The sequence below is a fragment of the Akebia trifoliata genome, chromosome 12 (assembly GCF_017979445.1).
Source record: "Akebia trifoliata isolate Shusen 1 chromosome 12, ASM1797944v1, whole genome shotgun sequence".
Lineage (NCBI taxonomy): Eukaryota > Viridiplantae > Streptophyta > Magnoliopsida > Ranunculales > Lardizabalaceae > Akebia > Akebia trifoliata.
Window position 1 is genome coordinate 35,870,170 of NC_141386.1, and position 141,180 is coordinate 36,011,349.

A 141,180-nucleotide genomic window follows, 5' to 3' on the forward strand; every position below is an offset into this window, starting at 1 on the left:
AAGTGTGTATTCATTGACACAATAAGGATAAGTACGCAAGGATTATGACTAGCATGAGCATGGTTTTAAATCTTGTCTGAGACCGAGGGCCTAGACAACTCGTCCGATAAGTCTCGGTATTGTCCACCAACGAGATGGAAATACAAGTCAAATGTATTGAACAAGATCTAAAACTATAGTTCATTTTTCTCATTGTCGAACGAGACAGCTCAAATGTATTGGAAAACTCGTCCAAGATGACTTGGTCTCGTTCATGGACGAGACGTCAAAACAAGTTTTAAAACCATGAGTATGAGTGTAAATAGAGAGGAAATGATTGAGTTATAATTACAATTAGCTTACATCAAGGAACGAACTTGGGATATCTTGGCCCTAATCATAGATAGAATAATTGCTTATATTCAAGAACATGAACTTTGATGTATGTTATTTAGGAATGATGCGGTGTAACTGGATGAGATTAGAGAAGGAGCCAAACCAAACCAACAACTATGGAAAGAGATGTGGAGTTCAACGACCACTTCTGTGCATTGTATATTTAGTACTGACACCTACACCTGGAATGAAGAAATATCCAACAATATTTCCAACAATATTGATGGTCTAGAAAATACCTTGGACCGACTAATTTTTAATAAGAAATCCCCGGAGTTTGATTACGACCCAAATTAAAAGAAATATTCAAAAGAGTCGTGATAATCTGACTTATCCATATGGCATACTCAATCAACATCCCTGACGTGACATGTTCAAAAACCGTAGATCTACACTCCTTGGGACATAGAACTGCATTTTTTTCTTATTCAAATTGGAGAGAGAGAGAGAGAGAGAGAGAGAGAGAGAGAGAGAGAGAACATGGATGGCGGTGGTAAATCCAAATATAATCTTACTTTTAATAACAAAAAAGATAGCCCTAAATAAAGTGGAATAGACGAACATAATTCATTTAATTGATCCCAAAGAGGAACATAACTTAGTAAGATTTCAAATCTTTTTTTTTTTTTTTTGATAAGTGTAATATATTAATAAAAGGAAGAAGAAATACAAGGAGGCCGAGATGGCCTCTAAAAAAGAACAGAACAAGGAAAGGAACAAGTCAATGATCACAAAAAGAGCTCCATCTAAAAACAAAATCTTCAAAAGTGATCCTTGCAAAATCTAAATTTTGTTTAGATCAAAGGTACAACAAGCCCAATATCTCCAAGAAACCTTTGTGAGAACTTCTGCTCTTACTATTGAAGACCTTGTTATTTCTCTCCATCCAAACACCCCAAACAATAGTCGATGGAAGCATCATCCAAAGGAATCTTTTTCTGGAGGAGAAGACTTTACTGTCCTATTCTGCTAACAACGAGGAGAACTTACAAAGAAAGACCCAATTAATTCGAAAAAAATCAAGGAACAACGACTAAATATTATAAGAATATGAACAATGAATCAAATCTTACCAAGCGTTGTTGGATCCAGATGGATTATCACAGTGGAAATCCTTCTAGAAAAATCATAATTAAAAGAAAATCCAGCCATCTTATCTAAGGTGTTGAAAATGGCCAGTTACCAAACTCTCAAATTTAAATTTAAAATTAACATTTAACAACGAAAGTTATTTATTTTTTCAAAACTCTTACAATTTTGTCCTCTACAACCATATGGCATGAGGTAATGTTTTTGGATACTACAAGGTGGTCGTGAAACTTTTCTTAAGGAAATTGTTTTTCTTATTTTTTAATTGATAAATGATTTTTAATGAGGTAATTAATTCAATGATAGAAATTGAACTTGATCAACCATATTATCACCGATAGACTTTACCAAACAAGCTAACATTTTGGTTGTTGACATTTACCCGACAAACCTAACTGTTGCGTTTTAATTACAAAAACTCCCTTAAGAGTTGTGGGGAGCCTTACTTTATGAAGTTTGTCACTCATCTAACCTCACTTTATCACGTTTGTTACCCAACAAACCTTGGAGTGGGGATCCACGTCATAAAATTCAAATTATTGAGATTAATTTATTGCTTAATATGCCTTGGAGTGGATTCCAACCACGTTAATTTGTGGAATTCAAAAATATGATTTGGTGAAACAGGGTTATAAAGGGCAACATTCTAAGAAATTTGAAAAAACAAATTCAAAAAAAATAATTAATAATTAATTTTCATCATTGAATTTTAATTTTAAATTTAAGAGTTTAGTAACCATTCATTTTCAATACCTATGTCAAACTCAAAAAAAATCTTCTTCTTTTTAATTTTAATTTTTTTTTCTTTTAAATATGATTTTTTTCATAAAATCTAAAAAGTCTATGTTAGCTTCTTAGAATTATCCCACATCAAATATATGGGTAAGTTGTCATGGTTTCATGTATCTGTTGGGCCATTCTACTTAACATCAATTGGTTTTGAGATGGATCCTTAACAATTTATGATAAGAGTTTTTGTAATAAAATGGCAATAGATAAGTCTACCTAATGAATCTCTCTTAATTATAAGAATCGTGATAATATGACTAATCCACATGACTCACTTAATCGACTCACCTGAAGTGACAAGTTCAAGAGCCTTAGATTAACTTGTCACGTCAAGAGAGTCGATTGAATGTGCCACGTGGGGTGGTTTGATTATCACGGCTTTAATTATTATTATAATCACCCATCAAATCACTTTAGTGTGTGGGTCCATCAAGAAATAGGTCAAATATTCAAGAGTCAACAAGCCAAAGAATGTACCACGTGCCATTTGTCCACGGTCGAAAAAAATAAGAGTAATGGTCAAGTGATAAAGGACATCTATTGGACTTGGATGCCTTTGTGGGCTCGTCCACCTTTCACGGCGTTGATTAATCATTTAAAGGTGAAGTTTCGAATCACGCTTATCTACTTTCAGAGTGGGGATTTGCTGTTATGGAATGAGTGTGTTTTAACTTTTAACTGTTAAGCGTGCACTTTACATCCACGTGTCTCCAAAATAGTAATATTGTTTGCGAAATATGAACCGTAACGGGCCCCATTTTGAAGCGGGCAGGTGACACTGGTCGCTTCAAATTTTTGTGAATATTTGAGATATTTCCTGATCTATCAAATTGATGATGTACCTTGACTTTGCTCTTTTATTATTGACAAATGAAAAATTGACCTCAATGCCCTCATCGTCATTGTCATGTCATCATACTCAAGATGTTGAAGATGGCTGATTCCCTCCCTTTCCCTTTTGACATACGTTACCTTATGCTCCCATCACAAAATTGTAGATCTTTTGCCTTGGGATACGTAGAATTATAAATCTTTTTCTTGTATATCTCAAGGCAAATGATCTACAATTCTGTGATGGGGGTATATGTCAAAGAGGGGGGGAGATGACTCATTTAAGCATCTTGAATTTTAGTCGTTGGATTCATCTCCTGACATTGAAGAACGTGATCATATATTTCAAGGTTGCAGAACTAATTTGAAAATACATGACTATTTTCCTTAATTCCTTTTGAAATGTGGATGACTCATTTAAGCATCTTGAATTTTAGTCGTTGGGTTCACCTCTTGGCATTGAAGAACGTGATCATATATTTCAAGGTTGTAGAAGATGAAATTCTATGAGTTTTGGAATTTTTTTAAAAAAACTATTTTTTACTATTAAATTTCATCTTTAAATTTAGGAGTTACGTGAAAGTTCGTTAGCCGTCCATTTTCAAAATCTTGGATCTAATTCAATAGAAATTGTTTTGTGAATTATTATTATTTTTTATTTGAATTTTTCGATGAAACTTAAGAGTGTTGTAATGTTGGATTTATATGTGATAATCCATAAGACTCAAAATCTTACTATGTTAGCAAGGAAAGTGTTTCACTAAGTTACTTATGTTTATAACAAGAGCTATTTTCAAATGTGACGACCATTATGAAAGGTAAAACAAACTTATCATCTATCTGTTTAATGGTGGATCTCATCCACTTGGTCTTCTGTTGGAACCGACTAGTTGACTATAAGTTAATTTATCCTCTATGCCAAAATCGACAAGTTGACACTATAGCAATTTGAAATGTGGGAAAATTCTGGTTAGAAAATTATGGGTACATTTCAGAATGTTTAGGTAAAATATTTGACAAATAAAATGCAAATGAGCAAGATATGATACAAGAGTATGTGCGTTGGGGTGGTGGTGACCAGTTAAAAAACCCAGATAAAAATAAAATTACTTTTTACAAACCTAGAAAAGATTTATCTTTTATAGCTAGAGAGGGATCACTATCGAGGCCACCCAAATGGGCGTCCCTCACTTACTTGATGCATGTGATGTGTGGGCGATGGACATGCCTAGGGGAGAATCCCATATGCCTTGGTTCTGGCCTTGATTCATCTGGTCCCCCTAGTCGGACGTAAGTCCAGACACCACCGTAAAAAAACATTATTATGCTTTGAAGATAAAATTATTATTAATTAGTGGGTTAAGGTAAGGTGTATTTTGAAATTAGATAATGGTCTCGACAATAAAAACCATAACTAACTTAATCCAATTTCAAATAACAAAGCATCTAAAATGCCAACTAGTGAATATCAAAAAATAAAATGTGACTTAGAATAAGAGTATTCTCCTTCGATTGTACCTCAAATTCACAATTATATCAACCAATACCTAGATCAGACAAAATTTTGAAGGATTAATCGGCTAGTTAGTTGTTATTATCATCATTTATATCGATGATAGATGACAAATAACCCTAAACGCTAATATGTTTGGGACATAAATGAGAAGAAAATGATTGAAACATCCCAATAAAAGAAAATTGACTAAGTGATGAATATTGTAAATCTGATATTTTGTGTTAATTATTCATTCGATTAGCTTGTCACGCAAATTATCCACGATGTGTTGGTAGGTTTTCGAATTACAGAATTACCACACTAGATGGGAGTATGGGAACGGTGGTATAATATTCGTGGGACAATAATATTATCACACCAGTATAATACCATTATACACCATAAATTTTTTTATTATAATATTATATCATAAGTGCGAAGAAATGATAAAAGTCTCGTAACCTCATTTTATAAGAGAGCTACTATTGGCATCCCAACTTATACTTATCACATCCCAATTTCTTAAATTATTTATCACACCTCAATTAAAAATTAAAACACACCATCCAAGCATTACAAACGTTTGGTTCAAGTTATTACTAAAACATAACAAAGCATTAATGACACGTTCAAGCATCTTTAATAGTTGTTTACTATTAGGATTAGGCTCATATAAAATTTTAAGTCTACAAATAAAACTTTAAACAAGAGAGAGAAAAAGAGTTTCTATTCTCAATCACTGATTATTTTTTTAAATGGGATGTAATAAGTAAAAGTTAGAGGTGCCAATGGCAGCAATATTTTTAAGAGAACTGCTATTAGCACCCCAACTTTTACTTATTACACTTAAATTCTTAAATTATTTCACAACCCAATTAAAGATTAAAACACTCTTTAAAGATTACAAAAGTTTGTCTTAAATTGTATTCTCCATATTACAAAACATAATAACTCTCGTTGAAATAATTTTAGTAGTTGTTTACAATTGTGGTTAAACTAATATAAATTTTTGAATAAAAAAATTAACAAGATCTAGAAAATAAGATGAGAGAGCTTCTATTAGCATCTCGACTTTTACTTATTCTGAACCACTCATTATGAGTCGTGATGAAGTGTTGTGCTAAAACTAAAACATATGTGGTCTGTACGTGACTACGAAAGGAAAAAGATCTACGGTTCTGTGCACTTTCCACATCAAACTCATACAGACTGCCTACATTTTTACACATCATTTTATCATTAGTTTTATTTCTTTAATTTTAATTGGGATGTAATAAATAAAAGTTGGGGTGCCGATAGCAGCTCTATCTCTTTTCTCTTTTTCAATGGTGCAGTAGTATCTCTCTAACAATGAGAAAAGGATACAGTTGGAAAAATGAGAAAACAAAGGGATTATTGGGTCAATCCATTACACAAAATCTGTAGGAAGAAGAAGGAAACAAGAAAATAGGGGGAACAAGGTAGAAACTTGAAATATATTTTGTAGAGGTAATATTTGTGTGGGAGTGGTGACTGGTGAATGGTGATGGTACCCACAATGAGAATATCAATGATGTGGTTGGGACCGATTCTTTTTTAATAAAAAAAAGTCTCCTTTTTTACTCTCAGCTTGAGCTTGAGCTTGCTTCCTCCATCCTTTGATTACCTGCCGACGTGCTCTCTTTAATTGATTTGATATTGTCCTTCCAACCCAACCTTTCATCAACAATCTTTCCCCTTAATTTGTCCAAGTAAATACCCATCTCCTTCACTTTCTCTCTTATTTTCTATGTTCTGCTTTTGTTCAGTCAAAATCCTTTTAACCAATTCATCATTCCTTTGTTTTCTTGTCTTTCTTTAACTTTGCAGCCCCACTTTTGAGGATTCACTCTTGAATGAGAAGTGGGTTTTGGGTTATAGTTACAGAGAAAGAACAACAAGGAAGGAAGACCAGGTTTGGCTTCATCCCTTCCTTCCCATGTTCTTTTGCTCTTTGTTTGGTTGTATTAATGGAGACAAATGGGCTCTTTGTTCTTTTCCTCTTGTCTTTGTTTTCAATGCTGGATTTATCAGTTTAATGCCATTTTTACTTAGAGTGACATGTAGAGATGTTTTGAATTTGAAATGGGTTTTGTTACAGAAATCTAATTGAATTTGTTTTTTTTCCTTTGTGAAGACCATGTCGTCTTCTTCTTCAATAGATATCCCTTGTGAACCATCCAATTATGATGAGCTCTCCATGCAGCAGAGCTTGCTCTTCTCGGACAGTCTCAAGGTGAATTGGTGAACTCTTACCCCTTTTATTTCTTTTTTCTATTTAAAGAGAATTGGGTTTCTGTTATCTAATGAACACTAAGGATATTTTAGATTTATCCCTAAAATGGGTCTCCATAGAAAGCAATGTTTAGTACAATTTCAGCATCAACACTTCATTTACTTGTAATTTTAATATCTCAGAAGGATTTGATGGTTTCGAGGAATTTGATGTTTTCGGAAATGCTGAATTGGCTGTTGTGGATTTGGGTTTGACAGGATTTGAAGAATCTGAGAACACAGTTATACTCCGCGGCGGAGTATTTTGAACTATCTTATACAAATGATGACCAAAAACAAATGTGGGTTCTCTGATTCCCATTCCATCAGATTGGGTGGCTATGGTTTGAGTGATTGGGGAATTTTCTTTTGACATTATTATATGTTTTGTTTTGTAATTTGAATTTTCATTTTGAATTTAGGGTGGTGGACACCTTGAAAGATTATGCCATTAAAGCTCTCATTAATACTGTGGACCATTTGGGCTCCGTCACATATAAGGTGAATGGTCTCTTGGACGAGAAAGTTGAGGAAGTTTCTGGAACGGAGCTTCGAGTCTCTTGCATCGAACAGGTACTTTATGGTCAGTTACTGTTCTATTTTTAGTGGAATATCTGTGGAGTTAGGAATATTGCATTAGAGAATGACTACTTCTGCTAAAAGGAAATTTGAATTAAGATCTAAAGAGTGAAACATCTATGTGTATAGAGTTATAATTCTCTATTGACTTCCGATTGTAGAAGGAAATATGATAAAGAATTGACCAGTGACAACTTAAGAGTAGAAAACTTTGAGAAAGAAACTTTGGAGAAGTTCAAAATAACTGAGGATTGGGAGTGAAGCTTGAAAATCGTCTGATCCATCTTTAAACCGTGTTCTTAACTTAAGAAATGGAAGAATTGAGGCCAAATGTCAGGACCCAGGATTGCAGAATCTATAGTATTCTAATGGTGGATATAAAATTTCATGAAGAAATAGAAATTGAGACCATCAATGATTCTATTTTTTATGTCTAGCTCCGACATCGCTCTAGAAAATGAAGGAAGGCGATTGTTTTGGAAAGCTGATTTAATTGAAAAGCTTTAACTATCTAACTCGGATAGGAAAACTTACAGAACCCAAAATTAGTTCATAAACACTGCCTGACTGTCAATTTTTTTTTTTTTTTGATAAATATAAAAATTTTCAATGAAAAGAAATGAGAAAAGGCGGCTGAGATAGCCCCCAAACAACAAGACAGAAGAAAACAAACGAGGCCAAAAAAAAGAAAGAAATAAAAAGATAAAAAGAAATAAGAAAGCCCACCTCCTCAAAGTCTTTACTCATCTTCGACCAAAAGAAAAGTAACCCCATAATCTCCAAAATCACCGTGTGAGATGAGCTCTCCTTACTCTGGAACACTTTGTTGTTGCGCATGAACCACCATTCATTGGGTCTTCCATAGGTCTGTCTTGGGCTACCAACTGGATCAATTGAGATAAATGTTAGCTTCAGTTTATTACATTCCCATGGAAAACCAGAAAAATCTGTGGAGTTTCCTAGAAAAAGGGTACAAGGCTTTTTCCCTCGTCTCTTTTTGCAAATTTTTGTACAGGTTATTTACTTTAAGGAAACTTCAACATTAGACAGCCTCCTTACTCAAAAAATGGCAAAAAGTTGCTCTCTTGCTATGCTTTATTACTCTGTGCTACACAAATTGGTAATTCTCTTTTGGGTGGGTATTTTAGAGACTGCGGGCGTGCAAAGAGTTTATTGACCATGAGGGACTTTCCCAACAGTCCCTACTGATAACAACTCCCAAATTCCATAAGCGGTACATCTTGCCAGGCAAGTACATTCCTTGCTCTTCTTCTCCCTTACTAGAATTTGTAATCTGCAAAATTGGTCGCAGACTCTATTTTTTTATAAAATCATTTATTTGTTTTTCTGTTTTCTTGAATTTCGTATTCAGTTGGGGAGACCATACACAAGTCTGGCCGTACCGTATCAAAACTTCAATGGTGCAGCCTAGATGACGAAGACGACTGGCATCAATTTAAGAATGGTACATCTTTTTTTTCTCTCCAATACCATTGCATTCATATTGTATGCAAGAAATCAGTATATTTTGATCATTTTATAATGTCTATGTTTTGTTACAGCTATCCGGTCGACAATTAGAGACACCCCATCATCTTCATTCAGGTAAAATGTCAACATTTTTTTATATTGTAGATTGTGATAGTAAAGTCTATGGTGGCACTTGAAGTGTCCTTCACGTAATTCATTATAAAATTTATTGAATTATTCATACAGAAAAGGGTATTCGCCATCACCTTCTCTACGGCCTTCCCTGCGATTCGGAACCTTTTCCTTCACAGGTAGTGTGTCCAACAGAATGAGTTCTACAGATAGACCCCCCCCCCCCCCCCCCCCCCCCCATGACCTCTAATTTGCATTATGGATCTGTTCTTTCCTGAACTGTGTTGAATGGTCTTCTGTCTTGGTTTAAGTATATTGTGCGGAGATGTACTGATGAAGTTTACATTGAAAACCAGAGAAGCAAACAGTCTCAGATAAGCGAGCGCCCTCACCACATCGGATCAAGTTTCCACTTATACGTTCTGGATCTCTCTCGAGTAGGCCGACAACTCCTCTCTCAAGTAGACCAACCACTCCGAATTCTAGTAGGCCTACCACTCCAAACTCTTCTGATACAAGACAGCGGGTAAGCACAGTATGTAAAATTCATCTGCCAACAAAACATTATTGAACCTATATATCCTTTCAAATTGTGCTGTAGTTTCATTATTTCTTAGTTTTCATTGATTTCTGAACAGATGTTCACTATGTATTAGACATAAAATATACATTTAAACACACATATTTACCAAGAATATTTTTCTAGATTTTAACTTGGGAAATTTGCCTCTTCTGTTTGCCTGTAGTACCATTCGGAGCCACGGAAATCAGCTTCAATGCGTCTCCATGCTGAGAGGGACATCTCAAAAGAGACTGAACAACCCACCAGCAAAAGTAAACGTCTTCTCAAGGCCTTACTGAGCCGGCGCAAATCTAAGAAAGATGATTCACTGTATACTTTCTTGGATGAATACTAAGAGAATTAAGCTCCAAATAGAGAGGCAGTAAAGGTTCCCTTATAGTTCAAACCCAATTTGTAGTTTGTACTTTTCAAAGTGCAGATTAGCTTTATAATGTGCCTCATAGAAGAATGTTTATTTGTCCAAATTTTATGTATCTTAGAATTGAAGTTATATATCAAATTGGCCATAGCCTTTACAAACCCTGAAAGTGTTGATTGATATCTCTAGCAAAAAATTATTGACAACACTTGAATCCCATTTGCACGAATTTTATGTATTTTGTTTAGTTTCAAAGAAAATAGTTAGGCTCCAACAATTTAAAGCGTTGTTGGACCCATATGAATTGCCTCAACCCTCTAGAGGTCATGGCCTAGATTAGATCTATAAAATAAAAATAATAATTTTTTTAAATCTGATTCTTGGACTGAAAAAGATATCAATATATTATAAACTGGTGCAACATCAATCAGGAATTGATACAAGTTCATTCCTCAAATAAGATACTGAATCGGAAAGTCAAACTACAACCAAAGCCTTTCTGAAGCTTCCATGAGCATTGAGTTCCAATCAAGTTAAAGCTCTTAACAAGAGGTTCTAAATGTAAACAGATGAACCAATTTCACTGTTCTAGCCCTGGTCCAAATTCTTCGATTGTTTTCGTGGCAAGTGTCAGAATGTCTACAAATGCACTGAAGGATGCACGCAAAAATCTTGCCTCTACTGCCTCAAAATGCCTGTATCAACAGAAAAACATAAATAACAAGAGGAAGACAAGTTAGTAAGAGATTTATACACTAACCCATAAAAAGTTGAAAGATTAGATTATCTACTTTTGGGATAAATATGCCATTTTCACACTATGAAACCTCTTTATATAAAAGATTATATACTTTTGACTATAAAAAAAGGTAGCTCCCACGTCCTGAATATGTACCATGTGTGCAGTAGTGAGGCTCACACACTTGGAAAATTCCTCATAGCTCTTAGCAAACACAGGTACATTTTCGAAAAATACTAGAACAAAGGGAAATAGCCAACCCCAAATCTTTGGGATAAGGCTTCGATGATGATGATGATCACTCTTATGAAGAGAATTCTGAACTCAAGTCCTGGACTGCTGGTAGATGGTCCCTTGAAACTGATCATAGTTGGGATAGCTTTCTTAATTTCTTTTCAAGAAAAATGAAAACAAAATATAAAAGAACCTTTGAAACAAGAATGCCCTTCACATTAATACATTGGGGACACCGCAATAATCTATAAATGGCCACATTTGACATGCGTGCATGCAGTAAACTGGGACCAACCATCGAGGGGTCCTAACTAGGAGACTTTTTATACCCAAAGCAACCCCATTGAATGTTGTAACCATCAACTTATGGATCCACTCCACTGTAATACCACGAGTGTCATTGTAAATGCTATCAAGTTTGCAATCCTAGTGTAAGGCCTACAATACTCTGTCCTATAACACAATCTTCATCATTCCTCTCAAGATTAGCCACCTACTACTATAGCATTCTATCCTTGAAATGATCCCACTGTCTTGAAAGTTAAAAGAGTCTTATTTATATACCAACTTTTCGAAACTTCTAATTGAATTCCCAAAAGATGGCAATTATCAATCCCATCTATACCCCCTTTATTTGGAAAAGGCTTGCAATCATTAAAAATAAATTTTTAACCTTTTTCTCCAAAGAACTGATATTCCCGAGTGCATTTAACATAGAAGGCGTCGAGTGAAAATCAGTATCTATGTTATAGAAGGTATCGAGTGTAATTCAGATGAAGGAAATAAGATTGTTCATGTTGTAGAGAAGAAACTCACACTAAAAGTTTTCCATCAGACACAGACATCCTCCTTTTCACCTTGTCGGGTTGCAACTGCAATTGGAGATGAAAATCAAACAGGAACTAAATTAAGAATTGTAAGTTCTATTCTTAAGTGAAACTCATAGAAAGTTGCATATGCAGGATCATGACAGCCACTAGAGAGCTTTGGGTGAAACAATGTATCACCTCTTTATCAACAGCTAATGCTGAATGGATCATGGATGCGTTCACCTGAGAACCGTAATTTACTTCCAAATCACTGCAGACAGAATTCCAGTTAGACATTAGCGAACACTATGGCTTCCAAATAAATGGATGTGAGGTGAAAAACTTGAAAGTTATTGTGACATTACTTGCACACACATTTCTCTATGATTCCGAACATCTTCTAAGGAGAGAAACAACCTGATTATCGTGGATGGCCAAAAGATGTTTGTATACAGCCAGACAACTGTTGTTCACAAATTCTCTCAGTGGTAGTTTTTTTTCATTTTCTTTTCAACTCTTGACTTTGGACCACATCATTTTTGTGATATTATCTGTGATTTTTTTTTTTTTTTTTGTGTAAAGCGAATTGTAACTTGTGTTTACATGATTTGGTGTCATTTTTCGTCTCTTTTCAAAATCATCTAGTGTTTTCCCTATTCTATATTAGAATTGTTTCAATCATGGCATAATCTGCCTTTCATATCAAGTGAAATGATTCCACAGAGTTTGATTATTTCTCTATTTGTTGGGCCATCTGGAGGGAGATGAATAGCCATGTGTTTGAAGGTAAGTAACACTCAAATCAGGATCTGATTATTAGTGTTTTGAGTTTGTAATTCTTCTGGTGTAAAAGCCTATAAGGAGTTTAAGAGACATTTCTTTGAGGATTTCGTATTCAGGTGGGATATCATTTGTAAAGAGACTTCATAAGGTGGTTTTCGCCTGCATATGCTTGTAGAGCTGCATGTTTTCCCGATAAGAATCATGATGTTAATAAATTGAGCGTAGCAGAAATGAGGATGTTGAGATGGACAAGTGAAAAGACTGAGAAAGGTAAAGGTAGAAACGACCACATCCAAGAAAATAGGTTTGGGCATGTTCAAGAAAGATCGATTACAGCCCTATTTAGAAGAAATATTAAAGTTAAAGGTCCAAAAAGAGTGAGAGGAAGACCTAAAAGAATGTGGTTCAAGATAGTAAAGAAGATATGAACCCACTTTCAATAACAAAAGACGTGGCTATGGACGGAGTGGAATAGAGGAACAAGATTCATTTAGCCGACCCCAAATCATTGGAATTAGGCTTTATTGTTGTTTCTTGCTTTGCTTTAGGGTAAGTCTCTCGACCTCCCTAATAAAATTTGAGTCATGATATTACTACACGAGTCCAGATTGTATGCACCCAGGGTGGAGGATTGAAACCCTCTGCCCACACCTCAACACATGCCACGTAAGTCACAAGCCAAGGAATTAATGCCTAAAATCTCTCTTTTTTCAAAATTTCCTTGAATTGTGGCTTTTGTGGCATGTGTTGAGGTGTGGGAGGAGGGTTTCAATCCTCCACATATGATCCGGACTCATTACTGCACCAAATAAGTCACACCATAAATGAATGGGATTTTGTGTCTGGATGTGATTTTATAACAAAATCACTTATGGGGTTTATTCATCTTTTTATGGTGCAGATAATATCACAGCTCTAAAATTTTATATCAAGTACAAAAAGAAATCCAGAAAATTCAACAAAACATATTTCAATCAAATAGTGTAAACAATTGTACAAGGTTAAGAAGAACAACTACCATGAACCAAAACCCCCAAAAAAATAAAAATAAAACCCATATTAGTTAACCAAACAAAATCCTAAATAAAATAAAATAAAAAAGACTAAAAGATGAAGTCTATTTCAGGTTACCAATCAAAAGCTTGGAAAAAAAGGGAAAAAAATGCAAAGAAAGTAAGAACCTGAATGAAGAAAACTTGACAACCCAAAATTGATTCAAAAGCAAACACAAGTAAAACCCCCAAAACAAAGAAATCCCATATCAGTCAACAAAATCCTAATAATAAAAAAAAGAATAAAAGAGGAAGTCTATGTCGGATTACCAGTCAAAAGTTTGGAAAAATGCAAGAAGGTAAGAAACTGAATGAAGAAAACTTGCCAAATCTCACAAACCCACAACCCAAAAATTGATTCAAAAGCAAACACAAGTAAAACCCCACGCTCATAATGGGTTAAAAGATTAGATATTTCTCATCCCATCCATAAACAAAGCAGAAGAAAAACATTGAGAGAGAGAGAGAGAGAGACTGACCAGCTGAACTCCCATTGAGAAGGAAGAGCTTTGCCATCGGCGGCCTCAGAGACCAACGTATCCATTTCCCAGAACAGAAAACCAATACAGAGAGGCTGAGGACCAATACAGAAACTCAAAAAACAGTAAAGGAGGCTCCTTTCCAAATTCCAACTAGAAGGGTTTTGGGAAGGATTAGTCTAACTTGCGCCGGAAAGCCCATGTAGCAAACTAGTATGTTTTGGGTAAATTACACTTTGATACCCTGTGGTTTGGCATAATTCCATGTTGACCTTAACATTTTGACAATTACATTACCTCCCGTTTCATATTTGGTGTCAACTGTCAAAGTTCAAATGTTATTTTAATAAAAGGAGTTTTGATAATCTGACTTAGGCACATAGCAAACTCAATTGATTTAATAGACTTGAAAATCGTAGATGTGGTCTTCTTGGGGTACAAACTGCATCTTTTTATGAGAAACCGTAGTTTTATATCCCAAGGAGAGCATATCTACATTTTTTAAGTTTTGTCACATCAGGTAAATCGATTGAGTTGTCATGTGACTAAGTTAGATTATCAATATTCTAATAAAAAATAGTCAGGCTGGGAGTGGTTGTAAGAGCAAATCTCATATCACACATCTTAACGGGAAAGTGTATAAGAACCAAATATGCTTTTTGATTGTTATCTCGATGAAAAACATTTATGATTTTTACATACTTTCACATCAAGATGTGCGATATGAGATACAATCTTGAGGTCACTTCAACATTATTAAAAAAAATCGTGCTGAAATGACATTAAATTTATTGTGATTTTTAAATTTTTGATGTGCAGACATAATCATTGATGTGATGCAAGTAAACCCATCTACAGTTATGTACGCACCTCCACGTTAGAAATATAAAAATTACAGTAAATCCAATGTAATTCTAGCATTAATGTTAAAAAAAAAAAAATGATCTTTACTACAAATAAAGTCATTTTTTTAAAGTGATTGGCTGAGGGAGGGCAAGTAGATTGAAAGGGGTAAATGAGTCTCTTCAATAACTAAAAGAGAGGTAAGTGCTGAAAACGTTAGGTGGTAAACATAGAATTATGTGAAACCATAGGGGTGAAAGACTAAATAACCTTGTAGATTGGTAGTTTGGTACTGTGAATTGTGATGTCAGCACGAGTATATTCCAGTGGTATATTATGGTTATGGAATATGAAGATGCCAATGAAGAATCTTCTCTCTCTCTCTCCCCTAATTAAAAGCTTCCTTCTTGCCTCTCTCTCTCTCTCTCTCTCCCCGTTCCTCACAAAAGCAACGACAAAAATGCCAGGCAAGTCTCTCTCTCTCTCTCTCTTTATGTATTGTAGTGCTATTTTCTTGGTATTATTGATATGAGAATTGTTTAATGGATGGTAAGATATGATTTATTATTTGTTCAATGGCAATTTTGGATCAATAAGCGATTAATAGCTGTAAGTCATGAGTTTGATACCCAATATGAGCATTAATTCCTCGGGAGCCACCCGTAAGGGCTCACCCTCACTTACCTAGTGTGTTTGATGTGTGAGTGTTGCATGTGCCATGAGATTAGTCTTTGGACAAAACCATGGTCTATGGACTCGGCAAAGCTCAGATACGGTCCGGTCCTCTCTCTCTCTCTTAGAGCTCTCATGTCTTACATCTCCCTTCACAAGCCATTTTGACGAAATGGTCACTGACTTGATTTAGGAGGAAGGCTTGACACCCTTAGCAAATATGGACGCCACTTGAACAAAGACCTCATCCACCCCCATCAACACCATAATAATAATAATAATAATAATAATAATAATAATAATAAAAAACCTATAGTCGAACACAATTTTCAATCTTTCTCTTACCAAATTTTAATGATAAAAGAGATTGTGAGACAACAATGCAACCGAATTTGTTATTAGAGTGGTCACATTGAGACTTTGAGTCTACCGAAGTTGACATTTGGAATGAGTGAAATGAGTTGATTTGTTGTACTGATATGGCAGATATTATGGTAGGTTGAATTGTATGTATACAAGCTTATAATCCTATTTCTTGATTCCATTGGCAAACTTTTGCAAATTGTGGATTTTAGTGGAAGCTTTATTAACCTCACAGAAACCAAACTCAAACACATACCCGACAATTGACCGTTGATTTGCTTAAATTGAACCAGTTCAGTTGTTTTAAAAAAAATTTAATTACTTTCGTTATTTACTAAATTTTTTGCCATCAAGATGATCGACACTGTCACAATATCTCAGGAAGAACAAAATTTCCACGGGGGAAAAGCAAAGAACTTTCATAATCTTAATTCCCAACGTATGTTCGATACAAAACATTTACTCTGAATCTCTGATGCATAAGTTTTAGGTTCTGGTGCTTCTCTTGTATCTCTTCCAAGCAAACCAATCTTATCTTGACTGCGTCCTGTCATTCTCACTTGTGAACCTATCCAACAGTCTCTACCAAGTCAATATATGACACTTGTCTTGTTTCGAAAAGAGTTGGCGAGACTAGTCTATTGTGTCTCTTTGCTTATTTATATTTTAGATCGAGTACTTGTTACAGGGAGTCGCAATGTTGGCTCCACAAATTAAACCCAGCCTACAAACAGAACACTCTGATTAGATTCGAAGATGCTGGTGATTTAAACAAAGAAACTTGAACCAGACAACAGAGAAAGGTCGTATTATGCGATAAAGATGCTTTATTTATTGTAAGGTTATATACATTATGAGATGGAGGCTCCGACTCTAGCTGGCTTTGAAGTTCTGAAAACTTTCCGTGCGTGCTCAAATGCCATTACAAAGAGACCAAAGAGGTATAAAAGGCCAAAATGTAGTTTTTCTAATATGTCAAACATGAAAGATAAACCGTTTCGTCCCTCAGCATTCCTTGGGCTTAATGACCTCTGAATTCCCTTCAATTGCCATCCTGCAAGAGATCGAGAAATACATGTTAACCTAGGTCAGTAGGTATTTGGAGATGACCCAACAAAAAGGTCTACAGGATCAATCCCGAGTCTCACACCAAACACACATGTGTGCACACACCGAGACAGAAAAAAGAAAATAAGAAGTTTCTTTGATATCTTCTACATACCAGTGCCTTTCTTGGGTAAATTCGACCAATCGTGAGGATTCAACTTCAGTTCTGATGCCTTGATCAGATCTCTAAGAGCTTGATTGACCTTAAAGTTTCACAACAGAATTAAGTTATCGGCTGTAAGTAAATCTAATCCACATAGGATAACTATAAAGTTACTTGACTCCTAGTTGCACTGAGGCAGAATGCTCGGGAAGTGCCCACATGTAATAAAAATTAAAGCTATTTATACCCCAAGAAAGAATCCTTGGAGAACAAAATAAATACCTCTTCAGGTCTTTCATGGCTCACTAAATGCCCTCCATGGAGATCTACCATTCTAGCAGAAGGTTGCAGTTTCTCCGCAAGTTTCCTTGCATGATATATTTGAGCGATGATATCATACCTATAAATGCGCAAAATCGTTGATTAATTAAGAGTGGGTGTGATTATGAAGGATGGTCTGAAAAGGAGATGTGTCCAATGAAGATTGAGTTCTAACCTGCCATGTATGACAGAAATAAGAAATCCAGCAGACCGGATCACTTCAAGTTCTTTTGAGGTCATCTTGTGTTTCCAGCATGCATTAATTTGACCTTCAAAACCGTGGTTAGATTGCATTCCAGTTGATGATATACCTTTCACATATTCCTGCAAAAGATCAGTTTCATATCAAGTTAGCAAAGATGGTTGCTATGAACTTATTTAATATAACAATATATTTAATTATTAGTACAAATCCATTAGAATTAGTCAGGTATCTATGTCATCTTATTATGATGTATTCTAAACATGTTAGTACGTTCATATAAGCATTGATTTTAATTTTCATACTTTATATTATATGATTGTTTATTGTATTTTAATGACTTGTGAATATATTTTAGTGTTGGTTTTATCATTTGCTACAGTTTCAATAAGAAATTCCTCAATATTTCTATCATTTCCATTGTTTGAAATATTTCAATTGCCAAGCTGACCAAAATAAACAACGAAATTGAAATTTAATACTTTGGCAAGAACTATTAAATTGAAATTGACTAAGGTTGTAAGTAATGTTATTGGATTGTGTAATGAGCAGGGAGCTAACAGAACAAGATGGTTTAATACTGGTCCTCACCACTGAAAATATCAAAATATGTTCGAAAAAAACATGTTTCAAAAAGAAAATTGAATTATGAACTTAAAATAATGGTGAGTAATTTCCATTATTAAGTTTGACAAATATTTTTTATTTTTGAAAAAAAAAAATGAAACTGGTAAATATTTCACATAATGTTTAATGACAGTTGTTTAAATAATAGCCATTATGAACAGTAAAAGGGGCCCAAAAAAGAAGGCAATCTTTCCATCTTGAATCTCTTAAAATTGTCCCTTACTTGATATAAAATTGTTCTTCTCGTACTATCTCCAACGTATTCGTCAAGATATTCCTGCACAACAAACATACTGTCAAAACTTTGTGTTTAATTTATGTCTCAGAAAGAAACTTAATTTATAGATAAGCAATGATAGTAGAGAGAATAGAAAAATACTACACCAGCAGACCTTTGTGTAGTGGGTGTCTAAGTCAACCGCTGCCCTTTGCTCAGGAGTCTTTGCTTTTATGAAACGGATTGCAAGGGCTATCATTTTCCGATCAATCTGGAGAAGAAGTATAAATTGAATATCCTTAGTAAAGCCTCCAGAGAGTTAGTAAAATCACCTCTTGATTCATTGTGATCATGGTCTAAAACGAGATGCCTAAATCAGGACATTATGAGACACACATTCAACACCTCGTTTCTGTCACAATCGCAATTTAGATGTCTCAAAAAAGAAATTTTGAGACAATGAGATTTTTGAACCATGATTCTGATTTTCCCACTATATTTTGGATATGATCCCAGATCAATGGGCTTTTCCTAATAGCCTATTAGAACTAATGCATTACTGGGATTTTGATGGCTTTGACAATGAGATGGTGATTGTTTGGAGGATGATATCTTTTCCTTATAGCTAGTGGATTAAAAAGGAATAATCAAATATGTGAAGACAGATGTCATAACAAGTACGTGATTTTGATTAAAGCTACTATTAATGGTCTTAGATAACAACTAATGTTGATTGTTTTTTAACTTATTTGGTCTCCCATTAGTTCCTTCCAATTTTTGGGGATTTCCAGCATATCACTCCTCTTCACTCATTACAGATCAAGATTTAAAATAAAAAATTAAAAAATTTGCTAAAACTGGGAGTCTGAGACGGAACATTCATTTTGACATTTCAATTTAGGTTAGAAGTTGGCTTTAGTTTATGTTTCTCCATTAGAGTCTATATGGAAGAGGCCAGAGTCTATGAGAAGAAATATTTCTACTAGTTTTCCATGTTCTGGATGTTAGGTCATTAGTTAAGTCCACGTCCACGTCCACGAGGGAAGCTTAACTAAAGTACAAGGAAAGACATACTTACAAAACATGAAGAAACATGCAGGCTTCAATTTTTCAAGCTTTTGGTATGTTCCAATCTAATTGTGAAAAATAAATACATAAATCTCAAAAGTAACAGATCAGAATTCAAATTCATTTGTTGCATTGGTGGCTCTTTCCATTTACTATCGTGAATTGTAACTATACGTTTTCCTCAGTGCCTAAAGGTATTGAGTATCCCACGTATTACGCTGTTTCCTCCTTCTGCAGAGTCAAAATGACTAGAAAAGGGAGTAGCTTCAGAGGTTTGGGAAGTTAGATAGCCATGTATCATGCAACCCCAGTTTCCATTCTTCCCGTCTTCCTCACTAGACATAACAATGTTGAATTGACGTGTTTATACAGAAAAAAGTTAAAATCAACTTCAATTTCCTTAAGTGAAAAAAAGCAAGCAAGAATGTGGTAGAATGAGGCGACGAATGAGGATAACTGTCATGTCATCCACTTCAGCTTCAATCTCCTCAAGCTGCATAACTGTAATTTCATCCATTAAGGCGGCGAATGGGGGTAACTGCAGCAATTAATTACTGAGACTGCCACTCTCCTTGCCAAGTTACAGCTACAAATATCTATGTAAAAATCTCAAACTTCTCATTTTGAATTCACCTTAACAAATGCCAATTTGGGTTGGAGCCATAATAAATTATTTGGTTCAAAATTTTCAGCAATGTCCTCTCCACAGAGTAATCTCCCCAAAAGATAACCATTTTGGTCAGACATAATACTTACCCTACTGCTAAAAATGATGCAATAACATATTGTTTAACATGTGATCTGCTCACTCAAGAAACTCCCGGTGATTGGATTGAATGACTACTCTCCCTCACTTAATATTTACATTCATCTAAAAGTTTTCCATTAAGAAGAATGGAACCTAAATTTATAAAATATACAATCAAACAAAATAAGGAAAGAATATCCAAAATCAAGGCACTGTAATACAATCATCTTTTGAGTAACAAATTCATCAAGTAGGTATTTCACACATTTAGAAGAATTTCTGCAACTAGACGCATCCATGTAAAAATAAATAAAAATGGAACCTATAGGGTGCATATGAATTCGTCAAAAGAAGAAAAAAAAAATATCAAATATCATAAGCATACCTTTGGAAAACATTCAAAACCCCCACCAGTCACATTAAGTAAAGCCAATGACAATATCCTATCAGGCACCATTGACGCCAACTTGCAAGCTATCATAGCCCCTATTGAAACAGCAAAGACAAATTTAACAAGCAAAAAAAGTTGAAACTTTAACTTAGCAAGTATTTTTGAAGAAATATGGTAACATTCACTATCTTCAGATCTGTCAAATCTATTGACAAACATCAATTCAGTCAACAAGTGAAACTGGTTGCTTCTAAAATCTTAATTGGTGTCTCACCGAAGGAGACCACATGAATAAGTCAAGACAGGGCTATGAAATGTTTTGAACTTCGTTGAAAATGAAATTTTTATCTGCAATACAGGAAAACTAATTCATAGCTTTGTTACTTGGCAGGCCATGCATGGAGTTTGAAGAATCAAGATAAATTGGTTACTTGCAAGGTGACTTACTCAATCGATTTCTACAAAAAAAAAATTTTTTTTTTTTTTTTGGGAATTGCATAAGAAAAACCAGACATTACTAGGAATTATCGAGGAGGGTCTTCTCTTATCTTGATTGGATAGAACTATTTCCGATCATTCGGCTGAGTTTGACTGGATTTAGCTACCTTTAACAACAATAATAATCCCATATCTTAAGTCATCAAAGTATCTCTAAATAATGCCACAATTGATCATATTTTGGTAAGATGAAGAACAATTTCGAGTATATTGTTAGAACCAATAGAGCAGCTAATGTTTTAGCTTCTTATGGTACAAAAGTTGGTTATGTAATATATAAATAGACACCCAATTCACTTCTTGCTACTTTAATAAAAATCAAAAATCAAAAATTTTAATCTTATTTGAGCTTTATAAAGACGGGTTCTTCTGTTTATGAGTTCTAACTAATAATATAATAGTATTTCAAATAGAAAAAAGAGAATAAATGATCGAGGTCGGACTCACCCATCGAATGCCCGACTACATGAGCTTTTCTCCAACCCAAATGATCCATTAAAGCTATTGCATCTTTTGCCATCAATGTTGTTCTGCCACCAATTAAATCAAACATTAGACTTCAACAATTTTAAACATTTTTATTATGGGGTTTCTCCAATACTCAATTTAGAATCAATTTAGCAGAATTATAATAATAAATTAGAAAAAAATAATAATAATAATTCTCACGTATATTCTGATTTTTTGGTGGGCACAGAGCTACCACCCATCCCACGGTTATCAAAGGCGCACACCTCTATTCCACCATTGTTGTCATCATCATTGTCATTCAGATCGATGATCGTCGACTCAGCATCGTTCGGCGTCTCCGTACCTGTAAGGCCCCTAATTTGGGGACCCCAGGAATCATGGGTTCCTGCCAAACCTGCAGATAATAATGGATATAATAAATATAAATAAATCCAGAAAAATAGAAAATTAAAAATAAAATAAAAAAAACAGAGAGAGAGAGAGAGAGAGAGAGAGGGAGATACCAATGAGGAGAAGAACTTTGGTTGGTCCATGGCCATAAGTTCTATAGAAAATCTTAATTCCATTGTTCCCTCCTCCATTCTGGTTTTTGCTGACGTCACAGAACGGCATCCTTCTTCAATCAATTCTCGAGAGAGACAGAGAGAGAGTTGGGTTTCAGGAATCACGAGACGAGACGAGACGAGAACCACACTTTGTTTTCTTTTGTTTTTCATCTTCGTGAAGGATCGGGTGTGTATTTTAATGGGCGATGAAAAGTTGACTTAGGACACGTGGATGATCATGATTAGTGTGATGCCACGTAGGATGATTGATGGACGATGGAGTCAAAGTCAAACACAACTAGGAAAGATAGAAGAACTGGGAAAACGAAGACCTTTCTTTAAGTAGTTTTTATCTAAATAAGATACAGATTTGTTTCTTTTAAGGGTCTGGGTCTTGTTAAAAGTATAATAAATACACTTTAGAAATTGGAATCTGAGGGTGTTTCGGTAATACGTAATTTTTTAAAGGGTGTTTTCGGTACAAAATTTAATTTCTAAAGTGTATTTAATGTGTGCTCTAACAAGACCCTTCTTTATCCTTATTTTTTCACGTGCAAAACGTGTTTTAAGGTGATAGTATTGAGGGAAGAAAGGTTGGATGATCAAGAACCGTTGATCAGAATTTGTAAAATGGAGTCCTAGGTGGGCCCAATAAATGAAAGGTAACCACCGTTTGCATCCACACAATAGGGATAATAACAAATAAATATTTACGTATTCTAAACAAAAAAGATTATCCTATACATCTTTATCGTCACCAAATCTTGGTGTCTTTGTCAAAGTTACGATGATTGATAGATCCAGACCATTCATCTAATAGACAATCTCTATTGATACAATCCTACCCTCATTAGTTATGACTTACTTCTACGGTGAGTGTATTGTATTTTTTTCCTAATATCATACTCAATCTGCTGCTCCCTCACATAGGCAACTTCAGGAATCATAGATCTGTACGTCTCGGGATACATGGTATCCTTGGATACAATTTTTATGGGGAAGGACAATCGTGTATCCCAAGATGTATAGATTTATAGTTCCTAAACTTGTCCACGTCAAGGAGTTGATTGAGTATGCCACCTGGTGAGTCATATTATCACGGTTCTTTAAAATAATATACCACCTTTTGGTGTAATAGAAAAATCCTTAAATTTTTATTAATTTTTTTTCCTAAAATCAATATCTCCAAGTTTTTCATCCTCTATAGCAAATTAATTTAAATTTAAATGTCATCTCGAATCCATCAATTTAATCCCTTAAAGAAAATCATAGAATTTTCTATTGAAAAAAAATTCTCATAATCTTCTAATTCAAAAAATCCTATTTTTTAAGATTTGAAGAATAAAGTAAATTAATTTAAGGGTTGAAAATTAGAGAAATTTTTTTATCCAAGAGCTAGAAGATGACTAATTTTGAAAAGAGAAATCAAAGACTTCTTGATTTCAAGTTTAAGACCAAGGTCAAGTGGGCATGGAGGAGTTTTGGTGAATATTTGAGATATTTTGTATTTTTAAACTGATGACATTACCCTTTGACTTAGGTCTTCTTTCATAGACTAATAAGAACAATTTACCTAAAATCAATCATCTTCAAGTTCGAGTTTACCATTAATTATAATTTGCCTCTGTACAGAAAATCCTAGCTCCACCCATGTATGTAAAAAAAAAGTTCCATCTACCTTTAACATCTTGGGTAAGGTTTTTTTTTTCCCCCCTCATCTTCAACCTTAAGTTTCTATCTAATTTAACCTTCAAATCTCAAGAACAAATCGAAGTGGGGAAAACAAACCTCAATCTCAATAATAAAATAGGATTTTTGAATAAATAGAAGACGATGGAATATTGAGTACAAAAATAAATGATTTTCTAAAACTAGGATTGAAAGGATTACAAATAATTTACCATATAGGTAAGAGGTTGAAGATGAAGGCATTTAGGTCATTTTTTTATTATTGATAAGTTGGGGTTGAAGGGACCCCACCTCAAAAAATACGATATTAGCGAGCATAATTACATGTAAGAATTTCCTCTAAAATGCATTGAAGCTCTTGAGGGATTAGATTTTGCATTTAAGTCATTTTTCATTAGTCTATAAGAAAATAATGAGATTAATGGGCACATGTACGTTGAGATTTAAATCAACATCTTGACCTCTTCTCTTCCCATTTTATTAATTTTAATGAAAGAGCAGTTGGTGAGTGGCTTAAGATTTTCCCTTAAATAATAATGATTATACATTCCTTCCTCTAGTTCTACCTAACTATTTATTTATTTATGGGAGTGGTGTTTTGATTCTTATTTGATGAGTAACAATATTATATCATATTCTTTCACAAGCTTTATGTTGCTTTTATTTTTTTTTAAGGGAAACTTATTAAAAAAAATCAAAAAATCAAAAAAAAAAAAAAAAGGGCTGAAAAGGATTCGTGTTTATAATTAAAATTTTTTTTTTTAAATTTGATATTTTTTACGAATTAAATTTTTTTTTAATTTTTTTAATAATTTCCCTTTTTTTCAAAGAGCATATGTTCTCTGTTAAATTGCAGCCGTCAAAGAAGTAGAATTATTCAAATGGAAGAAAGCCAAAGCCAAAAAGAATAACGCTTCTCCCATGGAAGAAATATGAAACCAGGTAGTCTAGTTAAACTTTCCTTCTATTTATTTATTTTTTTTTTGAAGACAAGTATAAGGTGTCCTTGAAGATTTACACCCAAAACAACACCAGACCAAGGATACTAAAAATCTGATCTTGAGACAGTTTTCTTTTCCTTCAAAGGTGCATCCATTCCTTTCTTTTCCAAAGACCCCAACAGTAATATATTTGCCGAAAATTTTATTTGGAAAGAAAAATAAAAAAACTCTGGGTGATTTAGATCTGTTTGGTTTTCCATTAGAGACTAGGAGCTAGCTTCAATGCCAACATAACATCATGCATGAGAACACTACCCATGGTTTTCCAAAGCTTTGCTTTGATGGAACCATGAAACACTGGAAACAAGATGGCAGCACAGTTGCAACCATATGAGAGCCAGTAATACTAGTACAAGCTTCAGCTAATAAGAAAACCTATACCGTTTCAGCAGGTTATTAGAATAGAATCATACAGTTTATAAAATTAAGGCAGTTATATTGCTTTATGAACTAATTACACAATAAAAATTCAAGAAAAAAATAAAAAATAAATACCATAGAAGGGGCAACACAAATGCATTTACAATGGAAAAACAAAAATATGATACAGATTCAAACAAAAAAAAAAAATAATAATAATAACTCTCCCGATTAAGGGCTCCTAGCTCTACAAGAAGGCTTTGCTGGTGGATCTTACGGGGGAATCTGTGAAAAGGGGAGACCATATAAGAGCAAAACTGTGTAGTCTTTTTGTAGGTCTTCAAAGGGGGATAGACCCCCAAGTGTAATGTTTTGACTAGGAAAGTTGGTGGAGAACAGCAGGCTTCATGAGGGAAAAAGAGAGCTTGAAAGAGGGTACTAGTTTTCTTGAGGTTCTCCGACAAGATTTGCCAAAAGGAATGGATGTTTTCGAGGTTTCCCCTGGAAATTTGTTCAGAATGGACTGTAGAGAAAGTAATTTAGTTGATAATTAGAATTTCAAGGTAGATGAAAATGATGGGAAGGTGCTGATATGTGATCAGTAATTCAAGCGAAAATATCTGTCAGGACTTGTGTTGTGTACTGCACAATGCATGTTATCAAGAACAACCATGTCCTTACATGGCAAACAAGTAGCAGGTGTAGCTGGAGAAGGCACCTTATGACAACTGCAGAAAGAAGCACGACAGGAGCCAAGTAGTTCTACAATGGCCACACCAGTCTGACATCCCTGCAAGTCAAAATGTGCAATCGGGGCAGTTTTCTGCGGCATCTTGCAAAATCCCACAACCACCAAATTGTTTCGACATTTTGCAGCTCCACCAGAGGTTTTTCACAAGCACCAATGAACTGGTTTTCAAATTTTTTTTTCTTTTCGTCACATTCTACACTAAATCTTTGAACTGTATCTGCTTTACAGTGCCATCTCCACCACATGTAAGAAAACCACGAGAGAGTACTTGGATATCAGTGACGGCTGCCTGCATAATGAAAATGAGATATCGGATTAATGCAGATTAAGGGACAAAAGAAACTTGCTGCTTCCAAGGAACCATCTCCTAATTTTCTTTTCAGAAATATGAAGGTGAACTTTGAACATCAGCTTGAAAAAAATGAAGAGATAACCTGAACCATCCCACCAAAGCCTCGGGAACTTGGCTGCAGAAAAGTATGTCTCTCATGCAGTTTCGGCCAATGAAAAACTAGCTCAGATCTTTTAGCATCCCAAAGTTTAACATCTCCATCTTTACTCCCTGTTAGGAACAAACTGGTGTCTGGGATGGTTGCTATCTTGGTAACACTTCCTTTACTCACCAAATTAAAGCATGTATTAGGGAAATATTATATATATATTCCAAGTTATTATCACATATTGTGTATGTACCTAGATGAGCCTTTGGTATATACCAAAGCATTCCCATTCGGTTCTGTTCCCCAGATTTGTTAGAAATCCCGGGCAGTGTATCATGTGTGGAATTAGAATGCCTGTGCCGCTTAGTCTTTCCAGTTGCGATGAAACGGAAGTCATGCAGTCCAACGTCACCACCTTTTCCCCCAGTGACAATAAGAGGAGAAATAGAACCGCTTCCTATATCATTGTCAAACACAGACACGGAGCGTGCACCACCTTCACAAAAACAGGTGAAAAGGTTGACACTTTTATCCACAGAAAAAGAAGATAACAGTGTACACGATACTGAGACCAACTGCAAAGATGCACAACTAATTTGTGAACTTTGGAAACATATGGTTGAATTTGACAAAAGCGTGTTCTATTCTTTTATGAATAATGAATCAAATCATCTATTGAAAAAGAGAGAAAATATACAACATATATGAGATCGCAGGAATCTACGTAAGTCAGTAAAAGCAAAACAGAATATAGAAAACCAAAAGCATGAAATTGGGACCTAAGCGTCCATCTCTCCCATCTGAAAACAGGATACTTGGATTAAAAAACTGAAACTACTTGAAAGGTTTGACCCGGCGCTAAATAAATAATTTTTTTTTTTTATTGATAAAGATGAATTTATTAAAAACCAAAAAGAGCGGGGGGTTGAGAGGACCCTCCCAGAACAAACAAAGACAGCAAAAACGCTACACAAGAAAATTAACCCGACAAGGAACAAACCCTGTCCCATCTTACAACAAAATCCTCAAAGAAAATCCCCTTAAATTCTCTATAAAGTTTGCTCCAAGTGAAGAGGAGCTCCAAGATTGATAAAACTAATCGATCGAAAGGTGTCCTGAAGTCTTACTCCTACAATCAAACTCCCACCTATTCCCCCTCCTTCCGGAGGCATTTGCACAGAATGAATGGTAACAATCTCCAAAGGATCTGTCTCCTAAATGAAAAAGGGAAGAAATAGACCAGCTACCAAAAAGATCTAAAACATATAGAGGTAAAGTCCAACACAACCCAAATAATAAGAAGAATACTTCACACTTCCCAAGCAAGTGTGAAGTGTAGGAAGAGATGATTAACAAATTTCTCCATTATAAGATTGCGGTAACTATTCAGAAAATACTCTAATGTTACTAATGCTTTCAATTAATCTATAATATTTTTGTTTTTCTATTTTTTTTTTGTAATTCAGTTGCATCAAATTAACATCCTGATCCATAACTAGCCATAACGTTCAATTTTTTGGTCGAAATTTATTGATCATACGAATGCCAATGAAATTACAAACTCTTGGTGACAAGCTAGCGACATATGGTCCCTTGCAACCTGGGTCCTGAAATAAAGAATGAACATTTTTCCTATGTGGTTTATTCCATTATTTTGGCATCTCGATAAGTAAAAAGAATGCAGTCATTTTCACATATTTACTGTTTGATATTTATAAGAGGAGAAGAGGAGAAGAAAACCTTCATGACATATAAGAGAAGCTTGAGAAGTGGTAGGAGGAGCCAATGTATCCCATATAACTACATTAACATCATTAGAGCTATACCCAGCTGCAGCAATGACTGATCCACTCGCAGCCATATAAGTGACATCCCTGCAGCCAAAATTGTGGTCATTTTCAAATTCTGAAAACATCAACTACGAAAAAAACTGTCACATGGGTAACAGGGAGAAATTTTATCTGATGTCAACCTTTGGGATGAGGTATGTGAAAATCTCATACCGTTCAAAATGGTTACATCAGCTACTAGTTGTGAAAATACATGTGGCATTAATCCATAGTCCATAATACTAAACTGATGAGACATCTTTTGAAAGGATAACTGATCAAAATTTACCGCTGATGACCCTTGATGTTAGAAATCATTCCAGTGATAGAAAATGTTGGTGCATATACATACTTGGACCATACATGTGTAACCTTGAGATGGGCACAAGTACCTAAAAAATCGATATAAACCTTCTTATGCGGACCATCCATGTGGCACTATCCGAAGGAAGGCACATGGTACACCAGATAAGGATAGAGTTTAAATTAGAAAGGAAATAGATAATTAAGAATTATCCCTTGATTGAAAGAGAGAACATTTCCCAATCCTTTTCTATTTATGGACCCCAATTCCATTAGAAAGAGGAAAAATACAAGTACCGATGGCCCAGGGATTAAGTTGTGATTGTAAGGAACCTCATAAAAAGATCCTGTCTCATCTTCCTCCTCTGCTCACCAGATTTTTTATTTTTATTTACATGATTTACAATTTACAATCAAGGGTGAGTGCAAATCTCGATGCAAATCACAATTCCAGATTTTTGCCCCCCCCCCCCCCCCCAACCAAAAGAAAAAATAAAAAACAATCCAGTAAGTCGCATATGCAGGATGATACTATAATAGGTAGCAGTAATATTATCAAATGACGTAAGGCTGTATTGTATCATCTTCTAAACATTTTCCTACATAGGATACGTACGATGCATGGCTGTTAAAGCAGAGAGATGATTCTGTAGGCCGGACATTGCTCCTTCCTCCAACCTCAAGTTGCCATGTGCATACAGTTCCATCTAAAGCAGCAGTAGCAAATCTATGTCCACAATGGTCAAACTGCAATGCTGATATTGATGCAAGTGCATATGGTGGGGGGACATTTGCGGCAGGCAGGACACCATAGGTTGCAGTAGCTCTCTCTTTACCAAACTGCAAAGATTACATTTCACTAATAAAGCCATGGTATCTCGTACTTGTGAAACATGGCAGCTTCGAGGAACTTGAAAAGAAATGATGAATTCAAAATGCACCATATTTGAATTGATATTTTATGCCTATGGTTATTTTCCTGTTCTATTCTATAAAATGGGAGTTGCTTGCAACTTGACAATGAGCAGCAACAAAAAAGATCCACTAACATTGCTTAGAAACCAAGAGAATGGTTAATCACATGTCAATGCTATAGAATGTTATCTGGTGAGTGCAAAATCATAAAATTATTGATCTATGGGTTATCTCTATATAACAATGGATATCTGTATTATGTACTATAGTTTTAAAGCTCTAAAAAGCGACTCGACTTGGATGTTCATTGGGTCGAGTCAACTTGATGACTTGCAAGTCGACTGGGGCAAGTCACTATAATAATATTAAAATATGTAAAACAAGTTACAAAATAAAAAAAATTCTAAAACTTCAAAAGGATTGTATGTCAAACTTATAATGTGAAGGGAACAAAAAAGTCCCTGACATTCTTGTTGTTATGCATTCTTACATACTTGTTAAAACATACAAATAAATTAATTATAATAAAATTGAAAATGAAACATTACAAAAATGTTTTTTCTAGTGTTATTGTAATAATTGCAATTTTTCCTCTCTTTTCCCTTTTTTTCCTTAATTTTCCTAAACACACGCAAAAAAAAAAAAAAAAAAAAACAAATAAAAATTGTGCTATGCGCCCAGCATAGGTTGGTTGCACAACATGGCATATTTTACAACATTGATATACATACATACATACATATATACATAAATATATATATATATATATATATATCGTATTTTGTCAAAATTGACAAATAAGTCAGGATTAAATTGCTATTAGAAGTCATGAATAAATCGTGACTTTTTCCAAACAATAGGTGATTTTTGTCAGATTGGGGCATGTGTGTGGTAGAGGGGTTAATTTAGGATTAATCCTGCAAAAATGAAGGATATGCACACTGACCAGTTGAGCTATGGACCAAGACCCAGAAACAAATTTCATTCAAAAGGCAAAGGTGAAGCCAGCATATTCGAAACTCAGAAATGGAAAACCTACAAGAAATACTTCATGATTATTTTCGAAGTTTTCAAATGAATTACCATAATTGTGCCCAATAACTGAATCTGCAAGCAGAACTTACACAGTTATGCTAAACTGAGAATAGGTGTACGTCACATATTTTTCATCTTAAGAATTACATACCTCCCAGAGGTAAATGTGAGTATTGCTAGATCCAGCCAAGAAGAAAGGCCTTGACGGGTGACTGGACAAAGCCCTCGTGCTAATGTTAGCAATTGTGGCCGGTGGATCAACAAACTCCTCAAAATCCTCTTGTGTACCCCAACCTAAGCCAGAGGCGCCAATGCCAGCATATCCAGGGATTCCAAATGCTCCACCACCTGTCAAGTCCCTCCCTGGTCTCGCCAAAGAACCTAGGCCGATAGTTGCTCCACCCAAACCAAGGTGTGTCCCCTTCTTGCTACCAAGACCAATGCCTGGAGAAACAAATGTAGGAATTGGTGTAGATTCTGACTTAGCCCACCCATCCTGTGGCCAATCCGCCACTGACCAGATATAGTCCAACTGATGTTCGGATGGTTCTTCATCTTTACATTTAAAGAACATTATCCCCTGAATCAAACAGAAATGCGACTTCAAGTATTACACATATAAAGCATATTTACAATCACTGGGTAGTGATCAGTATTGACAAGATTCCAGGCCATATTTCCATTTTTTTTTCTTTTGGCAAGTGTAGGAGTTGTATTAAATGGTAAGAACCAAAAAAAAAAAAAAAAGAGTCAACCTTTTCCATAAGATACAATCAAGAATTTATAAAACATGGAAAGCTGAGAGTAAGAATAGTTCTAGAGGCAGAAGAAAAAGATCCCTTTAAACATATAGTTATCAGATGCTTTAGAGTATAGCTAAAAAGTATGCACAAAGACTAACCTTTCGGTTGCTAGCAACTGCAACTTCTTGTTGATCAATGGAGTTTATGCAAATTGACTGCATAAAGGAAAATAAATACAAATAATCAGTAATCAGTAATCAGTTATCCTTGAAGACAGGTACAGAAGATCTGGGAACCAAAGGAAATACCTAGCCACTTGTGGTTAATCTGATGCATAGAACTGAACAATAGTAATATTCAAATGCTTGTAGAAGGCAAGGAGGAAGAGTTTCATAGTGTTTTTCTTAATATTGAAGCTCTCTTCTACTATTGGTCAAATTATTTGTGGTGTCCAATGGGGTGATTATTATTACTTTTAAGGTTGTTGTTAGATGAGAGCCCGGATAACTAACAGGTCATCCTAATGTATTTCTTTTGGGTTTTCTCTCTTGGGTAGGTCTCCCCAACCTACTTTTCTTATATTTCGCTTCTTTGACATCAATAGATATACACTTAAAAAATAGACCACAAATATGTGGGGATTGAAGTAGTACAAAAAGATTGAATTAACAAAAAAAAAAGGCTTAGGATTTTCTAGCAGAACCCAAATTTTTTGGATAAGGCTTTGAAGGAAGTACATTGTTGAAGGCCCTGAGAAAGAAGAAAATAATTACCTCTAAAAGCTCTCCATTTCTCTTAAATCTTTCCTCTGGATTCTGGAAACATGTAAGCTCCTTGATAAGGGTTGACTCTTTTCTTCTGGAGCCTGAAAAAATATGGTTGCCTTGAGATCGTCTCCAACCAGGTGATCCAGTTCCACCATTAGCAGAACTGCTAATCCTACCTTCTTGATCCCCATTTGGAATATCAACATTTTCAGACCCACTCCTGATGCCTTCATGCATATTACTCCAGCCTTTAGAGGGTTTCTGGTCAATAGATTTCGACAAACTAATTTTTTCTTGGGAGAAACCTTCACGTATTTCCTTAGGATCAGCAGAAATTTCCCATAATATTTCAAATAATGATGTCCAATTTTCATTGTTAATCAGTTGCAAGCAACTGATTCCTTGGTTCAGACAATTATACTGCACTCTGGGCTGAGATTGCTTAGATTCTTCCAACCATGAAAGAGTAGGCACAAGTAAACCCTTCTCTACTTTCTGACCCAAGAATGACACAAGCTGTTTTGCATGAGATGAGCAAATGCATGCAAGTGTGCTCTTCAGTAACTTAGCCAAGAACAATGGTACCTGCTTGAATGGTATCAGTGTCCTGTTCTCATCGGATTCGAAACTTCCATAGTAAAATGTTGAGGATGAAGGTCTGCCTAAAGAACTTCTAGTAGAATAACCATCTTCTAGGCTGACTGACACTGCCTTTAGCTGATCTTTTGTGAAATTGGATAAGTGTCTCCACAAACAGACTCCTATGAGTTGCCATCTTTCGTCTTCTGGTACTGATAACATCGTGTCTCCATTTTGTTCTTGTTTCCACTGTTGGCATGTAGCAACTGGGGGGGACCCTACGTCATCACTTGACAAATTGCAAGTCTTTAACTCTGCACTTAGGAATATAAGTTTCTTCAGATCTGACACATCAATTTCTGGATTATGCCCATTGGTATATGGGATCAAGATAGGATGTATCATTAGAATGAGACCTTTCAAATTCCTTTGAATCCATGCTGATGCCAAAAGCAAATAATATTCAAAAAGATCAAGAGAAATAAAGGACGTCATAGTGAGATCATCTGTAACGAAGCCAGAAAGATAAATCTTCAGCATAGTTCTTAAACTCTTTAATGAATGCATGAGGCCCTGCATATAAACATCCCAAGCATGTAACTCGATAGATTTACGAGTGCCAAACATATTAAGCTCAGAGGAACTTGGATTCGGAGGACAGCAAGTAATACCGCAGACCACAATATACCGAGCAAATAAATAAGAGACCTCTTCAGTTGCCTTTATAAACAGCCCGAGAATGGTAGGATATGCAATTAAACTGTCAACTGTGTGGTTCTTATTGTTTGGATGCTCTCGAGAAGTATAGCAATGTAATATATGGTACCCAAGAAACAACAACCCATTATTGCATGAAGAGACTAAGATCTGCAAAATAAGAACAGATCAGCCCCTTGTGGGCACTGGAACTTGGAAACCAAGGTGGAAAAAAAAATTAAAACAAATCAAATTGATGAGACAAGAAGGGTATGTATCAGTGTTAGAGAAGCACAATACCATATTAATTAGATCAACAGAATTCAAGTAATATTTCTGCTCAAAAGTTGTGAGTCCCCTGTATAGCTTATGGTGGAACTTTTCAAGCGACAACTCATATTGATCATTCTCATGCTCCTTATAGCAGACGAGTGGCCCACAAGATGTTAAAATGGTGTCTGGCCAGCTTGGATGCTCCAATATCAATTTTGAAATGTATTGCAATGCCAAATCAAATTTAACATTGGACTCCAAATGCATTGCCACATCACCTGACAGCCAGTTAGAGGTATCACTTGGGAATGCCTTCAGTATTCCGTGAAGAATCCCATGGTTCCCTGTATCTAATATGCTTCCTTCGTCTTTACCCTCAAGACTGCTCAAAGAGGATGAAAGGCAGTCCAAAGCTTCAAGCTAGAAACCAATAGGGCAGTGATCAGTAATGTATTCCTACTGTACAACCAAAATCAAGAGAGGAAGAAAAAGTATTCATACACGATGAAGAATAACGACAAAAATATCAGTAGCATTCCACACACGTTGGCGCAAGTATCTAAGAGCCCTACACCAAAAAAAAAAAAAACCTAATACATCTAACTAATTAGACTATAGACGATTTTATTTGCGCACTTGTACGAAATACAACCTTGAGGTCATGGATTCAAGTCCAACTTACCCTTAAAAAAAGTGCCAATATGATTAGAAGATATCAAATAAAATGATATTAGATGCCTAACAAATCATAATTCTTTTCTACTAACGCATGAATACTAGGTGTAACTTACAAGTCTTTCTAGAAGTAACTTATAATTTCTGTGTATTTTGGAAATTTTATCAATAGTTATTGAATAATTTGCCCAAAAACTATAGTACATAAATTGTCACAACTTATAAATAAAAATGCTAGGGTCCTTGCAACTATTTGTATGATATCAAATAAATTTAGCTTAGGTGCTGATATATGTAGTTTAAATTTTCATATTATTATCAAGTAGGTTTTCCAATCGGCCGCTCTAAAATTTTCTTGCATTTTTGTTTCATTAATACATGCTTCATTTTTAAGTATCAAACAATTTGCATATTTGACTCTTTTTTCTTCTTATATTATGCTTTCTCTAATTTTAAGGGGTTAATAGGTGCTAGGCTAAGCATGACCTCTAAAATAGTTTTTGGATTTAATTCATCTGATTTTCTTTTAATATTTTTTGTACGTCGTTGTTGCCATGTTCGAATTTTCAGTAGTTGGCATACCAAACACTAGTCAACACCTTGACACTAGGCACCCATGCCATGTGTCCAGGTAAATAGGGAGGAGTGCTTTTGGAGTTTAATGTGATAGACATGTACCTATTAAACTAAACAAGACAAGCAATTAGACCAGCCATGCTTTATAGAGTTGAATATTGGGAATTCAAGAACATGTACATAGACTGAGAGCAGCAAAAGTAAGGATGTTGAGATGGTAACAACAGGTGCAACTATTTCCATAAATAGCCAAAGTGATTAGGAAAAGGAGATTTTGCTAGAAACCTAAATCGTCATATTGAAGTGACAACAACAAAGTAAACTTACAGGAAGTCCGCATCTGTCTAAGGCAGTCGAAGTCATCAACGTTGCCCACCTAGCCAGCATTGCAGCTGCAGATTCCCCTACAGAATTCTTCATGGTACTTTTGGTTGCTAGTATTAGGCAGTACTGACCAACCTTTGGATCTGTAAAAGCAGATCGATTGGATGGGAGGACGGATTTCTTGATCAGTGAATCCATTTTGAAACCAAACAGTTCCAGAAAAGATTGAGAGTAATTCCCTAAAGTACACTGCACATTAAGGAAATTTAAAATTAGCGAGTCAAAGTCTTTTCAGATTCCATGTGCATGGCTAAGGACATGAAATTTTGTCCCAAATTTTTTTTACTGTTTATATCTTACACACCTCAAGAAGGCTTGCAAGCCAGTAGTCTCCTTTCTCAGTTGCTGCTGGAAGCAGAAACTTTGAAATAAGATGTCGCTCTAATGGCCCACCATACCCCTCAACAAGTCGACAAATGACAAGAGCAAGTTGTTCATCCCCAAGATTTTTTGCACAGACATTGATAGCAGAAGAAGGATCACCTCCTAGCAGAAAGAAAGCAATAGCAAGCTCTAGCTGATGCCTTCCCATTAAAACATAAGCATTCTTCAAAGCAGCTGCCTTATTTTTTTCTTCCTAACAATGAACTCGTAGATCAATGAAAATGTTTGGATAAATAGAATAAATATTTACCTTTTAGATTCTGATTAGGCCAACATCACATGCATTCTAGCCAGAATATTATGCATAACCCGTTAGAAAATTCTAATTACCTAGGGTTATATTTGTTTCCCAAAAATCAGTAGAACAAGGGAAGAGGGAGCAAAAAGGCATATATAATCCCATCAAGACAAGTTTAAGAGTTCCCTACTATGAATACATGAAGAACAATAATCCTAAGATGGGTGAGCAACTCATGTATGAAATGTTATAAATTAGATCACCTTTGCAAAATCACCACCAAAGAGTGATTGCTTGAGGCCAAGCTGTCCACTCAACATTCTCTTCTTTTTTCTTCTTCTTTCATTAATATTATTTTTGCTTTTACATACTGTGATTAATTATTCCCTAAAACCTCATTCCAATTAGTTGAACTCAAGGACACAGTATCATTTTTTATGCATTTATTTTTTATAGCATAAACTGTTCTCTCAAGACACTCCCTCCCACGGTGGGATTAAGCACAGTATTGGAGGTAGAAGAAAGAGGGTTCTAGCGTAAAAGGGTGAAGGATGACATGCTTGCTTCAATGTTCCAGTTACAAACAAGGACTGAAATTTCTCCTTGCACAGGATGCTCCAGCTCTGGTTTGCGTGTAATTAGCATTGAGATCTTGTCTTATTAGGGAATGGACTTAAGATTCCTCTTGAGGTCCTCTCTTTGAAGCAATGAACCAAAGGTGACCATCTTGTCCTAATCAAGTGGCTGAAAGAGTTTCTCCTCCCAAATTGTTTCTTCTAGATTTCAATACATAACAGAACTGCTTTGGCTTGACCCATGTAACAAGGACACTCAATTGTTAAGAATTTGCAGAATTGGGCACCATGTCATACTCATTGAAAAAATGCCAACATACTTTTCAAACAAATATCAATTCACTTGAGTATTAGGATTTCAGCTATTACTTACAAATTGTTTAGATGATTTATAAACAGAAATACTACAAACCCAAATATTCTAGTTCTTTGACTGAACTATTCCTAGACTAACCAGGACAAATCAAAGCAGTCATCGAAACTTTAATTCCAGGCATATTTCGTATCGGAATGTCTATATGACAGTACGTATTGGCCGATACATTCCAAAATAGAACAACATTTTAAAACATGGGCTTGACAACATATATCAGATGTATGACATCTATTCGCCCTTGTTCTCTATTCTACCCATTTTTTTTAAAATGAAGTTGCTCTTCTCTGACGAAAAAACAGAAAACAATGTGATATAATACCTGGAAGTTGCGTGAAAGAAATCCAACCAAGGGCTTATCCTTTTCATCTTTGCTAATTTTAAAAAGACCAGCCAAAACTTGAAGTCTATTCAGTGCTATATGTAGAAGTGCACAATCCTTTGGATTTTTGTTCTTAAGATACTGTAATCTTGCCAGCTTCTCCATCTACATGGTCAATTATCCTGTGTCAGAAAAGAAAGGGTGGTCCTGTATACAACAAGAGCTCTAAGCAATAATTTCTATTTCAGAAATAGCAGTAAATACATAAAATTTGAACTTGTGATATTAAAGAGCATAAATGGTGACCATAGTAGAACCTAAACAAAATGATAGCTTCCATCACACATCAATGCAGTGTTCCATGAGGAAAACATGTGCATATACACGCATGCACATAAGCACATTCTACAAAATACAGAGAATATTATGCTTGAAACATATCTTCCAAATGCTCTCATATTACAGCATAAGAGATGAAACAGAAAACTGCAAAGTGGTTATTAGTATCAACTTTTTGGAACACGCAATTTCAAGGGAAAGATACTGAGATTTTGATAAATTAGTTCTGTTTATTTACTTTTGAGTTGCATTTCGACAATATGAAGTCCTTCACGAGGATTCAACTGTAACAGAAAATGGTATTGTTGCATTTTGGAACTCTGTTGGGCATGCCGTATGTCTATTCTACTTTTAACTCAAAGAACTACTTCTAACATTCTAATTAGTTAAAGGCATATGATGATTCCAGTTGGGTTCAGAATATCAATTCATTATGAATGTGTTCAGACAAATAAAAGAAGCAGTCCAATGATTGGAATGCAATCAAAGAATATGTTGAATTCATTTTTGCTCGTATCTTGTTGCGGGTCAGTCCCCCTCGACAGCTCGTGTTTTGTTTTTAATTAAATTTTTACTTGTCAAAACCATCTCTGCTTTCTCTTACAGAATTATAGCAATGAAACCTTGATTTCATCCTTGGGTGATAGAGAGATCCCTTATCATGAGTTTGGATGGTTGGCACTTGGCAGATTCTTTCTTAACATTTTGTGAGATTTCAATACTAAGTCCCTAAACCATAAATCATTCTCTTAAAACAATCTGCCTTCGCAAGACAGTAACCTCACAAAATTAATATAAGAAGTAAAATCAAAGTAATGTCATTATTAGAAAACAATATTTAAATCAACAGAAGAAAATAACTAACAGATAGATAATATAGAAAACAAGATCCTAGGATTACCCTTGTTCGCAATTGTGTTGCATTAGTAAACCAAAATCCCACACCCAAAGTCCGCATTTCCTGCCATGATGGTTCTGCAGATAGAAGAGAACTAAACAGATTTTCTTGGCAATCAGAGTGGAAGGCCCATCCAATCAACCCAGAGTCAACAACCAACTCTTCCACGAGTGCCAATCTGCCAAATCTTCGGAGAAAATATAGTTGCTTGAACCTTACTGCAACCCAAAACCTTGGAAGAGAAAAATTACAGAAAATCGATATCAGGAAGAAAGAACATTGATGAGAGAGAGAGAGTTCCAATGCTTCATAGCATCAGTAGAGGATGAAAATAGAAAAAAAAAAAAAAAAAAAAAAAAAAAAGGAAAAAAAAGGAAGAAAACTAACCCTTGACTGACACACAACACAAATATACACTCTCTTATGACATTGTCCAACACTTTACTACTTAAATGGGAACCAAAAGGCACGAGGAAAGTAAACTACTAGCAGAAAATTCCTTCAATTTTCAGCCACATCAGAGTTTATCCCTAATCCCTTCCACAGTGATGGGGTTTTCCCACCATCAAATCAAAATTTTCATGCACTTACTTGAGAATATTTTAAATAAATTTGATACAATGGGCCCATTAAAGCCAAATAATCATTACGTAAACCTTCAAAACACAAAACTACCATAGACCTTCAGGATCTACAATCTATATAATTAACTTAACCCAAAGTACCTTCGACCAGGTTCATCAAGACTTTCGTAGACAGAAGCACAGCGTGAATCACTGATTTCACCGAGAAGATCTATAACTGCAAGCATTTGGATTCTCTCCATGCTGGTTAGAGCTGCTATATCATGGGACTTCTCTAGCGTTTCAACGAAGCCACTGATTTCAGATTTTCCAGAAGTAGAAGTGAATACACTACTGGAATTATTAATATCTGAGTTATTTCCAATAAACTGTATTGAACTTCTCTGGTACTGTGTTGCAGATGTGAACAAAGCAGCATCTCTACCCCATTGCAATCCTTTATCACCTAAACTAGTGGAGGATGGTTCTTCAAAATATGTTGACAAATCGATCTGTGGAATGGCATGGTTAGGTCTTGCAGAGTTATATACCTTCTCACATGTAACAGAAGTATTATCAGAAGTAAGATATCCCACAAGATGCCGCACAGCAACACATGCACGTTTCCAATTCCCTGCAAACAGTTGGGAATTGCATGTTTTAACTTTTAAGTAACATGACATCATAGAAAGGAAAGCACTCTTCAAGAGATTATCAGTAGTATTCTTGGGTGGTTGTTTCATTGGTGCAAGCAGTTCTTTGATTTTAGAGGCGTGTTCTTTGAAGACTTCGTGTTTAGATGGGAGAATGTAATTAGGGAGTAGTTGCTTTTACTTTGCTTTGTTTTGCTTACATCTTGCTTCGCTTTGCCTTGTTTTGCTTGTTGTTTCCTTGAGGACTTCTTGTCCTCTTTTTAATAAATTTTCACTTAACAAAAAAAAAAAAAAAAAAATTTGCTTAAATAGCAACACTAGGACCTCTATTCAGATAAATGCTTAGTATAGATGTATGGATCATGTATATGCAAGTTCAGTAGAAAAAAATATCCGTCATGTCCAAATCATCATTTTTGGAAATGTTTAGTTAAGTTTTATCCATTTTCGTAATGTGAAACACATAACTCATTGATTAACTATTTAATTACTCCAAAACATATTGATCAAGAAAAGTTCTCTGTGTACTTGAAAAGAATAACGGGTGCCAACTAATGGCATCAGATGGATGTTGTCTGTGTGTGAATGTACAGGATCATTTGGGTGAATGGACCAAGGGTAGACTCCTTTAGAAATTTTGCAACTGACTGGCATGATTAGAGAGAACCTCAATTATCATGTGGAGTGTTGTTCCCACGTCCAAGTTCAAAACCCCTTGAATCCAACTTCACCTTGCAAAACACTAACCATTTTACCTATAAAAATTAAAAACAATGACAACAACAATACGAAAAACACAAAAACAAAACAGAAACAAAAAACAAAAATAAAACAAAACAAACAAACTGCTAAGAGAATTTTTTACTAACCCCTCCAGGCAAGGCTGGGACATTGACAAGGAAGAAAGTGTACATGAACACAAAGAGCGCACAGTTTTTTTTTTCCGATAAGTCAAAGAAACATAGATTGCATGGTTAGATCCTGTAGATGAAGTGAAAGAAAAGTTGATCTTTTATAAATAAAATTGATATGCCATCGATCAAAAACATAAATAAAATTGATGTCTTCCTTCTGTAGTAGTGGAATGGGTACAAATTAACAAGGATATTCTTCTTATTTAAATTGGATGAGGGGTAGGGGTGGCAACGCTTTCCCTATAAATAGATTGGCATAAGATACACCGTAAACATACTCATCAGAAGAAGGATTTCTAGGCTTCTTTACTGTACTTGTCAAAATGGTGTCTGCCATTTAAGAATATTAGTCTCTTCTATTTAGATATTGATATAAACATGCTAAGAATAGTATATAATACTATTACATGATTATAAGATACAACCATTCAAAAAAGAAATGATTAATGGTTGACATCCTCTTCTCATTTTGTTACTATCATATGGCTGATAATTCCAACATATTAATGACAGTGGTTTCATGTCACATTTATAAGGTGTGAAGACGACATAAAAATTTCTAAGCACAAAATAGGTAAGTTAAATAGAGATACCTGAATATAGACTCATCAGGAGTGCCTCAGGGTGATAAATGGGTAAAGATCCACGTAATTTTTCAGCTACTTCTAGCATGCTCCAGCAACCCATTTTGGTACCTGAATCATATTGCTCTTGAGACATAGCTGAAAATATATTGTAAATTTGATAATCATTTTTCAAATTGATCCTTGTAGGCAGCATGTGCTTGCATTCTTCACTTTTCTCTTCCATTGAACGTTCTTTGCTGTCCATAAAAATAGAACAAAACATGTCTTTATCTGTTCCATCCAAGCAATGCAGAGGATTACCATTGGTACAATTCGGATAACCAAGTTTCTTATCCATACAAAATGACCACTTATTAAAGAGACAAAAGAACCTCTCATGGACAATCACAGGAGTGGCCCCAGGTCCCCAAAGGAAGTCTTGAGCAGCTGGGGAAGTACGGCCAAATGCGATACAAATCCAAATATGTGTTTCGAATGCTAAACCTGATTCAACTGAAGTCTGACCGCCAAACCTTCTTTGAGCATAAATCCGCAATTCATTTTGCATACAAACCCCAAGTAGTAGCTGACCGTTCCCTATAGCCAACCAATTTAAAGCAATAACAACTCCATCCAAGGATATGTTATCTTCTAACAAAAAGTTTCCACAACCTATAACACGTACAGTTTCCCATATACGAAGATTGCTAGATTTGTTCAAATGATCTTCCATGCTAATGGTTGCAACTTTCCGACCACAACCGGACAAAGATATTGCATTAACTGGGCCTTGATGAGCAGTGAACATACCCACAAGTTCCCATGGTTTTGAAGGGGTGCTTCTCCAGAGTTTCACACTACCATCAGAGCAACCCGTGGCCATGTGATAGAAGGCAGAGGAGCTGCACATACCATTAGAAGAAACCCACTTTCGTTGTACAGATGGAAACCAATTACCTGGACAGATCATGGCAACACTTGTAACCTGATCATGGTTGTGAAGATCTGGCAACTTCGATGAGCAAGGATCGGCAACAACACAATACCTTTCACCTAGAAAAGTACTTTCATATCTCCATGCGCCACAGTTGGCAGATAATTCATCAGAATGCAAGGAAAAATTCCATGATAGGGCCTGAAACTCCGGCATCCATACTCCTAACAACAAAAAATTATTACAAGTAAAGGTTTGCCTACAAGTGGAAGCTAAGGGAATTGCAAATATGTTTGCAGGCCCATCTCCATGACTATGACCAGTGAAAGGCATTGTGCATAACTTGTGACATACTATTTTCTCTTCTTCAATTTCAGAGATTCTAATCAAGAAGCAATCTATTCCACCAGCATGGCCCATAAGAAGAACCCGGTTCTCATTCAAAACTAAAGGTGCCCACGTTAAGCTCGAATATTCAAAACACGACAAATCTAGGGTTGCAATACTGCCTAATAGTTTCCATGTGGGAAGAACCAGTGTTGGCATGCCCAAAATGCAATTGGAAATTGTAGAAAGTGACCAGAATAGAAGAAAACCATTAGAATCCAAAGAAGCAGCAAGTTCAACTTCACAACTATGAGGATGCACTGCAACTCGTAAAATTTTTCCACTATGACCAGCTAGATTTAAAGACCCCTCTTTTGTATTGCTTGAGGCAAGTGTATACAACAGTGACCAGCTCATGATATTATCAGGTAATAACTGAAGAAAAGAGCATATGGTTGGTGGACCAGAAAGATGACTCCTAAAAATAACGTCTTTAATAAAAAAGGATTGGCCTTTAGACTTACCAGTATTCTGAATACAATGGCCTTCAGGACTAATTAAATCTTGTCTCTTCCACAGAGTCACTCGTGGGAATCTCAATGGGGAAATGTCATCAAGACAGTGGACGGCCCAGAAAGAAAGTGATGCATTGGGCCCAAATTCAACTAACCACTCGCATCGGCCTGGTTTGTCGTACTCAGAACCTTCATTCGACAAACATTGATGAACTCCTTCACCTGTATTAACCATACCCTTGATCTCAACTGCCCATGCTACAAATATATCGATGCCCAGACTTCCATTCAATGACTGGTTTATTTCAATTACAGCAGTTACATGGAATGATCGTTTCATGCTTTTTTGATCAAATTTTTTAATTCTCCCACTATCAATCTCACTCCACAACCTTACAGTTCCATCTAAGCAACATGTGAGCAGCACATCCCTTTGCCAACGTGATCCAGTTGATGGTCTCCACTGAATCATTGAAGCAGGTTGAGGATGAAGCAGCTCGGATTTAACAAATCCAGACTTCCCGTCACTTTGACTCACTAAAACACATATACTTGATTCTCTATACAGAGAAGATGATCCATTCGAGTAAGCCACAGTTGCCACAGGTCCTTCAGTAGACCAGGTTGCCGAAACCAAAGTTTGCGGCTGTTCTGCCGTGAACTTCCATGCTATTTCCCAAGTTTTGCTCTTTTGTTTCCACAATACAACCTCAATTCCCGCTGTAATTATCCCGTCCCCGGAGCCTGTCCATTTAATGGCCTCCACATTATAAGATTGTACGAGTACTGCAATCTGAGTCCAATAAAATGAACCTGAAATTGAAGTTAAACAATCAGGTTTAAACAATGTTCCCTGAAAAGTCCGAACTTGAGTTCTCTCAATATTTCACATATCACAGAGATTCAATTATCCACAAGTACCTAATCTCCAGATCAATTAAACAGTTCTATATGACCAAATCAGGAGAACTACAAATATGATTCAATTATCCACAAAAAGTACCAAATTACACATAAAAATCAAATTTTGGGTTGCTTCTAATCAATTAAATAGTTCTAGTGACCAAAAAGAGAAATCAAGCAATCTACAACTACAAGACATCAAATTTAAACATACCGTGTGTACTTCTGGAACTCTCTGAACACAAACAGATACAATTCTCGATCGCCACCGCAATCTCTCCTTCAGAAGGAATCGAAGGAGACCAAGCAACAGCCTTTACGGCCGAAGATTCGTCATCCGAAACCGAAAGTTGTATGGATTGGCGGAAAATGGGACCAATTAGAGTTTCTTCCTGAGAGAGAGGAGAAGGAAAGTGAGAGATCACGAGAAGAGACGAAGCTCCGTACGCGATCCATGAGAAGCTTGCGAAGTCTGGCAACCAATCGATTGTAGATTCAGACCGATTTGGAGATGGAGGGATCGTTTCAGATTTGATGAGTTCGAGAGGTAAGAGATCAGAGATTTCAATGGAGGAGATTGAGCTTTCTTCACTTGGAGTAGCAGTTTGAACACCATCGCTACTTCTCCCAGCCATCTTGTTTAATTTTTTTTTTTTCTTGCTTGTTTTGTTTATAAGAGAAGAAGAAGCTGGTTCAGTTGAAATTACGAAAAAGTCCATGTTTTTCATTGGAATCACGTTAAGGGATAATGTTTTCATGAAAATCGGAGTTACTGAATAAAGGTGATCCCACTTAGTGAAAATGCCACGTGGAAAATTTATTACGCCATGACCATCCTGTCCGTTAAGTTTGAAATGTATGATTGGTGATCCTTATCATTTAATTGAGAGCTTCTATTAGCGCACTAACTTTTACTTATAACAAACCGTCTATATACCAAAGGGTTTGTGTGTTGAAAGTGAAGTTGGTGTGACAATAGAATATCTCTTTCATTTGGATATCTATCGATCAGTGTGCGATTTCCCGGGAAAAAAGAAGTAAGCTCTTAAAAGAGGCGCCTTTGAAGTTTGAAATCTCTCTTCAACAAGGTAGTTTTTTTTTTTTTTTTTTTTTAATTTTCATTTTCCTTTTAGGGTAGATTTACAAATGTGGATTTTCTGATTTGAGTTCTCGTGTTGTTTTTGTAGATCCGAACGAAGATAGATCGGATCACTTGAAAGAGAATATTAGAAAGAAAAAAATGGTTTAAAAAAAAAAAACCTCTCTTTGTTTTGAAGAACTTTTGTTGATTTTTAAACGATAGATATAAGATTTGAAGTGGAATTTGGTGAATTTTAAATGGGGTTTTGGGGATTTTGCAGTCGGCGCTCTTCAATTTCCGTTCTTTTTTTATTGTGGTGCTGTTAGTAATATGTACTTGCACGTATGTCAAGATGTAGTTTCCAACCATCCTAGGACAAAAAACTGGGTATTTTGTCTTTCCCTCTCTATTGGCTTACTATTGTGTTTCCATTTCTAGGGTTTAAAATGTGATTCATGATATGGGGAGAAAAAGAACAATTTTTTTCAAATTTTATGAAATCTAATATCTAAATAAGATTTATGTGTATTTGTTCCTGGACCCTGTATGTGTGTGGTTATTCATGAATGCTTTAGAGCTAGGCAGGCGACCAAATGTTGTGTTTGGATTGGCCCTTGTTTGAAGGTGTGTGAGACAAGACATTAACCAATACACCACAAAAGCCACGACTGATGAGGAGCTTGAGATTAATTCCTTTATCTCATAGTCCAGAGTACCAGTCAAACCTTCCCCGTTAGTGGGTCTCATCGTGCGGGCCATCCCACATCATAGGGTCCTACCTCATGGTTCACCCCACCTCACCCATCATGGAGATGCTCTCACCAATGTTGTTAAATAGCATATGTGACCAGCACATGTTGTTTGCATATGCGATTTTGCACATTGCCGGTGGCATATGCTGCAAGAAAAAAAAATGTCATCACACAAATCGTATATGCCATCGCACACATCACATATGCCATTGCATATTGGTAGATAACAAAATTTGGGGTATGCAACTATAGCATATGCGAATATGCGACCCCATTTGCCAACACCGGCTCCTGCATCAGAGTGCATCTAATGAGTGGATTACATATCGCTAGTTTCCTTTTGGGTGGGGGTGGGGGTGGGGGTGGGGGTGGGGGTGGGGGCTGGTGGGACAAAATCAAGTGCTAGTAAGCTCTGAAACAGACTCTTTAATTCACAGGTAATGCTTGAGGTAACCCAAAAAAAGAAAACCTCAATACCAATCACGCCCATAGATGTTTTGTTACCTTGCACAATACTTGAAGCATGATGGAACCTTGTTTGTGCTATAGTTTTACAGAATAATAACATTAATAATACGCAACATCTGCACACAAAAAAAGGAGTATTGTAGCATATATGGTACACGCTTTAGAGAGCCAAAAACTACTTAGTTCTCATATAGCATTAGTTTTACTTGGGAGGCTGTTAAGGCCCAACTGATATTATTACTGTTCAGATTTGCAAATTCAGTGATTATTATCTCATGTGTCTAATAGCTCCATTTTTGGTGCTGGTGGAAGTATTCATTAATTCTTGTATGGGGACAGTATTTCCTTTTGTGGATTAGAATTCAGTTTTTTTTTTTTTTTTTTAAGTATAATATATTGATCAAAGAGGACAAACAAGATACAAGAAGGCCGAGAAAGCCTCACAAAGAGAAACAAAGAAAAGAAAACTATAGCGTCAGTGATTACATAAAGAGTGTCATCTGAAAACAAAATCATCAAAAGTAGTTCTGTGAACTCTATGCTCTGTTTTGACCAAAGGTATAAAAAACTCAAAATCTCCAAGAAACCTGCATGAGAGCTACTCTTATTATTGAACACTCTATTATTTCTCTCGTTCCAGAACCCCCAAGCAATAGTCAAGGGAAGCATAATCCAAAGGATCCGTTTTCTGATGTGGAAACCATTACTGGTCCATTTTACTAACAACGAAGAAAACTTACGAGAAATGACCCAATTAATATGGAAAAGACTAAGGAAAGTTGACCAAATATTATAAGAAAATGAACAATGGATTAAAATATGATCAACAGATTCCCCATCTCTCAAGCAAAGGGAACAATAATTGGGAGTGATCCTACCCCGCACAATCAAATTATCCAACGTAAGAATCCTTTTAAGGGAAGTCAGCCAAACAAAAAAGGATATTTTAGAGGAAACTAACCTGAACCAAATGATGGTTCCCGAAAGGGTTCGTTTCGCAGTGGGAGTAAGCCACTTATAAAAAGACCTGACAGAGAATTTCAAATCCGTAGCCCTTGTCCATTCCCACTTATCATGTTTGCTGTTGTTGAGGTGAAATGTATGCAGGAGATCAAGAAAAGATGTCACCTCAGCTAGCTCGCAATCATTAAAGTTTCTCTTGAACCCCAAGTCCCAAGTAGAATCGGACTCGTTGCAAATTAAATACTGTTGGATAGAGCGGTTCTTCTTAATAGAACAGGCGTACAAAGACGGAAATTGAGTTGCCAGAGGCGATGTGCCGCACTAGCTGTCCTCCCAAAATCTAATTATGTTTCCTAACCTCCTCTCCCCGTACTTGGCCATACAAATTTTCCTTCACAAACTACCCCTCTCCTCGTCGAATCTTCAAATCTATTTTCCTAAGAGAGCTCTATTGGTTAATCTAAGCCCCCTTATGAGAAGCCCCCCCGTTTTTCTTGGGCGTGCAAATCACTTTCCATCTGACTAAATGATACTTCCTCCTTCCTTTCCTATCATTCCACAAGAAGTCCCTCATAAGCCTTTCCAATCTACTTTCGACGAACCTCAGAAGCGTGAACAACGAGTGAAAGTAAACTGGAATACTCGTTAGAGTGCTTTTGATCAAAGTAACTTTCCCTCCTTTCTTTCCATGTGCTCTCTAACCAAATGTCAAATGACTGTTTACTTGTATCAACAGAATTATTCATTTGTATTTAACGCTTCAACAAAAGATTATTGTGTTTGTTCCATTTCTGGCAGGTTTCAAGGTTTCTTCTGGAAAGCGGCCAGAATAGGTATGTGTTCCTGTTCTTGATGGAATAATTGCTTTCTACGCTTCTACATATTCAGTGAACTCTTCAAACCTTATTTGAACAAACCCATCAGCAAATGTTGCTTTCCATCTTTATTTCATTGCTCTCACTTACCAAATCAGTCGAAATATGAAGATAGAATGAACGTACATCATGGTTTCAAAGCAAGGAAATTTGGTGAAAATAAGGACGACAATGAGAGTCCACTATGTGCACTACAACCACCTACCAACATGCTTACCCTACTCCACTAAAACCTGCAACAAGAAAAATATCATTTCATAATTTAAGTTTTTTCAAGCTTCTTAATCATCTTATCTGCCATTGTGATATTGTGAATTATTGATTAGGTGCTGTATTCAAGTTAGAGATTTCTATGAAGTTTTCATTAATTCAGATGTGTTTATAATTTGACGGACCCTCTTCTTGTTGCCGAAGCAGGTGAACGTGGGTGGCATTGGGATGTTTCACTATGGGTGTGTCGATAATAATTTTCTAAGCATTAGAGCATGTAAGCTTGAAACAGCGTCCTTCATATTTTGAGTCGCAGTGATCACACACATTGAACAGATGCTATCCAGTGGTTTGTGACAGAGAAGTTTTAGTGTGAAAACAAAAAAATCTGTCTACACCTCATTCAAGATTTCACTTATGATGATTCTGGCACTAGTATTTCTGCACTTGCCCATAAAATAGGTATGCAACAGCTAATAATAGTACACAAGTTCCTCATCCTCTGGGACTTCCAGAGGACACTCCTATCTTTTGAGAGAAAATCTGAACAATGGTCAGGTTCCCAATATACGATTGTGTATCCCTCACTAATGTAATTTTACATATTTTTAACAATTGCAGACATGATCACTTCTATTGATTGACTTTTGACATGTGAAGGATGGTAAGTTATTTACTGGTTTTCAGCTCTATTAGTTTGAGATACCCATGTAGTCTCATCTTCCTAATTGTATCACCCAATTATTTATTTATTTGTGTAAATGCATCGAAGCAATGCATGGAAACAATGCAATTATGAGACGGGAGTAAGACCAGCTATGCTTTTCACAATTGAAAGTTGGGCCGTCAAGAATGTTAATAAATAGAATGTATTAGTGGTGATAAATGTCAAGATTGATAATTGAAAAAGGTTAAAAAAGATAAAATTAGAAATGGATGCATTTGAGAAAATATAGAAATAGTTTTGTTGTGTGGAGCGTAACAAGAGAAAGCAAATAAAGATTAAACGAACACACGAAGAATACAAGATTTATTTGGTTCAGCAAATTGCTTACTTTCACGGAGGAGATAGAGAAAAGTCCACAATCAACGATAAAAATTACACTCTCTGTCCTCTAATTGGTACAACTAGAACCCTGATTAGAAAATTCTAGTTTAATATTCTAATTACACAACTTAACATGTTATGATTAGATGGACCGTTATAGTGATTCAATGTGTCTCATGCAACTTTATACAATCCTCCTCTTTGCTCTGATACCATTCTTCAAATACTTGTAGATCAAAGATCTATAGGAGGTTGAAAAAACTTGTAACCTTGAATATCAATTACCTTCATTTTCTAAGATGACTTCTGACAAGTTTTTTTTAAATTCATATAGATCTTTGATCTACATGTATCACTTGAGATTAAGAGGTTTTTTTGGACAATGACATAGTTGGACCCATCCAATTAAGTTTGAGATAAGTGGGACTACTTTTGTGTCAAACTGGTTTCGAGGCTCTTGGGGAGAGAGAGAGAGAGTGTGTGTGTGTGTGTGTGTGTATGGGCTTGGTGGGCATTACTAATCCACCCATCTAACGTAAAAAAATATTGTGGGCCTTAAAGAAGGTCTTGGGCTCAGTCTCCATTAAAACCACCAAATGAACAGCATATGGTGTTTAAAAACACTGGACCTGTTTTTTTTGTTTTTTTTTTCATTCCTTGCATCAGTAGAGGTGTAAATAATGATTTTAAATTTCTTGAACAAAATTCAGCTCTATTATATGATCCACAAGGGGAGGTGCAAGTAATGCTTTGACTTATCTTGAAAATATCATTATTTTTCAATTGGAAGATCGGTGAAGATATAAGAGAGCAATGGCGGGACACAGTGAAGAGTGATCAAGGAATGGTGATCGCCGAGGGCTTTAGTGGGTGCATAATGGGACTTTAGTTTCAAAATATGTGAAATCAAATATGGTTTTAAAATAAAAAGAATGAATTCAATTCAAAGTTTATTTAATGAGTCGTGCTAATATGAACCAACCTCCCCCCCACCCCAACACACACATCCTTTGACACACGCCCCCATCACAGAACCGTAGATCATTTGCTTCGGGATACACAAGAAAAAGATTTATAGTTATGAATATCCCAAGACAAATGATCTACAGTATTGTATGGGGTAGGGTAAGGGGGGGGGGGTTTATTTAATTAAAAGAACCGCTAACGAGGTTAAAATAGAAGATTATATGACTTAATGGAACAACTTTATCATATTATGTGAGAAATTGAGAAGGGGCCGTATAGTGATTCAATGTATTTGATGCAACTTTAGATGATACTCCTCTTGAGTTTCTATTATTTTATGTCAAAATCATATTGTCGCATGTGGAGACATGGAGTACAGGTATGTAAATTTTTATGATTTTGAAAGGTTAGATAGAGTTTATTATTTTACCACCATCAATGATTTAATTTTCAACCAAAGAAGATCCAAAGTAGTACTCAAAGAAAAAGGAGTAAAGGGGACCCACCTTTGAATGCGTCTCGGTCCTTTGATCATCATTGTTTTGGCTCTCTTACAAGTTGAAAGGACGACAAAGATGTTTCGCTTAATTATGCACTCAAGGAAGACATGATGTAGCAACATCAACTTAAAGCTTACTTTTGTGACAATTTATTGATCACGTTTTTATAATGTGATGTACGATGTGCATCTCAGCAGACACCCTTTCGAGATTACAAATAAACATTCAACAAAGTTGTTTGAAAAAGTGGCACATGAAATGATCTTGGAAAATTAACGGGAGAGATTGATCGAAAAAAGTCCGATCTCTCGAATCTAATAATTGCAACTGTAAAATATAAGAATGTGTTAGCACTAGCGGTGCACATTGGATTGGGCCAAACTGAGACTCGAATCAAGGTATTTCGGATTGAATTGATTTGACTTTTGGGCTCTTCGATTCAATTCTAATTTGCAATTTTAAAATCATGTTTTATCATGACTCTATAAATTGTCAACGAGACCCGATAATTGGGTCATTTTATTTTCGAGTAGTTCAATACGTTGAGTTAGGGTTCTCGAACATGTCATGTTAGGGTGTAGCTTGAGTATGCCATGTGGGTAAGTCAGATTATCACGACTCTATAAATTATAATAGAAGAAGTCCTTCAATATGTGCAACTCGGCCATATAGATTTCTCTAGAACAATAACAACTTGGATCAAAATCGAACACTTCTCGTTATAACGAAATCATATATTAAAAAAAATCATTGAATTTCTAGTCTTGTGCCTTGTTAGCAATTTGGAATACAACAAAAATTCAATACATGAAAAATTCGAGTTCTATTCGATTTTAGGTTGCAAAAGTTCAATAAACGAAAAAAAAAAAAAATGCAGTAGATAATTTATATATGTATTATTCATCTCATTTCAAATATACAATAATATGATGGTGATGTTAATAGTGATGGTGATGATTAAATTGGTAATGGTGAAGTTCATGATATAGTGGGTGATGGTATAATAGTGATGGTGGTGATAATGAGAGCATTGAGGATATTGTCTCACTGATTTATAAAAGAAGATAAAAGTCAAGGTACAAATCAATAGTTTAAAAAATTAAGATGATATCTCAAATGAATATAGAGAGGTATATTATTATTTTTTTAAATAATGAAAGAGACATTTATCACATAAAAAAATTGATTTCTTTAAAATTTTGAAGGATAGCCGCTTCAAACCAAACTTTAATTACACATAACAACTTACAAGTTTACACTTTAAACTTTACAACAAGTGACAGTAGTTTTTTTTTTTTATCGAAATTTATAAAAATTCTTAAAAGTCATAAAATTCATCAAAAAAAAATGTGTTTTATTCTTTTTTTTTATTTTATACTTAAAATACATGAATTGTTCAGAATAATTCAATAACCAAAGAATAATATTTTCATTGGGAAAAAATGAAAAATTAGTGATTTTTGGTAAATTAAATGGGAGATTACTAACAAGGGTCTTGTGTGAAAAATACATAATCCTAACTGCTCAAGATCATATCACATTTTTTCCATTTTTTTTTCTTTGGTGCCTAGATTGAAATGACCAATGTTCTTGATTAGTTAGCCATGTGTCTCATGCTGAGACATAATACAATGAATTTGATTAGTTGAAAAAATGAAAAAGAATATAAATCTTTGAATTCTACGACTTTAATGCGATTATTGCATTTGAAAAGTGGACCCGGGAAGACAATAAAATTTCAAAATTAAAAGAATGAGGAACAACCAAAGGAAGTCATTTTCCAATTTTCCAATCTCTCTTTACTCTACCCATGTATCCTTTACATGACTTTTATTTTGATATCGATGCCACCACCACTATATTTGACCCATGACTATGTCGACGTTAACCTGCACGTGCCCAAGAATTGAATTAGTCGAGTGCTCTAAGAGATCGGGACAACTTGTATTAGACCAAAAATATTGTCATATTAAGCAGAAAGTAGAGATTTTCTAGTGACCAGTAATAGTTTCTACTGGTCCATGTTTTTATGAGTCTCTAGGATTACTTTCTTGTCTCCACCTCATGTCTTTGAAGTTTTGTGTGAGATTTGAAGTATGATTCTTTCCTCTTCTAGTTTAAGTCTTTTTAGCATCTAAATTAAAAGTTTTTATTATGAAATCAATAAACCATAGAAAGGGATTGAAAACGACCTGTCATGTGATGATGGATCCCAATCAAAAAAAATTGGGGAAAATTACTTGGAGGCCATGGCTGAGGGATTTCTTTTTCATTAGTCCTTAAGAATTAGGGTTTCTCTTAATAATTCATTTAGTAAAACTTTTATTTATAATCAGTCTATGTGTCCTAGTCATTCAAACTCACCATTTTCATAAATGAAAGGAAAAAAAATTGGATTTTTAGTATCCCAATCAAGTTTCAGAGACTCCATTTCGACATAAAGGATTTGAGAATTAAGAAAAAATCATTTTCAAATATTTTGAAAACATATATTAAAAAAAAAAAAAAGGATTTTTTTAATTTTTTGTTTTTTGGTTTTTTAAAGAATATTGATTAAGGATGGTTCTTTTATTTTGAAATCATCTAGACAAACTGTTATGTCAAGTTTTTAGTCGATCTTACTATGTATTATTATTGAGTTCGACATTATTTGTTATCAAGTTCAACAATAAAAAATGTTGAACTTGACAATAAAAAGTGAAGGCCTCAACAATAAATAAAAAATGGTGAGTTTAACAATAATAAGGGGTCATTAAGAAATACAAAAAATTTACTAAATAGACTATCAAGTTATCACCCAAAATTCAAGGACTATTTAAAAAGAAATCCCTTCCTTAGGGTCCTCCAAGTAATTTTCTTGGCACAAATTTAAATAAGGGGATACTTCAACCAAATTTCTAAGGGACAGTGCTGAAATGCCTAATAAATTTCGCTTTTGTGGCTTGGGTAATCATCTATGGTTGGGATCTCGTACAAGTTAACTGTCCTATAAACGACCCAAACGACACTTTTGTGGTCAAATCTACCATACCGAAGAACAGGAAGCTCTTCTTTTAATTAATTACATGTGCCACACATTTGCATAAATCATTTGGGGTCCACAATTCAGCATTCAATGAAGTTTGTTCAAAAATAATCCAACACAATGTTTCCGGACTAAAAGTATGGTTGAAATTCAAGGGTTAGAAACCCCACAAAGCAATGAATTTCGTGGGGACACCCCCCAGGGTCTGGTTGACTCTCGACTCAACTTGTTGCATGTAGGACTTTTTGAGGGAGTGGTGTGTGTTATCGTGGGGATTAGAAGTTTTGGATTGAGCTGATGTTTTGTAAGGGTGATCTTTATGATAAGTAAATCATCCTCACAAAAAATCAGCGTAATTTGAAATTAACCATAAAGATCACCCTCACAAAAAATCGGCACAATTTGAAACTTCTAACCCATAAAAGACAAACGTTTTGGCTTCATTTTGTCCCCCTAAGATTGTTTGTTGAACGCAACCCTATATATCAAAATATGATTGAAATTCCCTATTGTACCATGGATCAAAATGGTTATGAGATATTATATGTTTTTTGGATTAATTTTATTAAAACAATCTCCATTTTTTTCTTGATTTGAAATATATGTCTGAAGATAGAGATTTTAAATCTTTGATATAATTGTCTAATGTTAAGTAATAATTATTGATAGTTTACCAGCTCTTGTGACGTTTTAAAATTAACGTTAAAATAACAGTGAGACTTATAGTTAATAAACAACAATAAATATTTGTTAAAACAAAGGTAGTAAGAACAACTCCAACGCAGTACCCATCCCCTCCCAACTGTAGTTTTGAGTAGTGGAGTCGAAAAATGGTGTCCCCAATGCAAGACCCATCCCTCATCATTTTTTGTGTCTTGACATTTTCGATACCCAAACTAGGTACTCCCACTTGGATACCTATTGGAGGGAAAAAATTCAGGTAGTAATGTTGAAAATAAGTTAATTTTAGAAAATTTTAAATCTGAATTGAATTAGAGAATTTATAAATAATTTAGGGGTAGCATGGCTGGAGTGCATACTTCAGGATACTCATAATTGTCACTCATAACCACTAAAATGGGTATGGGGTATAGGCAGCACGATTGGAGTTGCCCTAAGTAGTGTACGGTTTCCTTTTTTTTTTTAAATCTTTTTTGTTTATTTTTTTATATTATTAGTAGAAATATTTAATATGAAAGTTCTAAAAGAGAGAGAGGGAAAGACTTAAAAGAATGTAGGTGGAGATGTGAGCTTGCTCTCAATAACCAAAAACACAGTCCTAAACTAAATGAAAGAGAGAAAATATGATAAAGTTTGAGATATTGTTATTCAATACACTTAGAATCAAAACCCTACTTTCATATGTTTTTCGGTCCAAGGGAGAACAGGAGGGGAGGGGGTGAGGGGGAATAGAAGGGTGAAAAAAAAGTTGGAATTAATCCCATGAGCTCATAGTTGTGTTATTAGCGATGGGGTGGGGTGATCGAAGTCCCATTATGCTATTGTTAACATTTTCAAAATTCATGCCTAGAAACTGATGCCTTGGACCATGTATATCTCTTCTTAGGGTTTCATCATCAAGAGTGAGAAAACACACCCTTTCTATTAAGAATAATTTACCAAAACGGTAGAGTTTTCAAAATTAATTCCGAAAACGGTACACTGTAGCAATTAATTCCGAAAACGGTAAATTTACCGTTTTCGGAATTAATATTTTTTACCAAAATGGTAAAAACAGTGAAATATTTTTTTTATACCGAAAATACCCTTTTTTGTTTTACATATATATTTACAATTTTAACCTTAAAAAAATGAAAATCCAACTAAAAAGATTCACTCTCTTTCGGTAATCCATCAATCATATATATTTATAATTTTTTTTTACTGAAATCAATTTTATTTTTGTAATTTCAGTCAAAAAATAAAAAAGGGTATTTTTGGTATAAAAAAATACATTTTACTGTTTTTACCGTTTTGATAAAAAAATTAATTCCGAAAACGGTAAATTTACCGTTTTCGGAATTAATTGCTACAGTGTACTGTTTTTGGGAAATAAATGAAAAGTTGTGCATGTTTTGGTAAATCTGCCTTCTATTAATCTTGTTGGTTGCACTAGATATCATTCAAGTGATGATGTGTAGTGCAAAGTGTACATTAAAAGCACCCCGGCACATTACGCATACAAGGAAACTTTGTTGCCTAGCATCATATTGTACTTTATATCACTTAAATGACTAAAGTAAATAAATATAATATCCAATATATTTTCAAAAAAATTCTCTTGTTCATTTCTTACGATGGACCATCTTATGAGTTATTATCTTATTTAATTAAGAATACATGGGACAAAAACGTTCTTCAACCTACGGAAAAACCAATTAACCAAAGAAGTAAAAAAAATCATTGAATATTTATTTTTATTGAATCTAAAGATTACTTTTATTAATTTAAAAGTTAATTATAAATGCAACTTGAATTTTGTCTGGGTTGAAATTGGTAATTCTTCTCTCTTTCTCAAAATGTAGATAATGGGTTTCATTAGCTGTAGAAAAATGGAAAAAGAAGAAAAATTCCTGAATTATACAACTTTATATGTTTATTGTAGTAGAGAAGTCGGATGGCAAGGAAACAAATTTTCAAAATTCAACAAAATGGGGAACAACCATCCAATCTGCATCATATTCCCTATCCCCAATCCTAAATTACCCAGTTGTGTTCACATGGCTTTGTTCCAATGTTTCATCCAATTAAATTTTGATGTTACACTTCAAAAACACATGCCCATTGACCCAATAAATAAAAGAATTGATCTCTCCTTGGACCCACACATTAAAATCCTACATTATTAGCCCCCTATATGTAAGGATTTTCTTAATCTCTGATGATCTTTGACTCAATTTTTTATGCACAACTCAATGTACAACTTATGAAAAAGCATTGATTTTGAGGAATATTAATTACCAATTACCTAATCATCTATTTTTTAGAAAATCCCTTAAAAAATTGATGTGTTGGGTCTCGGTCATCAAGAAGTTGATCAAGATAGAAGCTAATTGCACTAACTTAGCAATTGAATCCTTCTATTATGAGTGGCAGTCTTGTTGTGAAACCTCGCTTTAAGCAGTGTTGAATTTAGCGTCGAATGAAGTCCATGTAGCACGACTCAATAAAAATGGCTAACAGATTGTACTGCCTTTGGCTTTAGTAATAGGAAAATTCTATGGTCTGGATCTTTAACAAGTTGACTGTCTTTTAGTTGGTCTAACTAGGGACAAAATGATGGAAAGAAGTGCCACACATGTAAATCATTTGGGACTCATTCACAGTTTTTTTTTTTTTTTACGAAAAGAATGTTACAAATCATGGCTGTAATTTCGCCCCATTTCAAAATGTCTCAATCTACTTCAGAGTCAATAACTGATATGCTAGATTCAATGTTCTATGATTAATTATGTTGAAAGAGTCTCGATTTTTCTTGTACTGAAACAAATGAATCAAGACAAAATTGTCCAATGGCAAGTAATTTTTTACTTAGATGCTCACATTTTTTATATAGTTTCTTAGAAATCATAAAAGAGTCGCTCTAAATTGACTTCATTGGACCCTGCGAACAGAACATAGAATTTTTTTCAGTGTTGAGAGCACTGAAGAAACCAAATCAGTTCAGCATTTTTCATAATAAACATTTTTGGAGAGAAAGAAAACAAGGCATGTTAAAGGCACCCCAATTATTATCTAGGGCACCCCGAACAATTGACCAATTTTTTTTTTTATATCTTATATGGGTAAAAAGTTTCAAAATTAGTTGATTGGTGCAAATTATCTATATCTTGAGGAAATCATCCTCACCAAAAATCAGCCCATTCCAAAACTTCTAACCCCAAAATAAGTTGAAGAATCCCGGATGGTTCATTTATTTTTGTTTTGTAAGTCACTTTTGATGGGGTTAGAAGTTTTGAAATGGGCTGTTTTTCTATGACAGTAATATCCTCACCATAGAGATCATCCTCACCAAAATTCAATTGTGAAACTTTGAACCCATATAAGACAAAAAAAAATTGGCTATGGGATGAGGTGCCCTAGGTAATAGTTCGGGTGCCTTTAACACATCCCAAAGAAAACTAACCATTCTTCTCTTCTCTCCCCCACTTAAAGATCCAAACAAGAGAAATAGAGAGAAAATCATTTATAGAAAATCATTTTAAGCATTGTTTTTTTTTCCTTGATTGGTAGAAATATTTTTTCTAAAAGAAAGAGGAAAAGATATGTATAAAAAGAGAAAGAAAGAATCTAAATTGTGATAAAAGTAAGAGCGGATATGAACTTTCTTCTAATAATATAATGGGAAAGTTGAATAACTGAATATGATTATTTAATCAACCCCAAATCTTCGAGATAAGTCTTTATGTTTGTTTTGTTACCTCGGTGATGAGGTAAAGTGTGGGGTAGTTATACAACATATCTAGGATCAAAATCTCGATCGACTTCACACCTACCTATATCTAAAGAAAGGTGTAAAAAAGAACAAGGTCGAGAGCTATGGGTCGAAGCCCAATATATAAGGTTCTTCGTCGTTGGCATTTATTTCTGAAATCATGAATTTTTGCTAGCTGTTGGGAAACATAAAAAGCCAAGCTTTCTAAAACTAGATACATCTTCACAATTTATTGGACAATTCCGTGGGGTAGTAGCTCATCAAGTCGTCCTCGGCACGTTCAAACAACACATAGTCAATGGAAGAGATTTGGAGAAGAGGGTGAATATCAATTAGAATCCTTAATAGATTATCTCTTTGTTGTTGTGCCTCCACAACTTGGGCTCTTGCCAGCTCCAATTGCACCATAAGATCTTGAATTTGCTTCTGCAAATGAAAAACAGTGCCTGCACTCCCATAAACTTTATCTCTTAGCCTTGCATTTGCCTCATACACTATGCTCTTCACAGCATCCTCTCTCTCACTTTCCTCCACCATCTGATGAGACCACAACAAGACACCCAATATATTAGAAATTTCATTTTTTTTATAATAAAAGAAAAAATCATACTTAATTCAATCTTTTGATACTTCATTATATCGAAGAACAAAAAGATGTCATAATTTAGCATTAAAATCTTACAAACATGGACAGAAGGACATGAAGATCATCAAATCAATAGATCATGAGTACACACCTGAAGCATTTTGACAACATTGCTAGCACCAAACACTTTGTGCACGCTTACAAAATTTTCAGGTTCACTAGTTGGAAAATACGGTGCCAATTGGCACGTATCGTTACATTTCCTTCGAAGCATCCTGCACGCTGCACATGGTTGATTGAACTTTGATCTAGCTTGCATTCCCAGATCCATATTCTGTGTGTATACGTTTGTGTGTGTTTTTTTTTTTGCAAGGAAAGTGTAGGGGGGTGTGTGTGTGTCTCATGTGGGGTTTATATAAGAGAAGAAGTCGTGTCTGCTAAGGATGCTTATTTACACTCTGTGGGGTCCAACTTATCAAATTGAAATTGTGACTAAGATCCATGCTCATGTGTTGAAAAATATGGTAAGATAAAGAAGGTCTGAATCACACTTGGAATCCAAAGAGCTAATAAAATGATGAATTGTGACGAAAATTAATTGAAGATCATCTATGTAAGAAATTATGACTTTTCCTTGTGTGTTCAATTCATCTAAAGAAACTGTTGTTTGTCTTGATATCCTATTTCCGCTTTGGACTTTTTCTAGTCTCAGCCCATGGGTTGAAGTTCTCCATCAACATGACCCATAGGATTTGAAGAAAAACATAGATTTCCTCCAGATTAATGCCAATCTTTTAGGAAATGGTATACTTTTCTTAGGGATGATTCTTCTTGGGAAGCCAGAACATTGGTTGAAGCTGGCCTTTTCCTTGTATGTCTGTTTCTGGGACAGCATCATATATGCCAGGTTCAGCGTATAGTTTTAAACTCATTGAGTCGACTCGAAACTCAGCCAAGTCCACTAGTTGAACCAACTTTTATTTATTTTAAAAAAAGAGTCGTGATAATCTGACTACCCCACGTGGCATACTCAATCGACTACCTGATGTGACAAGTTCGGAAACCGTAGATCTGTTCTCTTCGGGATACATGGTTGCACTTCCCCATAAAATGTGTATCTCGAGGGAACCATGTATCCCAAAAGAGCACATATCTACGGTTCTGAACTTGTCACATCAAGGTAGGCGATTGAGTTTGCCACGTGGGGTAGTTAGATAATCACAATTCTTTTAAATATTTATAAATTCAATATATATTTTTATTTTTTAGTTTTTATTTGATTTGTCCAAGTTAACTCATGATTTTTTTTACTTGACTCGATTTACTCAGCTAGAGTAATTAAATGAGTCGTGATAATCTGACTCCCCCACATGGCATACTCAATCAACTCCCCTGATGTGGGGTGTGCCAAAATCATAGATTTCCTTCCATCTCGAGATACACAATTGCATAGATTTATGGGGATGTGTGGTTGTGTATCTAGAACCATAGATTTTCTCTATTGCTTGCACATTCTCTACCTATGAATTTTTATTTTAAGATTTCAAATTTTGACAAAGGTCATGAGGCCCACATGGATTATTATATTGGAAATGGTACACCACCATCTTTTAGATTTCATTAAAAAAAACTCTCGTAAAAAAACGATGAAAAAAAAAGATTTTTCAAGCTTGATCCAAGGGTTGAAAATGGAAGGCTATCGAGCACTCAAATTTAAAATTTTAATTTTAAATTCAACAGTGAAAAATAATTATTTTTAAAAAAATTCATAGAATTCTGTCTCATTTGCAACACTGTGGTATTGAATCATGTTTTCTTTCTTATTGCTTTCGTCATGTGTGTCATAAGTCAAATGGGTGTTGTGCCAGGAGAAAAAAATCACTCATTATTTTTATCCAATATTGGCATGGTTTATAATCTCAAACTAAAATGATTTTTTTTTTCTTTTTTTAAACTATAATGGTCATCATGCTAAGATTGACTCACTTTAGAGTTAGATGGACCAGCATGATTTTCTTCTGACCCTATAAGAAGGGTTTATAAATAATATTAATAATAATAATAATAATAATAATAATGGACAAATAGAAGAGGCCACAAGGAAAAATAAATGATTTTTTCTTTCTTTAGGCTAGAAATTGGAGACGAGGTCATTTAAGTCATTTCCATTTGTCATCTCGTTGGTGGAAAACACGGGTGAATGGTATGACAAAAGATAGACTGAAAATGATACTAAGCCCAAAAATTTCAGTCTAAATGGTAGAGACATCTCATCTTTCTTGGTTATAGATCATAATAATTTTCTGCGGCGTGCCTTTGACATATGGTCTCTGCCGTGACATGGGCTAGAATCAGAAAAAATTATGATTTTAGTCCATGTCACATCAGGAAGTTGAAGGGGCGTCAGAAAATCACAACTCCCACCTCAACATGCACCGATGATTCAATCCTTTTAAGTGATTCTAACTCCTGACCGCTAAGAGCTCAGAGTCACAAAATTCTCCAAACTTTTCAAAAATTTGCCAAAATAAGAGATCAACAATATATCTATTGATAGCCGAATATGAAGGACATTTATACACGTTGAACCTCAAATGTTCACCTTATCGGATTTTTAGAGAGGTTGTAGATGAATAATTTTCCAATAACCCAAAAACTTCATTTTTATAATCCCTAAAATTCACCCGAATTTTTTACCACTAATCAAAATCCTAAGAGTTTGAAGATGAATAGTATTTGAACAACCCGAAAAATATCTTTTTCAGAACCCCTAAAATTTACCCGAATTTTTTACAACTAATCAAATACCACAAAATAATTCCTAAATCCAAATTTGTTTACCACTCGCATGAGAAAAAAAATAATCTTGACATGAACAGTTGATATAAGTTGCCTTGATATGAACTGATTGATATAAGTTGAAAAAAATAATCCCTTGGGGACCTGTACACTTCTTATATAACTCAGTCTTATTAAAATAACACAGATATGTATAAAACAGCTTCAATTCTAATATCGCTCGCACGCATTTGTTCTCAACGGCAAAAAAAACAATTCTTGCTTCAATTGTTTCTGGCAAAAGTAGCAACTACTGCCTAACTGCATAAAATGGGGCCTCGAATATATCATCTTCATACAGCTTCTCCATAATCAAGTAGACAAGTTTCTTGGCGTTATCGGCTTAACTTTCGACTTCATGCACAATGGATGGGGACGATATACACTGTGACTCTGAATATGTAAGTGGGCAAACCAAGAGTAGACTCTGCAACGCTTCTGTACACTTCAACTAGAGCCCTTCATCATCATACCACATACATGATCAACAAACAAAGACTGTTGCCCACCATTGCAAGATACCCAAAAAAGAAACTAATTGAATAGAGCATGAAGTGATGGACTCTTATAAACAACCTTGGTATCTGAAAACAGCGTTAGCCTTTCATTCTCTTGTATATGATAGTGAAAAGTCTTTGATTCTCCGCTTGAGGTTCTGCAAGGAGAAATACCACTCACATCAGAAACCAGATTTGAATCTCCAATGCCTAAGCACAACATTGGGGTCCACAAAACAAATGCAATATCTCTATTCAATAATAAAAAGAATTTGAGGAAACGAATTTCAAAACAGTCTAACAGTAGGAGATCGGGTTTGAAAAAACTACCATCAGTTCTTCATGAAGCACAATGAATATCTTCTTCAGCCGTTTATGCCTCTGCATCAATTAGACCATGAAATAACTTTAAGGACTGCAAAATGTAAGTACTGAAAAGACTAAAAGAGAAATAGATTAACAAATTAGACATCGTAGAATATATTCTCTTCATCCAATGATGCTTGGAACTATAGCTATATTGTCTCATTTTTTAATATCTCGAAACATGCTAGTGTAGATACTATCAATATGCCTTGTCAAGAAATGTATGGCAGTCTCAAACTTCATTTTTATGTTTTTTTATAAAAATAAATAAATGGTTTCTACAAGAGGGAAAGTGTCCAACATACTCCATACACAACTTCCGAAAGTTTTTAAATACAACTAGTCATTTGAATAGTCAACCTGCTCATAAATCTACTTCTCTAACTGGATAGCTCGAGGTTGTATGGAAATGCTACCTTTTACATGTATTTCCTTCCATATCTTTATTATTGAAAAAAAAACATGCCCCCATTTATAAAAGTAAAATTATAATTTCACAATATATGTTGGGGTTTTGGTCTTTCGAATGCACTACATCAAACACTTCATAACTGAGTTGAACACCAAGACAATTGTCCATGCCATTGTTACATAGCTTGATATCAATATTGACTAGTCTTGTTATGCTTAGAGAAAATTTTCCAGCATTGCCACAACAGATTAAGGATTGTAATTATTCCTTGTGCTTTTCACAGCAAATTATCTATGCTTTTCACAAATCAGACTGATGTTGGAGTCCCCCCATAGATGCAGGAAGAGATTAGTGAATAATGAAAGAAAAATGCCCAACAGAATAAAAGAAAACAGTGGAGTACATTAATAATTAGGTGTCACATACTTGTTTGAATTTAATAATTTAAAAGCGTTATTGGAAGTTAAGAACAAATATTGCATTGCAGGGTGGTAGTATTCTTGCTTGTGATTCAAGTTATAATCGGTAGAGTTCTTGAAGCTGCAAATCGCTATACACTAGTTTTGAAGGTTAGACACCATTTGTTTCTGATAAGTAAAATTCATTATGGCAAAAAACGAAGGGAGGTTGAAATGACAAGCCTGGAGCAAACTTAGAGACAAACATCCTTAGAACTACCAACACATCATGGATGTTTGCCACTTTAATTTCAGGATGCCTGATATGTTTACTTAGTAGGTCTCAAGCTTAACCAAAATAATAGTGTATCCCAAGGTGATATATGCCCATATATTTTATTTCAATAAAGGTTTCCTGATAAAGAAGCACAAGAAAATCACATACCATTCCACATTGGCGATACTTTTCCTTCAATTGCTCCAATATGAGAAAATATCCCTCCAAATCCTTGTCTTTTGCAAGATCAAGGTCACGACCAAGTTTATTGAAGTCATTCCTGAAAACAATAATTCTCAAATAAATGATCACAACTTTGCTCAATTTAAAGATAAGTTTATGAACCAAGAAGCATATAACAACACTCATCAGACACATAAGAAGTAAAAAAAAGCAAAACAAATAAACCCATTTATGGAGCAAAAGAAAACCCCATGGTACCTGTAAGTCTCTAGGATCTTGTTTAAGGTGCAGTAACTATCGTACTTCTCATTATACTCTTGCACATATTCTTTGTATCTGTAAGATGCATGTATCATAGTTAGCGTTGAAAAAAAAAAAACTGTTTCAAAGTGAATTGCAGTATAATTGCCACGTTGCTCAGGAAAGTACATCAAAATAACCAATCAGTATAATTACTTACTGTGAGGGATCCTTTATTGGTCCTCTCAGATCTGGTTCATCTTTGTCATATTTAGAATACGAACAATTATCTTCATCCGAAGAATATTCCTTCCTCTTCTGACCACTATTATTGCTCTCCAGCACAAAGGGATCCTTTCTATCGTGAAAGTCTGTCACTGAATTAGATTTATGGGGTTTAGTTTCTTTGATTGTACTCGCACCCATTGTTCGTCCTTCATTTTTAGTGGAATGCTGCTGAGTTACACTGCTAGGTGCTTTCTTATGAATGCCTCCATGGCCGTCCATACCATTCTTTCTAGATTGAATACCCATGTCTACCGATTTATTTAGGTGTATCCCAACTTCAGAGTCAGCACGATCTACTCTTGGAAACTGATGAGCTTGAGATGGCATGATTTTTTTCTGTGGCCTCATTGAGTCTTCAATATCATTTTCTGCAATTCTCTTCCTAAATGAGCTCTCTTGCTGACTAGGAACTTCAACTTTAGAATCTGGTGAGGAATGCTTTCTAGAGTCCTGGTTTGTCTTTCCTGCAGTTCTTCCTTTACCCGAATCTGAATTCAAGTCATCTGAAGGATTCAATTTATTCTCCAATAGTTTGAAAGAACTTCTCTTCTCAAATTGTTTCTTACCCCCCTGGGTCTCCTCCGCTGGTAAGGGCTCACGAAGTTCACCTAACTCCAAGTCTGAAAGCTCTCTTCTCAGTAAATTTCCCTTCCCATTAACCACCGGGAACTTGTCCACATCACTTCTGCTATCATCCTTAGGAAAAGAACCCATATGTGAGTGTGCCATCAGTCTAGCATCCTTCGTCTTTCCAACTTGTTCGCCATGTTTTTTGTAATGCGAGTTGAATGGCATTGATGGCTTGCCTCCACCAGCATCTTGCCTAACATTTTTAGTAAGTGATTTCTCATAAGCATAGGCATCTTCATCTTGTGGTTCTCTATGCATTTTTTCTTTGGTCGTGCTGAACTTTTCATGCGCATGCATGCTTCTCAAAGACCCATCTGATTCATCCAGGATAATAGAGCTCCTGTCAGAATGTTTGATATCCCCGCACAAGTTCTGAGTAGATTTTCTGGGTTTCTCCATAGAATCAAGAGCGTTTCCACGTGTACTCAAATCCCTAGATCTTCGACCTGACTGCTGAGCATCCGGAATAGATCTTCCTGGCATAGGTAGTCCATATCCTTTCTGTGAGCCGGTATCTGCACTTCCATCTCTGCCAACTCTGTCTGTCATCTGTAAGGTTCTATCAGGAGATAAATAGTGTGGACTCCCTGAGAAAATAGAATCCTTATTTCTCCCAGAGGTCTGTGGTTGAGCCAAGCTTGCTGCTTCAGACCTTTTAGTTGGATCGGAACCCATTTTGGATTTGGTTTTCGTTTTGGATTTGGATACTCTTTCAGAGCTGTCAGAATGCTCAAGTCGTGAACCATCCTTCATATTCTGTCTTCCATTAGCAAAATTTCCAACGTTGGACAATTGTTGGCCCTCTCCTTGCTGATTAGGATCTGGGGAAAATGGTATAGCCTCTTGTAAAGATCTTGTGTTTGCTTTGTTAGGAACAGAATCAGTAATCTCAACAATTTCAGCATCATTATCATCACTGGGTAAGTCTTTAGCGGTTACAACTGCAACTGATGCTGGACCATCCTCTTTAGCTTCACCAATGCCGTTTTGCTCAATTCGGCCATCAGGAATTATCCACGGAACAGATAGGGAAGAGGCCCTTGGATCAAGCTTTTGCAATTTAAGCCCAGCATCATCTTTGTCATCGTCAGTTGTCATAATATCCACATCCACATCAGACCCCTCCTTGTTGCTGGAAGAATCATCACTGTCACTGTCACTGCTGCTCCCACTACCACTTCCCGCAGGACTTCTGCTTTTACTCCTGCTTCTACTCTGACTTCCACTGTCACTTCCAGAGTCGCTTCCACTGTCACTGTCACTATCACTGTCACTTCCACTTTCACTAGAGCTGCCTGCATGCCCTTCATTAAGATCGGAAGCCTTCTTATCACCAAAGAGATCAGGAAAATTTTGTTGTGTATCAATCTTCTCCACCAATTTTGATTCTTCTAGTTTTGGGCTTAGCTGGGATTGCTGCTCCACCTCTTCAGTTGTGGGCCTTGTGGCCGCCTTCTCTTGAATCAATGTTTGATCATGGGCACATTCGGGAGAACTGAAAAAAAGCAAATCATTCCCATTAGAGCAAAGAAATTTCTTAGTAATATCCAAGAGATAATTCTGTGTAGACAATTTTCTAATATCAAGCCTTTCCCTATTAAATTTTAACAAGAACTTTTATGGGAGATACAACCAGTGGGACTAAGGACCAAAGATTCAAGGTAGAGAAACAAATGCACAAAAAGATGGCAAAAATGGGAAAAGGGAACACCACATTTTGTTAGATTTGTATGATACACAAGTCAACCAACACCATCCATGGATAGTACAGTAAATGGCTCTCAGGAAAGTGCTAAAATGGAAGTGTGCGCAGAAATATAGATACAGCAAGATGTACACAAAGGATACAAGCTACTTGGCCCTCATTGTGGACCCTGAAATTACAGTGTAAGACTCCCCATCACAGATTTTGGGGCACAGTGAGATATACATTACAAGAGCAAGGAAACATGGCTGCAATGATTTAACTTAATGAATACTGAGCATCCATTCAGGTCATACTTTCATAGACTTGGCTAATTGATGTACTAGATTTTTCTTTTCCATCCACTGCTGTAGGAGTGATCCATATTTATGAGGGTAAATCATTTGGTTCGCGTTCTCTTGTTTATCCCAAACATAACTTTTCACACCCATTGGTAGTGAAGGATGATTTGGAACACACTATGTTCGACCATCAAAGCGAAGAAGGTGCTTTGGAGGCTGGTATTTGTTTTGGACCATATTAATGGGTTGAGCAGGGAGATTACAGTGATTTTTCTCACCCTAAACAAGAAAATGAGCTGACCAACTCATCGGCCAGAAATAGGAGATTGGAGACATACCATACGTTAAAAAATTTCTTCCCTATTTCTCTTACACCTCTAATAAATTTCTTTTTTATTATTAAATATTTTGTTCATCTTAGATGCTTTAGTTCACAATACCAGCTCACATAGGCTCCTATATATGTATATATAAGTTACTAGAGGAACTAGTGAGCAAGCAAATGGACATGCATAAGAGATTTGAGGTTTGGGCCTCTTAGATGAAGAGTCGTCTAACATGAATCGAGCACAAAAGGTAATGCTGATTGAGTTAATGCATAATTTTTCAGCCTAATGAGGAATACATAACAATGTAGATTAGAATATATCAGCTTTATGTCTTAGTCAGAAGGAAACATGTAGCCCATCACAAAGACCCACATTCCTTCCAGGTCTTCCAATTTGTTAATACTACATTTGAAAAAATTTCACTTTCTCGGCCACTGTAGCCATTGTTAATAAAACATTCAGTTTTTTTCAGGTGATTAAATTATATGACTTAGATGAACCATACTAAACTCGCTATTTTCATAATGAAATGACAGGTACCTTCCACTTTCAGATGAAGGTTTCTTGACGCTCTCCAAATCCACTCCTGGTTTCAAGGTATACCTTCCTGGAGCTTTGAAAATTGCAATCTGGTGATCAAGATAAAATAGGAATGAATAAGAAATTTAAAATAAGTTAGAAGTAATTGACTCAAGGGTTCTCACTTACCTTTTTGATGATAGGTTCAATCTTCTTTATAGAGTTAGGAATTGTGTCCCCAATTGCTTTCTCCAAAGCCTAGAAAAGCAAGAGAATAGATAAACAACAGAACAATACAATCAAGAGTTTTAAATGCTAACTACAATAATTCAACAAACGGAAGGAAAAAGGGGCTACAGGTGTAAAAAATCGAGATTTACTAATTATCTTTCATGACAAAATAGGAAGGAAGAACATCATGATCAATAAAACATGATTCCAAAGTATATTATGCAGGTTGTAAGGGATCAAAAACCCTTCACATTCTGTGGATCATATAGTTCTTATTTCCCTCTTCAAAAAATAAAATAAATAAAAATAAAATTGACATCTTTTTTTTTTAAATCTTACCAATGGAGACTTAAAAACAAACTCATTAGAAAGTGCAGCAAACAGAAAATGAACGAATTTCTAAATCCATCCCCCAAATGAATTATAATTAATAATAAAGCAGTTTTAATTCAGTTGATTTAGTAGTCACCTTTAGGCTCAACCCCTTTGGATTCTCCAAGAGTTGAGTAATCAGCATACTCTGCAAATCCATTGGTGAAGATCCAGAACTCCTTTTATTTCCTGTCCTGTTTGATATTTCTTTCTTGGAGTTGGCAGTTTCCTCTTTACTCGTCACTTGAGGGGTAATAACTTCTTCAATGCTTGTCTGACACCTTGTAAGGTTTCCTAGCCCGAAAGGAGATACTGAAGCACGTGATTGCTCTGGTGGAGAAGGTACAGGTGAGACTGATGGCCTGACCTTTGCAGGAGTTGTTGAAGACTGCCCCAGCCTAAAACCGGATTTAGGAGGACCTCCAATTGCAACTGGTGCAAGATAATAGGGACGAAATGAAACAAGTACGGCATGCAAGTAATAGCATATTATCAACATTTTTTAATTAAAAGGTAAATGCTCACGATGAAACATATTAAATGGGGACAAGAAAAATATCAGATTCCATAGAAAGCTATTAATCTCTAACGGGTCTCTATTACCTTGAGTTGGTTCAACTTTCTGCTTTTTGAATGCAGGCTCTTTCTTCGGTTTGATAGGCATCCTCCGCGGATTCACTGGCAATTAGATTTAAATGTCAGATATGTTACACAAAGAAATAAGAGTCAAAAGGTGATTTAATATTGCATAAAGAAAAAAAGAGAAAACTCTAAAGGTATTGAACATTCCAAATTGAAAAATCATATTTGGCCTTTCTATGAAAGTGTTGTTATGATGTAAGTCCCTTATCTTTTTAATTTCAGATAAACCAATATGTGTAATTCTTGTTGTCTAACCAATGGAGGAGAAAAGTTTTGAAAAAGTAATTGATTTTTTTTATATTAAAGATATAAGTTTATAATATCTATAGAAGTTTCTTAATGTCGTTTTACCCTTGAATTTGCAATTTTTTGGTTTGTGATCTTTATTCTCACAAGTCAGAGAGAAAGAAAAACACAGCTTCTAAGAGAAAATGGATTCAAAGACTAAATAAGAACTCACCTTCAACTGCAGCTGGAGCCAATGTCTTCATTTGATTCTTCACAGATGGGTTCCCATGGTCTAAGACAATAGCTCTGTTAATCAGGAAAAGAAAATTATTTCTCTAAAATAAAGCAGCACGTTCAACAGCCGCCTTAAGGCACATTTTTTGACATCCAAACTACAGATTTACTTTCCATTCATAGTTCAGCAGAACAGAACGGTGATCAATAGTCATCCTAACATAATCTGTATGACCTGAATGCGGGGAAAATCACTAAACAAAGCTAGTGCATCAATTACATGATAAAATCAAAAGAGCATCACACATTGAAACTGCATTGATTATACATGTATGGCCATAATATACTACTAAAAGCATATAGAAGAAACAATAACCCAAAACTTACGCAAGTACCCTCCAAAAAGATTAATGGACCCATTAAGAAAATGATGAAGCAAGTTGAGAAAGACCTAAACTTATGGACATTGTTACGTGGCTATAACAAGTGACTCCAAGAAATAACGTACTTGCGAGATTTGAGTTTGCGTTCAGCCTCCTCCGACCGCATTTTCACATGGTTCTTTGCAGATTCATCCAATATGCGTTGCACATTTAGTTTGCGCCATGCACCACCAGATTCTACGAGTAAACCATTTCCATCTTCCCCAGTCTGACGTTCTTCATAAATATCACAGAGATCACCCAGTTCGTGTGACCATGTAAATCTGAAGTCCTTACCCCCTACATCAATAACCTGATGCAAAATTGAACGTTGTAAAGCTTCCATTGCTTAAAAATGACAAGGTCACAGAAATATGACACAATATGGCTACAAAGCAATACCCAAGTGAGCGCTTGTCATGAAGGATAGATAATGTGCACATGCAATTAACAAGATACGTAAATTTCTACATACAAGATTGTGCAAGTGAAAAATAAAATGATTTGGATCAAATATATCAGATGGAACTATGGTTGAAGTACATGAACATGGCCTACATGATATAATAGCTGAGGTGTGGCAAAAGCCGCATCATGTGTGTTGTTGTTAAGAAGCCTGCTAGTTTTGAGATCTTTGTGCATGCTTGCATATAACGAGAATCTAAGATGTGATGTTGAAGTACAAGAAGCTTGCCCTAAAAACAACAAATGAAAAGATAACTCCATACATGCACTGCCAAAAATGTCAAAAAAAGGTTGATGCAAGAAGAAGATGAAATATGGGAACCAACGAGCTTTGGGCACAATGGCCAAGGCATCCCTCCAAAAAGGGAGAGGTCTTGAGTTCAAACCCCCTCGTTGCCCACCTACAGTGATATATCCCTACTTACATGGTATGTGGGATATATGTGGTATATGGGGTATCGCATGTACCTAGGGGATTTGGGTGAGATATGGGGCTCTAAGAGGCCAGTTTCCTCACCCATGTTGGTTGGGCCTACAGGTCCGAAACCCCCGTAACTAAAAAACTGAAATATGGGAAATTAAAACCTGATTTGGGATTTTGGGTAAGGATTTGGGCTACAATAGGGTTACCTAAGTTTAGGGTAAAACCCAACAGCTTTGCAATTACGATTAAGGTTTTAGGTTTATTTGATCAAAGAAATAGTTAAAGGTTGAGGTTTTTAGGTTAAGGATTCCCCATCAAAGGTAATCAATAAACTAAACTGTTCCCAACAACATTAGGGAGAAATCTTCAAAGTGTTCTCTTCGGTAAGAATTTTAAGTGTTTTGTTGAGTTTTAAGTGTCGTGAAAGTGTAGAGTGAATTTCTAAGTTTTCTCGGGGAAAGTCAACTCAAAGTAAGGTTGGGGTCTCAACATGAGTGTCACGCAGGTATGGAAGCTAGGAGATGCTTTGTCTATAACATTTAGGTAAAATACATTGAAAATGTTGTTGGCTTAAAAAGTGGTTTTTAGTTTAAACTTAGTCTACTTGTTCATAAGTAAATACATTGAGTGAAATCATTTCTTCTTCAAGTTCAGCAATCCATTGAAGTGGAATGACACTCCATACCACTTTTAGACTTCTTCGATTATTGATAGTCGATATGTACTTTCCTTCAATTGTCACTCTTAATAGTTTATAGTTTTAGATTACTTCTTAATTCGTAATTCGAAGTACCATTTAGAGACAAATTAAATATAATCCACTCTTATGACCTTTAGTTATCTCAAAATAGAAGACTAACATAAAATCAACCAAAACAGATAAGGAATTAATCGATGCGAATTTAAAATCAATGTTAACAGCAATGGAAGCAATAAAACCAACCAAAGAATAGGTATCGATCATAACAGTTGTACTCAGATTGAGAAGAACTAAAAATGCCCCAAAATAGAATAAAATAAAATAAAATATCGAAGAACTCACGTTTCCAGACGGATTATTCGTATTAGGGTCGAACTTGATCCTCGCAGCGCCGCCTTGGGTCTCAACGCGTCTGATCTCGTCGACGAGGTCAGGTGTGAGTCGAATAATCATGGCGAAGGCAAGGGGATCGCCACTGACAAGGCTGAAGGTTTCTTCGGGCACCGAAGACGGGACCGCAGCAGGGCCGGTGCTGATGTGGCGATTATGAGATGAACCGCTTACAATAGGGAGACGACCGGAGATAGCGCCGGAGGGGCCGCCTGGAGGACGGTGAGGAGGCGGAGGAGGAAAGGAAGAATGGATGCGTTTCGCACCTCGACCACCACCGTTACCTCCACCTCTACCAAGTTTTCCTGAACTTCCGTACATTTGTAAGCCCTTTATTTAAACGTGTACACCTCGGTGTAGGTTAGCTAACGAACGCTGCAGAAGAAGGGCAGAAGATTTGAGAACAAGTGGAGAGAGAGAGAGAGAAGGAGAAGGTTATTTTGAACTTCTTTATTTCTGAAATTAGAAGGTAGATTACCGGAATAGTCTTTTTATATCATGTTAATTACGGCTTTATCCTTTGTGGGTTCGGGTTTCAGTATGATGCGACCCTTTTACATTAAAATATTAAAATATATACATATGCGAAAGCGAATTTTCTAAACGATCCAATATATAGAATTATCTTACAAACTTGGCGACTGATCTTATGGTTTATTTATTATTTTATTTTCTGAGTTTTTATTATAATTAATAGACGTGTATTACAAAATTTAGGATTTATACATTATTTAGACAACCTATTTTATCATTTAATATATTATAAGTTTTTTTTTATCATCCTAATCAAGATAATTTTGTAGTTAAAATAATTAAAAAATATTTTTGTAATTTTAAAGAACTAAAAACTAACTTAGTTCATATGAAAAGGCTTAAGCCTTGCCCATGGCCGCACAAGAACATTCACGACATACCCTGGTTCAACCCAAGACCCTTGTCCATGGTCGCACAAGGCCATTCATGACATATCCTGGTTCAACCCAAGATCGACTAGCTCACTCATATGGCTTTGAGGCTCAATTGGAGTGGGGTGTCTGTTGTCTATAAGACAACGTAGTGATTTAGAAAATTTTCTTCTTCTATTTTTCTAATATTATTCACAAGTCATAATTATAAGATGGAATAAAAAAATCTATAATTAATACAAAAATATTTATACATTAATATATCGATATCGAATTTGGGTTGAGTTGGATTCACCGAATCCTCAACCCAAATTGAGTTCGGATTAAGACATTCTAACCCATCCCATATTGGATTCATATAAGTCCGCACAAATTGCAGCCTTACCCCAAACCATGTAAAATAAACACTAGCTTCGACTCATGGTTTGAGGATCTCCATCAACATGACCTTCGGATGTTAGAGATTCCCAAGAAATATCTGCATTTTTCCTCAAATCTCAACCGTGGTGTTGATAGAGAGCCTCAACCATGGGTTTGGACTAGAAAAGTCCCGGAACAAAAGAAATCTCTAAAGTTGGATATGTGAGAACTAACCTTGATTGATTGACAGCCTCGACTCCAAAAATATTTTCTCCGAGCCTCGACCCCTAGAATCTTTTCTCAGTTCGTACGACTTATTTTTCTCAAACTCTTTGTTTCATTACTTATCGCAGAATCACCAAATATATAGTTATGTATATATGGGCTATAGTGCCGACTAATCAGGCTGATGTTATATGGGCCACAAAGCCCAACATCCATGTACTAGTGGACCCAAAGAGAGAGTCACGTGGCATTTTTTTACGGAACGTGTACAGAGTCTGACTAGTCTTACTAACTTAGTAAGATTTCAACTCTTACAAAGGATCATTGACTTCGCCTTGTGGAATCCAAAAACATGATCCTGTCCTACAGGATTGTAGAGGAAAAATTTTTATCAACGTTGAATTTTAATTATAATTTTAGTTTTGGAAGTTCGGTAATCTTTCATTTTCAAAATCTTAGATCAAATCCAAATTTTATTTTATTTTTTCAATTTGAATTTTTTCATGAACTATAGAGGGCTGTTGTTATCTAAGCAGAATGACTTTTTCTACGACTTAAAATCTTACTAAGTTAATAAGGAAAGTTTGTTTCAGGTGTATAAAGGTCTATTGTTTCTCAAGTGGAGCAAATTTTGTACTCCATCATTCTCATGTCTAAAATATGGTTTTAAATCTCGATCTGATGTCTAGTTTTTTTGACTGAGTTGTCGCAGATAGTCAATTCGTCAAGATAAATCATTTAACTTGATTTACAATTATTAAGTAAAAACATATGTAAAAACAATCATTTTTCTAAATATGGGTTAGAAGTTTCAAATTGGGCTGATTTTTTGTGAGGATGATCTTTTCAATCAGCCCAACTTGAACCTTCTAACCCAATCAAAAGTGATTTAGAATTTGGATCATCAATTTATTACCAATAATTTGTGTATTACTTTTGATGGATTTAGAAGTTTCAAATTGGGCTAATTTTTTGTGAGAAAGATCTTCTCATCATAGAGATCATCCTCACAGAAAATCAACTCAATCCGAAATTTGTAACCATATTTTGAAAAATGATTGTTTTTATGACTTTTTTTTATATAAAAGTGGTAGATAAGAAGATGTTTAGTTATAAAATCATTTGTTTTAATAATATATATTTAAATTCTAAAAAAATTAATTATTTTAATTAAAATATGCAAAATCTTGAAAAATTCGAATGAGATTATTCCGTGCGCGCAATAATTGAGATGTCATGCCTATCAGTCTCGTTCATGGATGGTACTAAGATTTGAAACCATGTTCAAGAATCAAATATATTGGTAGTTGGTCACATATTAGGCAGAGATCAAATTTTTCTTCTTGAATTCCAGCTATCACAAAAACATGATCATCGTCTTAGGATCATCCTTTGGGACCATGTAAGTGAAGATGGAAATCACTTGTTAAGAGCTTTTAAATTACTATAATGGAATTTTTCTAATACTAAGATATTTTTAATTAGTGTTTTAAGAACTGGATTGGGTTGATGATCCGGATTTTTAAAAAATATTGGTCAGGAACGATCGATTCTCGTTAAATTTTTCTTCAAAATTATTTTTGTTTACCCTAAAAAAATATTTTTATTAGTAATTTTTAAAGAAGGGTAGTTGAAAAACTTCTTTAGATTTAAAGAACATAGAAATGTTTTAGGAAAATCTTTAATCCTTTTGTATTTTTGTTTCATTGATATCAAAGAAAGATTTAAAATTTTCTTCTTTTGTCCTCTTTAATTTATGAATGTTATGTATTTGAAAATTATATTTAATAAACTGAAATCGGTCTCACCAAATTGAACCCCCATCTAATCAAATTTCGATTTGATTATTGGTCTAGTTTTTAAAACATTGTTTTTAATTAAATAATAAAAAGATTAATTTAAAAGGAAAATGACTATGATTAAAACAGAGTACTTTAGTTCATCGTTAACGGTATTAAAAAAAAAAATTCAACTTATTAAGAATATTATAGGAACTTTAAAAATTAATACAAACAATAATCTCCATTACTCGGATTTGAGTATATCCATATTCAAATCCAAACTTATTTATATGGACCCGAATTTGACACAGATCCTTCTAGATAAATCATATTTGAACCATTTTGATTTCACTTAATCTTGATTTGACTTAATTGCTTGATTCGGGTCAGATAATATAGAATAGATCAACATTTTTCTCTTATACTTGTTTATTAATTGTTATATTATTCTATTTTACGATTACAATCATTCTTCGTTATAAGAATTTGTATTATATTAAAGTAGTAGAATAGGATCTTGTGAAAAAACTGAAAATATAATTTTCTAAACAATATATAATTCAGATATGGTGGATATATGGATGGATTTGTATCTGACTCAAATCATGGGATGACAAACCATATTCGACCCATTTTTATTGGATCTACTCCAAGGATTCAAATCCGCTAAATTCAGATTTCGGATAAAATCCCACAATTTTATGCCCTACCATGGAAGATCCTGCCAATGGCTGGTGTCCACATCATACAATCTCCTTGGAATGACCTTGTTAATGATGGGCTTCAACCCCACATACGTACTCTCTTCTTGAAATGACTTTTCCTCTTTTATTTAAGGACATGGGTGACTGAATATGGTTATAATTTTTAAAAGAAATATGATTGTTTCATTTCCACGCAGAAAAAAAAAAAAGTTGTAGAATGCCTGACAAGGAGCAAACAAAAAATATTTATTCACAAACATATTTGAACATTTTTTTCTCACATTAATAGCTTCAAGATCTCACCACAAATACTCAAATAAACAATCAAGAGAAATAAAAACAAAATGGTATTAGAAGGTAAAGAAAACAGGAATCCACACTGAATTTGCAACTTGACCCTTCAGTACACATTGTTCTTCAAATGTTACCGAGCGCAATTGAGGTCAGGGAGAGAGCGAGAGTGAAAGAGAGAAAGAGCCTTTATCAAGTTCAAAAACCCAAGCCAGGCCACCTTTTTGCTACCTCTTTCTTTGTCTGAGAGTTAGAATCAAGAAGGTTTTCAAGTGATTTGGTTTTTCTGTTTCGAACCCTGCCCGCTTCTTTCAGGAGTTCAGCTAGCCTTCTCTTCTCATCGGCAACATCTGGATTTGCTGTCCCAAGCTTTTCTTCCCTCACCTTAAGTATGTACTCCAAGATTTCAATTGCATCTTCTACCCTATAACAGCACAGCCAAGAAACGTTTAGACAACCATGTCCAACACAGCAGAGCATTCCAAGCTTTTAATTTGACTTCACATACACAAGGAGGTTCTGTTGATAAGAAAATAGGATAAGGATCTTCAACCCAATTAATGGAATTTTTCAGTAAAACAGATATTCAACTAGCAGAAGAGGTCAAAATGAAAGAAAGCTTACCTGCCCATGGCATCATAAATTGCCGCGAGATTGCTATATACACCAAGAGTATCTGGATGACACGGGCCACACTCCTGCTCTAATATCCCCCTTGCTGCTTCAAACAACGCAGCAGCTTCATCAATCTTAAAAAGCTGTACACAAGTCAATCCCATTTGGTTCAGCACAATCCCAAAGAACGCAGATTTCCTCTCTCCGCTGTCTCTAATCTTTGCTACAGCTCTCTCAAAAGAACTCCGAGCCTCTCCATATCTCCCAATCATGTAAAATACCACACCTATTTGTGCTTCTATCCCTGCAATAGTGCTTCGCTGACCCGGTGTACCCTCCAACAACTTCATTGCCTTCTGCAATAGCTTCAGTGCTTCCTCAGGCTCATTCACAGCTTCATAGATGACACAGATTTCCATCAACCCACTGGCAATCTCCTCTACCGCGGTCCCGGGCACGGGCTTTGTATAAATCCTCAAGGCACTCTCACAGTAAGATTTGGACTCTCGGAGCTTGCCCGTCTTGTTATAGAGGTCAGCAAGGCGGACAAAAACCAACGCAACGGAAGGGTGGTTGTCACCCTTAGTGGTTTTAAAGACCGTGAGGGCTTTCTGGTAAGCAAAGACAGCCTCATCAAAACGGCAGAGTGATAGGTAAATATCACCAATACTAATATCTATGGCAGCCACCTCATTATCTTGGCCATTAGCAATCATTGCCATACTGGCAAGAACGAGGTGCTCAAGGGCAGATTCGTAATCTCCCTTTGCTTCATAGACAATGGCCATCAACCGACGGTCGGCTGCTTCCTCTAGTGATGCAGGCGACCTGTGCTCACGGTGGATTTCAAGAGTCTTCTTGCAGAGAACTTCTGCTTCGTCAAATTGCATAGCTTGAATGTAGGCTTCGGCCAAGTATCTGTTAATTTTAAAATCAGCTGCATTGGTATGGATTTATGGATGAGGATTCTCAGCAACATGATGCAGAAATTTTTTAAAAGGCCAGAATGTATAGGTATTAAGAAAATAAATAGTGCATTCACTCTGTGGTGGTCTTGAAATTTAACGCCTGATTGGATCACTATTGGTGCACCCCCAAAACAGCATTTTTTTGTTAAAAAGGTTCTTAAATTTCCCCTTTTGGTGCAAATTGGAAAAAAACATGCCCTAAAATTTTACATTCATAACATATAATATAATACAATTACATTACGAAAATTTAAGATGTCTAAATACAATAAATAAATAAATAATTGTGTAACAAATGGCAATTCAGAAAGGCACTAAAAATATCTTTTTAAATTTTGAACAAGTAACAAAAATACGTTTAAGAGAATGTAAAATATATGAATGCCAATAGATTTTATTTTGCTAGGCAAACAAAGTGGTTAGTAGTCAACATCAAGGTGGGTTCAACGAGTTTTGAACCATTTTCATAGTATCAACACTCCACACACCTTTACCAACTTGGTTAACCTGCAACTTCAATGCCAATAGATTTAAACATAAGATATAGTTCCAGATAGAATCAAATGGTTAAATAGGATTCAGTAAGATTAAGTCTATGTAATAATCAAACGATGATAAAGTGAGCTAAATCTTGAAAATCAAAATGTTAAGCCACCAATCAATAGACAACAAATTAAACTTCTATCCATACTAACAAAAAACATAATTTTTTATATAAGAAAAAACGCATCTTGCATCTTTGACGATTAAAACGATTTTTTTTTAAAATTAAAAAACGCGACCTTTTCATTTATGACAAAAAAAAAACACCATTTTATTTCCGTTTTTGTTCTGGATTTTTTTTTTTTCATGAGACAAAAAAATAAAAATAAAAAAATTAACAATTTCTTGTTTTTCAATGTGGAAGTTGATGTATAATAGAATTTAGTGACTCATAAATGTAAAAATATGGGATTTGATGATAATTACTTGATTTTATGAATTTTCTTTATATATATTTTTCATAACTTTTAATATATATTTTTATCTTTTATTTTATCCCTTTTTTCTGCAATTTTCCCCGTTTTCAACATTTTTTCCCCTTGCCGGTTTAAACCCGTACTCCGACTTTGTGACTATGCTTTTATGAGAGGAACTTTGAAAACAACAGATTTATAATCATGTTTTAGTCTAAGTCATAGCTTTCATCATCAGACTCAATAATATAGTCTTGCATCACAGTGACAAAAATCTCCGATACTTAGAAAAATTCAATATTAATTTGCAACTCTACCAATGGGTGATTTAATCCCCGACTTCCAAAATTTTGACAATTTCATTGTTATACTAACTTAATTTTAAAAAAAGTAAGCATTTTTATAATACAAAATGTTGTTCTATATTTGATTGGATCACCATACCTGCAAGTCTCGGCAACTCTTGGATCAGTCTCTCCCAATGCTTCCATCTGGATTTTCAGTCCTTCATCATAACAAATTATGGATCGATCGAGCTGTCCCAGCATCGAATGCGTGTCTCCAAGCTGCATATAACCCGAAAACGCAGCCAACGCGTGATCTGATCCTCTCAAAACATCTGGAATCCTAATTGCCCGCTCAAGCACTGGGATCGCCTCTTCAAACCTCCCCAAACTACAGAGAATTGCCGCCACAACGTGCAGACTCATTGCCAACTCCAAATTCAGCTCACCTTCTCCTGCACATCGTTCGAACGATTTCGAAGCTCGGATCGCGAAATCCAACGCCTTGATCGGACTGTCACCTGACGCGATCGTGTCTCGGGCGAGCTTGAGAAGGAAGGGACCGAGATCTGGATTGTCGAGCGCCGATTCGTCAATTTTTGGTTTCTCTGGAGTTTTCTTCTTTTGATCGGGCGAGGGTTTAGCTCGTGAAGTGGATGGAGAAGGGCTTCTCTTGGGAATTGGCGATCTGGTTTTAGGGTTTGGAGTCTCAGAATGTTCTTCATGGATTTGGTTGTGGTGATCGTTATCTGAAACGAGAACTCGAAGCGGTGTAGCTCCTGGAGGAGTTTTTACTGAAACTAAACCCGGCATCGCAACGAATGATGAAGAAAAAAAAAATGGATTTTTTTACAGAAAATATTACAATTCGAAGCTAATAGATCAGTAAAGATTAAAGAGAGAAAGAAAGATTAAAAGGAGAGTTACAGACTACAGAGACGCCATTAAATGTGAGGAGAGAGAGAGAGAGAGAGAGAGAGAGGGAGTTAAGGATTACTACCATGGCCATGGTTGCTTGTGGAGGACTGCTGCTTTCATGTTCTCATGACCGTTAGAGAATTTGATAAAGAGAAATTCTATTGCCACGCCAACGTTTACTTACCACACACCAGTAGAGGAGATTTTGTGACCCTGCCTGCAGCTCTCATGGAATGGTCTTTGTTCCTCCCGTCCATTGATAGCATCGGTATGATATCGATCAAAACTCCTCTGACAATTAAGTTAGTTTTACAAAAGAAAAGATTATCGAATGTTCTCTTTTTTGTGCTCTCAGAGATCAAAAAGAAAAGAACCATTCTTCACCTGATCTCTCTCTTTTTTATAGGATTCTCCCCCAGAATTGAAATTCCTATCTTAGTTCCATACAATTTTGGATTTGATCATGGAAGATCCCATGATCCCTGGAATCACAATTGAATTTAGAATCATACCTGTTCTCTTTCTTAGATTCTTGGGATTTCTCTTAGATCTTCGAAAATCAGATTTGTCAATTCTTTCATATTTTCCTATGTTCTAACATTAGAACAAGAGCCTAATTTTTTCCTGTCCTATAGTTGAGCAGAACTAGACTGCTTAGTTGATTTGGGTACCACCTTCATAGAGTTTTATCTATCTATCTAGCTTTGCCTTAGTCAAGATCTGGACTCGTGTTCATTTCAGATCGGTTACAACTTTTATCCTCTACAGCACCAATCCTTTTGAAAGTAGAACTTAGGGATTTTTCTCAAAACATGAACACTTATGTCAAAATTCTGGTTGCACTATTCATTTTGATTCCCAATGAATTCGTCACTTTTATAATCAACAAAAGATCACTGATATGACAAAATCACTAGTATTTTATCTATGACTTTGTTGATATTGAAAGTAACCACCTCACCAGTTTGTAGATTATAAAAGTGACGAATTCAATGGAACAGCATGTTTTGGGAGTTAAAATGAATATTGTACTGAACTTGAAATTTCGTCACATTCAACGCAAAAAATGGAGATTCACCCTTGGAACTAAGCAGTTTATCATGTTGATTGGTGTGTTATAAGTAATGTTTATTGTGGTAATAGTAGGTCTCTTTATGTTGATTATTTAAAAATAAGAGAAGAAAAAGAAAAGAAAAAGCATCATCACGCCAGCCCTTTGCTTCATTCTTTTTTATTTTTCGCCTAATTATAGTTTGGTTTGTTGATTAAGCATTTTAAGATTCTGAGTTGCTATGGATTTGTTTTTCCAGATGTACCCTTCTTCTTCATCAGAACCTCCAAAATGACATTTTCGACTGTGTTGGAAAATGATTGGGTTAGCATCTTGATTTACATTTAAAAGCTAAACTTGAGTTGAGCATTTTATTTTTTCTAGAAAATAGAATGAAAATAAAACATGAAAAAATTACAATTCAAATCTATGTAGTAAATCGAATAAAAAATAAAATAAAAAAGAATAGATAGGATTAGTACTTAAACTCAAATCAACCGAACAGAAAAGAAAAAAATAACAATAAAAGAATAAGAATGATAATGATTTGAATCGAAAACTTGCGAAGGTATATTTATTTTAAAGAGATAAAAGAGTGATAGGCAAAATTGGACAATTTATAGGAGAGGTCGATTGGTGGCGTTTAGAAATAATTTATTTTTAAAATATTAATTATTGTAATTAACACTTAGATTTTATTTTAGACTAAATAAAAAAAATTAAAATAATTAACCAATATAAATAAGAATCATACCCATAATCCCAACTTTGTAAACGCAAACTCCAACAATCAGAATAAAAGACTTATTTCAAGAATGCATCACATACCTCTAAGATAAATCTTAAGACTAATAATAGTCTAGCGCTCTTTTTCCAAACGTCTCCCATACGTTCTTTGACCTAGTAATTATAAAATCATAAATATTTTTTTTGTATATCTTGAAGAAAAGGATTTATTGTTCTTTGACTGGGGAATGTCAAAAAAGAATGTCAGATTATCACGACTCAAATCTTAGTCATTGGATTTTACATTTACAGGAGTGAATTTTATAAGTTCATTTTCTTGAGTCTACATATCCTAACCCAGGAAATTATTTTTATTAAATTAACAAAGATATAATTTTCAAAAGAAAAATATCAAATTAATAAATTTCCATTAACCCATGCTTCATCTTTCTTTCATATTTCTAAACTTATGTCGCTCTCTCTATGGTTGGATGAGAATGAGAGTATGGGTGAGAAAAATCAAACACTGTCATTTTAACAAGGTGTGGCCAATGGCACTATATGCAATACAATACTGCAAGATAAGACGACCACTTGACTCTGCCACAAATACCATATCTTGGCCGTTTCTCCAACTTGTTGGAATAATTTGGCCACCCCAAAGAGAGTATTAAATGAGTTAAAAAAGTTACTTCTGTTCTTTCTGAATGGATTTTAAAGACTGTCAGTCTGCCATGACAATCCAAGCTAAGCTGACGTTATAAAATACAAGCGTTTGGTTGTATAGTTGTACTGTCATTGTATCAGAGGTTCTAATCGGGTTGGGCCTAGTGAATCCAAAACCTCTAATTTAGACCAAAAACTGAAAAGCATCAGATCCGAAAATTGATTCAACATTCTACAATTTAATGGATACGGTCTTTATTCGATCCCCAAAAGAATTGATCGGATAAGGTTTGGATCCGTTGTTTTATTTATTTATTTATTTTTTTAAATATCATTCTCAATATTAATAAGAAAAACTTCGTAATCGCATCAATTGTTGGCATCTTAAAACATGATCTAATGCCACAAGATTTTAAAGGACAAACTTCTAATAACTTAAAAAAAAAAGTTTACTGTTGAATTTCAATTTTAAATTTTGGAGTTTGTTAGTCATTCATTCTCCTGAGTTTTGTTGATAATCCATGTGAGTCCAACAATCCTTGGTACATAAGTCAGGTTAGTCTTTTTTTTCTTTTTTTTAATGATTTATTGAGTAACAAACTTAATAAAGTAAAAGAGTTTTTGTAACAGAATGCAATAGATAGGTTTACCTCGTAAATCTCTCTAAAATATATAATATGGGATCAGACTAGAACCTTGTGGTTGCAATGCAGGATTGTAAATAATTGGAGCTACACGTTTGAACCATTTCATTAGAATTAAAACGTTTCATTTGGAAAATGTATCCCAAATTCTATTGGAGTTTTGTTGAACGTTGATAAAACCTTCAAGTTTAGCTAACATAGGTTTTAGGTATGTTGTCAAGAAGCTCACTACTCCAAGAATAACAGTCGTGTGACACAAGAATAACACTCGATGCATTACAATTTTAGATCATATTTATTAAAGTCATACTAGAATGACTTCAATATTGTACCTCATATCACACTTTCCTGACGTTGAAGTGTGTAGGAACTATATATGCTTTTTTACTGGTATTTCAATGAAAAGAATCTATGGTTCCTACACACTTCCACGCTAGGAAAGTGTCTAGAGCTTTCATGATCCTTTGAGAGCTTTAATGGGCATATCTTTCCAGAGATATTGATATGTTATCTACTTTCCTTAATAGTGTTTAACTTGTCAGAGGAGTTTGGCACCACAACAACAAAATAGTGTTAGGCCAAATGGGTGGCCTACCATTTAATGAGTCCCAACTAACACACATTGTCCAACCAAAAAAAGAGCCATTTGGATACTTTTTTAGGATAATGCTGAAGTAATATTAAAATGTACATCATGGGTGACATTTTTGAATGCTTTCATCGAGATCTCACTTGTATCTCGATGAAAAGTTTGAATGGTTCTGACACACATTCACGTCAGAAATGCCTCCCATGTTGTATATTTCAATGTTACTTCAGCATGACTCATTTATTTATTAGTATGGTCAAGAAAAAAAAGTGCAAGATTTATCTGTTGCAATTTTATTACAAAAACTCCCCTATTTAATCTATTTTGTTATTGAACATAACTTTCTCTATGAATCAGGTTACCATGATTAACTTACTAAGACTTCAAATCTCACAAAGCATCATTGGGCCCATCCAACACTACAGTCTTCTAGATTTCATGAAAAAATTTAGATTAAAAAAGAAAACATTTAAAAAGATCATTTTTGAACTTGATCCAAGGTGTTGAAAATGGATGGCTATCAAACTCTCAAATTTAAAATTAAAATTTAATGGTGAAAATTAACCTCTTTTTTTTTTAAATTATTTTTTCAAAGTTCTTAGAATTTTGTTCTTTATGATCTTGTAGCATCAGATCATGTTTTTGATGCTACAAATTGATGTAGTTAGGATCCACTCCAAAGCATGTGAAGTAGCAAATTAACCACATCAAATTGAATTTTATGACATGATTCCAAACTCCAAGCCTTGCTGGGTAATAAACTTCATAAAGTAAGATTCCCTTAGAGTTGTGACAAACTCCAATGGAGTTTTTGTATAAAAATGCAATAATAGCTAGGTCTGTTGGGTAAGTCTCTCACAAAAAATAAAAATAAATAATAAAAAAAGGGAAAAAAATAAGAGAAGTGTAGTGAGTGATCTTGAAAGATTTGTGCAAAACGACGATAATAATGTTAATTTTTTTTTTTTTTTGGTGACTGGCTTGCTAACCTCTAGGGAAACAAAGGCCCCTCTACATAAAAGAGTAATTGTTATATCAAATATTTTTATAACAAATATTTATATAAATAAAATATGAGTTGTGGTGAGTGACCTCAAGATTGTATCTCATATATCACTTTCCTAACTAGAAGTGTGTAGGAACCATCAACACCTTTTTTTTTTCTTTTTCACTTGTATTTCAATGAAAAACATTTATGGTTAGTACATATTTTCTGGTCAGAAAAGTGGGATATGAGGTACAAGGTTGAGGTCAATTCAGCATCATTCATAAAACATTTAACACTAATAGTGCAATGGGAAACATCTCAACTAGAGATTACTTTTAATTTTAATAATAATAATTATAATAATACAAATGAATTGTAGATACGCTAAACCACAATAAGGGAGATAGACAGTACAGAAAACACAAATTAAAGGCTTGTCTTGTGATAAAGATGACTTTCATACAAATTGTAATACTAATATTATAATCATGATATGATCTCGAGTTGACTGAATAATTGTCAAAATGATAACGTCACGATGGCTTGTACATTGGGTGAGAGATCATCACACTTTCCTTATTAACGTGGTAATAAGTAACTCTAACGCAAAGAGGCATATCTATTGGGCATTTTATCTTAGAAAGTGATTTTTGCCCATTCAAGGAGTCTTCATTCCAATTGTACTAGATAAAATAGCTCTTCACAAATTTAGTTACAGTAAAATGTTTCACACTTTTTTACTGCCTATAGGTAGAGAGAGAGAAACTAACTCTCTTATTTTGTATCTTTCACTTTCTCTATTTTCAAAATATTTCAAATTAGAGAGTTGGAGTCTAAGTGCGTTGAAGTGCTTTTGGAGGATTCTGAATCTGTAAAATGGCAGTTGGGAGAAGATACAAAGTCCGAATCCTAGTGCGTTGGAGTTGCTCTAAGATTTTTAACTCTTACAAAAGGTCCTTCAACTCTAATGGATAACCACATTGGCGGTTCCAACGCCACAATCTTCTAAATTTTATGGAAAAACTCATATTCAAAAAAATAAAATTTTCTTTTTGTGCTTGATCCAAGATTTTAAAAATGGACGGTTAACTATCGAACTTTCACGAAACTCCCAAATTTAAAATTAAAATTTAACGGTAAGAAATAACATTTTTTTGAATTTTCTTTTTCAATTAAAGTTTATAAAATTTTGTCCTCTACAATCTTGTTGCATCGGATCATATGTTTTTTGGGTGACCCTAAGTAAGAGTTGTAATCTTGCTAGGTTTGTAAGGCTAGTTGGACTCTATAGAAATTAGTAAAGCAAAACAAAATGAAAGTGGTGGGCCCAAATAAAGGTGGAGAAAGTTTGGATGTAAGAGGAGTATTGGAGTAGAGAGTTTCAGTTCTCAACGCAAAGACTACTGAGTCAAAACTAGGATTATTATTGGAAGAAAGAAGTTTTTATTGGAGGAGAAAAGGTTGAAAGATGTCAAAAGAAGACAAACAAAATCTTAACAGCTCACCAATTTTTCTTGTCTTTAATTATGCTCTTTGATGATATTTACAAGTACCCACTAGTAGTACCGTCAGATTGATTTTGAAACTCAAAACATCACTAGTTTTTTTTTTTTTTCCAAATTTATTAAGATGGACTTAGTTGTTAGGTACCTAAACCGGCCAATATGCAAAAAGGTCTAAATCTGTCGGAATGCATCAAATTTAAGTTATTAACCATTTAGTCACGCACAAACATGATTTTAAATCTCGCTCAAGATGATTCATCCAATACATTTCCGTATCGTCCACCAGCGAGATAGTTGTGCAAATCAAACGTATCAGACAAGATTTAAAATCATGGTTCATTTGTCTCATTATTGAATGAGACGATTCAAACATATTGAAAAACTCATCCGAGATGACTAGGTCTTATTTATGGATAAGACGAGACGTCAAAACGAGTTTTAAAACCATACGTACAAATTAACCACCACGCTTTGCAGTGGATGATCACAACGGCTTTCACTTTAGGAAGCACATTTATAAGGATTTTCCAATAAAAAGTAAAATAAAGACAATAAATCTTATTAAAAAAAAATTGGCAAGTGTCTAAAAAGATGTTTAAAATTTTTCAAGCATGAAAAGATGAATATTTAATTATTAAAATTAACTTGTTTCAGTAAAAAAACTAAATTAACATCATAATATGTTTTTCAATCAAAATATTTTATACATGTAAAATTAATGAAATGGAATGTTGTGTGATGAATTTTATAATTGAGTGTCTATTTATTTCAGGTTCTTAAACTCGATTTAACTAGGAATAGATTCGATCTTAAGTATATATGGTATCAATCACCTCTTAGTCTTAATTGTTCAAGCATGAAGGTTAGAAATGTACTAAGGTTTGAGACTAGGGCACTTTGAAGGTGCACTTTCCACTTGCAAATTTGATGTATAGGTGGTGCACATGAATATTCGCATTGATAGGTTCATAATAGTCCAATTGTTTAGGTACAAAAGCATCATCGTCCAAAGAGTGCATAAATTCTTAGGATTTGTTTGTTACAGATACCAACTTCTACTTCAGGATTCTATGTTTAGGAGAAGCAAAAACTCAGAGTCTGGGAAATTGTTTCCAAAAGAATCTTGTTTATTATAAAAGCTGACAAAAAAGTAGTAGAAAGAGGTTGAATTGATTTTGTTGTTTAATCGACGAGCTAAGAAGAATGATGGGTAAAATCATCATTTCATCTCCATACATTTTTCGATGTTGGTTTCTATTAATGGCTCTCACGCGAAAGCAGCTCCAACAAGACTTCTCAAAAACCTAGTTTTGGACTTCCCACAAAAACTATTGAAGCAAAAGCCGTTACCAACTAACATGTTTTTCTGACTTTTTCGGCCTAAAGTCCAGAAAGCTGCCGAAAAAAGCCATAACAAACAGACCCTTATACTTCTAAGAATCTCGTAGAAGTGTTGGAAGCAAAAGCAATAGAAGTGCTGTTGCAAAATTATAATAAATAATTTGGTGAGAGGTGCTTATGGGGAAAGAACTTATTTGGACATATTGACAATAATATTGTGAACTTATCATGCTAAAATTACATATATTTAAAGTTCCTTCATATTCTAGCAAATATTGGAAGAGGAGTTGAGCCACTTCTCATTTATTGCCATTTTCAGATTCTCACAAAAGCTGGAAACTCTTTTCAAGTACTCATAAAATGATAACTTGAATCACAAAATCACCCAAACGTATCATATATTCATAATTCTTAATACTCGAAACAAACTACTAGTTTCCGATGGACATAAAAATTCTCTGGAAATCAACATTTATTGTAGTAAGGGACCTAAGACAAAAGGAGTCTAAGAGGATGAGTGAGGTCAAGGGTTCTTGTAGCCACCACCACCAGGAGGCTTCACTTTCCTGGATTCATGCCTAGGGTTGGGTCCTCCATCGTCATAGTCCAGTATCGCATCAACCTCCATTATAAGCTTTCTCATCTTAGTCTTGTTAATAGCCTTCAAAACACATATCTTTACAAGTTAGCCAACAAATCATCGAAAAAGATCAATTATGAATGTGATACAACTTATACTTAGAACCCCAATTAGGCTGAGATTCAAAGAAGTGCCCCATGCAGCCATCTGCTAGATATATGCTTCTGTTACCACAATTATTTGTGCCAATAATAGAAACATAAGCAATTTCTCAGGATTTGATTTTCACGTGCGACACACACGCATGTATCTCTACATGGATTATAATGCAACTTAATTAGTATTCCATGCATGAGTATGAAATGCATGCAAAATTACATTACCTCACTAATGGGCTTTGTGCCAATCTTGACACCTTCGACTTCGCCTGCATGATAAGAGGGAAGCTTTTTTGTTAATTAAGCCAAGTGTTTGTTTGATTGCACATGAAAATCAAAGGGAAATTGGTTTTTTTTCCAAAAAATGTGAATTTGCAGGTGTATGGTTGCACACTTTTGCAGAAAAATATCCCCTAGAGGAAATGATTATCTCGTATTAATGGAGGCAAAAAATATTCTCTAACTGAATCCGTAGAAAGTGATTATCTTGCCCGAGTGGAAAAATCTTAATTGGACCGAGGTTCTTGCAGGGAGGGAAGTTATTCTCTCACAATTCCTCATACCCCAAAACAAAGAACCAATGCTCTTTTTAACATTTTTGAAGAGCAAATCACATGCAAAGATTTCCGAGGAAATTTATTTTATTAGGATCATTTTCCTAAGAATTTTTTTTTCTTCTCTACAATCACACAAACCCTAAGTAAATTTTGGAAAGAAAAAAAATTAGATAACTCACCGGAATATGAGTGAGAGAAGATTAATAGTAGGAAGAGGATCTTGATTAGTGGAGGCATGGCTGATGTTGTGGTATTTGGGTGTTAGAATGTGAGTTGGGGATTTGGTAAGGGGAGGGAGGGGTCCTTTATATCCTTACAAGGTTGGGGGGAATGGATGGGGGGCCATGGCCCATGAGAGTTTTTGTCATGGTGCATCCCACTGAAGAACTTTGTAGAAATATATGATGAAATGCAATACCCATTAGCCACCAACTCAAAGTCAACTGCACTAACTTCTGTAACATCAAAAAATTTTTATATACTTTAACTTTTCTCCACTAAAAGCTATCAATCCCTTGCATGGCTCAAACTCTTACCATTTTCAGCTTGGCTTATGGGCTTTTCTCACTTCTTTTTTTCCTTTTCAAATTTCACTTTTGATTTCTACTTTCAACCCATTTCTAGTCTTCATTAACATAAAATAAAGGTTTTTCCCCACTATCATGCACGATGGGTTGATAATATTGCCATATTGGATACCACATCTTTGATTACTTTAATGAAATTTACCCTTTTAACAATGCTTCTCTTGGTCTTCTTCTTTCTCCTCATTTTTATTTTGGTTTATTTCTTGCCTTAAACCTTTATTAAGTGCAATTTTGATCTCACTTTCCACATGAAGTGGTAGAGGAGACAAACATAGAGAGTATGGTAGGAATCAATCAATTTTAAAGCATTTGGAGGGTATAATTAGGTGAGGCATCAGGGAGCACTGGAGAAACACTTTTGAATTCCCTACATATCAACAATTTTAACACTAGATTATTATAATAATTAAAGATTAACTTAATTATGCACAAAGGAGACCAAATCTTGGTAATGCTGGTGTTTGTCGGGAAGAATTAAGGTGGCTGAATGATGAACCTACTAACCTACATTCCCCCTTCACAGCTTGAGTTTGTCAGGAAATGGAAAACCAAGGACCTCGTTCACCAACAGAATTAAGAGCTTAACCACAATGCTCATAAAAAAATAAAAATAAAAACTAAATAGTTATTTTCTAAGGCTCTAAGTTTTGTATTAAAAGACAAGCCTACCTTGCTTGAGTGTCCCCAGCACTTCCTTCTTTTAAGAGAAAAAGTAATTCAATTCAAACTATTTTTTCTTTTTTGGCGCAATGTGAACACAATATAAACATGTGCATGAATAGATAAGCACAAAAATTAATATTTTTCCTGATCTCTTCCCATTTCTTCTTCTCAGAAGAAGCTATTTCATTTGAGTTGAATAAAAAATTCATCATTTTTATTTCCTTGTTTTAGAACCCTTTTTGTTGTATATTTATCATAATTTGATGTGCTATGTATAATTTAAGATTAATGCTGGAGTGACCTTAGTGGGGGATACACAGGGGACATCTTGATGTGGTGGCGTGCATGCCCGTAGAATTTTTTCTCCGAGATACAAGTACAACACATCTATGGACATGTGCCCCGCCACCACGTCAAGGTGTCCCCGCTGAGGTCACTCCAGCACGACTCATAATTTTATTAACTGGTGTGCTACAAAAAAGTTGATGTGCCCATAAAAGTTTTCTTGTCATCTATCTTTATTGATGTCCATAAGCATTAATCATCAATAACATCATCGAGGCTCTATCCCAAAGATTAGGGGTCGATGAAGCCAAGCCATCGAAGCCAATCAATCAAGATCAAGACCACAAATTGAAAAGATATCTACTGTACAAGTGATTTGCTGGGAGTAACAGCTGGATGGTCCAAAAGTCACTTGCCGACTACCTATATATATAGTATGTGCTGTTCAATTTGCATGCTTATTTCATTATTTTTATTTCCCCTCATTTTCTAGTTTTTCGTTTTTTTTTTTTCTAAATATTTTTTTTTTGTATGGCTGTGGTTAAACACTCATCAAATGGAGAGCTCCCAAAGAAAGTAAAAGAAAACTCAACCACCGTTGTTTTCTCAGATTTGAAGCCAGGATTATTGAATGGTGACTCCGCAGTCTCAAAAACTACAGCACCTTCTCTAAAGTTGACTATATAACAGCTAACACTACTACCATTCCATTTGTTTAGAAGTAGGGCAAACCCTCGAGACAACATACACTTCTTTCATTTGCCCAAGGGCATTTTCATAATTTCATTAATATTATGTAAAATCCTAATTAGATTTTCTAAGATATTTATACTTATTTTTGGTGAAAGAGTGTAATCTGTAGTTACAAGTTTTTTCTTCATAGAGGAATCGGTGTGATTTGTGGGCTTACCTCAATCTTCAAGAAATCACATAAGATCTATATGTTTCTTTGTGTGATTGCATCTTGTCTTGTGTTTGTTTTTTGATTTATTTTTTTAGTTCGATTGCACCTATTTTTCTTAGCAACGACAACAAAGCTTTATCCCAAATATTATTGGGTCAATTAAATGAATCTTGTTTCTTCATTATATTTTGTCTAGAGCCACATCTTTTGTTATTGAATATGAACTCGTATCTACTTTACTATCTCTATCTATATTTTTTGAGTCTTCCTCTCACTCTTTTAATTAGTGTTCATCTCGATATTATATGTACATCTTACCCCAAGTTTCAAGACTTCGTCGATCATATTGGGATTGATCATGTCTAAATTATCACCCGATACTAAACTAGATCCCCCATGGGTTTTAATTTCCTTTTCTTTTTCTTTTTTTTGTTTTTTTGTTTTTGTTTTGGCAGTTAAATGATTTTTAAAGGAGTCATGATTTTTGGATTCAGTTTTTTTACTCGGTTTGTACTCAACTAACGTGGCAAGGACACAAAATCATCGATCATTTTCTTCGGGATACACAAGAAAAAAGATTTATGATTTTGTGCCCTTGACACATCAATCAAGTACAGACTGAGTGAAAAGAAAAAAAAAAAAAAAACGAGTCCAAAAATCATTAACCTTTCTAAAGATTTAAATGTATGGTATTTTGGCTAAGGTAGTATTCATTGAAAATAAACAATAAAACAACAACACAAATAAACACATAATAAAGTGGTCCTCGTCACAATCATGCAATACTTTCCCATATATGCCAAATGTCTTTCAAAAAATTGACACTCACCCAACCAATATTTTCTCTTATTTAATTCAGATATTAGAGGGATTGGTGCTAAATTGAATAAGCAGTACGATCCAAAATATTACAAAGGTCACAAAAATCAGTTCAGATTGAGAAAGATTAGAAATTAGTGAGTCCAAGACCTTTAGAAAGAGTAGGACTAAGACACTTATACGACCTTTCGAATCAAAAAATAAACATTATCACTTCAATTTCTATGATTCTGCAATGCTCAAGGGACCACATCACCTAATGCCTTTGATTACGTTGCTGCAATGTTTTAGAAAGTTGGAATTCTAATCCCCTGATTTTAATTTTAAAATTTATTTTTATTTTTCTCAACAGTTTAGTACTCATAGAAAAACAGAAAATAGTTCGTATAAATCACACTATACCCTTTGTGGTCACGTGATACGTGAGGATCAAATAGATACAGGAAAAATAAGACGTCAATGATCAAAAGACTATAAAAAAAAGTTAACACACAGCATCATCTTCTAGAATTGTGAATATAAGTAGGAATAACACTGAAGTGACCTCAAAATTGTACCTCATATTGCACATCCTGATGTGAAAGTGTGTAGGAATCATATATGCTTTTGATCGTCAAGATGTGCGCTATGAGGTACAATCTTGAGGTCACTCCAGCATGACTATTAATTGTGCAAAACAGCCAATTCTAGCTGTTGTTTACCTTCATCACAGATTGCACTCCCAAGCCATATTGAACTGCTTGAACAAAATTAAGAAAATTTTCGTATATGTAATTTTTTATTTTTTTATTTGTAGAATTTTTTTAATTAGTACCAGGAAAGATTAAAAGAGTATTACACTTTAAAAAAAAAAAAAAAAACATTCAAGTTGAAGATTTAAAAAGAGTAAGAAGAAGACCCAAAAGAACATGGACTAAAATAGTGAAAGCAGATACAAATACGCTTCAACAGCAGGAGTACAAGATTCGTTTAGCTGATCCCAATGGAAAGATTAAAAGAGTATTACACTTATAAAAAAAAACATTCAAGTTGAAGATTTAAAAAGAGTAAGAAGAAGACCCAAAAGAATATGGACTAAAATAGTGAAAGCGGATACAAATACGCTTCAACAGCAGGAGTACAAGATTCATTTAGCTGATCCCAATGGAATTGGGCTAAGGCTTTGAAACATGACATGAAAGCTACCTGAACTAAAATAATTGCTAGTATTGCTCAACAATTCCATTCAAATTACAGCTTCATGGACTCTTAACAGGAGCATTAAATGCACAATCTTGCTATACAGTGAGTAAGAGATTTGGCGAAAAAAAAAACATAATATACAGTAAAAGAAACAGGAAAGAAAGTCTAGAATCCAACAATAACAACCTGATTAAGAAACTACCTTTAAGCACAAGTAATGCGTACATTACATAGACATTTATGCTCTCATAACGCCCATGACATAATTATGGTCCAAAAGAACATTAACTATTATTTTCACGATATTGTTCTCTTAACCTGATTTGTTTAGAATTGTTTAGAATCTTGCAACCCCAGAAATGAGTTAAGACATTCAAGTGTTTATATTCATACGAAGCAATTAATTCCCTGGGGCCATCCTCCAAGCTCCGGGCTCAACCACTTGCATGTACGACTTTCCGAGGGGGTGGTGCGTGTGCCCGTGGGATTAGTCTCACCCAAAGGGTGAGGATACCCAAGATAGGGAAAAAAAAAAAAAAAACCTAATAAGATAAGATTTAGAATGAAACAAAGATTGCCAAACGGCCCTCTCAAGGAGGTTGTTGCTAGGATAAATTCATGCAAGAAACAAAGCTCAGAGGGGGAAATAAACCTGACTTGTCAAGTGGAAAGATGATGTGTAAACTAAGAAAAGCCAACCTAATTACTGAAAATTTTCAGTAAGGTACTATTACACAATGTTTTGGCAACAATACAGTAGGGAAGGTTACAAATTCAATATTGAATAAAATCTCCAATGATTGAAGGTCAACATATACAGCTGTTATTGACGGTACAAATGAGAGAAGGCTTATCGATAATATGTGAAAGCCACTTCTCCAACTTTCTCAGCTGTTGATAAAGAAGAGATGCATGATTCCCATCCAAATTCTAGCTTGGCCTGAAAATTATGGCCACCAGACATCTGCCTCACAAATCCAGTAAAACGGGCCCAATTTTGAGATTCAAATAGACTCTGGCCCATTCTCATAAAGTTGAAAGAGAAGAACCGTTCATCAAGACCATCTGAATAAAACTTGGACATCTTTAGTACCTGTTTTAATGACTCGTCATTGAGAGTACCCACAGAATTTTCACCTTCTAGAGGTAGATCAGATGACCTAGCAGCCAATACAATTTGTCTCAGCAATCCTTCTGGACTGCTGAATGGGTTCATCTCCTTCTCCTCTGTGTCTTTCATTTCAAAGCATGTACAGCTCAGTGTCACTCCATACCTACCAAACAAGCGGGCTATGGGGAGATATCCATCTCTGGTTGATGTGTTGTAATAGCCAGCAGTTAACTCGGATGGGTGGGAGTCCGTGCCATAGTGCCAGTGTATCCCAGCAACTTTTGCTGCAATATTTACCCCAGTACCCCAGAAGATGGTCTCTGCTGCCATGCAAAGCCTCTCTCCGTGGAGAAGTAACATTCCAGAATACCACTCAAGAAAGAACTTGCCGTAGGGTGTGTTCCAGGACCCATCACTTTTAAAGAAATGTGTTTCTTCAGGATTGTGCATCAAGTTGCCGGCACCAAGAGGGCCACCATTTCCCCATTCACGCATTCCAATGTTGTGTGCACAAGCATTCAAAGAAGCAAGCATATACTGAAATTTTCAGAGGAAAAAAATAAAATCATAAGCCAAAAATAGTAAAACTAGACAGTTCAAGAATACTTATCAAAAAGAAAGAGAAAATAGAACTTGGAATAAAGAAACCGCTACAAGCATGCAAATAAAGTTTAGCCTATATACTTACCTTATCGTAGCACTGGAATTCTCCAAGTTCATGAAAGCGCCAAGATGATGTCAGCTTTTGAGAAGGGCATGAGGGATATCTCAGCTCACCTGCAGGACCCATCCCAAGTTGAATCCCCTGCAAAATGGAACAGACGTCACAGTAAAAAACCATATTCCAAATGTCGAGCAATCTCTACTCATATACCCAAAAGTAGTCATACAAGTATAAATATATATATATATCATCTTACTGTAATTACGACCCCAAGAAATTCTTTGAAAGTGTCTCTGAAGTTCCTCATAAAATCAGAATAGGTCTGGATGGGGGATCGACCTTTCAGAACAGGAAAAATATCACATCCCAAGGAAATGTATTCTTGATTCCTTCTTCCGAACCTATCTGAATATGCCAAATCTGGATCTTTGGCCATCTCTTGACGCACCCAGTGAGGAAGAGGGATCCTTCAATACAAGAAAAGGGGACAGAACACTACTCTTATTATGGTTGAGAGTTTCAACTACAAATAAAATTTTGCAAATGTTGGAATGGAAAAAAACTAAACAATTTTAATATCAAATAAAGGAAATCCTAAAGCAGAAACAAATCTCTTGGATAGGATAATCCCAAAAGAATGTTCTGAAAATCCATTGGGTCCTAAATGAGAAAGACAGTATAGTCCTAGAATGTTAGAAAATTGGATGATACTAGAGCTGGTTACGGGGAACTTTGATAGGAAGGTGGATGGCACTACTACTAGGGGGTGGCAACTAGTTGGTTGAATTAGAGTGGTTTGAGGTAGGGTTTAAACATTGAGTCACGATCCAGAGCGGTGTCCCATTCCCATAACAATATACAATGTCTATTAGGCACATTTGAGTTGGAGATTGAACACATTGGGCTGCGTGCCATATAGAAAACGGCTTAGTTGGGAGCCCACTTATTTTTAAAACTCTAAACATGCCAGTAGACACTGACACTGTTCCTATTCCATTGGAACAGGACACCACTCTGGATCCTGATTCTTAAGCATTGCCCAATCTGAGTTCGAGCAAAAGCAACCCCAAAAACAGTAAATTGGGTCAATTTATCTGGTAAACCCAATTCATTTCTGTCCTAGCCATTGCATCAGGACAGATGAGGAGCAGATTGCTAAGAAACCAACACGTCCTGAGTCTAATCAAATACAAGTAAGTTTCACTTTTTAATCTCTCCATCCCTCTTTCAGTGTCACACAGCATGCTCACCTGAATCGACCTAATATTGTTTTTGAAAAAAAAAAAAAACTGTGCTCTAGGATTATCCAAGCCCTTCTCAACATCAACCTAAAGATCAAACCTTTTTTTCATTCTATGTAAAACCATGGGACCTGTTTGCAAGATTTTTTACATCCCCCGCAAGAATTTCTTAGGATCACTCACATATTCTAAAGGGTCCAAAACCCAATAGTTAAAATCATAAAAAAGGTAATATAATATTTTTTTTGTGTGTGTATTTATATTGAAGCATCCACCTTGTGATCTTTGTTTGAAATACCGCATTTTCTTGTAAAATTGTCATTTTTACTTAACTAATAGATGTTCAATCAAAGAAAAGCAAAACAAACAACAAATTGAATTGAGAAACCAATTTTAAACATCATCCGCAAACCTACCAGAAAGAATCTCCAACGTCACCACATTGGTGGAAGGCCATGACCGCTCGAACCTTTAAGCCGAATCTTTGAGCCAAAGTCACAATCTCCAAATAACCTCGCCAATCGTAATTCATTGGGGCGTCTCTCTCCACCAGTCCCCACCAAACCTCCATCACTACCCCTTCGACACCTGCTACTGCCAGAGCTCTCAACGAATACGTCATCACCTTCCTCCGGGTCATCTCTCCCAAAGAACTCACCACATCGATCGGAAGCATAACGAACACCGGCGATCCCCTTTGTCTTCGCGGCATCGGAAGTTCGTGCTTGAGCTCGTACTGGAGTTCTCCGGAGCCATTTCCTCCTGTGGAATTCGAAGATTCCAAGCTAGATGAAATGGTGAGCCGCAGCGGATACCGGTTCGGGGACGACCGTATTCCGAAGGTCGACGGAAAGCGAACGGAATGAGACGACTCGGACCAATTGTACCAGAAAGAAGACGAGATGCTAGAAGAAGAAGGGGAAGCAATCGCCATTGCAAACCCTAGAGAGACAGAGAGAGAGAGAGAGAGAGAGAGAGAGAGAGAGAGAGTTTAGGGTTCTGAATTCTGATTCTGCTGTTGCAGAGCTGAGAGAGAGAGAGAGAGCTCAAAAGATAGATACGGTACTTACCGAAAGAAGTAACTTCTTTCATATGTGATGTGATATGATGCATCCAAATGTACCAAAAGTAACTAACAACCAGTTTACGTGTTAATGCACAACCGTTCGATCCTCCTTTCGAGTGACCAGGGTGGATCCCAACGAATTGGGATAGATGTCAAAGGAAGAAACTGCAATCACAACACGTGCAAAAAGTGCCAGGTGGTATATGCTTTTGGGCCCACTATTACAGAGCATAAAGCTGTCTGATTGATGGTTATTTGAATTTGGACGTGAAGAACCAGAATTATGGATAAAAGTTGTGCCACGTGACTCTTGTATTGTAGGGTCGGGTCATGACAAATGGTAGAATAATCTATGAGTACTAGATACGCAAGTAGATCGAAATGGTGCAAACTTCCTAATTTTGGTGCACCAGGCTCAATAAACCTCAAGCGTACCATATAAAACACGAAATGGTATCATCTAATTTATTGAAAAATTACTCAGAAGTCCTTAGACCAAGGTACAAATTGCCTAAATAAAAAATAAGAAAAAGGCTACCAAATACTACTTTGAGATTAAGGAGGGGATTTCAAATATGAAGAAAATCTTAGAAGTAAAGTAACTCACAGTAAATTTTTAAATACAATTAAATTGTGAAGCCTTTTGAAACGTCATCTCCAATAGTTTAATTGGGAATCAATTCAAATTCTATTGGCTCGCTCTAGTTCAAAATTAGGTCTCCTTCTTAGGTTTTGGCCAATATTTGAAATAGCTGTTGTTCTTTTCATATTAATGGCATATCCCATTGACCTTTTGTCTCCTATATGAAAGAATAGATGACTCAAATTCTCACATTTTCACCCCCTAAAGATTGCCAAAAAGAATTGTTTTTTATTTTTATTTTTATTTTTTTATAGAAGAATCCTGAAATGACCTATCTCAGTGAAAAGCATCATCTATGGTTCCCATACACTTTCACATTAAGAAGTGTGATATGAGGTTGCAGCCTACCCACCAACAGGAAGGAGTGCCATAATACACAAGTATATGTTAACTATTTTATATGGGCATCCATGTTAACAGTCTTTACAATTACACTAGGTCTTCTGATCAAACCAGGGTAACAAACATTCAGGAGGAACAAAATCAAGTGAACCAGTTACTTTCGTAAAAGCAAATAAAAAAAAATCATAATATGATATAAAACTATATAAATACTTAAGATTGTTTTAGTTCTTTTATATTTCATCAACAAAATGTAAACCAAAAGAAACCATTATACAGATAAAAATAAATAAATAAGGGGATGCTAGGTTTCCCAGAACCAATATAAGAATTTTCATATCTTCCTTAAAAACTGCAGATAATGCAAAGTTACAGAAAGGATAAATGTTTGTCCTCATACCAAATCTTTGTTTCTTTCGGCACTTTGAAGTCACCAAGCCTGATATATATACCACCCTAATTATGGTAACGAATACAATCTCAATGATTCCACACAGCAAAGCAGACAACCAACCAACCAAAATAACTGGGATTTTAGAAAAAGTAGGGTAAAAAAGAAGAAGCAAGAAACACAGGAGGTAAACATGATTTGATGAATGCATGGCATTGAACATTAACTTAATAGACACCTATACTAATATCGAGCATGATGTGTGATTAATGGAGGATACCAAATGCCCAAGTATTATGTGGGTTAAACCTAAGTCCCACATAAAGAGTGAGTGCATAGAACGAGAGATGATCTGTAACACAACTGTGACTGACACAACAATGCAAGACACTAAAATTTTGCACACAAATAAAAAAAAATTGAGGGCAAGGAGACGCGGACGGACTCTACCACTAGGGGTGGTCATAAACAGCAAGAACACCTCATCCAATTCCCAGGTATTATCCACATCAAACAACTAAGGCTGTTGACTGCTTTCCCATTTGGAAGAACTTGGAACCAGCAGAATAGAAGTCTCCATTAAAGATGAAAAGGACCAGTGCAGACCATGTGACAGTGAAAAAGTGGTCCAAGCTGCGGCTGTTCAACAGAACACAATACCCTCTCTCCCTCCTCCTTCCCCACACTCTCTCCCGGCCCTCAGCCATTTCTGCTAAGTTAGTGGAGGAATATGGGCCATCAATACCCATTTCCTCTGAGAAAGAAAAAAGGAAACCGAACTCCACAGTGACGACGCAAGAGTTAGTCACCAACCAATGACCCCCGACTCCTGTCTTGCAAAAATGGCAAAGACCCGACTCATGGTATGCAATCCCAGACTCCAACTCAACAGACTCGAATGCATGCAGGGACTTCTAAAAGAAGAATATACTAAGAGACAGCATCGTCAACCAGAAACAGCTCGACTGATGGCCAACTTGGCCCATTCAGCAGATTCCTTAATCAAAGGATCATCCGAAGACAAGCATTCATTTAAAAAGTCTTTGCTTGACACAGATTGCTGAATCAAGGGTCCAGCATTACTACCCAGTGTGTCAGCTAGATCACCCAGGACACCAATTGCAGTCTTACTCACCACCTCATCCCTGATTAAAATACAAAACAGAAAAACAGTAAGTAACTACAGGAAAAAAAAAAAGATGACCTATAGAACTAATTTGAGAGAAAGAGGGGTATATTCAACTATGACTCACATGTCCTTTTCCATGTACAAGCTATCCAAGAACTGGAGGACGTGAGGTGCATACGGCATCAGTAACTGAGTCTTTGGAGAATTCTTAAAGCCTTGGAAGATTCCTGAATACGCCTCCAATATTCCATTTCTCAGAAGATTAGTGTACTCCATTATTTCATCATCAGCACCGGCTACATGGGCAGATAGCTCTGCAGCACTTTGCAGCATGGGCATCGCATACATCAAGTACTTCTCAAAGTTCTCTCCTATAGCCAGTGCAATATCACCAAAGCACGAGAAGATGGGCGGCTTCACAGATCGATGCAACTGATTGCTTGACAAGTCCTTGAGGAGCTGTGTCATTATGCCATCACAGTAAGGTAACACCTTCTCCTCCAATGCCCTGCATATGTCCCCAACCACACCGACAGTGATGGCACAAACCTGATACTCCTCAAAATTCTGGAGACCCATTTCAAGATACTTATAGAACTCCTGCATGTACTTTGCAAAGTCTGGGCCTGTTGCATAGGCCAGGGCTCCAATGGCAAGCATGGCCTCCTCATGAACTGTGGCACTTCTGCAAGCGAAGACCCTCAAGAAGAGACCCATCATCTGGTCAGCATACTGCATAAAGAGATACTTTGTTGGCTCAGATGCCCCCAACTTCTGTATGATGACCTGCAAGCACCCACAGAGAAGACCTTGCAACTCAGCTTGCTTCTCCCTCTCATCAGATGAGAGCTTCTGTGCTTCAAGAGTTTGGTGGAGTTCCATCATAATGACAGGAACCAATTGCATGACCATAGGAGCGGTTTCATCAGTTGAACACCTCACAACTTCATTCAAAGACTCGTAAGCAGCAGTCCGGAGTCGGGATTCTCCAGCATCTTCTCTGTGCGTTACAGTAAGAAGGGCTTGAACAATGTCCTGGAAGAAAGGTGTCAAAGGGGAGGATGATGGTCCCATGTCTTCATAACCTTGGGCTAGAAAATAGAGAGCACCACAAGCCTTTTCAGCAACATTGGGAGCATCTTTCATGCTCTGGAGCAGAACAGTGATAATCTGTTGGCAGTTTGCATGTGTAATTATGGGTGTTTCAACCGTCGAACCATGAAGGAATTCAAATATTCTGCCAAGGGTCCAAGCAGTAGTGTCTTTAACATGGTTATTTGGGTCTTTCATCAATGCACTAAGCATGAAGTTTAGAGCAACATTAACAATAGATGTGAGCTTGTCTGGGGATGGACCCTCCAAGATGGAACCAAAGGCATAAGTAGCTGCCTCCCTTTGCCTCCAATCTGGTTTTGTTATGTTCTCTTCAATGAAAGGCATGACGAGCGGGACAACGTCATCCCCTACAGTACGGGCTACCAAACCCAAGCACGTTCCCCCAGCCATAGCAAGGTTCCAAGCCCCTTCATCTTGATCCTGATCCTCTTCTTGCTTAAGAAGGGTCTCCAGTAACATAGGGACGAGAACAGGGAGTGCCTGCTTGATGAAATAAAAGCAAGGAATATCAGAGTCACCACTGAAATCACCTCCATATTCTTCTAAGATATCTATCTCCTCATCACATATGGAGCTCCAAAACTCAATGGCCTGAAGGGCAACGGGCTCCTCATCTTCCCTCACGGCCTTAGCTGTAATATTAAAGATGTCCTGAATATAGGGAGCTAGTTTCTCATAGTAGGTAGAGGAAATGGAGACTAAGCACTCAAAAGCTGCCTGTCGTATCTTCACCTCAGGGGACAGAGTTGCCTCACAAACAACCCTCATGATGTAGTCCCGCTCCATGTCATTTGTGAAATTTGCCTGGGCAAAACTTAAAGCATTATACAGCGCTCGGGTTGCAGCAAGTCTGACATCATTGTTACTCTCTGAAGTGTTCATACCCTGAACTACTGCAGTAAGTATTTTATTTACTTGGTCTTGATCTACCACATCTGAGGAGACTTCCTCACACAAATAACCAAGTGTTTCAAGAGTAGCCTGCTTGACATGAGCTGGAACCTGGTGAATGTTCGATAAGAGCTCTCCTATCAGTTCAGGCCACTGGTTATGTGGCAACTCAATACCTGCAATCTTAGCAATGACCTGTGATGCGGTAGACCGAGCGTCAGGTACACGAGAAGAGAGGGTCTGTAACAAGCAGGTTTTGATTTGGGCCTTTGCAGCAGAATCCAATGACAACCATCTTTGTACAAGCTCGAACTTTCTATGTTGTTCCTTGGCATCCAAGGCATTCTTGAGGATCAAACCGGCTAATTTACGACTCTCAATAGGCTTATCGTCATTTACCAATTCTCCAGAGAGAGAAAGCAAGAAACTGAGAAGGTTTTGTTCCTGATACTGTTTCAAGCTTTCTTCTGCTTGCTTTCGAACTGTACCATCTACAGCTTGCGCATTCAAAAGCAGCTGGGTTACTTCCATTGCCATCTTGTATCTGAAAGGTACATGGATCTTATAAACAATATAGATTTAACAGTGAAAAAGGGGCAGAATTAACAAATTATTCCTAAGAGCATCTCCAACCCATTTCTCTAAATTTTTGCTCCAAATTGGCATCTTCTTCAAATTTGAAGAAGATACTCATCTCCAAACCAATTTGAACTCCAATTGGCCCATTCTCAAAAACACTATTCATACTTTAAAACACTATTCATTCACTTGAAAAAGTTGAAAAGAGAAAGGGACAAAAATGGTACTTAAAACATGTTCCATGAAAAGAGAAGGTCAAAAATGACATTTATGGAAAAGGGATAAAATGGGTATTTAGAAAACATGAATGATGATTTAGAGAGGACCTTCAAAATTTCTCTAGATCTCTATATTTGGAGACGTGAACAGTGATATAGCCGGTTTTCTCTAAAATAGAGACCATTTGGAGTTAGATTCAAACGTCTCCCCCTCCACATTTAGAGTTCCAGAGCTCAGTTGGAGATGCTCTAAACAGTTGAACGGGAGAAAAAAATGACTTAACAGTACAATTCGTAACAAGTAAACTTTCTCAACAATCAATCCACGGATCAATCAGAGTTACTTACAGACAAATAAACAAGGACTAGATATAAAAAAATTAACCTTTACCAATCAGTGGGGATTGTGGATTTGGATAGTCCGAACAAAAACTAACATTATGGAACAGAATGATATATACTCAAAATCAATAAATTTGAGATGTAACTCTCTGTGTGTACTAAAAGATGCCATAAAATCCAGATAGATAAACAGAAAATTCAGTAGTTCTCCAAGTATATAAGCCAGAACAAACAATGATCTAAAAAAAATCTCATAAACACTAATAAAATACCAGTATCAAAATCAAAACAGGATCAAAGGGACCAAAGTCATTCAAATCAAAATCTGATCTTTACTTGAGAAATCTCATCCATCAATCAGTTTCAAGCGCAAACCAACAATAACTACTAAAATTAATTCTTTATTGAATCATCTTCCTTCGAACATCACGATCAAAATCCTACTATGAAACCCCTGAATTAAACGTCCATTACATCAAAATCCCCTAATTCAAAAACCTAGATCATAATAACAGAAGAAAAATCCATATTCATAAAAACAGATCTAAAGTCACTTAAAAACAAAGAAAAATACATCCTTTTCAACCCTAGATCGAGATAACCGCAAAACCAGCAATCTAAACTCTGATCATACGAGAAGGATCTGAAACTACTTACATGGATGTAGTGAAGGTAACTACAACAAAAGAGATCCTCGAGAGACAATCGATGATCGCTGATAGGAAACGCGGCTATGAATCTGTAAAACCCTAGGAGAGAGAAAGAAGGAGAAGGAGAAGGAGAAGGAGAAAGAGAAAGAGAAATTAGAGAACAACTGGTTTTGTGAATGTTTCCCTCTATCACTATGTTTGTCTAATTATTTTATTATTTATATTTATTTGTTTCTGAACTTTTTTTTTATCTTATTTCACGCAGAAAGTATTAGATAGACCCGTTTCTATCATAAATATATGATTGTTGTTCTATCGATTATAAGTCAGTTTGATCAGATGATCCTAACCATCCAATTATAATACCTTTTATTTATTCTTTTTTGATCTTACTCTTCTTAAATAACTACATACAGTGATTTTTGTAGATAAGGCCCACTTATGTATAGTAGAGTTGCATGTAACTTAAATAATATAATAGTACCGGGAGTACAACATCTTCACGTTAATTTAATTATTGATTTTTATTACCACAGCCTCCTCTTATCTTTTTTTTCTTTTCTCGCTTTTTACGGTTATATATTCGAATGATCGTTCTTTCTGCGCTCTTTCAGGTTTAGGGTTTCTTATGAGTTAGGAGAAGGACCCATCCGGCCACGCTGGTGCGTACTTTTTCGTCAATTTCTCAAAGACTAATTTATCGCGAGAATTTGAATACAAGATGACTTCCATTTATGGAGTTAGCACTTAATTACTAACCATAATTAGGGCACACGTTAACAGAATCCATCTGTCAAAACGATAGCAAATAAAGACTTGTTCTTCCAAAAAGTAAAAAAATTTAATTTAATTTATAGATATAAAAATAAAAGTAATTTAGATTAAATTTATGAATAATGATTTTTTGAACCCCCTCTTACATACGCCCCCAACATAATCATTAAAAAAAAATTGTGTATCCTGGGACAAATAATCTACAATTCTGTGAAGGGGACGTTAGATTATCACGACTCAAAATTTATATATGTTTTTTTTTTCATTTGACTGATGATAATTTGATATTCTTATTTTAAACACTCCTTAACCTAGCAGTTATAGAATCATAAATATTTTTTTTTTGTATCTCAAAACAAAAGAATCTACAATTCTATGATGAGAGGTACAAAGAGCGTATTTAAAAAAGATCATCAGATTATCATGACTTTTTTTATTCTTAATAAATATAAATTCATTCAATCAAATTGAACCAAGGTCCACCACAGTTCAACTAATATAATACATTTTCAATTGAATCATTGGTTCGATTTACGAAACATTGGTTATTAATGTTAAAATATCATTCATTTGGCATTGCTTACGATAAAGCTCTTGAGTCCATCTCTCTATATATATATATATCATGGCATTGTCTTTTCTATTTGATTTTAGAATAAAAGCTAGAGTTTTAGAATGGATTTGAAGTCAAAAGCTATCTAGCTAGGCCAACTTTTGGATTATGACTTTGTAGATGGTGCCATCGACTAGGATTCCATATAGAGAATCCTTCTTGTTAATCCTAAGTCGCTTAGAATTGAAACCATCATATTTGTTTAGTTTCAATTCTCATTCATTTCAGGTCTGATTCTTATATAAGTGGAATATTCTAAATTGCCAAGAATCATCGTTGATTCCAATTCTCAAGACTTGGATGTGACAAAAATAAATCATATAGTAATAAGATTTAGGGCACACGTTAAAGTGTAATAAATACATTTTGGAAGTTAGATTTTGAGGGTATTTTAATAATAAAAAAAAAATTAAGGGGCAATTTCGATACATAATTCAAATTTTAAAGTACATTTATTGCACTTTAACGTGTAAGATTTTACATCTTTTTCCAACACAAAATATGATAAAACACTTTCTATCAATCAGTATAAAGTTTTTTAAGAACACAACACAATATCTACAAAAGCATTAACAACATAATTGTGATTTATTTTAGTAAAGAGACACTCTAAGGCTTTTATTTATATTTATTTTCAAAATTTAAATTCATCTTTCTCATCAAATAATAAACTTTTAGAAGAGCACTTAAAACTTGAATACATAGTTTATATGGGTACTTAATAGTGATTTTTATAATATCTATTAACTCTAAAAGATCGGAAAAACTTTCATCCATCGACAGCGTAACATATAAAGAAAAGTAAAAAATAAAAATTGATTTTAGTACTTGTTGGATAGAATCAAATCTGTTTGATTTTTTGTAGACCAAAGTTTAATTGAGTATAAAAGGGATTCAGAACTAAGGTTTTCGATTTTGACTCCAATTCCGATCTCAATAAAATGAGTAGCCATTGACACTTTTAGATGTACCATCTAATCATAAAAAGCAAGGACCCCTATCATAATGTGGACGCTGATGTGGCAGTTGACAAAAGGATCGGACTGGAATTGATCCAATAAGTTTAGGATCCTACTCTAATTGGATCTTGATATTAGTATCCAAAACCGAACCAATAACAACCAGGTTGGCTCCTTATCGAATCAGAAAATGATTGATCCATAATCAATCCAATAAGATATTGGATCATAAACTTACCTGATTGGATCCTTACCAGAATCTAAATCCTCGATACAGATCCAAAGTTATTGGATGAGAACGAATCTGATTTCGGTCCGATCAGATCCATGGATAGCTCTAGTAAAGCAAAGTATTCTCGTCTGCAACTCGTGAGAACTTCGATATATTGCTTGCTTCAGCGATATCTCATACCTACGTTGGTTTCCAGGATGTAGAGTTTGTACCGTGTCCGATACTTGAAAGTTTTCTTATCTATATCTGGATATCGTAACAACTGAGAAAGCCCCCCTTAAAGAGAGTTTGTAAAAGATATATAATAACAACAAATAGCCAATTGGCCTTATTGAGTTATTTTTCAGTACGTGGGCCAATGTTTAAATAAAGTTGCTTAGGGGTTGATTGGTGATATGCACATGGTTGGTCATTTTTACTAAGTATGATTGATTACTATATTGAGAAATAATACGACACAAAGGAATCGTTTGATGCATGCAACCTTAAAATAAGGCCTTCGATTTGTTTCTTTGTGATGTGATGATCAGGAAACGAGTGATTTTTTGCTCACAGCCCAGCACTAGTTTGACATGGCATGGATGACGTAAGTAATAGAGAAAAAAATTCTCTCTCTTATCATGGACATTTTCTGTCCACAAATTTTAATTTTAAGATTTCAAATTTTGAAAAAAATCATGGGTCCCACATAGATTATTATATTGGAAATCGAACACCACATCCTTTTAGATTTCATTTGGGTTGATCCCTGTCTCATTACATGTTGGGCCCTTAAAATTTTCTTGTATAAAATTATCATTATTTTACAATTGATGAGCAACAATAACGATTCCTATCCCTCTTCTTGAGATCAAAACAATCTGAAATATGCTGAAAGTAATCTTGATTGTAGGAATCCTAGAAATGAAAATTGATTAGTTGTTCCAACTTGCAATAAGCAGCCAAGGATCACCGGAATTCGTCGTGGAAATCATCTTCATCGTCAAACTCATTTTCCTTAACTACTGTACTATAGAAAACATGTGGGTGATCGAGCATCTCGTTAAGTGTTAGCTTTCCATCTCTATCATCATCAGCCTAAATCATGTTAAGGGACAAATTAGAGATTCTAAGATCAAAATCCATAATAATAAAATTTTACCATTATATATAATTAAGATAATAACTGACCTCATGGATTAGGTACTTTGTGTAATATCTAGCATAAGAGAGCTCTCCAGGGTAAAGATGATGAATGATGGGCCTCAGTTCTCGTTCGGACAAGAATCTGCCAATTAAGGTAGAAAAAAGGCTTAAGGTAAGAGGCTAAAAAAAAACAAAAACTCACGACATGAGAGTATAAAGATCAAGAGAAAGGTACTTACTTGTCCATGTTCACGTCAAGCTCTGCAAATTTTTCTTCAGCATTAGGTACATCATCCCCACCGCTTTCGAATTCATAGTAATTCCTATAAGTGTCATAAGCTCGATCACGAAATTCAACAAAATTGAGTTTTCCATCTTTGTCGTTGTCCATTCCTCTGTGCATCAAACAAGATTAGCATAGCAAGAAAAGTGATTAAGAATCAACTCGAAAATAAGCCAAGAAATCTGACTTTATTATATAAACAAGATTTCTTTTCCTCTGACTTCATCATCATCATCAAAACCTTATCCCATTACATACAATCCTAGTAAGTTGGAATGTGTAAATTGATGATTATAAAAGAACAAGAGAAAAATCGAATAGATCAAGCAATGAGAGCACATTATATAGTTTGGGAGAGATTTGATAATTTACATCTCAAACTCAATCTGTTTAAATTATTATTATGAGAACATGGAGATAGAAATGTGGGAAATATGAAAAAAATTACCGAATTTTTTCTTTCAGCAACCATATTTGAATTCTTTCATTGTCACTCTCTTCAGGGTGCAATAAACTGCAAGAAAAAAAAGAAGAGAAGAAGATGATTTTGCAGCTCAAAGCAAACAAGAAACATGAAGAAGCATGTTTGAATTAAACCTTACTCATTAAATTCTGTGAAATTGAGAAATCCGTTACCGTCTACATCTGCATTAACGAATTGTTCCTTCCACCGTCTGGCTTGACCATGCTCGATATCGTTACTATCTGGTATCGAAATTTTTCGTTAGAATACAATTAGAAATTATGCTGTTTTATGTCTGCTTTTCCTTGGTTGAGCATGTTTTATATCTGTAGTTTTACACTATAATCATCAAGCCAAACCATGAAGAATTTCATTGTTGATGTTTTCAAGAGAGCTCTCTTACTAGCTAGCTAGCTATCATGGCTTAAAAGGACCACTAATCTTCAAAGATTGTTCTAATTAGGCAGAATGTTTGCTCGCATATATAGATTAATCTATCAGAACTATTGAACCTTGGCTCTGCTTTGTTTAGGTTAGGATCTAAACTAATCCAATAAAAATGCAAGATGTATACCTATGTTTTCGTCGGAAAATTGAGGGAGATATTCCTTTAGAGTAATTGATTCATCCCCATCCTTATCATGCTCCCTCATCTCTCTCTGGGTCCTGTAAATCAATTGTTCAATCGCTTGCTTTACATTCCAAGCCTCTAATTCCTTCAAACTAACCGTCCCATCTTCGGGTGACCTATCTAACAAAGGAAACAAAATTTGCAATCTCCCGGTTAAGTTTAACTGCCCCGTCTCGCTAAAATACTCCTCTGGATCCTCCAACACATCGGAAAATGGATTAGACTCCCAACTAGAAGGAAATTTTGAATTTTGATCAAATTTCTGGTTACGCGATCCTCCTTCTTGGATTAATCTCTCCAATTGTCTGACTAATGGGTCAAATGGTGCATGGGTGTCCCTGTCGCCGAAGCGGCGATTCAAGCTAAGGTGGGCTTGACCCTTTTGAGGAGTTGAAGAGAAGGTGAGAAGGATGAGGATGGCGGTGGCGAGGAGGAAGTAGACCACTGCCAACGTCATTTTTTTTCCCGGCTGGGCCGGAGGAGGATGTCAATAGTGGTGAGGGATTTGGTTGTTGGGTTGTTGAATGATAAAGATGAGTGGGGAGAAGAGAAGTTGGTGTTCTCTTCTTTTGTTGGTATGGAAGGAAGAAAAGAAAAAAAAAACGGTTAAATACCGTTGTATAGGAGTGGTGTATGGAGCAATGTTTGGTTTTACACTTTTGAATGCGTTGTGTTCCAGCTCAGCCATAATAAACATTCAAAATGGAACTTTTCTAATCTCCAACTCTGTTGGACGCACAGCGTGTCCAACGGGCGTTGATGGGAGGAACATCATTGACTTTCTAGAGATCAGTGACCGCACGTTTTCCAAGGATCATGCAGATCTTGATAGTCATTACATTACATATACCTAGTTCAATCACCCCCTTTTTTCATTCCTAATATCGTACTCTTTTTTCGCTACCATGATGTGTTTTAGAATCATAGAATGTTTCTATGGTTCTGATCACAACCCAACGTAAGCTCAGTGTTGAATGAAGTTTTATAAGAAGTCACTTTAGCATTTTTCTTTTGAAGATGGACATAGCAAATGGTAAATTTTTTTATTTATTTATTTTAAAGTTAATAAAATTTTATGCAACATCCCTTGACATTCAACCACGTTTTTGACCCAAGTTTGATTTGGGTAATAGTTGACTTTCTTAATGACTCCTCATTTGGATTAAATGACAAACTCATCAAATTGATGATCTTAACAATTTGAATCATTGATCATAATAATTTATATTGAAATATTAAGATCGATGATTGTAACTTAGTCAATCTTGACAATTTAAAAGTTGATCTCGATGATTATGTTTAAACGTCAAGATTAACGATTTACAATCTTGGTCTCGACAATTGTAAAAGGTGATCTCGATGATTGGAATATTAAAGAAGAAAAATGTGATCTTAACAATCTTTTGAATTGGTGATCCTCGCAACTCATATCATCCATCTCATGAATTGACAAGGGTGAGGTAACATTAAAAAAAAAAAGTTAATAAATGAACCATCAAATTATGTCGAAAAAATTATGAGGATTCAGAGTAATTTCACCTGTTTTCAAATTTCTAAATATGGAAATGGATACTTCCGAATAAAAGTTCTATTGTTTTTTAAAATGTAGATACCGTCTATATAATTATCCGTCATTAAATACAAAGGGGAAAGAGGACTTTTTAAGGGTTTCTCTTTGTTATCACCGTTCATTTTTTTTAAATACCCATTATATATTTTTTGTTTTTTTAAAATGTTACCCAATCTTCAAATTTCTAAATATGGAAATGGATACTTCTGAACAAAAGTTCAATTATTTTTTAAAATGTAGATACCGTCTGTATAATTATCCATCATTAAATACAGAAGGAAAAGAAGACTTTTTAAGGGTTTTTCTATGTCATCACCGTTCATCTTTTTTAAATACCTATTATATTTTTTTTATTTTTTGAAATGTCATTTTTATTTTATCTTTTCATGCAACATATTTTAAATACAATTTTTATCCTTCACTTATAATATTTTCTTTTTATTTTTGTAAGTGAGTGAATAATATTTTTCTAATAGAATGCAGACCTCTTCCGTGCTGTGCATTAAGTAATTTTTCCTAAAATAAATTTTCTATCGGAACAGTAATGTTCGTATGTGGAATAAACTTGTCTCTGTTAGCAAACAACCCTATTGTATAAGCTCTTCGGCGAAGCCTTGATAGCCTAAAAACTATAAAATCTTAAAAAGACATACAGTCGTCTCTCCTACTCTGCCTCTCTTTCCCCTCTTCTTAGTGACATAAATTTCTCTGATAGTGTTCTGTTTTTCAGAAATATCTCTGTTTCTCCAATAATTTTACGTTTTTTTTTTTTTTTTAAATCTCTACAAATCTTCTTCTTCTTCTTCTTCTTCTCTCATATTGTCTGAAATTTGTATGCGAGAATGGTTGATGTTGCGAGCTCTGTTGTTTATCAAGTTTTGGGTGAAAGATCTCAAGATGTCGATCAGCCCATCATGGATTACATAATCAATGTTCTTGCAGACGAAGATTTTGACTTCGGTCTCGAAGGAGAGGGGGCTTTTGATGCCATCGGAGAGCTCCTTGTCGACTCTGGTTGTGTTCATGATGATTCCGAAGGGCGCTTTGTAAGAAAAAAAAAGTTCCAATTTTTTTTTCGTATCATTCGTTTTTGAGATAATAAATAACGATTGAACTGTCCAAAAATTGGCCAAAACTTTATAATTCCCAATGCACAGCTTAGGGTTTTAATTTGGTGTTCGTTTCTTATAATTTTAGTGGATTTTCTGCATTGGATTAATTATTTATCTTACTTGTTATTATTTATTGTAGTTTCTGATTATAATTTGCAAAGTTTCAGTTTTGTTCATCTTCTTCATTTCTAGATAATAACGAAAAAATTGTCCAAACATTTGCGACAAGTTTACAATTCCCAATGCACAATTTATGGCTTTAATTTGGTATTCATTTCATATAATTTTAGTGGATTTTCTGCATTGGGTTAATTATTTACTGAAGAATTTCTTACTTGCTATTGTACCTGTAGTTTCTGACTATAATTTTCTAAGTTGGTCCTGTCCAAATGCAACAAATCCGTAAAGCAAATTTTAAAATAGCATTTGGGTGGGGTGGGGGGGGGGGGGGTGTTCTGTCTAAAATCTTCAAATTCCCAAGGAGTGGAATTACCCAGATATATTTCTTAATTGCAGTTTTCACGACTTATTTTAAAATCGTCTAATCCTTTGTCACTGGACAGTAGGTTCTTTATTCAACAAAAAAAACAAAGGATCTGTTGTATGTCTCACAAACTTCAATAAAAACACCCAAAAACTTGAACAAAATGGCTTGTATATTAGGTTAGGTTTGGAATAATGCTTTGAAGAGTCAAGCCTTGCTCTGTGTGCTAAGGTGTTTTTCCTGAAATGTAGGTTTGCGGGAAACTATCGGAAAAATTTGGAAACCATGGGTTGGTAAAAAGTAAACCAGCTGTACGAAGCTTGGCAGCACCATTGCGAATGTTTGATGGAATGGATGAGGAGGAAGCTCCAAAGAAACAACCCGAGGTGCTGGATGGTCCTGTGTTGACTGAACGTGATCGGGCAAAACTTGAAAGAAGAAAGAGAAAAGAGGAGCGCCAAAGAGAGGTGAGATCTCTGTTAGACTTACATATGAGATGTATGAGTTCTTGAATTAGTTTTGTCCTGTCTAAAAATACACCATTTTTCTTGGAACTCAGCTGAATTGGCCTGGTTTCTGCCTGGTTGTAGTTTTGAGTCCAAACTCCTTTTTCCTTCAATGAAAAAGTAATAGATCGAGTTCCAATTTCCAAGCTAGCTCCAAGTTTCTCATCATTCTTCAGCACTCTGTAAATATATATCTAATTCCATTATCTATTTATGTTCTATGATTTGATACCGAACAGCAAGAATATCAAATGCATTTAGCGGAGATGGAAGCAGCTAATGCAGGGATGCCTGTTGTGTGTGTAAATCATGATGGTGGTGGCACGGATGCACCCGCTATCAAAGATATCCATATGGAGAACTTTAGCGTCTCTATTGGTGGTCGTGAGCTCATTACAGATGGCTCAGTAACGCTTTCTTTTGGCCGGCATTACGGTGAGTTGTTTAATTTTCCAATCTACCTAGCAGAGAAAGTTCATCTTTGCCATTGCGATTTTTCCTGCGTTCTTTGAAATATGGGTTTAACTTTTCAATTTTCTAGTTCACACATACTTGAAATAATAATAATTCCAAACCAATTGTTTTTGCTGGTATGCATTAGTTTTCATTGGTTTTCGTGTAATGTATACCACCAGATAGCATACTTGGCTGATTTATTTACATCTAGGATGGTCTTTGAAGTATTTTCCAGTCCTATAAGCTTGAAAATTAAAGACAATGTTTCACTTGAGTGGTTTGATGATATTTTACTAAAAAAATATGGGTCTTCTAGAGTCGGGAGAGACTCATTGTTATGCATTTTTGGGCTTAAATAAAAGACAATGCGTGAGAGATTGCTTTGAAGTATTGAACTTTGAATTCAATTTTTTGATAACCGTTGAAGTTTAAATTCAATTGGTACTTCTTTCCAATTGTTGAAACTCCACTGTTATTACTCTGCCACCTAAAACATGGCTAGTTCTATTTCCTTTTGTTGTTGTTCTTTTTTTCCCCAACCATAAGCCCAAAGCATGGTCGCCCTTCGTTAGTTTTTTAACTTCTATATCTTTGGTTGAACACATAGTACTAGCTTTATATTCTGCTTCAATTACTTGATGAAAAGTATGGTTTTTGTTTACAAGTTCAGTGAAGGTCTGACTATTTACTGGTTCTTCACCATCTCTAATTGGGTTTTGATGGCTGCTTACCACACTGTACACTTTAAACAGGCCTCGTTGGGAGAAATGGTACAGGAAAAACAACATTTCTCAGGTATATGGCTATGCATGCAATTGATGGTATTCCGAAGAACTGCCAGATATTACATGTGGAGCAAGAAGTTGTGGGCGATGATACATCAGCCTTGCAATGTGTTCTCAACGCTGACATTGAAAGGACCCAACTCTTGGAAGAGGAAGCTTCTCTACTTGCACTACAGGTTTGAATAGCTGGCCTTTTTTTTTCCCTCTCCTTTATCTTTTTATTTTTTGAGAAGTAATAGCTTGGTCATTTCAAATTAGAGAAACATTTTTTTGACTGAAGTGCCAACTTAGTTAAGTGGTAAGACGTGTGGAATGTTATTTCCATGTCCTAGGTTCAAACCCCCTTGAACCCAACTTCATTTGCCAACCACTAACCTTATAACTATATATGTATATTGCTTACTGTAATTTGGAGATTTGACATTCTATTGTGTTCACCTTTTGGATTTGTTAGACCTACTTTGCCATTTTATAAATTGATCAAATTTCCTGAAATTGTTATTGTCTTGAAGAGAGAGATGGAGTTTGAGGATGCAATAGAACAAATCAATGGGAAGCTTAATGGAGGGATGGACAAAGATACCCTGTCACAGAGGCTTGAGCAGATATATAAAAGGCTTGACTTTATTGATGCCTATGCTGCAGAGTCACGTGCAGCTTCCATTCTCGCGGTCAGTTCTCAATTGTTTTTTCGTTGGTGTCCCACTTTATATTCATCTCACAGAAAATTTTGATGTCTTTGCAACACCTGATATTTTTTGCTTCATATGAATTATCTGGACCCTTTAAAACTCCCATGGTGCCCCAGTTAGGCATGAGAAGACATGGGTAAGGGCTCCATGTTGGGTATAACTCAGCACTACCCGATAAAAAAAAACAATATTTAAAATCATGAAATTATTTTAACAAATTTTAAGAAAAATGTTAAAAATAATATTATATTAACATTATAGGCTTCTCCCAATAATCTAAGATCTTGGTTTATGCAAGTTGACACTATCACCCTTACCCATACCCATACCTAGGTAACAAAGAAAATAACTATCCAACATGAATTTCTTTTGACATGTGTTGGTTTTTTGCTTCTTAGAAAAATATGAGGTGGTGCAAGTTTGACCCTGTAGCTCTTACCCATACCTAGGTAAAATAGAAAATAAGTATCCACCGTGAAATTTCTTTTGACATGCATTTGATTTTGGCTTGCTAGAGAAATATGGCTCTATGATGTTGACAACTTTCTCATTCCGTATCAGTTTTACATTGCATCTTTGCAATTACCGTAAGTTATTTTTTGGGGTGGAGAATGGTTGGTTGGGGAATTCTGAAAATATAGTTGAAGCTGTCAGCTTGGTTGGAAATCATTGAAGCTGCGGATAAGGAAGAAAGAGAACATATGAGAAATATAAGAGAAACTGATAGTGAAATATACTGCTTGAGTGTGGTTTAGGGTTGTGTGTGAGAATTAAATCTCTGTTGGAACCCAAATGGTTCAGAGCCTATGACAAGGGAAAGTCTGTGTGACCTGCATGAAGAACTTGGTTCAATTGGACTAACTTGGATTTTTCAGGCACATTATATATTATTCGATATGGTATTGCACACGTGCCCGGACTTGACTGAGTAATGGGAAGCTCTGTGCAATCTCTGATTTTAATTTTAATTTTAATCTTCTTATTTTCAGTTGATCATTTGGATTAGGGATCAGTCAGACTCCTTCTCTGCAAGCCTTTATTTAGCATGTTGCATTGGTGTTTGAATGGTGAAGAAATAGAAGAAGAAAGAAACATAGTCTGAAATAGAGGCATATGGTTATTTTAGCAGAGGAGCAAAGCATGAACATCTTGTCTAGGGTCATCTGTTTGAGATTGTGCATGTTTCACACATGGTTTCCTAATTAAGTCCGTTTGCTAAAATTGTCTGTCCTACGCATATTACAGGGTACTCATGCCATCACAATGTGACATGGTTATCATCTACTGTTTAGCAGCTATATTGTTAAAGTTTTCATAAAATATTACTTATATTTCTGTGACCCAGTCCCCTAAGATATGGTGTATAAGCGTCTGTCTCTTTGAACCGTTCCCATGCCTGACACATGTACCCTTAACATATGCTACAATTTCTGCACTGTAATTACTCTGTGATTAATATTCTACATCCATCTAAAATTTTCAGGGTCTTAGTTTCACTCCAGAAATGCAACGGAAGGCTACAAAAACCTTTTCTGGAGGATGGAGAATGCGAGTTGCTCTTGCTCGTGCATTGTTTATAGAACCTGATTTGTTACTGCTTGATGAACCCACAGTATGCTTCTCCTGAAATGTGTTGCAGGGTGTACCTTCTAATTGGAAAGATTATGGTTATACCTTTTATTTGGAACATTTAAGGTTAAAATACTTGCATTTCTTCTTTACAGAACCATCTTGATCTCCATGCTGTTTTATGGCTGGAATCATACCTTGTGAAATGGCCCAAGACATTTATAGTTGTTTCTCATGCTAGAGAGTTCCTGAACACGGTATTACTCTCTCTTTAATCCTTGAACATTCTTCTTCGGTAATGTTCATTTATTTACTTTTTGTTTGGTAGAAATGTTCATTTCTTTAATACTTGATTGTTGTAATGTTTACGAGATCGTCTCTTCTTGTTTCAATTCTTTTTTTTTTTTGTATGTGTGTGCAGGTAGTTACAGATATTCTTCATTTACATGGACAAAAACTAGCTTCCTACAAAGGAGACTATGATACCTTCGAGAGGACTCGTGAGGAACAGCTTAAGAACCAACAGAAAGCCTTTGAGTCAAGTGAACGTGCAAAATCACATATGCAGGTTTTTGTTTTTGCAGAATTACAGTTGGAATGATGCTATAGTGTTTCTATTTTGTTTGCATTTATGTTGTGCTATGATGAAATTAAGTTGATGCGTTGTTCCACTGTTCTAGTTATGTTTCAAAGTTTCTTTCATTTTTGAACCGCTTGGGCAGACCATTCTGATTTTGTCCAAGACCAGAATGAAATATTGAATATTTCGGATTGCCTCGGAATGTTTCAATTGAGGCCGTTTCAGTTTCTCTCTTGACCAAAACATTGCCTCAAGATGAGATTTTAAACCTTGATTCTAGTTGTGAATGAATGCATGTGATCAAAGTATTGCAGAGACCTGGGGTGTCAGTCACTGAGATAGCTGATCCTCTTAGTGTCTCCAATACTTTCATATACAATATCCTGTAGTGTTGGAACAACTCTTCAGATCTTTTTTTTTTTGTTGAAATGGAGCTGATTTAGAAATGTTGGGATACTGCAGCTGAACCTCACTTTTAAATATTTTAAGTGGCATAGATGAATCAGCCAGCTTAGCGATGTGAACCTGAGCTCCTTTTATATTTTTTTCTATTTTAATTGCTAAACTCAGTTTTTTTTTTATAATTTGAACACCATGAGATCTTTTAGGGTGCTACCTTGTTTGAGCCATCCATATACAATCTTCAACTTTCTTCTTGATAAATGAAAGGGAGTTGTTACCTAATGTAAAAAAGGCTGCAAACTTTTAAAATTAGATGATCTCATTTCTTGTCAGAATTTTTTTTTTTCACTTATAAAGTTTTGCATGCATAACATCCTGTCCGTAATCTTTGACTGCAGGCTTTTATTGATAAGTTCCGCTACAATGCAAAACGGGCATCACTTGTTCAGTCAAGAATAAAGGTGCTTATTACCATTGGCCCTATATTGAGTTTAAGCCTTCTTATAACCTATCTAATCAACACAGAACTCGTTGTGAATTTACTCATTTGTTAGGATCTAGGCTCAGAGTCCAAATTTTTAATTAATAAAAGATCAACATTTTTTTCCCTTCACTTGGTTCAGTAGAACTCTAATCTGGTACTCAAGTCTGAGTGTGAACATTGGGAAAGATTTATTTATTTATTTATTTTTTGATATCTTGAGTACCCGTGCCTCTTAGAGCACACAACCAATCTCACAGGGCACTCATGTCCTTCCACACGTACCAGGTGTAGTGGGATAAATCCCAGGGGGTGGCCACCAAGGAGGGAATCAAATTCAGGACCTCCGCTTTTGGAGACGTGGTCCTGGCCATATCATCAACCCCTTGTTGGTTAAATGGGAAAGAGTATATATAAGAGGGAGGGAGGGATTGGGTTGCATGGACCCAAGGACCACCGGCCACCTATCTATGTGGACCGCATGTCCATGTGGCACCCAAAAACATGATCGGGTGCTACGTGGACATAGAGCACAAAATTTTAGGAACTCTAAAAAAGGTTTTTTTTTTTCACATTGGTCAACACATTTTACATTTTGGAGTTTAATGGCCATCCATGTTTGAAGCCTTTGGCCAGGCTAAAAAAGTTTGTTTATTTTTTTATTTTAATCCTAATCTAAACCATAAATGCTAGAGGGCTGAGGTGTCATTTGGGCAACTGTGTTAGTCCACGTGGTCCTTCTGTCCATATAGCCTTTTTCCATATATATATATATATATAGGGGACGGTTCAGCAGCCCTAAAATTTGCCAAGTTTGGTGCCAAACATTTTTCAAAATATGGGTTAGAAGCTTTGGACTGAGCTGATTTTTTGTGAGGATGATCTCTATGATGAGGAGATCATCCTCACCAAAAATCAGCCTATTCCAAAACTTATAACCCCATCAAAAGTGATTTACAAAAATTGGACGGTCCACGATTCTTCAACTTGTAAACTAGGGTTAGAAGTTTCAAAATGAGCTGATTCTTTGTGAGGATGATCTCTTCACCGTAGAGATCATCCTCACAAAAAATCAGCCTATTCCAAAACTTCTAACCCCATCAAAAGTGATTTACAAAAAATGTTTGGCACAAAACTTGGCAAACTTTAGGGCTGCCGAACCGCTCCCATATATATATATATACACTGAGCCATGATGCCTTTCCTACAATGAGATTATGCTCGTCACTTAAAATCCTGATTATATGAAATATTTTTGTTTCCTATGATTGCTTTACTTTTAATATTCTTCAGGCATTAGAGCGAATGGGTCATGTGGATGAAGTCATCAATGATCCTGAGTATGCACCATTTTCTTTAACTTATGTTCTCATGATCGATCCAATCATTTCAGCATCCTCTAGACTTAATATGTTTCATTATGCTGTTATTCATCCTGTTAATTTCCCCATCTTAACTTTAACTCTGCAAGTTTCTAATATTCTGTTTCTATGCAGTTACAAGTTTGAGTTCCCGACACCAGATGACAGACCAGGCCCCCCAATAATAAGTTTCAGGTTTGATTAACAGAGTTTATAATGCAGCTGTTACTTGAAATAGTTCTCTCCTATGCTCTGGTTCTCAGGGAGTAGTTATCACAAACTTATCATAAGGATTTATTTCTTAGTCTATTGCAATAAATAAGAATTTTTAAGTTACCAATACTACATTTAGTTACTAATATTAGATAGTGTAAAAATTTAGTAAAAGTTGAAAATTTAGGTTTCAGGTCCCTTTATATAGATCTACAGAAATAAGAATGACTGAAATTAAAGGCAGGGAACTTATCTAAGTGAGAAAGTTAATAGCCTTTAGTTAAAGAAAGGAAAATGACTCTGCCGTGCAAGGAAATTAATAGAAAATAGAAGAGATACTAAAGCAGAGATAGGTAGGATATAAGACATAAATGTTGCAAACATGGTTCCACTCATGATCATTTTCAATTTTGCTGGAGTTTGGATTGATAAAAGCAGACTAACTCTATCATGAGCAAAGGGTTGGAATTAGAACTAAAATGTGGTTACTCTATTCTAGTTTTTATTTTATTTTCATTTTTAGAGGTATGTTAGTATGTTTACTAATCTAACTTTGAAAGGTTCTATTCCGTGCTCCAGTTATACTAAATATTCATTTCTCAATAATGATTCTGTTTGTTTGTCTTTTCTTTTCTGTTTTCTCCCAAAATGGGATAATTTCATTCCCTGCTTACCTAATATTTATATTTCATATTTACTTGAGTGCCCTTTTGAATGTATTTTTATATATGTTACTTGCATTGCAGTGATGCTTCGTTTGGTTATCCTGGGGGCCCTTTATTGTTCAAGAATTTGAATTTTGGTATAGATCTTGACAGTCGCATAGCAAGTAAGGATTTTACTTCAAACACTTTTTTTTTGTTTTTGTTTTTGTTTTTCTAATACGATGTCATAGAGTGCTGAATGCTCTGAACGTGATTGTGAGCGCAAACCTTAAACTTTCACACTTTTATTGTGTGCTTTTGGATGTACCAAAATTAGACAAATGTAGTCTTTTAAAATCATCTCTTTCTAAACCTATCTTATTAAGGGGTTGTTTGGATGGTTTAAATGATTTCATGCTAAAATGAGGTCATGGAAATTTGCCAAAAATACATTAAAGGGCATTTGGGTAATTTCTTACATAGATACATTGTGCAAGCCTTGTAATTATCATGCATGTGGCCAGTTGAATGAATCTTGTTCTGCAATCCACATCATTTTTGGTCTTCTTAATCTTAATACTATGTAAATTATATGATATCACATCTTTTTGTACTTCAATTGAACTGTAAGGATGTCTTCCCCTACCAGGTATCCTGAGGTGGTTATGTTCACCTCCTCTAGTCTGTGGGGGAGGGGGGGATTCAGACACCATGTCCTTGTCTGATTTAAGACGAAGGACAGGGCTAGTGTCTTTCATTGGTTCTCTATTTTCTGATATAAAATTAGGAATTTTATGGCATTTTGTGGTTCATCTAGAAGTTGGTTTTTATTTAATGTCTACTTTATCAAGCATTCCCCCTTTACTTTTGGTTTCTAAATTTGGGTATTCAATTTTTTTTCTCCAGTGGTTGGCCCAAATGGTATTGGCAAGTCAACCATACTCAAATTAATTTCAGGGGAACTTCAGCCGAGCTCTGGGACAGTTTTCCGTTCAGCTAAGGTCTATCTCTCTCTCTCTCTCTCTCACACACACACACACACACACACAAAGGGATGTTCCACTCTCATTATATGCTATAGTATACTAAGGGGCATTAGACCTTTTTCAGCTTTCGCAGATAATTGAAAAGCCCTTGTTTAAATAGCATTGGCATTTTGTTTTCCATCTCAAATTCATGATATTTCTACCAATAATTCATTTGATTGAGAATGATACGTACAAAGTTAATGCTGATCTTTATATGCTTTAAGCTGATGGGAACTTATTGTGGTTTGCTTTGTACAGGTTCGAATTGCTGTGTTTAGTCAGCACCATGTTGACGGGCTGGATTTATCTTCAAATCCCCTTCTATACATGATGCGCTGCTTCCCGGTGGGTTCCTATTGCTTACGTGGTATTCATTGTATTAGGTTTTTTATTTATTTATGGAGATTAGGTTTGTTTATATTTCCCCAAAATATACCTAGACACATCCATTTCTTTTTTTGCAATTTTTTTATTTATTTATAACGGAGGTGAAACATATCCATTTCCATCGGGACCAAAGTGAAACATTATACCTAGCTCTGTTATATCATTATTTTAAAGTTGGCAGATTGAGATTGTTGTTTTCTTGTCAAGAGGAGGATCCTTTGGTGTTTGATTCCATTTGGCCATATTTTAGGGGAATGGAAAGAAAAAAATATGCTGAAGGATGTTCGAGGGGATTGAACACTCACTTTAGGAGGTTTTAATTAGTATTTTGGGGTTTTTATTTTAATATATGAAGGAAAGTTTGCAAAGATTCAGAAGGGTTTTCTTTGAAGAAATGAAGAGTTATAGTGGAAATGGGTAATGGGTGTCCTTGTATTTGGAATTTGCTTGAGGTAGGTGTCCTTGACCTTCTCAGTTGCAATAAAAATTTACTTATAAAAAATGATAAAAATCTGCCACTCTCTGACATGAATCCAAACGAGTTAATTAGAATTAAAAAAGACATAACTGAGGAATCAAATTTTTTAATTTTTTTATATGAATGAGGAGCCAATTTATATCATTTTTATGATTAATATATATGAATTAAATGGGTTAATGCTTATAAAAAAAAAATTAAATGGGTTAATTACCTGTATAATCTAATTTTCAAAAAATTGGAACATTTTAATTAAAGATATTAATCAGTGAGTAAAATTTTAGAAAAAAAGGAAGTGGTGACTTATAATTTAAAAAAATTATTTATTTTCCTCTTATTCTATTATGTACTTGCGTTTAAAAATATAATTCCTGCTCCCCTTATTTTTAGTCGGCATTATCTCTTCATTTTAATATGGAAATCAGACTCTCAGATAGATGCATCACCACATGCACTATTTTAAAATATTTCCACATTAATGGAAACACTGAAAGTTAATTTAGAATCATGTTTATAATTTAGAGTTCATATTTGGGAGTGGTGTGTGTGAGTTGTTACAATTTTTATCTGGAATAGGCACCCTTGGAATGAACCTTTTTTTTTTTTTCAGGGAGTGCCAGAACAAAAGCTTCGATCCCATTTAGGTTCTTTAGGTGTAACTGGCAATCTTGCTCTTCAACCAATGTACACGTTGTCAGGTATTTGTCTCTTACATTCCCCTTCTATAAAGAAATGTTTGAATCAATAGTCAAGATCTTGGATTCATTTTGGAACTTGAGAAGTACAGTTTCTGTTTGATTGGATTGAGTGTTTGTGAAGCTTGGTTTTTATTGTTTCATACATCCAAGCTTGAACTTTAAATTCTGAGCATGGCTATACAGTTGAATTCTGAGTCGATCAGTAAGTCTGGACTATGTTCTAAATCAGGACAAGTTGATTGATATCCTTATAATTGTTCTGTCAAACCGTTCCCAATTGTGCTAATATTTTGGTCTGAATGACATTTCAGGTGGTCAGAAAAGCAGAGTTGCATTTGCAAAGATAACATTCAAAAAACCTCATATTATTCTACTTGATGAACCATCAAATCATCTTGTAAGTATATCGAGATACATTGCATTTTGTGTGTGTTTTGGTTGAACCATGAAATTCAATGTTGCATATTTGTTTGTTGAGTGACTTGCTTTGCAGAAGATTTTGCATAAAATTAGCAAAACTAACTGAGAAACGCAACATGCGTTTGAATTTTTATTTATTTATTTATTTTTTGTGTAAAACAGGATTTGGATGCTGTGGAGGCGCTTATACAGGGTCTGGTTCTCTTCCAAGGGGGTGTACTGATGGTATCATTCACACCTCTCCCACTTAGCCATTAACCTTATAAAGCTTTTATTTTCCTAAATAATTGGTTCCCTATCCCCACTTAGATATTAACCTTCTCGAACTGCTTTTGCAGGTAAGTCATGACGAGCATCTGATATCTGGAAGTGTTGGGGAGCTGTGGGCGGTATCTGATGGCAAGGTTGCACCATTCCTTGGGGATTTCCAGGATTACAAGAAGATGCTCAAGTCCTCTTAACTCTGTACCAGAACACCTAAGTTTCATCTCTCTGGTGCTGCAATGGACTAGACAGACTGCAGTTTGATGCTTAATATTGATGAATTATGATATCGATACTCACTGTTTGTACTCCTGTGGGGTCCATTTGTTGTTCTAAAGAGTTGATGTTCATGTTGAGGGAGATATGTTTTGCATTTATAGATGGTTTTTGAATTTATGGGTGGCTTAAGACGAGAGTTTGAGCCGGTCCTTGTTTCTAAGACTTTGAGGCCAAATAAATCGGTTCTTTAGAGTTCATGACCATTGATTATATTTTTCTTGCTTTTTTAACTTTATTATATTAAATTTTTTTTTTTTTAAAGGTTTTTTTTTATTTTTATTAAAGTTCTTATGCCTTTTTATTAAATTGAACCTTTTTTTTTTTTTTTACTTGGCCAAACTAAAATTGAAAAGAGAACAAAACAAAAGAGAAGAGTTGAAAGGAGAGAGAGAGAGAGAGCATGCGTATCCGGGGAATCGAACCCCGGTCAGTACCGTGGGAGGGAACTATGATACCACTACACTAGGTGCGCTAATTGCTTATTTTCAGAATTGTTTTAGTTTAAATTAAAATGACAAAACTGATTAGCAAAAAAGAGTGATCCATTGGAACAATCATGCACAACATAGACTGACAGATGTCATCTACAACAATACATGCGACGAAGCATCGTATCGATCCCTAAAAGGCCGACAAAAATCCTTCAAATTACCATATTTTGGCATGGTCCATTGGTTGCCAAAGCAGCAGCACCACCCCCATATTCTTTTGTGCTTTTTACAATAAAATCCACATCTCTCTCTCTCTTTAGGGTAGGGGTTGAAAACCATATATATATATTAATTATATTATAGATGAAATCTTGGAATAAAAATCTGTGAAAATGGACAATTCGAGTATGCAGCTAGTCTCTCTTTCTAGGACAACACGAAAACCCCATTTCTGATTTATTTTTACTTTGCATCACTGAGGAGCTCGACCCAATATCTGTCCACAACATCGTCCAAAGTCACCAATCAGGAATAGAAGACAAAGTATACAAAAATGGCCAAAATGTCTTTCCAACTGATATTTGTTTATTTATTTTTTGAGTCATGCAGGAGTGACACCTTGATGTGGTGGCGCCTGTATGTCCGTAGATGCGTTTTATTTGTATCTCGTAGAAAATGCATCTACGAACATACACAAGCCACCACGTCAAGATGTCCCCCGTGTGTCTCCCACTGAGGTCACTCCACCATTAATCTTATTTTTTGGAGTGATGATTTCAGCTGCACAACTTGGGAATTAAAATACTTCTTCTGGATATCTGATTTGATGTTACCAATCTAAGCTCCTGAAATATAATCAAATCCCAGTAAGTTAAATCGTGATTGGAGAGTTGTGTTTTTTTTTTCTTTCTTTTTAAGTGTAATACTTATATAATTAGAGTTGAATTGGGTTCAAATCTTCTCTTTTCTAGCAAAATTTTGGAAATAATTTAATAGGTCTCTTTTGTGGACTTGCAACTTGCATTAAGATGGCTAATTAAGAGAGTCGTAAGTTGGATTCTAAAAATACTATAGACGGCAACTATCATAATTTAAAAGATTGTAAGTTAAAATGGGCCAATTCTATAGATTGAGTGAGTAGGTCACAGAATAGGCCCAAAAGGTGTTCATTTTAATGTTGGCTAGATTTGTATCAAAATTTTCCTTGTTCTTCTATACATCTTTCTTTGTCCTCACTAAATTCTTAAATAATTTGGTGTTTTATTTCAGTTGGTATTTATTTAGATTTGTTACAATTAAGAAGGTATTTCTTTTGAGTTGTGATAATCTGTCTTACCCACGTGCATGCTCAATCGACACCCTTGACATGACATGTTTGGGAACCATAGATCTACTCTTCTAAGGATACAGAAATGCACTTTTTTATAGGGAAGTGCAGTTCTGCATCCAAGGAGAGCAGATCTATGGTTCCCGAACACGTCACGTCATGGGTATCGATTGAGTATGCCACGTGGGTAAGTCAGATTATCACGATTCATTTCTTTTAGATTAAGGACCTTCAAAACCACTCTTCACACTTCAAACTCTATTAGGAAAAAGAAAAAAAAAACCATTTCTACAATAGTCATATTTCTTGCAGAAAATGGATTTTGCAAAATTTCTCCTTGCATCAAACTGAAGCTTGAGTTTGCATTTGAGATCAATCTTGTTTATGAAATTTCTCAAGACACACTAGGTTTTCTCTGTCCTCGGGCTCATAATTGAAACCTGATTTTATGTATCATCAAAGCCTTACTCCAAAAGTTTGAGATTGTTTGAGCAGATCTTGTTCTTGACTTCTATAAATCTGAAAAAGGGAAGGGAAGGGAATTGATGCTGCTGTGGTTAGCTCAAATCATGGTCTCTTGTCATTGCACATTTTATTTTTGTTAAGAAAATTTTAAGAGATAAAAATGCTATTGTTTTAGAAAAATGCTGAAATAACATTGAAATTGACATTGCTTCACACATTGCTGATGTGGATGTGTGTGTAGAATCATGTATGCTTTTCATCAAGAAACGAGTGAGAAGCATCTATGGTTATGTGCACACTAATGTTTGGAACGTTGTCAATTTCAATGTTACTCCAACACAACTCTTTATTTTATGATAGATTATTTTGCATTAATGAATCTATTGTTTACTTTTGTAATTAAAAAGATCAATCAATGTAAATATGTGTCAACAATACCCGCACATAATGGGATATATAAATTAGTTTTGTTATAACTTTCAATTTCAAAATTCCCTCTGAGCGGGACTGTACTAGGAAACTATTACAAATGATTTTTCCTTAATTCATGTATTAGGGTAACTTTCTAAAAAACATTCAAAGATTGATCAGCTTAAATTGTGCTCTTGTGGTGACCACGTGTCAAGATTAAGGTCATGGTGATCCCATATTTGGAGGTCTGGCGTCATTTTGTGGGGTGCATTTTGAGATACCCACAATATAAAAAAAAGAGTGGGTTCCTCTAGCACCAACATTCTAAAGATGATTAGGTTTATGATTATAACTAAGACCTTCATTAGAGTTGATGAAGCATTGATTAGGAATGGTGATTAGAAAATAATGCTACATGGAGTTAGTAAGAGATTTAACATTAAAAACACACACACAAAAAAAAGGAAAAAAAAAAGAGAGAATCATAAAAAGGATTAAAGACCCCACAAGCCAATTTTACTTAATTCATATAGTATAAGTTGGTGGGTGTATGACATCCCATGATTTGCACAAGATAAGTAATGGGTTTTGTACATAAGTGGGGATGGTGGATTCTTAATAGATACTCAAATGATAAGTGAAACCCCACCCCCAGCAAGGAACCTTATTGTTTCACTAAAAGATTTCAACAGAGAGCCAAAACTCCTAGATCTTCCAATCAAAGGGTCCAACAACTCAAAGCACAAAAGCTCTATAAGAAAAGCAAACCAAAGAAAAAAATATATAAATAGGAGAGAGAATGAGTGAAGAATTGACATCCTTAGTTCATAAGAAATCATCAAATCAACACCACATTCAATATTTTATATTCTCAGCTTGTAAAGAGAAGTTATTTTAACAAGAAGTGGAGGATTATTAGTCTCTAACCAAACAATAAATTAGTGTAAGGGACTTGGGAACCTAACCCTAATTTTGGGAGAAGACTTACAGTCAGATTCGAGGGCCCCACAGAAAAGTGTGGCAATCATTGATGAGTGGTAGTATTCAAATAATGCACTTTGGATATTAAAAGGAGGGGTAACATATATATATATATAAAATGATTAAGTAGGGACTTAACTTAAGAGTCTCTCACTCAAACTCTTTCTAATAATTAAATGGCGGGCTAAGCACAAAGATGATGACAAACATAAATACAGATATAAGATATGAAATCAAAAGATTTATTTAAGATTAGGTAGGGAGTATCCACTCTATCTATATTAGAGACAATTCAGGAAGAAAGCTACTTTTGGTTACGGGTGCATCCACTCTCTCTCTGTCTCTTATATATATTCTAACGGTTCAAACACGTGTGACCTTCTCTATGCGCGTGTGGAAGTGTGTTTATGATACTAAAGGTGAAGTGGTGAACCACTCATAAACAGTTAAGCTCTCACGGATCTGTTCTCTAAATTCATGAATCAAATGCTTCAATCTGTAGACACATTAATGGGTCAATATGTAACACAAAAGGAAGACTGTGATTTGGACTACAATCCAACTCTCGTGAGTACATAAGCAATACTCCACTTTGATTATATAAACAATTAAATTACCTAAAGGGCAATATTAATAGAGAGCTATTATTGCCACACCAACTTTTACTAATGTCTCACTGATTCCTGTATAAATCAACAAAGAATATTGCACACAGTCGGTGTGGCATTAGTAAAAATTGGTTTGGCAATATAAACTCTCTATTAAAAATCTAGATAAACCCACAGTCTTTATTTTGGTCATATGCTTGAAATTTGGTAAGCAGACTCAATTCATCTCCATCTAGCCCAACTAGTCAAATAAAAATATTTAAAATTTATAAATATTTAAAATAACTTATAGTGTTTAAATATTAAATTTCAAGAGTTGACAAGCGAATTGACTCATTCAATATAGGGATTAAGAGTGTTGGAAACTTCACGAGTCCAGTTGAGTCGACAATTGGCCCGGGCCGTATATTTTTATTATATATGTCGTTGATGAAATATCGTATCGTAGATAACTTTCTCTTGTTAATTATATGTTGACTAAACAATCATTGCATTTATCATTAGAGAGGTCTTCTCAAATTATGGAAATCCCCTCCCCTCCCCTCGAGTCTTTCGACATCGCATCAATAATTCAATATGACTACATTCATATCATTAGGTCCATTTCCGAGTTGACATGGTTGAATAGACTCCATGATGAGCTGGTTTCATTGTTATTTTGGGGCCAAGTCATCTCGAAATCCAATCGGATTGTTGATGTCAATTAGATGAGTTTTAAGACTATGGTTTTAATATATCAGTTATCTTCAGTAAAGAGTAAAGTCTTATTACAATAATAACCCACTTCTCAAAGACCATCAACAGAAATCTAGAAAGGAGAGAAAAGGTATATTTAAATTCTTTTTGAGATCCTAATTAGTAATATGAAATTAGTGATCAACCTAAGAAAGATTAAGAGAAGTACAGAGTGAGACAGACCTTGGGAGAACCAAACAAAGAAATATGTGGCTTTCCCATGTGGGAGTGGGGGTGTGTTAAGGAAATATGTGGCCTTTAATGGTACATTGCGTCACTAAACCAAGGAAAGCAAGGGAGATTCATATTCATTCATTATCCTTATATTTAGGGATTTTATGCTCTCTAGATTCATTGAAAATTGAAATACTGAAGTGGGTCAAGGGCATATTATACAGTTAGTGGAGGATGGAGCATGATGTGATATGGTACCCCCTCCCCTGGGCTGGGCCCTAAAAGCTGAAACTTTCATGCCTTTCTTTATCTTCTACAAGTTTCTTTTTCTTTCTCTTTTTTTTTTTTTTTTCCTTACTTTATGATACTTATTAATGTCTCTAATCCTTAATAATAGAAAACAAAAGAAAAGGAAAACTCAATCATATCCAAACTTTGAAAATTGATCACTTGAAAGAAGATTTTGAGAAATCCATTTTCTCAATGTCATTTTCCAGAAAAAAAAAAGAATTTTATAAGAAAGCATTTTTCCAATCAGATGGAATGAAGGAGTGCAGTTGGACGTGAGAGATGTTTATGTGAGAATCCTTTGGTGACGTTGGGGCCATTGAATTTCTATGACTCCATGGCGCAGGAATGCCATGTGACCTTTATTCCAATCCACTAAGGCAACAATGTTTGTACTATCTTCTTTTTGTAGGCCTGGACACAAAAATTCATGACGATTGGTGATTGTATCCATTGAATTCGAGCCTTTTTCAACCTTGGGCCTGGCCCATCATTACAAAGATATGTGCCTCCTTCTGACGATCCAATATATATGTGGGCCAGTGAGTCAGAGAAACGTGACACGTGCATTTTTGTGATGCAAGGCATGATGTCATACTTTGAAAAGGATTTCTCTACGGGGAATCGAGATGAAGTTTGAACAAGGATGATTGACCAAATTACTTTATCCCTGGAATTAGCAAATTCGAGGCCGTATAATTGACCGATCTGCAAATGGGCGCGCTCGCATGCGATTCCTTACTTTAGATGCCCAACTTCCTCCTTGACAGGTGTGTTTATTTGCATTAATTAATCGCCGACTTTTTTCCCAACGACCACGACTCCAACTCAGCCGATTAATTAATATTTAAGCGTGGTCGTGATTCTTGATTCTCCATTCCTTTCTTATTCCTTAATTTCTCCGCCGTTCGTACCTTCACGTGAGTATTCTTGGTGAGTAGATTTTCTCAAGTAAAATCCATCCCTAAATTCTAAACACATAAAGTTTCTGAGTCATATCTCGATGTCACCTCAGCATTAACGAAAATTTATACACCTTAAAATTTGTACTATTTCTTTTTCTCATTATTATTATATAGGGAAACGCTGAAATGACAAGAAAAAAATTACTGCGATTTTCACAAATCTGACATGAGATGTGCGCGTAACCATAAATGTGTTTCCTCGCAATACGAATAAAAACTATCTACGATTATGTATGCATATCCACGCCAAAATTATAAGAATCACAATAAATTTTGTGTCACCCCAGCACGACTCTATTATATATTATTAAAGTTAGAGCATTAACCTCTTAGGCTGCTACTAAAGAAATATACAATTTAATTTTCAATCTTCTATTAAAAAACAGTCAACTTTCAACTTGCAAAATTAAATGTAAACATAATTGTGGATGCAAATACTTCTTCAAATCCTAAAATTTTCACCTAGTATGATTGGGCAGACTATTCCTTCCTTCATTGTTATGAACTTGTGTTTTTTTTACTTCAATAATCAAGAGAATAGAAATTAAAAAAAAAAATGAAATTTCATATAAATATATATTTTATTCACATGATATTTTATTCATAAAATTATAAATTATAAATTATATCAAATTCAGGGATATTAACATTTGTTTGACCAAACATGAGTAGATCCAATGTCTAGATGGCGTAAGCTTTTGTTATAATGTTAGTCTGCATATCCCTTCCCGATTTAGGAGCTTGACTCAATTAAAATTCTTTTTCTTGATTTTACTCAGAATCCTTATCTTTGACATATCACCATATCCTTGATTTTTTGGGATTTGATATGATCTTTAATATTAGTAACATACTTGGTTTATGCCTACCGACCAAGCTAGATCCTAATTCATTGTTCTAACTCATGATTATCCTAGGATGTCCCTAAGACCCCTTCCTCGAATGGGTCAGAACAATCCTAATATTCCTTGTATCCATGGTGACATCTGCCAGCAGTAGGTTTTACCTCCACACAATGTAATCGACTATAACACGCCCCCTTCTCCAACGTTAACACGTTCAAAAGTTTTAATCAAGGTCAGAGCTTAATTATTCTATTGAGGTTAGTCAAGAGCCAAGATATCTCCATGGAGATTTTAAAATTTTAAACACATGTTAAAATTCAATTGAGTCGAGGATTTTGATTTATACCATACATAAATTATAACCAGGTTTTAAGAAATGGAAGGTGCAACTTAGATAAATGATAAAGCTTGAGGAGAGTTCATCCCATGGCATAGATGATCTAGATTCAAATCTTGTTGATCCCACCTTCATTAAGCAATTTTTTTTTTAAGGAAATGAAATATCTGTAATGTATATCTAAGTAAAATCTATATATATAGATATAATAGCAAAATCCTAATTTAAATAAAAATATTATTGAAATAAAAACCTATGTTATATTGTCATTTTTTTCTAAAAATTAAAGACGGCAAATTACTTGGTTATAGTTTTGGATCAGGATCCAAAATGGTGTTTGTCTACGTCACACATTTTTGTTGGAGTGTTAAGCACTAGGCTCTTCCTCCCTCTTCCTTACTAAGGCTGTGTTTGTTTGCGCTATTTTTCAGTGCTTATTGCTGAAAAAAATTAAATTAGCACTTTTGTCAAAATAGCGCGTTTGTTTACTCGTGCTTATTGCTGAAAATAAGTGAAAAAATTCAGCACTATTTTGATGCTGAAAAAAAGTGCTGAAGCGGTAAGCACTTCGCTTTTTTCAACACGGACAAGTATGCCCTTATTCTTAAAAGGATATTACCTCTTATATCCCATGGATAAGTATATAAACACCCCACAATTAATAAACCCACACCATAGTTAAATTATTTTATCTTATATGGGTTAAAATTTTTGGAATGAGTTGATTTTTGGTGAGGATGATCTCTACAATGAGGAGATCATCCTCACAAAAAATCAGCACATCTTGAAACTTCTAACCCTATCAAAACAAGTTCAAGAACCGTAAATTGTCCATTTTTTTTTTTTTTGAAAACTATTTTTAATGAGTTAGAAGTTTCAAAATAGACTGATTTTTGGTGAGGATGATCTCTAGACCATATAATTATCCTCACTAAAATTTGCTCATTCCAAAAACTTTAACCAATATAAAACAAAATAAAAAATGGCTATAGTGTGGGTTGCCCTTATTAATTCATAGGGTGCTTATAATTACATATCCTTCATTTCCATTGAAAATTATTCATCCAAAATTAAGTTCTTTTAAGTTGATTTCAAATTTTGGTGACTTGTATGACATTATTATTTTTAATTTGAAATTTGTGGGTTTTTATAAATAGAAATTATTATTTATAAATTGAAGATTTGAGTATTATTTATTATTTAAAATAAATTGTATTTTAATTTTATAAGAAATAATATATTTTATTGTGTTTGATAATAAATAAGCATTTGAAACATGTAAACAATGTATAATATGATTGTAAGGGTAACAAAGACAATTATCAATTTCAGTAATGTGTAACAAATATGATTCAGCATCTAAACAAACAACTTTTTCAGCACTTAAATTCAGCGCTAATAAGTTTCAGCGCTTAATGCTATTCAGCACTTATTTTTTTCAGTTTAACAAACAGCACCTAAGTCATTTTATATCTAACATGTAGTTTGATGTATTTAAACACCAATAAAAATGTGCCACATAGAAATTGTACATTGCTGTGATTGCAACTCGCATAATTTTTATATGAAAATTGTTGAATTGACTTCCTATGATATTGAGTTCAACAATATGCTGATCTGGCAGTTTTCACGTAAGTATACAATTTTTAATAGTATCTCGAGGAAAAGATTTTTTGAACACTATCAGATCGATGCAGTGTAGTAGGAAATCAGTTTAGAATTACACTCTTTATATATGAATAATGATGAATGCACATAATAAATCATACGTGATTGATATGGCAAGGGCACATAATTGCAGATCTTGCCATGACAATCGCGTATGATTTTATATAGCGTGCATTCGTCACAATTCAAAAAATAGTTAAAGTGCTGATTTTCTAGTTAGAAAGTCTCCACTCGGTTGCCGTGGCATTAACATTTTCATCGGAAGATGAGCAATAGTGTATCCCAAGGAAAAATATCAAGGGTTCCGTTTTCGTGAGACGTCAGCTGAGTATTGAGCGAGTGAAGACTTTCTCGTTAGGATATCATTATTCAATAGTTAATTTAGCTAGGATGGGATAAGAGTAAGAAAAATCCGCCAATCATCTAAACTTTAGTGAGTGATGTTTTGCTTACTAAATTTCTCGTAGCAGTGCTTGCGGATACCCTAGCGCGTGCCACATCAAGCCTAGAAAGGGAAGTTTTACAACAAAGGAAAATCATGTAATAAACGCGGGCTCATGTGATTGGTGGATCTTGGATTCTGTGACCAGGGTGAGGAAAAATTTTGTGAGTACAAAACTTTTCAACTTTAGTCTGCATCAACCTCTTTCTCCGTTTGCTTTAAACCACATTAGTTTGTCCTCTCTCTCTCTCTCTCTATCTGTGTGGTCTATAAGTAAGGAAAAGCTTTAAGTGATTAATGTGCAAACCATACCTCATACCTGACAAGAAGCTCTTCTCTTTTTCTGTTTGGCTGACGGGTGAAGAGTGAAGATCCGTACTTGCTTTCCTTTTGCCCTCTTTAAAGCCCTGAAACAACCAAGAATAAATCAAGAACAACGTACAACATGCTTGAAACTGTAAAATACCTAATCGGCGCCGTCGGAGCCAGCGGCTTCGGTTCCAAGTCAACAGCCGAGCAAGTCACCCATTCCTGTCCAGATCTTCGCAACATCACCGCCATCATCACAGGTAAATCTAAACTGATTCCACATGTAATCATCATCGAGCGAAAACGATTGTTTTTCTGACATCGTGTGGTTTACCAGGTGCCACGTCAGGGATTGGAGCCGAGACGGCTCGAGCGTTAGCCAAGCGCGGTGTCAAGCTAGTTCTTCCTGCTAGGAGCCTCAAAGCTGCAGAGGAAACAAAAGCGCGTATCGTAATGGAGTTCCCAGACTCGGAGATCCTCGTGATGGCTCTTGATCTCAGCTCTCTCTCTTCTGTTCGAAGTTTCGTTTCTAAGTTCGAATCTCTAAATCTCCATCTCAATCTTCTCATGTAATCCATAATTCTAGTTCTTTTTATTAAAAAAAAAAAAAACCTTAATTTAATTACAAAATAAATAAATAAAAATTGTCTAGTTTGATCGATATATTTTCTGTGTTTCAGAAACAACGCGGGAAAATTCTCACACAATCACGCTCTTTCGGAAGATGGAATCGAGATGACTTTCGCTACTAATTATTTAGGTAAGAAAATTTTCAAAAAAAAAAATATATAAATATTTTTTTTGTTCTGTTAAAAATAAAAATATTTATTGATTATTTTTAGGTCATTTTCTGCTAACGAAACTATTACTGAAGAAGATGATTGAAACGGCGAAAGTAACTGGCATCCAAGGCCGTATAGTAAACGTTTCCTCTAGCATTCATAGCTGGTTTTCTGGTGACGGAATCCGTTATCTCGAAGAGATTACTAAGAAAAGAAGGTAAGAAGGATGAAGAGACATCAGGAATTTTAGTTTTTTCTGTGGACTGATTCGATATTTATCAAAAACAAAAATGTTGACCTAATCTGATTAAATTTTGTCTCGATCTTCAGTCCGTACGATGCGACACGTGCTTATGCTCTCTCGAAGCTCGCCAACATTTTGCATACTAAGGAACTCGCTGAGAGATTAAAGGTGATCTCGATTATTTTCATAATTAAAAAAGAAATTTTTTATTTTTATTTTTTGGGGAAATTAACAGATTTTTTTATAATTTTCGACGTAATTTTACAGAAAATGGAGGCGAACGTGACTGTGAATTGCGTTCATCCAGGGATCGTTAGAACGAGACTCACCAGAGATCGAGAAGGCCTGGTTACAGGTGAGATGGAATCGAATCAAATATTCAACGAAAACTGATAGATCGTTGAGATTTGAATCGATTTTGAGGTTCAAATCATGAAGTTTCGGTTGTATGATTCGCAGATCTGATTTTCTTCTTGGCTTCGAAGCTCTTGAAAACGATTCCTCAAGTAATTAACATTCTTCACCTTCATCAATGACTTTCGAGTTTCGATCAATCAAATCGATTGTATATAGATCTGATGAGTCGATTATGTTCTTCAGGCTGCGGCAACAACTTGTTACGTTGCAACTCATCCGAGACTATTGGGCGTGTCTGGGAAGTACTTTGCAGACTGTAACGAAGCTTCGACTTCTAAAATGGGTTCGAATGCGAATGCAGCTGCACGACTATGGTCCGCCTCTGAAGCCATGATTGCAGAAAGATTCCAAGCCAGATTTTAATAGGATGGATCGATCAAACGTAGTAAAATAGATTAAAAAGAACAACAACAACTAGATGTCTTTAGTTCTCACAGTTTCCTTTGTGGAGAGGATTGATGAAGAAAAGGAAACTCGCGGGAAAAATGAGATTTAGAAATTTACAGTATACAGTATATATGTACACTCTAGAACAATTGTATGATCGAGCGAGGAATTTTTGTGTTGAGTCGCTTTCCCTTAAAGGGCTGTGGCTCGCACTAATTAAAAGTTAGAAGGCCACGCGTGGCAAATCTTCGCTCTAAAATTGTTGGAAAACTTAGGATTGTGGCCGTAGTAGGGCTGTCCGAAATCTGATCCGTTCCGATAACTTTGGGTTTGGGTCGATGTTTTGGATTCCAATAAGGATCAGATAGATATCTTATTGGATTTGATCTGAATCAACCATGTCTCGATTCAATAATGACCTGATCCAATAATATGTTAGAAAAATATATAAATTATATTATATATTTGTTGAGATGTATCAGGTTGATTTAGATTTTGTATATAAAATTAGGTTTGGTCCGATCCGATTGTTAATGGATCTGATCTGGATCTTAATATTGAGCTCTGAGAAAACCCGATCTGATGAGGGTCCTATTTGATACCTTATTAGATCAGGTACTAAATCAACTCTGATTTGATCCAGACCTGACACATTGACAACCCTAGTTGTGGATCTTGTTAGCAATCTATCATTTAATTTGCGAAAAATTCATGAATTTTTTACCTTCAATACAAGTACTATTCTTCTAAATTCTTAAATGATTAAAAAAATACGAATATTTTTGTGAGTACATCGTTTTTTTTTTTTTTTAAATGAATATTGTAATATTCAATCAAAAAAATGACATAAATCTAAGTTACTGGCGAAGTTCGGTCTCCTCCATCAGTTGGACTTTTCAATTTCTCTACAACTTCGTAGTAAAGAACTGAAATCGAATTGATCCATGCAACTCTTTAGAATTTTTTTAATTGATTCTCCTTTTATATTTTTTTCTCTTATTCATTTGAGCTCAGCAGATATTCATATATTTTGTTGGATTTTTTTTTATTTTTTATATCTTGGATTTTTATTTTTATTTTTTAAAGTTGCTTGAGATCTAAGTTGCAATATTTTTTTAAATTAAGTTTAGATTTTTATTATAAAAAATTTTCAAGGAATTGTATGATTAAGAATTTTACTAGAATATTAAAAAATATATTGAATTTTTAGATTGACGATAAAATCATCCAAATTATTTGCTCAATTGCCTAAGTGGAGGAGGAATTACCTATTTTTTGGATTCCAATTTATTATATGTATGTCATGTATTCTAGATTCTAGAGTCATAGTTCACATAATTGAAAATTTCCTAACTTGAAACCATTGATTCGTGATAATTGTATTACTATATAGGTTGACTCCCTTTCAAAGTATACTTGATTATTTGTTTCTGATTTTTTGATGTGGGAGTTATAAAACACATATAAAATACGTATAGGCTGCATATTTCATGTTTGACTGAATTTATGCAACCAAAAATCGAATAGAACTCAATTTTTTCACATATCAAATTTTTGCTGTAGTCCGAATTGCCAACAAGGGCTGTGGGAGTTTTTCTTGATAGATTAGATAAAGTTATAAACGTATGTATGTGGAGTTTCAAGTGTTGTAAGGTGTTATTTATGAATAAAAACGAAATTTCAATAATCAGAAAAATAGTAGACAACAGATTCTGCAAACTTACCTTGAGATGCAAAATGATTTATATATATATATATATATATATATATCCCTTAAAAACATGATTTATATTGATTTTTCTTTTTCTGTGAAAAGATATATTGTGTACAATTTTCTTCTTTTGGGCTTGAGCTTTATCCCTTGAAATTTTGCCCCAAGAAAGGATTTGTAAGCTTGATCTTTTCTAGAAGTTTTGTTTTCCCTTCTTTTTCAACTACAGTTTAATTGGTTAAAATGGAGTTTTAAGTTTGATTTTTTTAAGAAGTTGGATTCCAGCTGCCTCTATTATGGTGACGGATTTATGAGTTTCTTCATTGTAAAAGAACAAGTTAAGATCTTCAAAGAGAAAATGATACAAGATCAAGATAAGGGTTTGAGGGTTTCTTCTTCATTAAAATATTTTTTACCTATGTAGAAAGGATTTGTCAACTTTATCATCTTTTTAAAGGGCATTTGTCCCTAGAGACTGACTTGTGGACTTGATCTTGTTTGGAGGATGAAATCCAACATTCGTGGAGAAGTGATCATGGATCCTCTTTAATGGAGTAGGCTTGTACATTTAGAGACGTAGGGCGAAAGTGACAATTTAAGTATACCCTTTGCTTTAATGGACTTTAATAAATTTGTTTGAGCCAAATTTGTCTCATTTTAATTTTGACAATTATAGGGATTTTTTGTGAGTCCCACCCATTTCACCTGATTCTTGAGAAACGGAACTAATAGGTTCTTGGAAGTTCTAGTTTGAATTCCATTTATTCAAGAATCGAACCAACAAGAATCAGAATCAAAATAATATGGTGACTTCAATCCTATATACCTTAGGAATTGAATTGGAACCCGACCTGTTGACACCCTCTAAATGAGTAGCCTTATGAAGCAGGTGAATTGAATAAAGGATATCATCAACATTAATATCCAAGAGAAAGAATTGGAGTTACAATAATTGACATAGAGTCTTATTCCTAGTTAAACATGACATTAGCCAAAATTAAAAATTATCAAAAATATTTTTTTTTAAATGAACTAAACATGGAAATAAAAACTATTAACTCTAGAAGTAAAGCAGAATTGACGATGCTTGATTCTGACTTCTAAAAATAAAGTTATTAACAAAATTAAAATTTTCTAAAATAACAGAATCCTTTAAAAAAATAAGGTAAATGAAGGAATTGGGCCTTAAAAAAAAAACTTTATCGCAAAGCAAAAGATCATGACGATTCCATTTAGGAATGGGTCTCCTCTTCTTCTATGACTTGTCCTACGTCGTATCACCTTATTTAGAGGATGAGGGTGATAAACTATTTGGACCTCTGGAATGGATTGGAAGGTCTACTTATTCTCACAAATGAGGATCGTGGTAGAATGTTTTCATCAGAATCGATTTCATGGATCACATTGAGTGCAGCATCACCATCAATGTGTTCATAATACGATGAAGCTAAATACATAAGAAGGGTCATGATGGGTGGGTTCATCAAACTTACTTGTTCCGAACTCAATTGAAGTGCCATAAGTTTATATATGTAGTAATTAATGGAGTTTTGATCGATATGGTATTTTGCTCACATATCCTAATGAATCAAAAATGTGGTTTATGATTGGTCATTTGTAGTGAAACCAAAGAAAGACATATCAGAAGAGAAATTATAGTGAAGAAGAGGAGAAGGAGGAGAAGAATAACTGTGTTTCCTTGAAGGAGAAGTCGGCTCTCCGATCCATATCTATGGTCATGACAATTTGTAGGTAGGCAAACATAAGTACATGTCCTGGACCCCCTTCGGTTGCTTCTACAAACCATGTTATACCTGTTGTTCATCATGATTTTTCATAAAGTTGATCAATTAGCCAACTAGTTATAATCAAAATTATATATCGGTGTCCTAACAAAAGTGTAAGTGCCTACATCTTCTACCTCTTGCCAAAGATTCACGACCCAGAATGGTGCCCCATTCCTATAACAATATAAGATGTCTACATAGACACATTTTGGTTGGAGATTAAACACATCGGTTGCGTGCCATGTAGAAAATGGCTTGGTTAGGAGCCCGATATCTTTTGAACTCCAAGCAAGACGTGTCACGTAGACACCTTTCCTCTATAGGAACAGGACACCTATAAAAATGAATTCTGCAGCTTGATTGCACCTAGAAAAATGTCAAAAAGAGAGTTAGTTTTTCATACAGAGCACAGACCCTTTATTTATTTATTTTTCTCAAACCATCCTTTGTTTTGTATAGAACATTTAAAAAAAAAAAAAAAAACCTATTTAACATCTTCAATCGATTCTAATTTCTACAAAAATTTGACCTGAACTTTTATGAAGTTGAGTAGATAAAGAATTTCAACCTCAGCATAATAAAACATGAAATGAATGAACATGTAAAAATAACAAATTGTAAATAATCCGGAAAAAAATGGTGAAACTTATTGAGGAGTTGAATTGCAAATTATTGTGAAATTACAAACAAGGGGTTGGGTTGGCCCATGTAAATCCAAGATTCATACAATCATGTGGGGGTCCGCCAATCATGCAAAAAAAGATTCGGCCGAGGCATCTAATAGAACTTTATTCTCCTGTCTTAAGGGACATGAAGATACTCCAAGTACAGCTTCGATCTCAAGTATCTTATTCTTGGTGTGTGTGAGATTTGTATGCAAGATCACAGCCATTAACAAGATCATGAACTTCATCACCAATAAGAAAGCTATCATTATTGCCATACTCATGAGGACCATCGGTTTCCAAGTCGTGAATGAAGTCTGATCATAATAAAAGATCTTCTTCGTCTTGAGTGATGTTTCCTATCTTGATATTGGGTGTCAAATAGTTCAATGGTAATTTTGAGCCGATAGCTGTTAATGCCCGTACGTCGTGAGTTCAATACCCAATATGAGCATTAATTCCTTAGGGGCCACCCGCGAAAGCGTACCCTCACTTATCTGGTGAGTGTGATGTGTGGGCGTTGCACGTGCCCCATAACTAGTCCTTGGACAAGATCATAGTCTATGAACTGGGCAAAGCCCAGATATAGACAATCTCATTTTTTTTACTTATTAAAATATTGCCTCGAGATGAGATTTTAAACCTTTATGCTATAACTAATAAGATGGAACAAGTCTGGGCAAGCGTGAGAAACTAATTAATATGGGACAATAGGAAACCCATTTTCCTGAAAAGTGGGGTGGGAGAATATTTTCCCACCTAGGGTAGAAAACTGCTCTGGCAAGAAAGTGAATTCCAAGGAATAATGTGCAATCAAAAACCTGAAATGGCATTTTTCGAGGAAATAATTTTCCCTGCTCTTTTGGACGCCACTTGTGTCCACACACTAACTCCCGAAAATGAGTCAAACTTTGAAGCGACCAGTCCGCTTCAAATTATTTAGGGAACTCTCCTCATTACAAGACACAATGGCAATTCGTATTTATTTTGTGCCCCTACATTTTTGTCAATATTTAGAATACCTCTTAAGAAATGCCGCATGTACTCCATAAAGGAGCTAGAAGGTTCCCTTCGAAATTTTGAAGCCGGATGGCCACTTCAAATTATTTTCCCCAGAAAACGTGCCTGGAGAATACCAAAAATCAGTCTAATTGGTAATTTATAACAGCTGGATTTAATCAGGGAAATCATGTGTTCGAGTTTGATGCATGTTGGTAGCATAAATAACACATCCCTAGGGAAGAATTGATTGTATTCTTGAGCACAAAAAGCTTCATCTTCACTTTGATTTATAATAAATAGTGCAAAACACTTTGGACCCACTAACCTTAATATAGGTTAATTAAAGGGAGTTTTTTTCCTTTGAATAGGTCTGTCAATGGGAGGGTTCCAGCTGGGCCAAGCTAATCCAAACCTAAACTGTTGGGCTACTTGGGATTCCATGATATTAATTGGGGTTGATTCTTTCCTTTATGCTGTTAGTTGCAAACTAAAATGAAAGACAAATAAGTAAAGAACCTTTCAGTCTTTTGTGTGGATAAAATGAAATTTTTGACATTTTATAGTTCTATAGATATAATAAATAACATGGATTTCTGGTTTCTACTTTTTACCAAAAAAAAAACAAAAGAAAGTGATGAACTAGAATAAGAGAAACTTGAATTGTTTCATAAATCAAGTCATCAGCCATATTATACCACTCATATAAGGTGATTTATGTGCAATAATGTGGGTTCTTATTATAGCGTGACTAACTAAAAGACATCGATAGATACTTAGAATACTAACTAACAATTAAAGTAAAGAAAAAAAAAAAAAATTGATAGCTAATCATTATGCTAGAACTTGTGTATCCATTGAATCTGAGACATTTGGTATTTTTACATAAAATATGGATCTTTAGAAGGGCCACACCATTGTTGATTTTCTATAACTTGATCATGTGCATTGGGCCAGTAGAGAAAAAATATCATTCTTTCTGTGGCCCCTCTGCAAGAGTTTGTGGGAGTACATGAAGTGTTTCTTTCTATCAGAACCTGATAAAAAGTCACCATGTCTACATGTTGCATCATTCATGCTAGGATAGATGACTCAAGCATGCAAAAAAAAAAATTAAAAAACCATCTATCAAGTTTGATCAGAGAGATTGATTAAGAAACAACTACAACCATTCAGACAACCAAAAGTTGGATCATGAGGATTCAGTAACAGAGACCTCAACATCAAGAAATGGAGAGGCCATTAACTCCAAAATGGTAGAAGAATCAAAGACTGATTTGAAAGGGATGCTACACAGATTGGCAGACAAAACA

At 35.1% G+C, this 141,180-nt stretch overlaps 13 protein-coding genes across 21 annotated transcripts; 3 read left to right on the forward strand and 10 right to left on the reverse strand.

Moving 5' to 3' along the window:
* The first annotated feature begins 5,937 nt into the window (after nucleotides 1–5,937).
* On the forward strand, nucleotides 5,938–10,154 carry LOC147389946 (protein ABIL2-like). 2 transcript variants are annotated; one of them, XM_086417741.1, is made up of 11 exons: nucleotides 5,938–6,309; nucleotides 6,428–6,512; nucleotides 6,735–6,833; nucleotides 7,091–7,173; nucleotides 7,294–7,444; nucleotides 8,599–8,698; nucleotides 8,823–8,915; nucleotides 9,013–9,055; nucleotides 9,167–9,231; nucleotides 9,409–9,578; nucleotides 9,799–10,154. In XM_086417741.1, the coding sequence occupies exons 3-11, from the start codon at nucleotides 6,738–6,740 to the stop codon at nucleotides 9,967–9,969; spliced, it is 972 nt and encodes a 323-aa protein (XP_086273867.1). In that variant the 5' UTR covers nucleotides 5,938–6,309; nucleotides 6,428–6,512; nucleotides 6,735–6,737; the 3' UTR covers nucleotides 9,970–10,154. The 2 variants fall into 2 exon arrangements, with proteins under 2 accessions (XP_086273867.1, XP_086273868.1); XM_086417742.1 differs by lacking the exons at nucleotides 5,938–6,309; nucleotides 6,428–6,512 and having other exon boundaries at nucleotides 6,771–6,841.
* A 216-nt stretch (nucleotides 10,155–10,370) lies between these two features.
* On the reverse strand, nucleotides 10,371–14,278 carry LOC147389947 (transcription factor). Its single transcript, XM_086417743.1, has 4 exons — nucleotides 14,090–14,278; nucleotides 11,974–12,046; nucleotides 11,783–11,838; nucleotides 10,371–10,688 (listed from the first exon to the last, which is right to left on the reverse strand). The coding sequence occupies exons 1-4, from the start codon at nucleotides 14,152–14,154 to the stop codon at nucleotides 10,574–10,576; spliced, it is 309 nt and encodes a 102-aa protein (XP_086273869.1). The 5' UTR covers nucleotides 14,155–14,278; the 3' UTR covers nucleotides 10,371–10,573.
* A 2,073-nt stretch (nucleotides 14,279–16,351) lies between these two features.
* Nucleotides 16,352–22,442, reverse strand: LOC147389948 (alpha/beta-Hydrolases superfamily protein). Its single transcript, XM_086417740.1, has 11 exons — nucleotides 22,224–22,442; nucleotides 21,919–22,114; nucleotides 21,697–21,779; nucleotides 20,746–20,846; nucleotides 18,720–18,815; nucleotides 18,551–18,604; nucleotides 17,674–17,822; nucleotides 17,460–17,577; nucleotides 17,190–17,277; nucleotides 16,818–17,021; nucleotides 16,352–16,691 (listed from the first exon to the last, which is right to left on the reverse strand). Exons 1-10 carry the CDS (start codon nucleotides 22,330–22,332, stop codon nucleotides 16,819–16,821), a joined length of 1,197 nt encoding a protein of 398 aa, XP_086273866.1. The 5' UTR covers nucleotides 22,333–22,442; the 3' UTR covers nucleotides 16,352–16,691; nucleotide 16,818.
* A 2,981-nt stretch (nucleotides 22,443–25,423) lies between these two features.
* LOC147389949 (transducin family protein / WD-40 repeat family protein) lies at nucleotides 25,424–44,444 on the reverse strand. Of its 3 annotated transcripts, none has more exons than XM_086419428.1 (16): nucleotides 44,000–44,444; nucleotides 41,134–43,695; nucleotides 39,136–39,607; nucleotides 38,414–38,642; nucleotides 37,174–37,338; nucleotides 35,586–35,858; nucleotides 35,225–35,470; nucleotides 33,674–34,066; nucleotides 32,105–33,544; nucleotides 31,490–31,546; nucleotides 30,740–31,168; nucleotides 29,255–29,478; nucleotides 28,247–28,380; nucleotides 26,760–27,002; nucleotides 26,501–26,679; nucleotides 25,424–26,355 (listed from the first exon to the last, which is right to left on the reverse strand). In XM_086419428.1, exons 1-16 carry the CDS (start codon nucleotides 44,418–44,420, stop codon nucleotides 26,260–26,262), a joined length of 7,563 nt encoding a protein of 2,520 aa, XP_086275554.1. In that variant the 5' UTR covers nucleotides 44,421–44,444; the 3' UTR covers nucleotides 25,424–26,259. The 3 variants fall into 3 exon arrangements, 2 of the variants coding, with proteins under 2 accessions (XP_086275554.1, XP_086275556.1); XM_086419430.1 differs by lacking the exon at nucleotides 44,000–44,444 and having other exon boundaries at nucleotides 41,134–42,802; nucleotides 42,892–43,032; XR_015170902.1 differs by lacking the exons at nucleotides 25,424–26,355; nucleotides 26,501–26,679; nucleotides 26,760–27,002; nucleotides 28,247–28,380 and adding an exon at nucleotides 30,500–30,588 and having other exon boundaries at nucleotides 29,351–29,478.
* Nucleotides 44,445–58,001: 13,557 nt separating this feature from the next.
* LOC147389950 (LOB domain-containing protein 1-like) lies at nucleotides 58,002–59,082 on the reverse strand. Its single transcript, XM_086418809.1, has 2 exons — nucleotides 58,846–59,082; nucleotides 58,002–58,645 (listed from the first exon to the last, which is right to left on the reverse strand). Exons 1-2 carry the CDS (start codon nucleotides 59,023–59,025, stop codon nucleotides 58,331–58,333), a joined length of 495 nt encoding a protein of 164 aa, XP_086274935.1. The 5' UTR covers nucleotides 59,026–59,082; the 3' UTR covers nucleotides 58,002–58,330.
* A 2,497-nt stretch (nucleotides 59,083–61,579) lies between these two features.
* On the reverse strand, nucleotides 61,580–72,198 carry LOC147389951 (dentin sialophosphoprotein-like protein). Of its 2 annotated transcripts, XM_086417906.1 has the most exons (13): nucleotides 71,718–72,198; nucleotides 69,873–70,099; nucleotides 69,363–69,436; nucleotides 68,864–68,938; nucleotides 68,358–68,692; nucleotides 67,847–67,915; nucleotides 67,679–67,767; nucleotides 64,126–66,318; nucleotides 63,924–64,001; nucleotides 63,651–63,762; nucleotides 62,360–62,410; nucleotides 62,109–62,187; nucleotides 61,580–61,991 (listed from the first exon to the last, which is right to left on the reverse strand). In XM_086417906.1, the coding sequence occupies exons 1-12, from the start codon at nucleotides 72,084–72,086 to the stop codon at nucleotides 62,137–62,139; spliced, it is 3,723 nt and encodes a 1,240-aa protein (XP_086274032.1). In that variant the 5' UTR covers nucleotides 72,087–72,198; the 3' UTR covers nucleotides 61,580–61,991; nucleotides 62,109–62,136. The 2 variants fall into 2 exon arrangements, with proteins under 2 accessions (XP_086274032.1, XP_086274031.1); XM_086417905.1 differs by having other exon boundaries at nucleotides 61,580–62,187.
* Nucleotides 72,199–75,969: 3,771 nt separating this feature from the next.
* Nucleotides 75,970–80,380, reverse strand: LOC147389952 (protein KINESIN LIGHT CHAIN-RELATED 1-like). 3 transcript variants are annotated; one of them, XM_086418283.1, is made up of 3 exons: nucleotides 79,015–80,373; nucleotides 76,656–77,564; nucleotides 75,970–76,455 (listed from the first exon to the last, which is right to left on the reverse strand). In XM_086418283.1, exons 1-3 carry the CDS (start codon nucleotides 79,665–79,667, stop codon nucleotides 76,230–76,232), a joined length of 1,788 nt encoding a protein of 595 aa, XP_086274409.1. In that variant the 5' UTR covers nucleotides 79,668–80,373; the 3' UTR covers nucleotides 75,970–76,229. The 3 variants fall into 3 exon arrangements, with proteins under 3 accessions (XP_086274409.1, XP_086274410.1, XP_086274411.1); XM_086418284.1 differs by having other exon boundaries at nucleotides 76,411–76,550; nucleotides 79,015–80,380; XM_086418285.1 differs by lacking the exon at nucleotides 75,970–76,455 and having other exon boundaries at nucleotides 76,652–77,564; nucleotides 79,015–80,380.
* A 7,283-nt stretch (nucleotides 80,381–87,663) lies between these two features.
* LOC147389953 (uncharacterized) lies at nucleotides 87,664–88,912 on the reverse strand. Its single transcript, XM_086418925.1, has 3 exons — nucleotides 88,757–88,912; nucleotides 88,246–88,289; nucleotides 87,664–87,943 (listed from the first exon to the last, which is right to left on the reverse strand). The coding sequence occupies exons 1-3, from the start codon at nucleotides 88,812–88,814 to the stop codon at nucleotides 87,806–87,808; spliced, it is 240 nt and encodes a 79-aa protein (XP_086275051.1). The 5' UTR covers nucleotides 88,815–88,912; the 3' UTR covers nucleotides 87,664–87,805.
* Nucleotides 88,913–93,695: 4,783 nt separating this feature from the next.
* Nucleotides 93,696–98,256, reverse strand: LOC147389954 (beta-amylase 3, chloroplastic-like). Of its 2 annotated transcripts, XM_086419813.1 has the most exons (5): nucleotides 97,104–98,256; nucleotides 96,450–96,975; nucleotides 95,049–95,259; nucleotides 94,817–94,933; nucleotides 93,696–94,665 (listed from the first exon to the last, which is right to left on the reverse strand). In XM_086419813.1, the coding sequence occupies exons 1-5, from the start codon at nucleotides 97,144–97,146 to the stop codon at nucleotides 93,868–93,870; spliced, it is 1,695 nt and encodes a 564-aa protein (XP_086275939.1). In that variant the 5' UTR covers nucleotides 97,147–98,256; the 3' UTR covers nucleotides 93,696–93,867. The 2 variants fall into 2 exon arrangements, with proteins under 2 accessions (XP_086275939.1, XP_086275940.1); XM_086419814.1 differs by lacking the exon at nucleotides 97,104–98,256 and having other exon boundaries at nucleotides 96,450–97,075.
* A 139-nt stretch (nucleotides 98,257–98,395) lies between these two features.
* LOC147389955 (ARM repeat superfamily protein) lies at nucleotides 98,396–103,601 on the reverse strand. The gene is made up of 3 exons (XM_086419812.1): nucleotides 103,408–103,601; nucleotides 99,729–102,155; nucleotides 98,396–99,620 (listed from the first exon to the last, which is right to left on the reverse strand). The coding sequence occupies exons 2-3, from the start codon at nucleotides 102,146–102,148 to the stop codon at nucleotides 99,422–99,424; spliced, it is 2,619 nt and encodes an 872-aa protein (XP_086275938.1). The 5' UTR covers nucleotides 102,149–102,155; nucleotides 103,408–103,601; the 3' UTR covers nucleotides 98,396–99,421.
* A 3,125-nt stretch (nucleotides 103,602–106,726) lies between these two features.
* LOC147389956 (Calcium-binding EF hand family protein) lies at nucleotides 106,727–109,071 on the reverse strand. The gene is made up of 6 exons (XM_086418831.1): nucleotides 108,424–109,071; nucleotides 107,989–108,091; nucleotides 107,835–107,900; nucleotides 107,343–107,498; nucleotides 107,149–107,245; nucleotides 106,727–107,055 (listed from the first exon to the last, which is right to left on the reverse strand). The coding sequence occupies exons 1-6, from the start codon at nucleotides 108,935–108,937 to the stop codon at nucleotides 106,927–106,929; spliced, it is 1,065 nt and encodes a 354-aa protein (XP_086274957.1). The 5' UTR covers nucleotides 108,938–109,071; the 3' UTR covers nucleotides 106,727–106,926.
* A 1,580-nt stretch (nucleotides 109,072–110,651) lies between these two features.
* On the forward strand, nucleotides 110,652–123,086 carry ABCF3 (general control non-repressible 3). The gene is made up of 18 exons (XM_086418004.1): nucleotides 110,652–111,096; nucleotides 111,898–112,113; nucleotides 112,392–112,587; nucleotides 113,361–113,569; nucleotides 113,906–114,064; nucleotides 115,569–115,697; nucleotides 115,810–115,911; nucleotides 116,076–116,222; nucleotides 117,035–117,097; nucleotides 118,411–118,457; nucleotides 118,614–118,673; nucleotides 119,438–119,520; nucleotides 120,242–120,336; nucleotides 120,622–120,708; nucleotides 121,839–121,926; nucleotides 122,238–122,323; nucleotides 122,509–122,571; nucleotides 122,685–123,086. Exons 1-18 carry the CDS (start codon nucleotides 110,893–110,895, stop codon nucleotides 122,805–122,807), a joined length of 2,157 nt encoding a protein of 718 aa, XP_086274130.1. The 5' UTR covers nucleotides 110,652–110,892; the 3' UTR covers nucleotides 122,808–123,086.
* Nucleotides 123,087–132,810: 9,724 nt separating this feature from the next.
* On the forward strand, nucleotides 132,811–135,531 carry LOC147389958 (short-chain dehydrogenase TIC 32 B, chloroplastic-like). Of its 2 annotated transcripts, none has more exons than XM_086419823.1 (8): nucleotides 132,811–133,135; nucleotides 133,213–133,408; nucleotides 133,556–133,635; nucleotides 133,718–133,874; nucleotides 133,988–134,069; nucleotides 134,169–134,256; nucleotides 134,361–134,407; nucleotides 134,502–135,531. In XM_086419823.1, exons 1-8 carry the CDS (start codon nucleotides 133,012–133,014, stop codon nucleotides 134,679–134,681), a joined length of 954 nt encoding a protein of 317 aa, XP_086275949.1. In that variant the 5' UTR covers nucleotides 132,811–133,011; the 3' UTR covers nucleotides 134,682–135,531. The 2 variants fall into 2 exon arrangements, with proteins under 2 accessions (XP_086275949.1, XP_086275948.1); XM_086419822.1 differs by having other exon boundaries at nucleotides 132,813–133,135; nucleotides 133,213–133,444; nucleotides 134,502–135,523.
* The last annotated feature ends 5,649 nt before the right edge of the window (nucleotides 135,532–141,180 follow it).

Coding starts and splice junctions, on each gene's coding strand:
- LOC147389946 (XM_086417741.1), top strand. CDS start 6,738: ATGTCGTCTTCTTCTTCAATAGATATCCCTTGTGAACCATCCAATTAT. Junction 9,232..9,408: donor CGGAACCTTTTCCTTCACAG/GTAGTGTGTCCA, acceptor ATTGAAAACCAG/AGAAGCAAACAGTCTCAGAT. Junction 9,579..9,798: donor CTTCTGATACAAGACAGCGG/GTAAGCACAGTA, acceptor GTTTGCCTGTAG/TACCATTCGGAGCCACGGAA.
- LOC147389947 (XM_086417743.1), bottom strand. CDS start 14,154: ATGGATACGTTGGTCTCTGAGGCCGCCGATGGCAAAGCTCTTCCTTCT. Junction 11,839..11,973: donor CATTAGCTGTTGATAAAGAG/GTGATACATTGT, acceptor CTCCAATTGCAG/TTGCAACCCGACAAGGTGAA. Junction 10,689..11,782: donor TCTGATGGAAAACTTTTAGT/GTGAGTTTCTTC, acceptor CTGTTGATACAG/GCATTTTGAGGCAGTAGAGG.
- LOC147389948 (XM_086417740.1), bottom strand. CDS start 22,332: ATGCCGTTCTGTGACGTCAGCAAAAACCAGAATGGAGGAGGGAACAAT. Junction 18,816..20,745: donor GTTTTGAATGTTTTCCAAAG/GTATGCTTATGA, acceptor CTTCTTCTCCAG/ATTGATCGGAAAATGATAGC. Junction 17,022..17,189: donor TTTACCCAAGAAAGGCACTG/GTATGTAGAAGA, acceptor GATCTCTTGCAG/GATGGCAATTGAAGGGAATT.
- LOC147389949 (XM_086419428.1), bottom strand. CDS start 44,420: ATGGCTGGGAGAAGTAGCGATGGTGTTCAAACTGCTACTCCAAGTGAA. Junction 35,859..37,173: donor TTCTTTCACGCAACTTCCAG/GTATTATATCAC, acceptor GTTCATTGTTAG/GAAGAAAAAAATAAGGCAGC. Junction 27,003..28,246: donor TTCTCTTATATGTCATGAAG/GTTTTCTTCTCC, acceptor GTTTTTGTGAAG/GTGGTGCACGCTCCGTGTCT.
- LOC147389950 (XM_086418809.1), bottom strand. CDS start 59,025: ATGGATCTGGGAATGCAAGCTAGATCAAAGTTCAATCAACCATGTGCA. Junction 58,646..58,845: donor ATGTTGTCAAAATGCTTCAG/GTGTGTACTCAT, acceptor TGGTCTCATCAG/ATGGTGGAGGAAAGTGAGAG.
- LOC147389951 (XM_086417906.1), bottom strand. CDS start 72,086: ATGTACGGAAGTTCAGGAAAACTTGGTAGAGGTGGAGGTAACGGTGGT. Junction 70,100..71,717: donor CGAATAATCCGTCTGGAAAC/GTGAGTTCTTCG, acceptor ATTTTGCATCAG/GTTATTGATGTAGGGGGTAA. Junction 63,763..63,923: donor AAGATCCTAGAGACTTACAG/GTACCATGGGGT, acceptor TATTGTTTTCAG/GAATGACTTCAATAAACTTG.
- LOC147389952 (XM_086418283.1), bottom strand. CDS start 79,667: ATGCCGGGTTTAGTTTCAGTAAAAACTCCTCCAGGAGCTACACCGCTT. Junction 77,565..79,014: donor AGAGTTGCCGAGACTTGCAG/GTATGGTGATCC, acceptor TAAAATTAACAG/ATACTTGGCCGAAGCCTACA. Junction 76,456..76,655: donor ATTTATGATGCCATGGGCAG/GTAAGCTTTCTT, acceptor GTGCTGTTATAG/GGTAGAAGATGCAATTGAAA.
- LOC147389953 (XM_086418925.1), bottom strand. CDS start 88,814: ATGCCTCCACTAATCAAGATCCTCTTCCTACTATTAATCTTCTCTCAC. Junction 88,290..88,756: donor CTTCTCTCACTCATATTCCG/GTGAGTTATCTA, acceptor CTTATCATGCAG/GCGAAGTCGAAGGTGTCAAG. Junction 87,944..88,245: donor GCACAAAGCCCATTAGTGAG/GTAATGTAATTT, acceptor TGTGTTTTGAAG/GCTATTAACAAGACTAAGAT.
- LOC147389954 (XM_086419813.1), bottom strand. CDS start 97,146: ATGCATCATATCACATCACATATGAAAGAAGTTACTTCTTTCG. Junction 96,976..97,103: donor GAAAGAAGTTACTTCTTTCG/GTAAGTACCGTA, acceptor CTGTCTCTCTAG/GGTTTGCAATGGCGATTGCT. Junction 94,666..94,816: donor AATTCCAGTGCTACGATAAG/GTAAGTATATAG, acceptor TGAAAATTTCAG/TATATGCTTGCTTCTTTGAA.
- LOC147389955 (XM_086419812.1), bottom strand. CDS start 102,148: ATGGCAATGGAAGTAACCCAGCTGCTTTTGAATGCGCAAGCTGTAGAT. Junction 99,621..99,728: donor TTGTACATGGAAAAGGACAT/GTGAGTCATAGT, acceptor TATTTTAATCAG/GGATGAGGTGGTGAGTAAGA.
- LOC147389956 (XM_086418831.1), bottom strand. CDS start 108,937: ATGACGTTGGCAGTGGTCTACTTCCTCCTCGCCACCGCCATCCTCATC. Junction 108,092..108,423: donor ATTTTCCGACGAAAACATAG/GTATACATCTTG, acceptor TTTCGATACCAG/ATAGTAACGATATCGAGCAT. Junction 107,499..107,834: donor TTGCTGAAAGAAAAAATTCG/GTAATTTTTTTC, acceptor TTTGATGCACAG/AGGAATGGACAACGACAAAG.
- ABCF3 (XM_086418004.1), top strand. CDS start 110,893: ATGGTTGATGTTGCGAGCTCTGTTGTTTATCAAGTTTTGGGTGAAAGA. Junction 112,588..113,360: donor TTCTTTTGGCCGGCATTACG/GTGAGTTGTTTA, acceptor CACTTTAAACAG/GCCTCGTTGGGAGAAATGGT. Junction 122,324..122,508: donor ATGAACCATCAAATCATCTT/GTAAGTATATCG, acceptor TGTGTAAAACAG/GATTTGGATGCTGTGGAGGC.
- LOC147389958 (XM_086419822.1), top strand. CDS start 133,012: ATGCTTGAAACTGTAAAATACCTAATCGGCGCCGTCGGAGCCAGCGGC. Junction 133,136..133,212: donor CATCACCGCCATCATCACAG/GTAAATCTAAAC, acceptor GTGGTTTACCAG/GTGCCACGTCAGGGATTGGA. Junction 134,257..134,360: donor TCGAGAAGGCCTGGTTACAG/GTGAGATGGAAT, acceptor TATGATTCGCAG/ATCTGATTTTCTTCTTGGCT.